At 40.1% G+C, this 130,571-nt stretch overlaps 4 protein-coding genes and 1 pseudogene across 4 annotated transcripts in view; all 5 read right to left on the bottom strand.

Moving 5' to 3' along the window:
* Positions 1 to 29,661: 29,661 nt before the first annotated feature.
* On the bottom strand, positions 29,662 to 55,239 carry LOC137278354 (beta-porphyranase A-like). Its single transcript, XM_067810645.1, has 3 exons — positions 54,888 to 55,239; positions 52,752 to 52,896; positions 29,662 to 31,146 (listed from the first exon to the last, which is right to left on the bottom strand). The coding sequence occupies exons 1-3, from the start codon at positions 55,113 to 55,115 to the stop codon at positions 29,681 to 29,683; spliced, it is 1,839 nt and encodes a 612-aa protein (XP_067666746.1). The 5' UTR covers positions 55,116 to 55,239; the 3' UTR covers positions 29,662 to 29,680.
* Positions 55,240 to 71,398: 16,159 nt separating this feature from the next.
* On the bottom strand, positions 71,399 to 72,634 carry LOC137271708 (uncharacterized). Its single transcript, XM_067804129.1, has one exon. It carries the CDS (start codon positions 72,632 to 72,634, stop codon positions 71,399 to 71,401), a length of 1,236 nt encoding a protein of 411 aa, XP_067660230.1.
* A 28,867-nt stretch (positions 72,635 to 101,501) lies between these two features.
* LOC137271697 (beta-porphyranase A-like) lies at positions 101,502 to 104,645 on the bottom strand (annotated as a pseudogene).
* Positions 104,646 to 107,516: 2,871 nt separating this feature from the next.
* On the bottom strand, positions 107,517 to 114,310 carry LOC137278346 (beta-porphyranase A-like). Its single transcript, XM_067810632.1, has 3 exons — positions 114,005 to 114,310; positions 110,457 to 110,601; positions 107,517 to 109,001 (listed from the first exon to the last, which is right to left on the bottom strand). Exons 1-3 carry the CDS (start codon positions 114,230 to 114,232, stop codon positions 107,536 to 107,538), a joined length of 1,839 nt encoding a protein of 612 aa, XP_067666733.1. The 5' UTR covers positions 114,233 to 114,310; the 3' UTR covers positions 107,517 to 107,535.
* Positions 114,311 to 126,463: 12,153 nt separating this feature from the next.
* The window catches only part of LOC137278338 (beta-porphyranase A-like), a 6,608-nt gene continuing 2,500 nt past the window's right edge, over positions 126,464 to 130,571 (bottom strand). Inside the window, exon 3 of the mRNA XM_067810620.1 lies at positions 126,464 to 127,817. Coding sequence (XP_067666721.1) covers positions 126,484 to 127,817 — 1,334 coding nt within the window. The 3' untranslated portion in view covers positions 126,464 to 126,483. The remainder of the gene's footprint in view (positions 127,818 to 130,571) is intronic.

The following is a 130,571-nucleotide window of genomic DNA, read 5'->3' as shown; positions in this document are numbered from 1 at the left end:
TCCCCAATTCTTTGCGGTGTTTTAAATGCCAGAAATATGGACATGGTGTCAACACTTGCACATTGTCTGTTGTGTGTGCTCACTGTGGTGAGAAAACACACACAACAGAAGATTGTGACAGTGATTTTAAAAAATGCACCAACTGCTCAGGCGATCATTCGTCATTTTCTAAACAGTCCTATTTGGAAAGAGCAAATGGAGATAAACAGAATAAAGTTTACTCAAAATATCTCCGTTTCTGAGGCAAAAAAAAACTGGTAAAGAGATCTGATCTTCAAGAAAGTTATGCTACTGTAGCAAAAACACCATCTGAGTCTAGCTCTAAAAGAACAAAATCATCCACAGGCTGCCAAACTACCTTGACTTGGGTCAATTGCGACTCTCCACAGATGCTATACCCTGCTATATCATCACAGACTGAGGAATCACTTCCTAGTACATCAACGTCTTCTTCTGATCACAAATCAATCATCATCTCAGTCACACTCAAAGTCTCAACCGAAAGCTGATAGTCAACACACTGTTAAAGGTAAACCTAAGCCTAAGCCTGATGCTTCAAAACAACAAAGTGGCAGAGCTCCTAAAGGGTCACAGAACAAAATTCAATTGTTCAATAAATACAGGTCTCTTGAAGACATGGACGTTTCTGAAAACGTCCATTCTAAGGCACATAGCTTGTCGCCCTCCAAAAGAGTGCGGGGTAGATCCCCAATAAATCCCCCCAAAAGATAGTTTATTCCAACAATATTCTACAGTGGAACTGCAGAGGACTGAGGACTAACTTACATGAATTACAGCTATTTGTCCAAGATTTTACACTTTCAGCGATCTGTCTGCAGGAGACTTATTTAAAACAGACAGACACTTTGGATCTTCGTCATTACAAAGCACATCATTGCTTTTCACCTCCGGGTGATAAGGCAACGGGAGGATCTTCCATTCTAATCCAAGAAAACATTATCCATAGCCCCGTTTCACTTAATACTAATATGCAGGCTGTTGCAGTGAGAATTACTTTACATGTAGCGTTTACGCTATGCTCTCTATATATTTCACCGTCTTTGACGTTTGCTAAAACTGATCTTCAAGCTCTATGTGACCAACCCCCGAAGCCCTGTATTATAATGGGAGATTTAAATGGGCACAACCCACACTGGGGTAGTGTAAATACAAACACTAAAGGTAAGTTGTTGGAGGACTTTTGTTCTGACAATGATTTATGTATTTGTAATGATGGTTCCAACACATATTTACACCCTGGTACAGGTACCTATTCTGCTCTTGACTTGTCACTCATTCAGAACTACTAAATGAACTTGAATGGTCAGTCCACGATGACCTCTGTGGAAGTGACCATTTTCCTACTATTTTTAAATCTGTAACTCCATCTGATGTTCCTCCATCATCAAGACGAAATTTTGAAAAGGCTAAGTGGGCTTTATATGAAACACTGTGTGCTGAAAAACTTAAACCTGAACGTTTTATTGACGTTCCCGATGCTATTAAATGCTTTTCTGATGAACTGAATTCCATAGCTAATGAGTGTATACCAAAGTCCTCTGTAGTTCCACATAAGAAAACCATGGTTCAACGATGAGTGGAAACAAGCTAGGAAGCCGAGGAAAAAAGCAGAACATTATTTCCGTCGCCATCCTATGGTGCATAATTTAAATAAATATAAAATTTTAAATGCTGAAGCGCGGCGTACTTTTAAACAAAACGAACGCCAATCTTGGCAAAATTGTGTATCCAAAATAAATTCTCGGACACCTGTGTCCAAAGTATGGAACATGGTCCAGAAAATTAAAGGTAAAGGTACTAAATCTACTGTCCATCATCTTAAACATGGAGATGAGTTGCTTACTGATAAATCAGATATTGCTAATAAACTGGGTGAAACCCGTGCTAAACACTCTTCCTCTTCAAACTATGTACCAAAATTCCAGCAATATCAAACACAACAAGAAAAGAAAACTATTAATTTTAATTCTGATAATGGGGAAGAATATAATGAAACGTTTTCTATTCATGAACTCCATACTGCTCTTGATCAAGCTCATGACACTGCTACTGGAGCTGATAACATACATTATCAACTCCTGGAGCATTTACCAGAATCCTGCCTAGAAACTCTTCTAAATATTTTTGATGATATTTGGACATCGGGTAAGTTTCCTACCTCATGGCGTGACGCCATAGTAGTACCAATACCTAAACCTGGACGTGATCACACTGATCCGTCCAATTATCGACCAATTTCACTAACTAGCTGTGTTTGCAAAACCATGGAACGCATGATAAATAATCGATTTGTTTGGTACTTGGAAACAAATAACCTAATCACAGATATACAATGTGGTTTCCGTAAAAACAGAAGTACTGTTGATCACTTAGTGCGTTTAGAATCATTTGTGAAAAACGCACTAATAAAAAAACAACACGCTGTCTCTATCTTTTTTCACCTTGAGAAGGCATATGACACCACCTGGAAATATGGCATTTTACGAGTTTTACATGACTTCGGCTTGCGAGGTCGTTTGCCTCAATTTATTGCCAAGTTTTTGAATGACAGACAATTCCAGGTCCGAGTGGGTTCTACCCTGTCTGATCATTCCAATCAGGATCAGGGTGTTCCACAAGGCAGTATTTTGTCTGTCACTCTTTTTAGTATAAAGATAAATAGTTTATCAAAAGTTTTAAAAGATTCAATTGATGGATCGTTATTTGTGGATGATTTTAATAATCTTGTCGTGGGTAAACTATGCATACTATTGAACGGCAACTGCAGCTGTGCTTAAACAAACTAAAAAAATGATGTCTTGAAAACGGCTTTAAGTTTTCTAAATCCAAAACTAATTGTATACATTTTTGTAGAAAATATAAGCCACATAAGGACCCAGAACTATCTCTAGATGGCACTCCCATCAGAGTTGTTAAGGAGGCCAAGTTCTTGGGCCTAATCTTTGACTCCCAGTTAACATTTCTGCCTCATATTAAGTTCCTTAAAACTAAATGCCTGAAGGCTCTTGACTTGTTGAAAGTTGTTTCCAACTCAAAGTGGGGAGGGGATCAAGCGACCCTCTTACACCTATATCGATCACTGGTCCGTTCAAAACTTGATTATGGCTCCATCGTATATGGCGGAGCCTGCAAGAGCAACCTTAAACTTCTTGATTCTGTCCACCACCAAGGCCTAAGACTTTGTCTTGGGTCCTGCAGAACTTGACCTATTGACAGTCTCTACGTTGAGGCTGATGAACCATCTCTTGAGTACCGCCGTATAAAGTTATCTTTACAGTACATTACTATGTTATACTCTAATGAATCTAACCATGCCTATAACTGCGTTTTCAATCCCCTTCATGAGGATTTATACACCAAGAAATCCTCGCTTGTCCCGCCTCTAGGACACAGAATTAAACCCTTTCTTTCTTCGGCCAGCATTGCGCTGGAAAACATAGCTCCCTCCCGTCTCCTTTCTTCTCCTCCTTGGCAGTTGGTCAGGCCCCAAGTGGACCTAACATTAACATCATTTTAAAAAATCAGAAACTAATGAACTACAATACAAACAAGAATATCATCAATTAAAACATAAATATAGCAATTATAAATCCTTATTTACAGATGGGTCCAAGGATGGTGGCGCAGTAGCTTGTGCCACTGTCATTGGATCCAGAACAATATCTTCTAGATTACCAGACAACAGTTCTATTTTTACAGCTGAAGCTAGCGCAATACTAACTGCTCTTAAATATATTCAAAGACACCCTCAATATAAACAGTTTATAATCTGTTCCGACTCTCTTTCTTGCCTTCAGGCTATTAAACATATTTCTTGTAAACATCCACTTTTAATTGAAATTATTGAACTGTATAATAATCTTGCCATGTAGGCATTTCAGGGAACACAATGGCCGATCTAGCTGCTAAAGCAGCACTCAACAAATCTGTGACACCACTTCTTATTCCTTACAGTGATTACAAAGCCACCATTAGATCTTATATCCGTGATCTGATGCAAAAGAAGTGGGACACCCATGTTGGTATCAATAAATTACATGAGATAAAACCCTACATTGGTTATACCCACTTGGGTTGTCAGTCCAGATTTGAAGAGGTCATATTACGTGAGTGAGTGAGTTAATATTTAACGTCACATCGGCAATATCTCAGCCATATCTTGACGAGATCGTTAAATACTGAAATGAAATATATGGATACTAAAAAAACCTGTCAACGAGGGACAGTAAAACAACTAGAATATCACAATTTGGATTAAAACTAGTGTGGAAAGATAAAACTAATATCACTATTCGGACAATACAACATAAAAACAGGCTATAGATCGTCAACAACTGAAGGTAGATCACCATACTAGGGGCCATGGGGACTTACAGTACGTTTGCTGCCTGCATGGTCCCTAGCTGGGTTTACACCATCCCCTCAGCTGCTGGCGACTGTATCCAAGATTAGCCACAATTTAAAATGACATATATTCTACGATTAAAAAGTGGAAGATTAAATCTGACTTATACTGTTTTTGGACTTACGTACCCTCTCAGGAGGACAATAATTTTACGGTACTTCAACCCCCTTCGAGGATACAGCCACTAACAATCTTAAGTTGATAATTCAACTTCCAATTATAAAATAGTAATCTATTTACAAGTCATGTAACAGTTCTAATTCTTTTAAAAATGCAATGATTAAATGAGCACTAACATTACTAAAAAGATCCTTCATAGTTCTTGATTTTAAAAAGTTATCCCTTGTGATGGAATATTCCACACAGTCAAGCAAGACATGCTTGACTGTGATTCTTTCATCACAAGGGATACAAAACGGAGGATCTTCACCTTTAAGCAAATATTCATGTGTGTATCGTGTGTGGCCAATACGACATCGTCGCATGATGACCTCTTCAAATCTGGACTGACAACCCAAGTAGGTGTAACCAATATAGGGTTTTATTGCATGTAATTTATTTATGCCCACTTGGGTGTCCCACTTCTTCTGCATCAGATCACGGATGTAAGTTCTAATGCTGGCTTTATAATCTGAGTATGGAATAAGAAGTGGTGTCACAGATTTGTTGAGTGCTGCCTTGGCAGCAAGATCGGCCATCACATTCCCAGAAATACCTACGTGACTGGGTAACCAACAAAAGACGATGTCGTATTGGCCAGTAGCAAGAGTATTCAATTCAAGAAGAGTATTCAATAATTTCAATTAAAAGCGGATGTTTACAAGAAATGTTTTTAATAGCCTGAAGACAAGAAAGAGAGTCGGAATATATTATATACTGTTTACGTTTAGGGTGTCTTTGAATATATTTAAGAGCTGTTAATATGGCGTTAGCTTCTGCTGTAAAAATAGAACTATTATCTGGTAATCTAGAAGATATTGTTCTGGATCCAATGACAGTAGCACAAGCTACTGCTCCACCGTCCTTGGACCCATCTGTAAATAAGGATTTGTAATTGTTATATGTATGTTTCAGTTGATTATATTCTTGTTTATAATACGGTACTTCAACCCCCTTCGAGGATACAGCCACTAACAATCTTAAGTTGATAATTCAACTTCCAATTATAAAATAGTAATCTATTTACAAGTCATGTAACAGTTCTAATTCTTTTAAAAATGCAATGATTAAATGAGCACTAACATTACTAAAAAGATCCTTCATAGTTCTTGATTTTAAAAAGTTATCCCTTGTGATGGAATATTCCACACAGTCAAGCAAGACATGCTTGACTGTGATTCTTTCATCACAAGGGATACAAAACGGAGGATCTTCACCTTTAAGCAAATATTCATGTGTGTATCGTGTGTGGCCAATACGACATCGTCGCATGATGACCTCTTCAAATCTGGACTGACAACCCAAGTAGGTGTAACCAATATAGGGTTTTATTGCATGTAATTTATTTATGCCCACTTGGGTGTCCCACTTCTTCTGCATCAGATCACGGATGTAAGTTCTAATGCTGGCTTTATAATCTGAGTATGGAATAAGAAGTGGTGTCACAGATTTGTTGAGTGCTGCCTTGGCAGCAAGATCGGCCATCACATTCCCAGAAATACCTACGTGACTGGGTAACCAACAAAAGACGATGTCGTATTGGCCAGTAGCAAGAGTATTCAATTCAAGAAGAGTATTCAATAATTTCAATTAAAAGCGGATGTTTACAAGAAATGTTTTTAATAGCCTGAAGACAAGAAAGAGAGTCGGAATATATTATATACTGTTTACGTTTAGGGTGTCTTTGAATATATTTAAGAGCTGTTAATATGGCGTTAGCTTCTGCTGTAAAAATAGAACTATTATCTGGTAATCTAGAAGATATTGTTCTGGATCCAATGACAGTAGCACAAGCTACTGCTCCACCGTCCTTGGACCCATCTGTAAATAAGGATTTGTAATTGTTATATGTATGTTTCAGTTGATTATATTCTTGTTTATACTGTAATTCATTAGTTTCTGATTTTTTAAATGTACTTAATGTTAGGTCAACCTGTGGCCTAACCAACTGCCACGGGGGAGAGGAAAGAAGACGGGAAGGAGCTATATTGTTCAGCTCAATACCAGCAGCAGCAATAAACGGCTTTATTCTGAGCCCAAGAGGTGGAACAAGAGAAGACTTTTTGCTATACAAATCCTCATAAAGGGGATTGAAGACACAGTTATATGCAGGGTTAGATTCGTTAGAGTATAGTTTTATGATATATTGTAAAGATAATTTGATACGGCGTTGTGCAAGAGATGGCTCATCGGCCTCAACGTAAAGACTGTCAATAGGTGAAGTTCTGAAGGACCCAAGACAAAGTCTTAGACCTTGGTGATGGACAGGATCAAGAAGTTTAAGATTGCTTTTGCAGGCTCCACCATAGACGATGGAGCCATAATCAAGTTTAGAACGAACGAGTGATCGATATAAATGGAGAAGGGTAGCTTGATCCCCTCCCCATTTTGAATTTGAAACCACTTTCAACAAGTCAAGAGCTTTCAGGCATTTAGTTTTAAGTGATTTAATATGTGGTAAAAACGTTAAGTGTGAATCAAAGATTAGACCCAAGAACTTGGCTTCCTTCACAACCTTAATGGGCGTCCCATCTAGAGACAGTTCAGGGTCTTTATGTGGTTTGTATTTTCGACAAAAATGTATGCAGTTAGTTTTTGATTTAGAAAATTTAAAGCCGTTTTCTAGACACCATTTATTAATCCTGTTTAAACACAACTGCAATTGCCGTTCAATGGTATGCATATTTTTACCACGACAAGAAATATTAAAATCATCCACAAATAACGACCCATCAATTGAATCGTTTAAAACTTTAGATAAACTGTTAATCTTGATGCTAAAAAGAGTGACTGACAAAATACTGCCTTGTGGAACACCCTGATCCTGATTGTAATGATCAGACAGGGTAGAACCCACGCGGACCTGGAATTGTCTGTTATTTAAAAACTTGGCAATAAATTCAGGCAAACGACCTCGCAAGCCGAAGTCATGTAAATCTCGTAAAATGCCATATTTCCAAGTAGTGTCATATGCTTTTTCAAGATCAAAAAAGATAGACACAGCGTGTTGTTTGTTAATCAGTGCATTTTTAACAAATGATTCTAAACGCACTAAGTGATCAACAGTACTTCTGTTTTTGCGGAAACCACATTGTATATCTGTGATAAGGTTATTAGTTTCCAAGTACCAAACAAGTCGATTATTTATCATGCGTTCCATGGTCTTGCAAACACAGCTTGTTAATGAAATCGGACGATAATTGGATGGATCGGTATGATCACGTCCAGGTTTAGGTATTGGTACTACTATGGCATCACGCCATGACGGAGGAAAGTTACCCAATGTCCAATTATCATCAAAAATATTTAGGAGAGTTTCTAGGCAGGATTCTGGTAAGTGCTTCAGGAGTTGATAATGTATGTTATCAGCTCCAGTAGCAGTGTCATGAGCCTGATCAAGAGCAGTATGGAGTTCATGAATAGAAAACGTTTCATTATAATCTTCCCCATTATCAGAATTGAAATTAATAGTTTTCTTTTCTTGTTGTTTTTGATACTGCTGGAATTTAGGTAAATAATTAGAAGAGGAAGAGTGTTTAGCGAGTGTTTCACCCAATTTATTTGCGATATCTGATTTATCAGTAAGTAATTGATCTCCATCTTTAAGATGATGGACAGTAGATTTAGTACCTTTACCTTTGATTTTCTGGACCATGTTCCATACCTTGGACATGGGTGTCCGAGAATTTATTTTAGATACATAATTTTGCCAAGATTGGCGTTTGTTCTGTTTAAAAGTACGCCGTGCTTTAGCATTTAAAATCTTAAATTTATTTAAATTATGCACCATAGGATGGCGACGGAAATAATGTTCTGCTTTTTTCCTTGCCTTCCTAGCTTGTTTGCAGTCATCGTTGAACCATGGTTTTCTTATGTGTTGAACTACAGAGGACTTTGGTATACACTCATCAGCTATGGAATTCAGTTCATCCGAAAAGCATTTAATAGCATCGGGAACGTCAATAAAACGTCCAGGTTTAAGTTTTTCAGCACACAGTGTTTCATATAAAGCCCAGTTAGCCTTTTTAAAATTTCGTCTTGATGACGGAGGAACATCGGATGGAGTTACAGCTTTTAACATAGTAGGAAAATGGTCACTTCCACAGAGGTCATCGTGGACTGACCATTCGAATTGGTTTAGTAGTTCGGAAGTTGTCAGAGACAAGTCAAGAGCAGAATAGGTCCCTGTACCAGGATGTAAATATGTGCTGGAACCATCATTATAAATACACAAATCATTGTCAGAACAAAAGTCCTCCAACAATTTCCCTTTAGTGTTAGTAGTTATACTACCCCAGAGTGGGTTTAAATCTCCCATTATAATACAGGGCTTCGGGAGCTGATCATATAGAGCTTGAAGATCAGTTTTAGCAAACGTCGAAGACGGAGGAATATAAAGAGAGCATAGCGTAAACGCTACATGTAACGTAATTCTCACTGCAACAGCCTGCATATTAGTATTAAGTGAAACAGGGCTTTGAATAACGTTTTGTTTGACTAGAATGGATGATCCGCCAGTGGCCCGATCACCCGGAGGTGCAAAACAATGATATGTGTTAAACTGACGAAAATTAAATGTATCTGTTTGTTTTAAATATGTCTCTTGGAGACATATCGCTGAAGGTGTAAAATCTTGGACTAATAGCTGTAATTCATGTAAATTAGTCCTCAATCCTCTGCAGTTCCACTGTACAATATTATTGGAATAAACTATCTTTTAGGGGGATTTATTGGGGATCTACCCCGCACTCTTTTGGAGGGCGACAAGCTATGTGCCCTAGAATGGACATTTTCAGAAACGTCCATTTCTTCAAGAGACCCATATTTATTGTACAATTGAATTTTATTTTGTGATCCTTTAGGAGCTCTGCCACTTTGTTGTTTTGAAGCATCAGGCTTTGGCTTCGGTTTACTTTTCACCGTTTGTTGACTCTCAGCTGTAGATTGAGACTTTGAGTGTGACTGAGATGCTGATTTATGATCAGACGAAGTCTTTGAGGTACTAGGAAGTGATTCCTCAGTCTGTGATGATATAGCAGTGCACAAATGTTGTGGAGAGTCGCAATTGACCCAAGTCAAGGTAGTTTGACAGCCTGTGGTTGACGTTGTTTTAGAACTAGACCCCAATGATGTTTTTGCTACTGTAGCATAACTTTCTGAAAGTTCAGATCTCTTTACCAGTTTTTTGGCCTCAGAAAAGGAGATATTTTGTGTAAATTTTATTTTATTGATCTCCACTTGCTCTTTCCAAATAGGACACTGTTTAGAAAAGGACGAATGGTCGCCTGAGCAATTGGTGCATTTTTTATAATCACTGTCACAATCTTCTGTTGTGTGTGTCTTCTCACCACAGTGAGCACACACAACAGACAATGTGCAAGTATTCACACCGTGTCCATATTTCTGGCATTTAAAACACCTGAGCGGGTTGGGGATGTACGTATCAACTGGAATGTTACAGTAGCCTGCCTTCACTGATTTGGGTGCATTTGGAGATGAAAAAGTAAACAGGTACGTATTCGTTTTGATGGTTTCGTTGTTTCTCCGCGTTGAAAAGCGCTTGACATAGAGAACACCTTGATCCTTCATTTCAGATCCTATATCAAGTTCCGACATATCATCCAACAATCGATCACGATCTCTCACAATACCTTTACTTGTATTCAAGGTCTTGTGAGCAGAGACCGTGACCGGAATGCCCACGAAAGATTTTATGTTCATGAGGTTCGTTGCTTGTTGTTTTTTCCCGCATTCAACTAGCAGGGCACCCGAACGCAAGCGTCTAATGTTTTTCACCTCCCCTGCAATACCCTGAATACCCTTGGACACAGCAAAGGGGTTCAGTTTTAACGGTGTCTTGTCAGGTGTCTCAATCACAATGAATCGTGGCCAATATTCAATCGATGCAGATGGTCTCAGGTCAGTATCAACAGGGTCAATATCAAGTGGACGTTTTGTTTTTTTAAGTGGTATTTCGTAGGCCATGGTTAAGGTAATATGGTTCATCATCCGAGCTCCCCACCCACCACGGAGTATCACAAGGACAATGCTAAAGCAAGCGGGCCTCCAGCTTGCAGCACCAAGGATACCCGGATGATATACTCCAGCAGAAGAATTAAAAGATTAATAATTCTACCAGATTGGCCCATGAGCCATCGCCTTCTGGCATAGGACTCTAGGCAAAATACAGAGCAACATATTTTAAATTCAAAAATGTTTTAGATTATAAAGCCAAGTCCAATTTTTCAACAATTCCAAATGGTGTATGTGCATTGATAAATATAATCATATCCCATGCACAGGGCTTGGCATGACCAGCCGATTGGTCGAACCGGGCCCATTCGACCACCCGTCTAGGCGAAGTCAGGGCCAAAGTGGTGTATTGAGCAACAGGAACACGGTTGCAAGCTCCTATTGCCCTCAACCACCAGGATCCCTTCCTCCGCCAACACAGGGCCGCAACCCACGGCAAACGGGTTGGTGGACCAAATATCCCCCCGGGTCCACTACGGGGGTGTCGGCGAGCTCTTGGCGTTACCCAGCACCCACCACGAGGAGGTGGCTCGCCACGGGTGCCAGGTCATATTACGACGATGTCGTATTGGTTATACAAGGTATACACATGCATACCTGTTGAAAGGTGAAGATCCTCCGTTTTGCATCCCTTGTGATGAGAGAACAACAGTCAAGCATATCCTGCTTGACTGTGTTGAATTCTCCATCTTAAGGGATAAATATTTTAATGTAAAAACACTTACGGATCTATTTAACACAGTAAATGCTCATTTAATTATTGGATTTTTAAAGGAAATTGATTTCCTTGTTGAATTATAATTGATATGTTCTGTAGATAGTTGTATTTTAAGGATGGTAGTATAGATTAGGAACATTGATCATTGGTGGCTGTACCCTCAAAGGGGGTTGAAGTATTCTAAAATTATTGTCCTCCTGAGAGGGTACGTAAGTCCAAAAATTTTCAAAGTAAATTTATACTTTCCAGGATTTTTAAGCATAGTATTTGTGTTCTTTTAATTTTGGCTAAAATTTCACTCGGCAGCAGCTGAAGGGATGGTGGAAATCCAGCTAGGGTCCATGCAGGTAGCAAAGGTACTGTAAGTCCCCATGGTCCCTAGTATGGTGATCTACCTTCAGTTGCTGGCGATCTACAGCCCGTATTTTACATTGTATTGTCCAAATAGTGGTATTTGTTTTAACTCTCCACACTAGTTGTAATTATAACTGTGATATTCTAGTTGTTTTACTGTCCTTTGACGACAGGTGTTTATAATGTATGCATGTTTCATTTTAGTATCAAAACGTTCTCGTCACGATATGGCTGAAATATTGCCGATGTGACGTTAAATATTAACTCACTCTCTCGTATGATGTCTTCATATGATCCAGTGATCAACATCGTGAGCATCGGTCAACGCAGCTGGGATACGATGACATGTGAAAAACTTGCAGGTGCACATTTATTGCACGTACATATCTTTGATGTTCAGGTATGATATGAAATTTCGTTGCGAGGAATCCATGTTAAATCATCCGTTGCATTGTTTCTGTCGGCAGTAATATACAGAGAGCTCGGGTTGCCTCGCTTTGCCATACGATAATAAATTATCTCTCAGAATTAGGTACCTTGTGGATTGTAAACAATGCACAATTGATTAAACTCACGTGTAGTGTAAGCGAGTGAGTTAAAATTTTACATCGCCCCCTCCATGTCTCGAGATGTTTCATCCTTTGACCCTTGTTGGAAGCCCCATGTCAAGTGACACGCCAAGTAACATTTCACTTTCTTCATTTAGCCTAACGTATTTTACCCAATGGCCCAGTTCAATGTTTTGTTTGTTAACTGCTCATGTAAAACCCACAAAATGAGGTTTTGTTGATAATATCCATTGCCAATATATGCTTTCTTTAAACTCTCTTTGAAATCAAACTCTTACGTTTACGACTGTAGTGTGTTATTTCATAGGGGTAAAGGCTGTCTATGCCCAACCAGAAGCTGCCCATCGTCAACTATCATTTCCCCGATAGACAGTCGATCCAAGGAGAGAGTGAGTCCAAAACTGTATAAAATTTTTACATTCAAAGTAGCAGATGTTTATAAAATGGACTCGTCTGATAAGCTGTATAGTCGTGGATTATGACCCCAATGTCATTTGGTCATGACACATTATATTTTATTGACATTTAAAGCATTTCTTAACTTGTCTGACGGATCGAATCGAGACTACTTTCATCGTATTTACTTCATCACATCGAGAAAGGTTTGTGTTTGTACAAATGAATGCATCATGTTTAACTTCCCTTATATTTAAGTTCATAATGATCAGGCATCCGTGGCGAGCCACCTCCTCGTGGTGGGTGCTGGGTAACGCCAAGAGCTCGCCGACACCCCCGTAGTGGACCCGGGGGGATATTTGGTCCACCAACCCGTTTGCCGTGGGTTGCGGCCCTGTGTCGGCGGAGGAGGGGATCCTGGTGGTTGAGGGCAATAGGGACCTGTAACCGTGTTCCTGTTGCTCAATACACCACTTTGGCCCTGACTTCGCCTAGACGGGTGGTCGAATGGGCCCGGTTCGACCAATCGGCTGGTCATGCCAAGCCCTGTGCGTGGATTATTTATGTAATTGCACAGATTTGATTTTGTACTGTTTCAATTTTGGCCTTGGCTTTTTCATTCATATAAAACTTTTAGATTTGAAAACTGATGTTATGAACTTTGCCTAGAGTCTTATGCCCAGAAGGCGGTGGCTCATGGGCCAATCTGGTGGATTGATTAATTTTGAATTAATCTTCTGCTGGAGTATACCATTCCAGTATCCTTGGTGCTGGCAGTCGGAGAGCCACTGGTATATAGCATTGTCCATGTGATACTCGGCGGAGGGTGGGGAGCTGGGATGGTGAACTTTCTATTATTAACCATGGTTCAACCCAAAAAACATAAACGAGCACTAGATGAGTGTTTGTCCTCGGACGAGGATAGTGCTACAAACAGATTACCGGATACATGGAGTAGATTTTTGGTTGTATCTTCTACTGACGGTGAACCTCTAAAACTCAGCCCATTTGCCACATAAAAAGCAATTTATGGACTTGTTGGGGATGTCCAAGCTGTCACAAAAATTAGATCTGGGTTTCTCCTCATAGAGTGTAAAACAGCGAAACAATCAGCTACCCTCATAGGTACAAAACAGCTTGCAAATACTGCAGTATCTGTTTCTCCCCATAAGTCTTTGAACAGCAGCAAAGGCATCTTGAGAGACAGAGACCGGTGGCTTGCCCACATGAGTGAAACAGAAATCGCCACTGAACTACAAAATCAAGGAGTCACTCATGTCAAACGATTCACTTTTAAGAAAAATGGAGAAACTTTCAATACAAATACTTATTTGATTTCTTTTTCACAACCGAAACATCCAAAGTATATCAAAGCTGGATATTGTAATATCGAAGTGGAGCAATATATTCCAAATCCACTTCGTTGTTACAAGTGTCAAAAGTTTGGTCACGGTGCCCAATCTTGCAGGAATCGTGCAACATGCTACAGATGTGGTGAAGAAGATCATGAAGTTTCTGACTGTTTGTCTTCTCCAAAATGTGTTAATTGTCTGGGAGACCATATGTCTTCATCAAAGTCATGTGAAATCTGGAAACGTGAATATGAAATTATCAAAATCAAAACTCAAAAGAATGTCACCTATCATGAGGCAAAACGTTTAGTAAATGCAGCCTCGCCTCAGTCATCAAGCGTAACATACTCTGCTGTCGTTGCTCGCCCTCATGCTAAATCTGTGCTGTCTGTTTCATGTCAGACAGATATCACCTGGGTTAAAGCTGACAAACATACTTTAAGTACATCAGATTCTGCTGGTGATAAGAATCATGCCACATCAGCTTGCCAGACTGAATCACAAACAATATCTCCTACAGTGAAAAGTCCTTGTCATAAAGTAGATTATAGACAAAAATCTGATCGAGTACAAAAGGGATCACGTGATCCTGTACAAATCTATAACAAGTTTCAACTTTTAGAAGACATGGATGTTTCTCCTCACCCCCGTGCGCGAAATAGAAGCAGTTCGCCTCGGAAGGGGAAAAGTCGGTCCCCAGTACTACCACCTGCTATTAAATGAACAATAATTCTTTAATCCAATGGAATTGCAGAGGACTTAGGACCAATTTTAATGAAGTACAATTACTAGCACAGGATTATAAACCATCAGCATTTAGCTTTCAAGAAACGTACTTGAAACAAACTGATAAGTTCGAATTGCGTAAATACCATTTTTATCATTCTTTTTCACCCCCTGGTGACAAAGCCACTGGTGGATCTTCCATATTGGTGAGACATGGTACTATTCATAGCCCTGTTCCTCTTAAAACCAATCTTCAGGCTGTTGCTGTTCGTCTTACTTTACATATAACTCTTACTCTTTGTTCCTTGTATATCTCCCCTTCTTCCATTCTCCATCAGAATGATCTTCAAGATTTGTATTACCAATTACCAAAACCCTGTATCATAATGGGTGATCTCAATGGACATAACCCATTATGGGGAAGTCCTGATACCAACAGTAAAGGGAAAGTTCTTGAAGAGTTTATATCTGATAATAATTTATGTATGTATATTCAATGATGGCTCTGACACGTATTTGCATCCTGCAACGGGAACATATTCGTCTTTAGACCTGTCACTCACTGATTCAAACGTTTATAATGAGTTTGAATGGTCAGTCCATAATGATCTTTGTGGTAGTGACCATTTTCCTACAGTACTTACAGCAATTAACCCTTCCGATGATCCGCCTGTAACAAGATGGAATTTTTCAAAGGCTAATTGGCCATTATTTCAGGCCACCTGCCTTATGGAACTTAAACCAGACCTTTTCATGGATGTCCCTGATCCAATTAAAATGTTCTCTGACAAACTAAAACATATAGCTGATGAAACTATTCCTAAGTCCTCTGTAAATCCGCACCTCCGTAAACCATGGTTTAATGATGAGTGAGTGAGTGAGTGAGTTAATATTTATCGTCACATCGGCAATATCTCAGCCATATCGTGACGAGAACATTTAATATTGAAATGAAATATATATATATATCTATTATAAAACCTGTCAACAAGAGACAGTAAAACAACTAGAATATCACAGATGAGAATATAAAACTAGTAACTATACCTAAAACAATGTATCTATACAGGACAATACAAGATAAAAATGGGCTATAGATTGCTAACAACTGAAGGTAGATCACCATACTAGGGACCATGGGGACTTACAGTACCTTTGCTACCTGCATGGACCCTAGTTGGATTTACATCATCCCCTCAGCTGGCAGCAATTTGGGAAACCTCGCCATGCAAATAAAAACACACTTATGCTACGATTAAAAACATGAAAGTTTGAATTTACTTTGAATGTTTGTGGACTTACGTACTCTCTCAGGGGGACAATAGTTTTACAGTACTTCAACCCCCTTTGAGGATACAGCCACTAACAAGCACAGTTCTGAATTTAAACTTCCAATAATAAAATATCTATCTATTTACAATTCAGACAATAAATCTAATTCTTTTAAAAATGCAATGATTAAATGAGAGCTTGTGTTATTAAAAAGATCCTTCAGAGTTCGTGAATTAAAATACTGATCCCTTGTGATGGAATACTCGACACAGTCAAGCAGGATATGCTTAGGTAAATAATTAGAAGAGGAAGAGTGTTTAGCAAGTGTTTCGCCCAATTTATTTGCGATATCTGATTTATCAGTAAGTAATTGATCTCCATCTTTAAGATGATGGACAGTAGATTTAGTACCTTTACCTTTGATTTTCTGGACCATGTTCCATACCTTGGACATGGGTGTCCGAGAATTTATTTTAGATACATAATTTTGCCAAGATTAGCGTTTATTTTGTTTAAAAGTACGCCGTGCTTTAGCATTTAAAATTTTAAATTTATTTAAATTATGCACCATAGGATGGCGACGGAAATAATGTTCTGCTTTTTTGCCTTGCCTTCCTAGCTTGTTTGCACTCATCGTTGAACCATGGTTTTCTTATGTGTGGAACTACAGAGGACTTTGGTATACACTCATCAGCTATGGAATTCAGTTCATCCGAAAAGCATTTAATAGCATCGGGAACGTCAATAAAACGTTCAGGTTTAAGTTTTTCAGCACACAGTGTTTCATATAAAGCCCAGTTAGTCTTTTTAAAATTTCGTCTTGATGATGGAGGAACATCGGATGGAGTTACAGCTTTTAACATAGTAGGAAAATGGTCACTTCCACAGAGGTCATCGTGGACTGACCATTCGAATTCATTTAGTAGTTCGGAAGTTGTCAGAGACAAGTCAAGAGCAGAATAGGTCCCTGTACCAGGATGTAAATACGTGCTGGAACCATCATTATAAATACACAAATCATTGTCAGAACAAAAGTCCTCCAACAATTTCCCTTTAGTGTTTGTAGTTACACTACCCCAGAGTGGGTTGTGCCCATTTAAATCTCCCATTATTATACAGGGTTTCGGGAGCTGATCATATAGAGCTTGAAGATCAGTTTTAGCAAACGTCGAAGACGGAGGAATATAAAGAGAGCATAGCGTAAACGCTACATGTAACGTAATTCTCACTGCAACAGCCTGCATATTAGTATTAAGTGAAACAGGGCTTTGAATAACGTTTTGTTTGACTAGAATGGATGATCCGCCAGTGGCCCGATCACCCGGAGGTGCATAACAATGATATGTATTAAACTGACGAAAATTAAATGTATCTGTTTGTTTTAAATAAGTCTCTTGGAGACATATCGCTGAAGGTGTAAAATCTTGGACTAATAGCTGTAATTCATGTAAATTAGTCCTCAATCCTCTGCAGTTCCACTGTACAATATTATTGGAATAAACTATCTTTTAGGGGGATTTATTGGGGATCTACCCCGCACTCTTTTGGAGGGCGACAAGCTATGTGCTTCTTCAAGAGACCCATATTTATTGTACAATCGAATTTTATTTTGTGATCCTTTAGGAGCTCTGCCACTTTGTTGTTTTGAAGCATCAGGCTTTGGCTTCGGTTTACTTTTCACCGTTTGTTGACTCAGCTGTAGATTGAGACTTTGAGTGTGACTGAGATGCTGATTTGTGATCAGAAGAAGTCTTTGAGGTATTAGGAAGTGATTCCTCAGTCTGTGATGATATAGCAGTGCACAAATGCTGTGGAGAGTCGCAATTGACCCAAGTCAAGGTAGTTTGACAGCCTGTGGTTGATGTTGTTTTAGAACTAGACCCCGATGATGTTTTTGCTACTGCAGCATAACTTTCTGTAAGTTCAGATCTCTTTACCAGTTTTTTGGCCTCAGAAAAGGGGATATTTTGTGTAAATTTGATTTTATTGATCTCCATTTGCTCTTTCCAAATTGGACACTGTTTAGAAAATGAAGAATGGTCGCCTGAGCAATTGGTGCATTTTTTATAATCACTGTCACAATCTTCCGTTGTGTGTGTCTTCTCACCACAGTGAGCACACACAACAGACAATGTGCACGTATTTACACCGTGTCCATATTTCTAGCATTTAAAACACCTGAGCGGGTTGGGGATGTAGGTGTCAACTTGTATGTTACAATAGCCTGCCTTCACTGATTTGGGAGCATTTAGGCATGAGAAAGTGAACAGATATGTATTTGTTTGGAACGTTTCATTGTTTCTTCGAGTAGAAAAGCGCTTGACATACAGCACACCTTGATCTTTCATTTCCGATCCTATGTCAATTTCGGACATATCAGCAAACAATCGATCTCGATCTCTGATGATACCTTTACTAGTGTTTAAGGTCTTGTGAGCAGAGACCGTGACCGGCATACCCACGAAAGATGTCATGTTCATCAAGTTGGTTGCTTGCTGCTTTTTCCCGCACTCAACTAGCAAAGCGCCCGAACGTAAACGTCTTATATTTTTCACATCCCCAGCAATACCTTGAATACCCTTCGATACTGCAAAGGGGTTCAACTTTAAAGGTGTCTTGTCAGGAGTCTCAATGACAACGAAACGCGGCCAATACTCAATCGATACAGCCGGTCTATGGTCAACATCAACAGGGTCTATATCAAGTGGACGTTTGGGTTTTTTGTTGGGGTTTCATACGCCATAGTTAGTATAATATGGTTCATCATCCGAGCTCCCCACCCACCACGGAGTATCACAAGGACAATGCTAGAGCAAGCGGGCCTCCAGCTTACAGCACCAAGGATACCCGGATGATATACTCCAGTAGAAGAATTATAAATAATTAATCCACCGGATTGGGCCATGAGCCACCGCCTTCAGGGCATAAGACTCTAGGCAAAATTCAGAACATAAAGATACATTTCAAAACCAGGAAAGTCGATGATTAATTTGGCCAAGACCAAAATTAAATATCCAAATCAAAATTGTGCAATGACATATGTATATATATAGTTCATGCACAGGGCTTGGCATGACCAGCCGATTGGTTGAATCGGGCCAATTCAACCACCCGTCTAGGTGAAGTAAGGGCCGAAGTGGTGTGTTGGGCAAATGGAACGCAGTTAAAAGCCCAGCTGCCCTCAACCACCAGGATCCCGTCCTCCACCGACACGGGACGCAACCCACGGCAAACAGGTTGCCCAATTTAGTCGCCTCTTACGACAAGCAATGGGGTGCTGTGGACACATTCTGTCCCGGGTCCACACGGGAGAAGAGCACTTAGCGTTACCCAGCACCCACCACGAGGAGGTGGCTCTTCATAGGTGCCGTTTAATGATGAATGCAAACAGACTAGGAGTGAGTGAGTGAGTTAAATTTTATCGTCACATCGGCAATATTGCAGCCATATCGTGACGGGAACAAGTAAGAATGACATTGTGGAATGAAAGAATATAAGAAACTAAAACCCTGTTAACGAAGAACAGTAAAACCACTAGTATATATCACAGATATCCATCTAAGACTAGTAAGGAGTTATAAAACAGTTTAATTATAGAGGACAATACAACATAAAAATGGACTATAGATTGCCAACAACCGAAGGTAGATCACCACTCTAGGGGCCATGGGGACTTACATTACTTTAGCTACCTGCATGGTTCCTAGCTGGATTTACACCATCCCCTCAGTTGTTAGCAATTTAGGCACGTCTAGCCATGTATTTAAAAGGACACATATATTACGATTAAAATAGCAGAGAGTTTGAATTTACTTGGAATGTTTGTGGGCTTACGTACCCTCTCAGGAGGACAATAATTTTACACTACTTTAACCCCCCTCGAGGATACAGCCACTAACAATCTTTGTTATCGATTTACACCTCCGATCATAAAATATTTATCTATTTACAAATCCGTTAGCAAATCCAATTCTTTTAAAAATGCAAAAATTAAACGAGAACTTATGTTACTAAAAAGATCTTTCATAGTTGGTGATTTGAAATATTTATCCCTTGTGATGGAATATTCGACAGTCAAGCATGTCTTGCAAGATATGTTTGACTGTGATTATTTCATCACAAGGGATACAAAATGGAGGATCCTCACCTTTCAATAAATATTCATGTGTATATCTCGTATGGCCAATACGACATCGCCGCATGATGACCTCTTCAAATCTTGACTGGCAACCCAAATAGGTATAACCAATAGAAGGTTTTATTGCATGTAATTTATTAATGCCCACTTGGGTGTCCCACTTCTTCTGCATCAGATCATGGATATAACATCTAATGGAAGCTTTATAAACAGTGTATGGAATAAGAAGTGGTGTCACAGATTTGTTGAGAGCTGCCTTGGCAGCAAGATCAGCCATTGTGTTCCCGAAAATGCCTACATGGCTGGGTAACCAACAAAAGACGATGTCGTATTGGCCAGTAGCAAGATCATTATGCAATTCAATAATTTCAATTAAAAGTGGATGTTTGCAACAAATATTTTGAAGAGCCTGAAAGCAAGAAAGAGAATCTGAATAGATTATATACTGTTTATGTTTATAGTGTCTTTTAATATACTTAAGAGCCATTAAGATGGCGTTAGCTTCAGCAGTAAAAATAGAGCTGTTATCTGGCAATCTAGAAGATATTGTTCTGGATCCAGTGACAGTGGCACAAGCCACTGCGCCACCGTCCTTGGACCCATCTGTAAACAAGGATTTATATGCCTTATATTTAGTTTGTAATTGATTAAATTCTTGTTTATATTGTAGTTCATTAGTGTCTGATTTTTTAAATGTGGTCAATGTTAGGTCCACTTGTGGCCTAACCAACTGCCAAGGAGGAGAAGAAAGAAGGTGGGAAGGAGCTATAGTAGCCAGATCAATGCCGGCAGCAGAAATAAACGGTTTTATTCTTAAACCAAGAAGTGGAACAAGAGATTTCTTATTGTATAAATCCTCATACAGAGGATTGAAAACACAGTTATATGCAGGGTTTGACTCATTGGAATGTAGTTTTGTTATATACTGTAAGGCTAATTTTATACGGCGCTGCTCAAGAGATGGTTCATGAGCCTCGACATACAGGCTGTCAACGGGTGAAGTACGAAAGGAGCCAAGACAAAGTCTTAGACCTTGATGATGGACGGAATCTAATAATTTTAAGTTGCTCTTGCAGGCTCCACCATATACAATTGAGCCATAATCAAGCTTCGAACGGATAAGTGATCTATATAGATGTAGAAGGGTAGCTTGATCACCTCCCCACTTTGAACTGGACACGACCTTCAATAAATCGAGTGCCTTCAGGCATTTAGTTTTGAGGGATTTGATATGCGGCAGAAAAGTTAAATGTGAGTCGAAAATCAGACTTAAGAACTTGGCCTCCTTGACAACTTTGATGGGAGTGCCATTTAAGAAGAGTTCTGGGTCCTTGTGTGGTTTATATTTGCGGCAGAAATGTATACAATTGGTTTTTGATTGAGAAAATTTAAAGCCGTTTTCAAGACACCATTTGTTTATTTTGTTTAAGCACAGTTGCAATTGCCGTTCAATAGTATGCATATTTTTCCCACGACAAGAAATATTAAAATCATCCACAAAAAGTGAACCATCAACTGAATCATTTAAAACTTTAGCTAAACTATTGATCTTGATACTAAATAAAGTGACAGACAAAATACTACCTTGTGGGACACCCTGATCCTGATGGTAATGATCAGACAGGGTAGAATCCACTCGGACTTGAAACTGCCTGTCAGTTAAAAACTGTGATATAAACTGAGGCATACGGCCCCGTAAACCAAAGTCATGTAAGTCTTTTAAGATGCCGTGCTTCCAGGTGGTATCATAAGCCTTTTCTAAATCGAAAAAGATCGACACTGCATGCTGCTTGCAGATAAAGGCATTCTTGACAAATGACTCCAGTCGAACTAAATGGTCAACGGTACTGCGATTTTTACGAAAACCACATTGTATATTTGTGATTAAATTATTAGATTCCAGGTACCAAGTTAATCTGTTATTGACCATGCGTTCCATGGTTTTGCAAACACAGCTAGTCAAAGAAATGGGCCTATAATTTGATGGATCGGTATGGTCACGTCCAGGTTTGGGAATAGGTATAACTATGGCATCACGCCAGGATGGAGGAAATTTACCTGATGTCCAAATGTCATCGAAAATATTCAATAGTGTCTCTAAACAGGATTCTGGTAAGTGTTTTAGGAGCTGATAATGTATACCATCAGTTCCTGTAGCAGTATTATGGGATTGGTCAAGAGCAGTATGAAGCTCATGAATAGAAAAGATTTCGTTATAATCTTCCCCATTATCTGAATGAAAACTGAGAATACTCTTTTCCTGCTGTTTCTGGTATGTTTGAAATTGAGGAATATAGTTAGCTGAGGAAGAATGTTTCGCAAGTGTTTCACCCAGTTTATTTGTGATATCAGATTTATCCGTCAGCAGTTCATCTCCGCATTTGAGATGGTGTATGCTTGATTTGCTACCCTTACCTTTAATTTTCTGGATCATGTTCCATACCTTTGACATTGGCGTTCGTGAATTTATCTTCGAGACATAATTTCGCCATGATTGGCGCTTGTTTTGCTTAAAAGTACGCCGGGCTTTTGCATTGAGTATTTTAAATCTATTCAAATTATGGACCATTGGATGACGACGGAAATATTGCTCAGCCTTCTTCCGTGCCTTCCTAGCTTGTTTGCAGTCTGCAGTAAACCAAGGTTTACGTATGTGGGGAATGATAGATGATTTCGGAATACATTCATCAGCTATTTTGTGAAGCCTATCGGAAAAGTGCTGTATAGAGTCGGGAACATCAATGAAAACATCTGGTGTTAGCTTTTCTGAACAAAGAGTTTCATAGCGAGCCCAGTCTGCTTTAGCAAAATTCCATCTCGAAGACGGAGGAACATCAGATGGTGTAATTGACTTTAATACAGTAGGAAAATGATCGCTACCACAGAGGTCATCATGAACTGACCATTCGAATTCATTTAGTAAATTGGAATCAACAGCTGATAGGTCCAAGCAGGAATACGAACCAGTTCCAGGGTGTAGATAGGTTTTAGTACCATCATTAAAAAGGCATAAATTGTTATTTGAGAAAATAATCTTCAAGTAATTTTCCTTTTGCATTAGTGTCATTACCGCCCCAAAGTGGGTTATGACCGTTCAAATCACCCATTATTACACAGGGTTTGGGAAGTTGGTCGTAAAGTGCCTGAAGATCAGACTGGTGAAGAGAATAGGACGGTGGGATATACAAAGAACACAAGGTGAAAACAATATTCAGTGTCAAACGTACTGCAACAGCTTGGAGAGGGGTGTTCAGAGAAACTGGACTGTGAATTACCCCCTGTCGTACCAGAACAGAAGCACCTCCGGTTGCTTTGTCACCTGCAGGTGAAAAGTAATGGTACGAGTCGTACTGTCTTAAATTTAATGTATCAGTTGTCTTGAGGAAGGTTTCTTGTAAACAAAAAGCTGATGGTTTGTAATCCTGGATTAATAGCTGGAGGTCATTATAATTGTTCCGAAGTCCTCTAACATTCCATTGTAATAAACAGGTGGAGGAAGTCATGGTGGTTTAACAGGAGATCGTGAATGAGGGGAAGGTCCTCTGCACTGTAATGGAGAGGTTTCCATATCCAGAGGTTCAAAGCTGTTACGAACCTCGACAGAATCGTTCAAAGATACGTCAAGGTGCTTAAGAGCTTTTGCTTCTTTTCTTTTATGTTGTTTTCTTTCTGCTTTGGAAAAGACAGTTTTGTTTGGTTCAGTTTTTTTCCCAGTATGGGGTTCTGGCACAGATTCTGGTCTACGATCAACTGTTTGAGACTGGGGGGTAGATGGTACATCAGTCTGCGTGTCAGTTGTTGAAGTTACTGCACTGACCGAGTAGAGGAGTGTTTGCTGATCGGTGACCCAGCTAATGGCTGTCTGGCACATACTATCCACTTTTTGGATAGAAGAAGAAACTGCGGCAGAATATGGTTTTGTTAAATTGTTGTTTTGTGTCTGATCGGCAACTAATTTTTTGGCCTCAGAGAAAGAAATGTTGTTTGAATATTTGATTTTAATAATCCTAGATTCTTTCTCAAACACTGGACATTGCTTAGAGTAAGACATATGCTCACCACTACAGTTTGCACATTTCATGGCATTTGTACAATCAGTGTTCTCGTGATTTCCACTGCAGCGGGAACAAATTGGGGAGTTGTTACAAGAACTTGCCCCATGACCAAAATGCTGACATTTAAAACAACGGAGTGGATTTGGGATATATGCATCCACACCGATGTTAAGATATCCAGCTTTGATGGATTTGGGTAGTTTGGATAGCGCAAAAGTAAACAGATAGGTGGTAGTAGGGACAACCCTGTCATTAACCTTTCTAGTGAAACGTTTCACGGATGTCACCCCTTGAGTCTTGAGTTCTACCACAATCTCCTCTTCTGATATGTCAGATAAACATTTTGAACGATCTCGAACAATGCCTCGACACGAATTTAATGTCTTGTGGACAGATACAACAATCTCAGTATCAGCAAAATGGGTTGCTTTGAGCAAATTTAGAGACTGCTGCCTTTTAGCACATTCAATCAACAAAGAGCCAGAACGGAGACGAGTAATATTTTGCACAGTGCCACATATTCCTTCCACAGCCTTAGAGACAACAAAAGGGTTTATCTTAAGCGGGAGACCCTTAGCACCTTCCACAACCAGAAATCGTGGCCATGACTCCACCTTTAAACAGAACTTTCATCATCAGAAGACGAAATAGTGTCTATATCAATATGACGTCTTTTAGTTGAGTGCCGAGAACCAGTGATTTGTGGGGAAGCCATGTTGAAGGTAAACATTCGACATCCCTGCTCCCCACCCGTCATCGAGTGTCAACGAGGACAGTGCTGTAGTGGAAACCAACGACAAACACTAGGGCTACAAGGATGTTATACTCAAGCAATATCAACACAGGTAGCAAATATTGCCAAACAGAATAAAAGTCAGGTTGGTTCAGACCCTACATTTATTTGATGACAATTTGAACCTGGAGGTCAATAGTGCCAGATTGGCCCATGAGCCACCGCCTTCTGGCATAGGACTCTAGGCAGTTCAATCAATAAATAGTGTATATATTTGACATAGAAACGGCCAATACCCAATAATAGTTAAACTGTGCAAAATACAGTCACCATGCACAGGGCTTGGCGTGACCAGCCGATTGATAGAATCGGGCCGATTCTACCACCCGTCTAGGTGAAGTAAGGGCCGAAGTGGTGTGTTGAGCAATAGGAGCGCGGTTCCAGACTCCTGCTGCCCACAACCACCAGACTACCGTCCTCCACCGACACGGGACGCAACCCACGGCAAACGGGTTGGTGGACCAAATATCCCCCCGGGTCCACAACGGGGGTGTCGGCGAGCTCTTTGCGTTACCCAGCACCCACCACGAGGAGGTGGCTCGCCACGGGTGCCAAAACAGGCTAGGAAAAAGAGGAAGAAAGCAGAGAAATATTTTCGTCTTCATCCCACTGTTCATAACTTAAATAATGTAAAAATCAGTTACGCTAAAGCTCGACGAACGTTTAAACACATTAAACGTCATACTTGGAAAAATTACGTTTCCAAAATAAATTCCCGTACTCCTATGTCAAGGGTATGGAATATGATCCAAAAAATTAAAGGCAAGGGTTCAAAATCCAGTAGTATTCAGCATCTCAAAAATGAATATAACATACTAACTGAAAAATCTGATATTGCAAACAAGTTGGGTGAAACTTTGGCTAAACATTCATCCTCCTCAAATTATCATCCAAAATTCCAGACTTATCAAATACACCAAGAGAAGAAACCAGTAAATTTTAAATCTGATAATGGTGAAGATAATAATGAGGTATTTTCATTACATGAACTTCATACTGCGCTATCACAGGCTCACGATACTGCAACAGGACCTGATGATATCCATTACCAACTCTTAAAACACTTGCCTGAATCATGTCTTGAAACGTTACTTGGCATTTTTTACCATATTTGGATAACACAACATTTTCCCCCTTCATGGCGAAAAGCCATAGTTGTTCCTATTCCAAAGCCTGGGAGGGATCATACAGATCCATCAAATTACCGACCTATTTCCTTAACTAGCTGTGTTTGCAAAACCATGGAGCGAATGGTAAATAATCGCTTAGTTTGGTTTTTGTAAACCAACAGTCTGATTACTGATATACAATGTGGTTTTCGTAAAAACCGAAGCACAACTGACCACTTGCAATTGGTTCGTTTGGAATCATTTGTAAAAAATTCTTTCATTAAAAAACAACATGCAGTATCAATCTTTTTTGATCTCGAAAAAGCATATGATACTACTTGGAAGCATGGTATTTTGAAAGATTTATATTCTTTTGGGTTGAGAGGTCGCTTGCATCAGTTTATATCCAATTTTTTAAATGACAGACAGTTTCAAGTACGTGTGGGAACAACCCTCTCAGACTACTTTCATCAAGATCAGGGTGTTCCACAAGGCAGTATTTTGTCTGTGACTTTATTTAGCATTAAAATCAATAGTCTTTCTAAGGTTTTAAGTGATTCAGTAGATGGATCACTATTTGTGGATGATTTTAATGTTTCTTGTAGAGGTAGAAATATGCATACAATAGAGAGGCAATTACAAATTTGTCTCAATAAAATTGAAAAATGGTCACTTGAAAACGGGTTTAAATTTTCGATAACAAAAACAAATTGTTTGCATTTCTGCAGAAAGTATAAACCGCATAAAGATCCAGAACTATTTTTAAATGGCACCCCCATCAAAGTAGTAAAGGAGGCCAGGTTCTTGGGTCTTATTTTCGACTCACATCTAACTTTTCTACCCCACATTAAATCCCTTAAAACTAAATGCCTGAAGGCACTTGATCTGTTAAAAGTTGTTTCCAATTCTAAGTGGGGAGGAGACCAAACTACCCTACTCCATTTATACAGATCTCTCATCCGTTCGAAACTTGATTACGGCTCCATCGTTTATGGTGGAGCCTGTAAAAGCAATCTCAAAATACTTGATTCTATCCACCATCAAGGTCTAAGACTATGTCTTGGGTCATTTAGAACTTCTCCTATTGACAGTCTTTACGTCGAGGCCGATGAGCCATCTCTTTCTCAACGACGTATAAAACTCTCCTTTCAGTATATAACAAAACTGTATTCTAATGAGGCCAACCCTGCATTTAACTGTGTTTTTAATCCTCTTTATGTGGATTTATACAATAAAAAGTCTTCTCTTGTTCCGCCTCTTGGACTTGAAGTGAGTGAGTGAGTGAGTGAGTTTAGTTTTACGTCGCACTTAGCAATATTCCAGCTATATGGCGACGGTCTGTAAATAATCGAGTCTGGACCAGACAATCCAGTGATCAACAACATGAGCATCAATCTGCGCAATGGGGAACCGATGACATGTGGTAACCAAGTCAGCTAGTCTGACCACCCGATCCCGTTAGTCGCCTCTTACGACAAGCATAGTCACCTTTTATGGCAAGTATGGGTTGCTGAAGGCCTATTCTACCCCGGGACCTTCACGGGTCGGACTTGAAGTGAAGAGTGAAACCTTTCTTGTCTGCTTGCAGCATTGAACTAGAAAATATATCTCCTTCCCGTCTACTTTCGTCTCCACCTTGGCAGTTAGTTAGACCCGAAGTTGACCTAACACTGACGAGGTTTAAAAAATCAGAAACAAATTAATTACAATATAAACAAGAATATAATCAATTAAAAAGTAACTATAATACATACAAATCTTTATTTACAGATGGGTCCAAGGATGGTGGCGCAGTGGCTTGTGCCACTGTCATTGGATCCAGAACAATATCTTTCAGATTACCAGATAATAGTTCTATTTTCACAGCAGAAGCAAACGCTATATTAACGGCTCTTAAATATATTGAAAGACATCCTAGACATAAACAGTATATTATATATTCCGAATCTCTTTCTTGCCTCCAGGCAATTAAAAACCTCTCATGTAAACATCCACTTGTAATTGAAATTATTGAATTGCATAATGATCTTGCCACTGGCCAATACGACATCGTCTTTTGTTGGTTACCCAGCCACGTAGGCATTTCCGGGAACACAATGGCTGATCTTGCTGCCAAGGCAGCTCTCAACAAATCTGTGACACCACTTCTTATTCCATACACTGATTATAAAGCTACAATTAGATCGTATATCCGAGATCTGATGCAAAAGAGGTGGGACACCCAAATGGGTGTAAATAAATTACATGCAATAAAACCTTCTATTGGTTATACCCACTTGGGTTGTCAGTCCAGATTTGAGGAGGTCATTATGAGGCGATGTCGTATTGGCCATACGAGATATACTCATGAATACCTTTTGAAAGGTGTGCATCCTCCATTCTGCATCCCTTGTGATGAAAGAATCACAGTCAAGCATATCTTGCTTGACTGTGTTGAGTATTCCATCACAAGGGATCAGTATTTTAATTCACAAACTATGAAGGATCTTTTTAGCAATATTAGCCCTCATTTAATTATTGCATTTTTAAAGGAATTAGATTTGTTAATTGAACTGTAAATAGATAAATATTTTAAAATTGGAAGATTAAATTAGAAACTCAAATCGTTCGTGGCTGTACCCTCAAAGGGGGTTGAAGTACCGTAAAACAATTGTCCTCCTGAGAGGGTACATAAGTCCAAAAACATTTGAAGTAAATTTAAGTTTTCCATCTTTTTAATCGTAGAATGTGTGTTTTTAGTTTATGGCTAGATTTGTCTACAATTGCTAACAGCTGAAGGGATGATCTAAATCCAACTAGGGTCCATGCAGGAAGCAAATGTACTGTAAGTCCCCATGGTCCTTAGTATGGTGATCTACCTCTAGTTGTTGGCAACCTATAGCTCATTTATATATTGTACTGTCCTCTATAGATGCATTGTTTTAGGTCTATTCACTAGTTTTACATTCTACAAGGATTCTGTGATATTCTAGTTAGTTTTACTGTCCTTCGTCGACAGGGTTTTACAATGTAAGTGCTATTAATTCATTTGTATTATCATAATTACTCATTAAATGCTCTCGTCACGATATGGCTGCAATATTGCCGATGTGACGTTAAATATTAACTCACTCACTCACTGAGTGAATTATCTGTATATTCTCTATGTCCCTACATGTGATGTATGAGAATAAAGTTCTTCTTCGTTAATACAGGGTCTGATGATCAGTGTAAACCGGATCTTCACGGATATATCGCTGTGCAACCTCAGCTGGAAGTCTGCTAGAATTACCAAGGCTTTTACCAAATGTCTTATCTTGTCTAACATTCATTTTAGCAATGGTTGCTCAAGACCGGTTGTATGTCAGCATCCTGATACGACTGTATTGAATTTTGGAATATTCTAAAATCAGCTAAGTTCTTCATTACTGCAACTCCCTTATGTATGATTCTTTTCTATTTACTTCGATCTTTCTTTATGTAACAGATCTATGGTTTGCAGGTCTAAGCAAACAGTATCGCTCCGTGCGGCAAGAACTTGTATATCTACATGTCTGAGAATATTTAAATCAACAGCTTGTGTTCTGGAAGAGGATTTTATCTAATGAAATTTTCCAACAACCAGTGCCACGGATGTCACGTGACCACCGTTTCCGTCAAACGTCATGCTGACTGTATTTGACCTGTGGACCTGTCCTTGAGGCACTTTGAACACCCACACGTTCCATTTTGTTTTTCCGTCAACCTTCATGGCATCAAACAGCATATAACTTGAAGATAACGTGTGGCCATTGAAGACAACGGTCTTTGGTTTTGCATTGGCATTCTTGTCGCGGCTAATTCCTAGTCTAAGATATGATGAATGGTATCCGGAGCTGGGTAGATCGATGGTTGTCTGTGCATGTCCGTTGCTGATAGGGATGATCATTTTCTTGCCATAGTATGTGTTCTCGTTATCCGTGCGTATTCCATTAAAGTTGTAGTTAGTTTTAAACTTGTAGAAGCATGTTGACGATCCAGGCAGACCGACGGTGCCATGAAGCTTAGACCTGTCGAAATGGTAATTGGCATGAATAGATGGATTATCATTTTCGAACAGAACACATGTTTTTTCGCCCGTGGTAGGGTTAAGCCAGTTGTTGGGAAAGTCCAGTTTTATATTCTGCGATTTACTTCCATAGTTGTGGAGTAGAACCACCATCTCTTTGGTGCGAGGATTAGCAAGGGCAAGAGGTGAAACAATTCTCTCCTGTCCATCGTACTGACTTGAGACTCGTAGAAACTTTTGATCACTGATGAAGTTTTTCCAAAACGTGAAGAATTTCGTATTTTGAAGAGGATGACCATCCCTGGTAAACAATGATTTTCGAAGGGCAGTATGGCCTGGAAATTGTTCATTTGAAAGGAGAAATACGGTAACTCTGTCGATAAATTCTCTCAGGTTAAGGAAAGTAAACATGAAGCCATTTTCTTGGTATATTGTTTCAAAGTCTAGCATTCCATTTTCAAAATTTGGGCCAAATGATTGCAGGTTACCCAGACCTAATCCAAATTCAGTGTTAACCAACTGAACGTTCTTTCCTTTTTTCATATATGAATAATTCTCCACCATGTCAAGAGAAGCGACCAGACGAGCTTCGTTCATTCCAAAGTAGGTGTGATTTCCACCTGAGATATGCAGATAGTTGTAGGAATGGAAAGAGAAAAAGTCCAAGTGATCAAGAGACATGTCCAGAAACTTCGCAGTTCTCTTCCATGAGCTAAAGTTATTTTCGTCTGATTTTCGTAATGCCATACTGGTGTACGACGGTCCGGCAACTTTCATTCCAAATCTTTTTTTCAACTTGTCGGCCACGGCTCTGTGAAAGTCTATATTCGTTTGTGGGTCAATAATATCTTCGTACCAGTCAGGTTCATTGATGACCTCGAATATGTGGGGAAGGCGACCTCCTGTGTAGTCCTTGGCACTCTGAACCATCAGCGACACAAACTCTGATGCAGCGTCAATGTTGTTTGGGAATCCGCCATGATGATGAGACTTACCTATCCAGGCGGGCCAGCTCCTACCTTTATGGGAAGACCATATGCAGTGATAGAAAATGTACGTCAAACATCAAACATTATCACCGTATGTTGGACATCTTCAAAGTTAAATAAGCGTATGTGAATAGTTACATTGTAGACATTTAGAACTCTTTCGCCATCGGTACTCTGCTGCCAACTGATTAATACGCGTACCTCATACGAAGGAAAGAAAATGAACATTGAAACACGCAGTTTATCCTTTGGCACGTTACACCCGTTCCATGACGGCCTTGTCATGAGTTTACAATAAGTATATCAGGGTGTTTATATACCTCTTGAAAACATTTAGCGGCATTACATACCTTGTATGTTCCAGACCATGTCGGAGATGTTATTCCCATAGTTAGGTAGCTGTTGCATGTACATTTAGCGGCATTACACACCTTGTATGTTCCAGACCATGCCGTGCATGTACATTTAGAGGCATTACATACCTCGTATGTTCCAGACCATGTCGGAGATGTTATTCCCATAGTTAGCTAGTTGTTGCATGTACATTTAGAGGCATTACATACCTTGTATGTTCCAGACCATGTCGGAGATGTTATTCCCATAGTTAGCTAGTTGTTGCATGTACATTTAGCGGCATTACATACCTTGTATGTTCCAGACCATGTCGGAGATGTTATTCCCATAGTTAGCTAGTTGTTGCATGTACATTTAGCGGCATTACATACCTTGTATGTTCCAGACCATGTCGGAGATGTTATTCCCATAGTTAGCTAGTTGTTGCATGTACATTTAGCGGCATTACATACCTTGTATGTTCCAGACCATGTCGGAGATGTTATTCCCATAGGTAGCTAGTTGTTGCATGTACATTTAGCGGCATTACATACCTTGTATGTTCCAGACCATGTCGGAGATGTTATTCCCACAAGTACCTAGTTGTTCCACGTACATTTAGCGGCATTACATACCTTGTATGTTCCAGACCATGTCGGAGATGTTATTCCCATAGTTAGCTAGTTGTTGCATGTACATTTAGCGGCATTACATACCTTGTATGTTCGAGGCCATGTCGGAGATGTTATTCCCATAGTTAGCTAGTTGTTGCATGTACATTTAGAGGCATTACATACCTTGTATGTTCCAGACCATGTCGGAGATGTTATTCCCATAGCTAGCTAGTTGTTGCATGTACATTTAGCGGCATTACATACCTTGTATGTTCCAGACCATGTCGGAGATGTTATTCCCATAGTTAGCTAGTTGTTGCATGTACATTTAGAGGCATTACATACCTTGTATGTTCCAGACCATGTCGGAGATGGTATTCCCATAGTTAGCTAGTTATTGCATGTACATTTAGCGGCATTACATACCTTGTATGTTCCAGACCATGTTGGAGATGTTATTCCCATAGTTAGCTAGTTGTTGCATGTACATTTAGCGGCATTACATACCTTGTATGTTCCAGGCCATGTCGGAGATGTTATTCCCATAGTTAGCTAGTTGTTGCATGTACATTTAGCGGCATTACATACCTTGTATGTTCCAGACCATGTCGGAGATGTTATTCCCATAGTTAGCTAGTTGTTGCATGTACATTTAGCGGCATTACATACCTTGTATGTTCCAGACCATGTCGGAGATGTTATTCCCGTAGTTAGCTAGTTGTTGCATGTACATTTAGAGGCATTACATACCTTGTATGTTCCAGACCATGTCGGAGATGTTGTTCCCATAGTTAGCTAGTTGTTGCATGTACATTTAGAGGCATTACATACCTTGTATGTTCCAGACCATGTTGGAGATGGTATTCCCGTAGATAGGTAGTTGTTGCATGTACATTTAGAGGCATTACATACCTTGTATGTTCCAGACCATGTCGGAGATGTTATTCCCATAGGTAGCTAGTTGTTGCATGTACATTTAGCGGCATTACATACCTTGTATGTTCCAGACCATGTCGGAGATGTTATTCCCATAGTTAGCTAGTTGTTGCATGTACATTTAGCGGCATTACATACCTTGTATGTTCCAGACCATGTCGGAGATGTTATTCCCGTAGTTAGCTAGTTGTTGCATGTACATTTAGAGGCATTACATACCTTGTTTGTTCCAGACCATGTCGGAGATGTTATTCCCATAGTTAGCTAGTTGTTGCATGTACATTTAGAGGCATTACATACCTTGTATGTTCCAGACCATGTCGGAGATGTTATTCCCATAGTTAGCTAGTTGTTGCATGTACATTTAGCGGCATTACATACCTTGTATGTTCCAGACCATGTCGGAGATGTTATTCCCATAGTTAGCTAGTTGTTGCATGTACATTTAGAGGCATTACATACCTTGTATGTTCCAGACCATGTCGGAGATGTTATTCCCATAGTTAGCTAGTTATTGCATATACATTTAGAGGCATTACATACCTTGTATGTTCCAGACCATGTCGGAGATGTTATTCCCATAGTTAGCTAGTTGTTGCATGTACATTTAGCGGCATTACATACCTTGTATGTTCCAGACCATGTTGGAGATGTTATTCCCATAGTTAGCTAGTTGTTGCATGTACATTTAGCGGCATTACATACCTTGTATGTTCCAGGCCATGTCGGAGATGTTATTCCCATAGTTAGCTAGTTGTTGCATGTACATTTAGCGGCATTACATACCTTGTATGTTCCAGACCATGTCGGAGATGTTATTCCCATAGTTAGCTAGTTGTTGCATGTACATTTAGCGGCATTACATACCTTGTATGTTCCAGACCATGTCGGAGATGTTATTCCCGTAGTTAGCTAGTTGTTGCATGTACATTTAGAGGCATTACATACCTTGTATGTTCCAGACCATGTCGGAGATGTTGTTCCCATAGTTAGCTAGTTGTTGCATGTACATTTAGAGGCATTACATTCCTTGTATGTTCCAGACCATGTCGGAGATGGTATTCCCGTAGATAGGTAGTTGTTGCATGTACATTTAGAGGCAGTACATACCTTGTATGTTCCAGACCATGTCGGAGATGTTATTCCCATAGTTAGCTAGTTGTTGCATGTACATTTAGCGGCATTACATACCTTGTATGTTCCAGACCATGTCGGAGATGTTATTCCCATAGTTAGCTAGTTGTTGCATGTACATTTAGCGGCATTACATACCTTGTATGTTCCAGACCATGTCGGAGATGTTATTCCCGTAGATAGCTAGTTGTTGCATGTAGATTTAGAGGCATTACATACCTTGTTTGTTCCAGACCATGTCGGAGATGTTATTCCCATAGTTAGCTAGTTGTTGCATGTACATTTAGAGGCATTACATACCTTGTATGTTCCAGACCATGTCGGAGATGTTATTCCCATAGTTAGCTAGTTGTTGCATGTACATTTAGCGGCATTACATACCTTGTATGTTCCAGACCATGTCGGAGATGTTATTCCCATAGTTAGCTAGTTGTTGCATGTACATTTAGAGGCATTACATACCTTGTATGTTCCAGAAAATGTCGGAGATGTTATTCCCATAGTTAGCTAGTTATTGCATGTACATTTAGCGGCATTACATACCTTGTATGTTACAGACCATGTCGGAGATGTTATTCCCATAGTTAGCTAGTTGTTGCATGTACATTTAGCGGCATTACATACCTTGTATGTTCCAGACCATGTTGGAGATGTTATTCCCATAGTTAGCTAGTTGTTGCATGTACATTTAGCGGCATTACATACCTTGTATGTTCCAGACCATGTCGGAGATGTTATTCCCATAGGTAGCTAGTTGTTGCATGTACATTTAGAGGCATTACATACCTTGTATGTTCCAGACCATGTCGGAGATGTTATTCCCATAGTTAGCTAGTTGTTGCATGTACATTTAGCGGCATTACATACCTTGTATGTTCCAGACCATGTTGGAGATGTTATTCCCATAGTTAGCTAGTTGTTGCATGTACATTTAGAGGCATTACATACCTTGTATGTTCCAGACCATGTCGGAGATGTTATTCCCATAGTTAGCTAGTTGTTGCATGTACATTTAGCGGCATTACATACCTTGTATGTTCCAGACCATGTCGGAGATGTTATTCCCATAGTTAGCTAGTTGTTGCATGTACATTTAGCGGCATTACATACCTTGTATGTTCCAGACCATGTCGGAGATGTTATTCCCGTAGTTAGCTAGTTGTTGCATGTAGATTTAGAGGCATTACATACCTTGTTTGTTCCAGACCATGTCGGAGATGTTATTCCCATAGTTAGCTAGTTGTTGCATGTACATTTAGAGGCATTACATACCTTGTATGTTCCAGACCATGTCGGAGATGTTATTCCCATAGTTAGCTAGTTGTTGCATGTACATTTAGCGGCATTACATACCTTGTATGTTCCAGACCATGTCGGAGATGTTATTCCCATAGTTAGCTAGTTGTTGCATGTACATTTAGAGGCATTACATACCTTGTATGTTCCAGACCATGTCTGAGATGTTATTCCCATAGTTAGCTAGTTATTGCATGTACATTTAGCGGCATTACATACCTTGTATATTCCAGACCATGTCGGAGATGTTATTCCCATAGTTAGCTAGTTGGTGCATGTACATTTAGCGGCATTACATACCTTGTATGTTCCAGACCATGTTGGAGATGTTATTCCCATAGTTAGCTAGTTGTTGCATGTACATTTAGAGGCATTACATACCTTGTATGTTCCAGACCATGTCGGAGATGTTATTCCCGTAGTTAGCTAGTTGTTGCATGTACATTTAGAGGCATTACATACGTTGTATGTTCCAGACCATGTCGGAGATGTTATTCCCGTAGTTAGGTAGTTGTTGCATGTACATTTAGAGGCATTACATACCTTGTATGTTCCAGACCATGTCGGAGATGTTGTTCCTATAGGTAGCTAGTTGTTGCATGTACATTTAGCGGCATTACATACCTTGTATGTTCCAGACCATGTCGGAGATGTTGTTCCCATAGTTAGCTAGTTGTTGCATGTACATTTAGCGGCATTACATACCTTGTATGTTCCAGACCATGTCGGAGATGTTGTTCCCATAGTTAGCTAGTTGTTGCATGTACATTTAGAGGCATTACATACCTTGTATGTTCCAGACCATGTCGGAGATGGTATTCCCGTAGATAGGTAGTTGTTGCATGTACATTTAGAGGCAGTACATACCTTGTATGTTCCAGACCATGTCGGAGATGTTATTCCCATAGTTAGCTAGTTGTTGCATGTACATTTAGCGGCATTACATACCTTGTATGTTCCAGACCATGTCGGAGATGTTATTCCCATAGTTAGCTAGTTGTTGCATGTACATTTAGCGGCATTACATACCTTGTATGTTCCAGACCATGTCGGAGATGTTATTCCCGTAGTTAGCTAGTTGTTGCATGTAGATTTAGAGGCATTACATACCTTGTTTGTTCCAGACCATGTCGGAGATGTTATTCCCATAGTTAGCTAGTTGTTGCATGTACATTTAGAGGCATTACATACCTTGTATGTTCCAGACCATGTCGGAGATGTTATTCCCGTAGTTAGGTAGTTGTTGCATGTACATTTAGAGGCAGTACATACCTTGTATGTTCCAGACCATGTCGGAGATGTTGTTCCCATAGGTAGCTAGTTGTTGCATGTACATTTAGGGGCATTACATACCTTGTATGTTCCAGACCATGTCGGAGATGTTGTTCCCATAGTTAGCTAGTTGTTGCATGTACATTTAGCGGCATTACATACCTTGTATGTTCCAGACCATGTCGGAGATGTTGTTCCCATAGTTAGCTAGTTGTTGCATGTACATTTAGAGGCATTACATACCTTGTATGTTCCAGACCATGTCGGAGATGGTATTCCCGTAGATAGGTAGTTGTTGCATGTACATTTAGAGGCAGTACATACCTTGTATGTTCCAGACCATGTCGGAGATGTTATTCCCATAGTTAGCTAGTTGTTGCATGTACATTTAGCGGCATTACATACCTTGTATGTTCCAGACCATGTCGGAGATGTTATTCCCATAGTTAGCTAGTTGTTGCATGTACATTTAGCGGCATTACATACCTTGTATGTTCCAGACCATGTCGGAGATGTTATTCCCGTAGTTAGCTAGTTGTTGCATGTAGATTTAGAGGCATTACATACCTTGTTTGTTCCAGACCATGTCGGAGATGTTATTCCCATAGTTAGCTAGTTGTTGCATGTACATTTAGAGGCATTACATACCTTGTATGTTCCAGACCATGTCGGAGATGTTAATCCCGTAGTTAGGTAGTTGTTGCATGTACATTTAGAGGCATTACATACCTTGTATGTTCCAGACCATGTCGGAGATGTTATTCCCATAGTTAGCTAGTTGTTGCATGTACATTTAGCGGCGTTACATACCTTGTATGTTCCAGACCATGTCGGAGATGTTATTCCCGTAGTTAGCTAGTTGTTGCATGTAGATTTAGAGGCATTACATACCTTGTTTGTTCCAGACCATGTCGGAGATGTTATTCCCATAGTTAGCTAGTTGTTGCATGTACATTTAGAGGCATTACATACCTTGTATGTTCCAGACCATGTCGGAGATGTTATTCCCATAGTTAGCTAGTTGTTGCATGTACATTTAGCGGCATTACATACCTTGTATGTTCCAGACCATGTCGGAGATGTTATTCCCATAGTTAGCTAGTTGTTGCATGTACATTTAGCGGCATTACATACCTTGTATGTTCCAGACCATGTCGGAGATGTTATTCCCGTAGTTAGCTAGTTGTTGCATGTAGATTTAGAGGCATTACATACCTTGTTTGTTCCAGACCATGTCGGAGATGTTATTCCCATAGTTAGCTAGTTGTTGCATGTACATTTAGAGGCATTACATACCTTGTATGTTCCAGACCATGTCGGAGATGTTATTCCCATAGTTAGCTAGTTGTTGCATGTACATTTAGCGGCATTACATACCTTGTATGTTCCAGACCATGTCGGAGATGTTGTTCCCATAGTTAGCTAGTTGTTGCATGTACATTTAGCGGCATTACATACCTTGTATGTTCCAGACTATGTCGGAGATGTTGTTCCCATAGTTAGCTAGTTGTTGCATGTACATTTAGAGGCATTACATACCTTGTATGTTCCAGACCATGTCGGAGATGGTATTCCCGTAGATAGGTAGTTGTTGCATGTACATTTAGAGGCAGTGCATACCTTGTATGTTCCAGACCATGTCGGAGATGTTATTCCCATAGTTAGCTAGTTGTTGCATGTACATTTAGCGGCATTACATACCTTGTATGTTCCAGACCATGTCGGAGATGTTATTCCCATAGTTAGCTAGTTGTTGCATGTACATTTAGCGGCATTACATACCTTGTATGTTCCAGACCATGTCGGAGATGTTATTCCCGTAGTTAGCTAGTTGTTGCATGTAGATTTAGAGGCATTACATACCTTGTTTGTTCCAGACCATGTCGGAGATGTTATTCCCATAGTTAGCTAGTTGTTGCATGTACATTTAGAGGCATTACATACCTTGTATGTTCCAGACCATGTCGGAGATGTTGTTCCCATAGGTAGCTAGTTGTTGCATGTACATTTAGCGGCATTACATACCTTGTATGTTCCAGACCATGTCGGAGATGTTGTTCCCATAGTTAGCTAGTTGTTGCATGTACATTTAGCGGCATTACATACCTTGTATGTTCCAGACCATGTCGGAGATGTTGTTCCCATAGTTAGCTAGTTGTTGCATGTACATTTAGAGGCATTACATACCTTGTATGTTCCAGACCATGTCGGAGATGGTATTCCCGTAGATAGGTAGTTGTTGCATGTACATTTAGAGGCAGTACATACCTTGTATGTTCCAGACCATGTCGGAGATGTTATTCCCATAGTTAGCTAGTTGTTGCATGTACATTTAGCGGCATTACATACCTTGTATGTTTCAGACCATGTCGGAGATGTTATTCCCATAGTTAGCTAGTTGTTGCATGTACATTTAGCGGCATTACATACCTTGTATGTTCCAGACCATGTCGGAGATGTTATTCCCGTAGTTAGCTAGTTGTTGCATGTACATTTAGAGGCATTACATACCTTGTTTGTTCCAGACCATGTCGGAGATGTTATTCCCATAGTTAGCTAGTTGTTGCATGTACATTTAGAGGCATTACATACCTTGTATGTTCCAGACCATGTCGGAGATGTTATTCCCGTAGTTAGGTAGTTGTTGCATGTACATTTAGAGGCATTACATACCTTGTATGTTCCAGACCATGTCGGAGATGTTGTTCCCATAGTTAGCTAGTTGTTGCATGTACATTTAGCGGCGTTACATACCTTGTATGTTCCAGACCATGTCGGAGATGTTATTCCCGTAGTTAGCTAGTTGTTGCATGTAGATTTAGAGGCATTACATACCTTGTTTGTTCCAGACCATGTCGGAGATGTTATTCCCATAGCTAGCTAGTTGTTGCATGTACATTTAGAGGCATTACATACCTTGTATGTTCCAGACCATGTCGGAGATGTTATTCCCATAGTTAGCTAGTTGTTGCATGTACATTTAGCGGCATTACATACCTTGTATGTTCCAGACCATGTCGGAGATGTTATTCCCATAGTTAGCTAGTTGTTGCATGTACATTTAGCGGCATTACATACCTTGTATGTTCCAGACCATGTCGGAGATGTTATTCCCGTAGTTAGCTAGTTGTTGCATGTAGATTTAGAGGCATTACATACCTTGTTTGTTCCAGACCATGTCGGAGATGTTATTCCCATAGCTAGCTAGTTGTTGCATGTACATTTAGAGGCATTACATACCTTGTATGTTCCAGACCATGTCGGAGATGTTATTCCCATAGTTAGCTAGTTGTTGCATGTACATTTAGCGGCATTACATACCTTGTATGTTCCAGACCATGTCGGAGATGTTGTTCCCATAGTTAGCTAGTTGTTGCATGTACATTTAGAGGCATTACATACCTTGTATGTTCCAGACCATGTCGGAGATGTTATTCCCATAGTTAGCTAGTTATTGCATGTACATTTAGCGGCATTACATACCTTGTATGTTCCAGACCATGTCGGAGATGTTATTCCCATAGTTAGCTAGTTGTTGCATGTACATTTAGCGGCATTACATACCTTGTATGTTCCAGACCATGTTGGAGATGTTATTCCCATAGTTAGCTAGTTGTTGCATGTACATTTAGCGGCATTACATACCTTGTATGTTCCAGACCATGTCGGAGATGTTATTCCCATAGTTAGCTAGTTGTTGCATGTACATTTAGAGGCATTACATACCTTGTATGTTCCAGACCATGTCGGAGATGTTATTCCCATAGTTAGCTAGTTGTTGCATGTACATTTAGCGGCATTACATACCTTGTATGTTCCAGACCATGTTGGAGATGTTGTTCCCATAGTTAGCTAGTTGTTGCATGTACATTTAGAGGCATTACATACCTTGTATGTTCCAGACCATGTCGGAGATGTTATTCCCATAGTTAGCTAGTTGTTGCATGTACATTTAGCGGCATTACATACCTTGTATGTTCCAGACCATGTCGGAGATGTTATTCCCGTAGTTAGCTAGTTGTTGCATGTAGATTTAGAGGCATTACATACCTTGTTTGTTCCAGACCATGTCGGAGATGTTATTCCCATAGTTAGCTAGTTGTTGCATGTACATTTAGAGGCATTACATACCTTGTATGTTCCAGACCATGTCGGAGATGTTATTCCCATAGTTAGCTAGTTGTTGCATGTACATTTAGCGGCATTACATACCTTGTATGTTCCAGACCATGTCGGAGATGTTATTCCCATAGTTAGCTAGTTGTTGCATGTACATTTAGAGGCATTACATACCTTGTATGTTCCAGACCATGTCGGAGATGTTATTCCCATAGTTAGCTAGTTATTGCATGTACATTTAGCGGCATTACATACCTTGTATGTTCCAGACCATGTCTTAGATGTTATTCCCATAGTTAGCTAGTTGGTGCATGTACATTTAGCGGCATTACATACCTTGTATGTTCCAGACCATGTTGGAGATGTTATTCCCATAGTTAGCTAGTTGTTGCATGTACATTTAGAGGCATTACATACCTTGTATGTTCCAGACCATGTCGGAGATGTTATTCCCGTAGTTAGCTAGTTGTTGCATGTACATTTAGAGGCATTACATACGTTGTATGTTCCAGACCATGTCGGAGATGTTATTCCCGTAGTTAGGTAGTTGTTGCATGTACATTTAGAGGCATTACGTACCTTGTATGTTCCAGACCATGTCTTAGATGTTATTCCCATAGTTAGCTAGTTATTGCATGTACATTTAGCGGCATTACATACCTTGTATGTTCCAGACCATGTCTTAGATGTTATTCCCATAGTTAGCTAGTTGTTGCATGTACATTTAGCGGCATTACATACCTTGTATGTTCCAGACCATGTTGGAGATGTTATTCCCATAGTTAGCTAGTTGTTGCATGTACATTTAGCGGCATTACATACCTTGTATGTTCCAGACCATGTCGGAGATGTTGTTCCCATAGTTAGCTAGTTGTTGCATGTACATTTAGAGGCATTACATACCTTGTATGTTCCAGACCATGTCGGAGATGTTATTCCCATAGTTAGCTAGTTATTGCATGTACATTTAGCGGCATTACATACCTTGTATGTTCCAGACCATGTCGGAGATGTTATTCCCATAGTTAGCTAGTTGTTGCATGTACATTTAGAGGCATTACATACGTTGTATGTTCCAGACCATGTCGGAGATGTTATTCCCATAGTTAGCTAGTTGTTGCATGTACATTTAGAGGCATTACATACCTTGTATGTTCCAGACCATGTCGGAGATGTTATTCCCATAGTTAGCTAGTTGTTGCATGTACATTTAGCGGCATTACATACCTTGTATGTTCCAGACCATGTTGGAGATGTTATTCCCATAGTTAGCTAGTTGTTGCATGTACATTTAGAGGCATTACATACCTTGTATGTTCCAGACCATGTCGGAGATGTTATTCCCATAGTTAGCTAGTTGTTGCATGTACATTTAGCGGCATTACATACCTTGTATGTTCCAGACCATGTCGGAGATGTTATTCCCGTAGTTAGCTAGTTGTTGCATGTAGATTTAGAGGCATTACATACCTTGTTTGTTCCAGACCATGTCGGAGATGTTATTCCCATAGTTAGCTAGTTGTTGCATGTACATTTAGAGGCATTACATACCTTGTATGTTCCAGACCATGTCGGAGATGTTATTCCCATAGTTAGCTAGTTGTTGCATGTACATTTAGCGGCATTACATACCTTGTATGTTCCAGACCATGTCGGAGATGTTATTCCCATAGTTAGCTAGTTGTTGCATGTACATTTAGAGGCATTACATACCTTGTATGTTCCAGACCATGTCGGAGATGTTATTCCCATAGTTAGCTAGTTATTGCATGTACATTTAGCGGCATTACATACCTTGTATGTTCCAGACCATGTCTTAGATGTTATTCCCATAGTTAGCTAGTTGGTGCATGTACATTTAGCGGCATTACATACCTTGTATGTTCCAGACCATGTTGGAGATGTTATTCCCATAGTTAGCTAGTTGTTGCATGTACATTTAGAGGCATTACATACCTTGTATGTTCCAGACCATGTCGGAGATGTTATTCCCGTAGTTAGCTAGTTGTTGCATGTACATTTAGAGGCATTACATACGTTGTATGTTCCAGACCATGTCGGAGATGTTATTCCCGTAGTTAGGTAGTTGTTGCATGTACATTTAGAGGCATTACGTACCTTGTATGTTCCAGACCATGTCGGAGATGTTGTTCCCATAGGTAGCTAGTTGTTGCATGTACATTTAGCGACATTACATACCTTGTATGTTCCAGACCATGTCGGAGATGTTGTTCCCATAGTTAGCTAGTTGTTGCATGTACATTTAGCAGCATTACATACCTTGTATGTTCCAGACCATGTCGGAGATGTTGTTCCCATAGTTAGCTAGTTGTTGCATGTACATTTAGAGGCATTACATACCTTGTATGTTCCAGACCATGTCGGAGATGGTATTCCCGTAGATAGGTAGTTGTTGCATGTACATTTAGAGGCAGTACATACCTTGTATGTTCCAGACCATGTCGGAGATGTTATTCCCATAGTTAGCTAGTTGTTGCATGTACATTTAGCGGCATTACATACCTTGTATGTTCCAGACCATGTCGGAGATGTTATTCCCATAGTTAGCTAGTTGTTGCATGTACATTTAGCGGCATTACATACCTTGTATGTTCCAGACCATGTCGGAGATGTTATTCCCGTAGTTAGCTAGTTGTTGCATGTAGATTTAGAGGCATTACATACCTTGTTTGTTCCAGACCATGTCGGAGATGTTATTCCCATAGTTAGCTAGTTGTTGCATGTACATTTAGCGGCATTACATACCTTGTATGTTCCAGACCATGTCGGAGATGTTATTCCCGTAGTTAGGTAGTTGTTGCATGTACATTTAGAGGCATTACATACCTTGTATGTTCCAGACCATGTCGGAGATGTTGTTCCCATAGGTAGCTAGTTGTTGCATGTACATTTAGCGGCATTACATACCTTGTATGTTCCAGACCATGTCGGAGATGTTGTTCCCATAGTTAGCTAGTTGTTGCATGTACATTTAGCGGCATTACATACCTTGTATGTTCCAGACCATGTCGGAGATGTTGTTCCCATAGTTAGCTAGTTGTTGCATGTACATTTAGAGGCATTACATACCTTGTCTGTTCCAGACCATGTCGGAGATGGTATTCCCGTAGATAGGTAGTTGTTGCATGTACATTTAGAGGCAGTACATACCTTGTATGTTCCAGACCATGTCGGAGATGTTATTCCCATAGTTAGCTAGTTGTTGCATGTACATTTAGCGGCATTACATACCTTGTATGTTCCAGACCATGTCGGAGATGTTATTCCCATAGTTAGCTAGTTGTTGCATGTACATTTAGCGGCATTACATACCTTGTATGTTCCAGACCATGTCGGAGATGTTATTCCCGTAGTTAGCTAGTTGTTGCATGTAGATTTAGAGGCATTACATACCTTGTTTGTTCCAGACCATGTCGGAGATGTTATTCCCATAGTTAGCTAGTTGTTGCATGTACATTTAGAGGCATTACATACCTTGTATGTTCCAGACCATGTCGGAGATGTTAATCCCGTAGTTAGGTAGTTGTTGCATGTACATTTAGAGGCATTACATACCTTGTATGTTCCAGACCATGTCGGAGATGTTATTCCCATAGTTAGCTAGTTGTTGCATGTACATTTAGCGGCGTTACATACCTTGTATGTTCCAGACCATGTCGGAGATGTTATTCCCGTAGTTAGCTAGTTGTTGCATATAGATTTAGAGGCATTACATACCTTGTATGTTCCAGACCATGTCGGAGATGTTATTCCCATAGTTAGCTAGTTGTTGCATGTACATTTAGCGGCGTTACATACCTTGTATGTTCCAGACCATGTCGGAGATGTTATTCCCGTAGTTAGCTAGTTGTTGCATGTAGATTTAGAGGCATTACATACCTTGTTTGTTCCAGACCATGTCGGAGATGTTATTCCCATAGTTAGCTAGTTGTTGCATGTACATTTAGAGGCATTACATACCTTGTATGTTCCAGACCATGTCGGAGATGTTAATCCCGTAGTTAGGTAGTTGTTGCATGTACATTTAGAGGCATTACATACCTTGTATGTTCCAGACCATGTCGGAGATGTTATTCCCATAGTTAGCTAGTTGTTGCATGTACATTTAGCGGCGTTACATACCTTGTATGTTCCAGACCATGTCGGAGATGTTATTCCCGTAGTTAGCTAGTTGTTGCATATAGATTTAGAGGCATTACATACCTTGTTTGTTCCAGACCATGTCGGAGATGTTATTCCCATAGTTAGCTAGTTGTTGCATGTACATTTAGAGGCATTACATACCTTGTATGTTCCAGACCATGTCGGAGATGTTATTCCCATAGATAGCTAGTTGTTGCATGTACATTTAGCGGCATTACATACCTTGTATGTTCCAGACCATGTCGGAGATGTTATTCCCATAGTTAGCTAGTTGTTGCATGTACATTTAGCGGCATTACATACCTTGTATGTTCCAGACCATGTCTTAGATGTTGTTCCCATAGTTAGCTAGTTGGTGCATGTACATTTAGCGGCATTACATACCTTGTATGTTCCAGACCATGTTGGAGATGTTATTCCCATAGTTAGCTAGTTGTTGCATGTACATTTAGCGGCATTACATACCTTGTATGTTCCAGACTATGTCGGAGATGTTGTTCCCATAGTTAGCTAGTTGTTGCATGTACATTTAGAGGCATTACATACCTTGTATGTTCCAGACCATGTCGGAGATGGTATTCCCGTAGATAGGTAGTTGTTGCATGTACATTTAGAGGCAGTACATACCTTGTATGTTCCAGACCATGTCGGAGATGTTATTCCCATAGTTAGCTAGTTGTTGCATGTACATTTAGCGGCATTACATACCTTGTATGTCCCAGACCATGTCGGAGATGTTATTCCCATAGTTATCTAGTTGTTGCATGTACATTTAGCGGCATTACATACCTTGTATGTTCCAGACCATGTCGGAGATGTTATTCCCGTAGTTAGCTAGTTGTTGCATGTAGATTTAGAGGCATTACATACCTTGTTTGTTCCAGACCATGTCGGAGATGTTATTCCCATAGTTAGCTAGTTGTTGCATGTACATTTAGAGGCATTACATACCTTGTATGTTCCAGACCATGTCGGAGATGTTATTCCCGTAGTTAGGTAGTTGTTGCATGTACATTTAGAGGCATTACATACCTTGTATGTTCCAGACCATGTCGGAGATGTTGTTCCCATAGGTAGCTAGTTGTTGCATGTACATTTAGCGGCATTACATACCTTGTATGTTCCAGACCATGTCGGAGATGTTGTTCCCATAGTTAGCTAGTTGTTGCATGTACATTTAGCGGCATTACATACCTTGTATGTTCCAGACCATGTCGGAGATGTTGTTCCCATAGTTAGCTAGTTGTTGCATGTACATTTAGAGGCATTACATACCTTGTATGTTCCAGACCATGTCGGAGATGGTATTCCCGTAGATAGGTAGTTGTTGCATGTACATTTAGAGGCAGTACATACCTTGTATGTTCCAGACCATGTCGGAGATGTTATTCCCATAGTTAGCTAGTTGTTGCATGTACATTTAGCGGCATTACATACCTTGTATGTTCCAGACCATGTCGGAGATGTTATTCCCATAGTTAGCTAGTTGTTGCATGTACATTTAGCGGCATTACATACCTTGTATGTTCCAGACCATGTCGGAGATGTTTTTCCCGTAGTTAGCTAGTTGTTGCATGTACATTTAGAGGCATTACATACCTTGTTTGTTCCAGACCATGTCGGAGATGTTATTCCCATAGTTAGCTAGTTGTTGCATGTACATTTAGCGGCATTACATACCTTGTATGTTCCAGACCATGTCGGAGATGTTATTCCCATAGTTAGCTAGTTGTTGCATGTACATTTAGCGGCATTACATACCTTGTATGTTCCAGACCATGTCGGAGATGTTATTCCCGTAGTTAGCTAGTTGTTGCATGTAGATTTAGAGGCATTACATACCTTGTTTGTTCCAGACCATGTCGGAGATGTTATTCCCATAGTTAGCTAGTTGTTGCATGTACATTTAGAGGCATTACATACCTTGTATGTTCCAGACCATGTCGGAGATGTTATTCCCATAGTTAGCTAGTTGTTGCATGTACATTTAGCGGCATTACATACCTTGTATGTTCCAGACCATGTCGGAGATGTTATTCCCATAGTTAGCTAGTTGTTGCATGTACATTTAGAGGCATTACATACCTTGTATGTTCCAGACCATGTCGGAGATGTTATTCCCATAGTTAGCTAGTTCTTGCTAGTTGTTGCATGTAGATTTAGAGGCATTACATACCTTGTTTGTTCCAGACCATGTCGGAGATGTTATTCCCATAGGTAGCTAGTTGTTGCATGTACATTTAGAGGCATTACATACCTTGTATGTTCCAGACCATGTCGGAGATGTTATTCCCATAGTTAGCTAGTTGTTGCATGTACATTTAGCGGCATTACATACGTTGTATGTTCCAGACCATGTCGGAGATGTTATTCCCATAGTTAGCTAGTTGTTGCATGTACATTTAGAGGCATTACATACCTTGTATGTTCCAGACCATGTCGGAGATGTTATTCCCATAGTTAGCTAATTATTGCATGTACATTTAGCGGCATTACATACCTTGTATGTTCCAGACCATGTCTTAGATGTTATTCCCATAGTTAGCTAGTTGGTGCATGTACATTTAGCGGCATTACATACCTTGTATGTTCCAGACCATGTTGGAGATGTTATTCCCATAGTTAGCTAGTTGTTGCATGTACATTTAGAGGCATTACATACCTTGTATGTTCCAGACCATGTCGGAGATGTTATTCCCGTAGTTAGCTAGTTGTTGCATGTACATTTAGAGGCATTACATACGTTGTATGTTCCAGACCATGTCGGAGATGTTATTCCCGTAGTTAGGTAGTTGTTGCATGTACATTTAGAGGCATTACATACCTTGTATGTTCCAGACCATGTCGGAGATGTTGTTCCCATAGGTAGCTAGTTGTTGCATGTACATTTAGCGGCATTACATACCTTGTATGTTCCAGACCATGTCGGAGATGTTGTTCCCATAGTTAGCTAGTTGTTGCATGTACATTTAGCGGCATTACATACCTTGTATGTTCCAGACCATGTCGGAGATGTTGTTCCCATAGTTAGCTAGTTGTTGCATGTACATTTAGAGGCATTACATACCTTGTATGTTCCAGACCATGTCGGAGATGGTATTCCCGTAGATAGGTAGTTGTTGCATGTACATTTAGAGGCAGTACATACCTTGTATGTTCCAGACCATGTCGGAGATGTTATTCCCATAGTTAGCTAGTTGTTGCATGTACATTTAGCGGCATTACATACCTTGTATGTTCCAGACCATGTCGGAGATGTTATTCCCATAGTTAGCTAGTTGTTGCATGTACATTTAGCGGCATTACATACCTTGTATGTTCCAGACCATGTCGGAGATGTTATTCCCGTAGTTAGCTAGTTGTTGCATGTAGATTTAGAGGCATTACATACCTTGTTTGTTCCAGACCATGTCGGAGATGTTATTCCCATAGTTAGCTAGTTGTTGCATGTACATTTAGAGGCATTACATACCTTGTATGTTCCAGACCATGTCGGAGATGTTATTCCCGTAGTTAGGTAGTTGTTGCATGTACATTTAGAGGCATTACATACCTTGTATGTTCCAGACCATGTCGGAGATGTTGTTCCCATAGGTAGCTAGTTGTTGCATGTACATTTAGCGGCATTACATACCTTGTATGTTCCAGACCATGTCGGAGATGTTGTTCCCATAGTTAGCTAGTTGTTGCATGTACATTTAGCGGCATTACATACCTTGTATGTTCCAGACCATGTCGGAGATGTTGTTCCCATAGTTAGCTAGTTGTTGCATGTACATTTAGAGGCATTACATACCTTGTCTGTTCCAGACCATGTCGGAGATGTTATTCCCGTAGATAGGTAGTTGTTGCATGTACATTTAGAGGCAGTACATACCTTGTATGTTCCAGACCATGTCGGAGATGTTATTCCCATAGTTAGCTAGTTGTTGCATGTACATTTAGCGGCATTACATACCTTGTATGTTCCAGACCATGTCGGAGATGTTATTCCCATAGTTAGCTAGTTGTTGCATGTACATTTAGCGGCATTACATACCTTGTATGTTCCAGACCATGTCGGAGATGTTATTCCCGTAGTTAGCTAGTTGTTGCATGTAGATTTAGAGGCATTACATACCTTGTTTGTTCCAGACCATGTCGGAGATGTTATTCCCATAGTTAGCTAGTTGTTGCATGTACATTTAGCGGCATTACATACCTTGTATGTTCCAGACCATGTCGGAGATGTTATTCCCATAGTTAGCTAGTTGTTGCATGTACATTTAGCGGCATTACATACCTTGTATGTTCCAGACCATGTTGGAGATGTTATTCCCATAGTTAGCTAGTTGTTGCATGTACATTTAGAGGCATTACATACCTTGTATGTTCCAGACCATGTCGGAGATGTTATTCCCATAGGTAGCTAGTTGTTGCATGTACATTTAGAGGCATTACATACGTTGTATGTTCCAGACCATGTCGGAGATGTTATTCCCATAGTTAGCTAGTTGTTGCATGTACATTTAGAGGCAGTACATACCTTGTATGTTCCAGACCATGTCGGAGATGTTATTCCCATAGTTAGCTAGTTGTTGCATGTACATTTAGCGGCATTACATACCTTGTATGTTCCAGACCATGTCGGAGATGTTATTCCCATAGTTAGCTAGTTGTTGCATGTACATTTAGCGGCATTACATACCTTGTATGTTCCAAACCATGTCGGAGATGTTATTCCCATAGTTAGCTAGTTGTTGCATGTACATTTAGCGGGATTACATACCTTGTATGTTCCAGACCATGTCGGAGATGTTATTCCCATAGTTAGCTAGTTGTTGCATGTACATTTTAGAGGCATTACATACCTTGTATGTTCCAGACCATGTCGGAGATGTTATTCCCATAGTTAGCTAGTTGTTGCATGTACATTTAGAGGCATTACATACCTTGTATGTTCCAGACCATGTCGGAGATGTTATTCCCATAGTTAGCTAGTTGTTGCATGTACATTTAGAGGCATTACATACCTTGTATGTTCCAGACCATGTCGGAGATGTTATTCCCATAGTTAGCTAGTTGTTGCATGTACATTTAGAGGCAGTACATACCTTGTATGTTCCAGACCATGTCGGAGATGTTATTCCCATAGTTAGCTAGTTGTTGCATGTACATTTAGCGGCATTACATACCTTGTATGTTCGAAACCATGTCGGAGATGTTATTCCCATAGTTAGCTAGTTGTTGCATGTACATTTAGCGGGATTACATACCTTGTATGTTCCAGACCATGTCGGAGATGTTATTCCCGTAGTTAGCTAGTTGTTGCATGTAGATTTAGAGGCATTACATACCTTGTATGTTCCAGACCATGTTGGAGATGTTATTCCCATAGTTAGCTAGTTGTTGCATGTACATTTAGAGGCATTACATACCTTGTATGTTCCAGACCATGTCGGAGATGTTATTCCCATAGTTAGCTAGTTGTTGCATGTACATTTAGAGGCAGTACATACCTTGTATGTTCCAGACCATGTCGGAGATGTTATTCCCATAGTTAGCTAGTTGTTGCATGTACATTTAGCGGCATTACATACCTTGTATGTTCCAGACCATGTTGGAGATGTTATTCCCATAGTTAGCTAGTTGTTGCATGTACATTTAGCGGCATTACATACCTTGTATGTTCCAGACCATGTCGGAGATGTTATTCCCGTTGTTAGCTAGTTGTTGCATGTACATTTAGCGGCATTACATACCTTGTATGTTCCAGACCATGTCGGAGATGGTATTCCCGTAGTTAGGTAGTTGTTGCATGTAAATTTAGCGGCATTACATACCTTGTATGTTCCAGACCATGTCGGAGATGTTATTCCCATAGTTAGCTAGTTGTTGCATGTACATTTAGAGGCAGTACATACCTTGTATGTTCCAGACCATGTCGGAGATGTTATTCCCATAGTTAGCTAGTTGTTGCATGTACATTTAGCGGCATTACATACCTTGTATGTTCCAGACCATGTCGGAGATGGTATTCCCGTAGTTAGGTAGTTGTTGCATGTAAATTTAGCGGCATTACATACCTTGTATGTTCCAGACCATGTCGGAGATGTTATTCCCATAGTTAGCTAGTTGTTGCATGTACATTTAGAGGCAGTACATACCTTGTATGTTCCAGACTATGTCGGAGATGTTATGCCCATAGTTAAGTAGCTGTTGCATGTACATTTAGAGGCATTACATACCTTGTATGTTCCAGACCATGTCGGAGATGTTATTCCCATAGTTAGCTAGTTGTTGCATGTACATTTAGAGGCAGTACATACCTTGTATGTTCCAGACCATGTCGGAGATGTTATTCCCATAGTTAGCTAGTTGTTGCATGTACATTTAGCGGCATTACATACCTTGTATGTTCCAGACCATGTTGGAGATGTTATTCCCATAGTTAGCTAGTTGTTGCATGTACATTTAGCGGCATTACATACCTTGTATGTTCCAGACCATGTCGGAGATGTTATTCCCGTTGTTAGCTAGTTGTTGCATGTACATTTAGCGGCATTACATACCTTGTATGTTCCAGACCATGTCGGAGATGGTATTCCCGTAGTTAGGTAGTTGTTGCATGTAAATTTAGCGGCATTACATACCTTGTATGTTCCAGACCATGTCGGAGATGTTATTCCCATAGTTAGCTAGTTGTTGCATGTACATTTAGAGGCAGTACATACCTTGTATGTTCCAGACCATGTCGGAGATGTTATTCCCATAGTTAGCTAGTTGTTGCATGTACATTTAGCGGCATTACATACCTTGTATGTTCCAGACCATGTCGGAGATGGTATTCCCGTAGTTAGGTAGTTGTTGCATGTAAATTTAGCGGCATTACATACCTTGTATGTTCCAGACCATGTCGGAGATGTTATTCCCATAGTTAGCTAGTTGTTGCATGTACATTTAGAGGCAGTACATACCTTGTATGTTCCAGACTATGTCGGAGATGTTATGCCCATAGTTAAGTAGCTGTTGCATGTACATTTAGAGGCATTACATACCTTGTATGTTCCAGACCATGTCGGAGATGGTATTCCCGTAGTTAGCTAGTTGTTGCATGTACATTTAGCGGCATTACATACCTTGTATGTTCCAGACCATGTCGGAGATGTTATTCCCATAGTTAGCTAGTTGTTGCATGTACATTTAGCGGCATTACATACCTTGTATGTTCCAGACCATGTCGGAAATGGTATTCCCATAGTTAGCTAGTTGTTGCATGTACATTTAGAGGCATTACATACCTTGTATGTTCCAGACCATGTCGGAGATGTTATTCCCATAGTTAGCTAGTTGTTGCATGTACATTTAGCGGCATTACATACCTTGTATGTTCCAGACCATGTCGGAGATGGTATTCCCGTAGTTAGCTAGTTGTTGCATGTACATTTTAGAGGCATTACATACCTTGTATGTTCCAGACCATGTCGGAGATGTTATTCCCATAGTTAGGTAGTTGTTGCATGTACATTTAGAGGCATTACATACCTTGTATGTTCCAGACCATGTCGGAGATGTTGTTCCCATAGTTAGCTAGTTGTTGCATGTATATTTAGCGGCATTACATACCTTGTATGTTCCAGACCTTGTCGGAGATGTTATTACCGTAGTTAGGTAGTTGTTGCATGTAAATTTAGAGGCAGTACATACCTTGTATGTTCCAGACCATGTCGGAGATGTTATTCCCATAGTTAGCTAGTTGTTGCATGTACATTTAGCGGCAGTACATACCTTGTATGTTCCAGACCATGTCGGAGATGTTATTCCCATAGTTAGCTAGTTGTTGCATGTAATACGTGAATGACTTTGACTGAAGTGCGTGGTCCTGAAGATGGGTGGGGTCTGGATAACCATGGTGACTTGAACTTTGGGGCCACTGAATAAAAAATAACAATGAAATAATAACCATTATCTGGTCCAGACTCGATAATGTCAGACCACCGACATGAAAGTTGATTTTTTCTGAGAGTGGCGTGGAAGTAAAAAATCTTTCACTCCACTGCGGTTAAGTTATTTGCTGGCGTGGTTTTCTGCTTAAAAGACCACAGTGAAATATTTCATGCTTCACCCACCCATGGTGTCATGTGAGACATATATTGTTGAAATATGGAGACTTGAAGTTATTTAAGATACAGAAATTTGTGCCAGATACATCAACAGTTTACTTACGATCACTTATCTTGGCGAGAGCTAATATCATATGATAAGCAAGAACCTGATTCAAAACAGTCAAACCTAAAGATCTACTCTACAGATATAGTGAGTGGGTTAAAATTTAGATTGACATCAGTAGTATTTAAGTCATAGAGACTACAAATGTTTTTGGTATGCAACATATATATTTTGTTATTTTAAAAAGACCCCCCCCCCCCCCCCCCAAAAAAAAAGCAAAAAACAGGACCCCCCAAAAATCAATTTAAAAAAACAACAAAAAACAAAAACGAAAGAAAAAACGAAACCCAAAACAAATAAAACCAAAAACCAAAAAAATATGAATAAAAAATATAAAACACCGAAAAGAACCCACAAATCTCCCAAAACGAAAAACAAAAACACCCCCCCGAAAAAAACAAAACAAAAACAAACCCCCAAAAAAACAAACAAAAAAACCCCAAAAAACAAACAAAACAAAAAACAAAACAAAACACAAATACCCAGACATCAATGAACGGTAAAATATACTAAGTGACATTCTTTCTTTAGGCCACTATAAGAACAAGAGATGGTAAGATGGTTATATTGTGATTATTGGATTGCTGAGATCTGTGTGATGTACTCCATACACTGACAGTGCCACAACTAGTTCCATTAGGCTTCACCGCCGTTCCAAAACATAGGTATACAAATGTCAAGTCACAAGGACAAAAATTTAAATGGGGATTGGCAGCCCGGAACCGATGGTCTGTGAGGACAGTTGATCTCTAAACATCTCAGCCCTGGTGCATGTAGCCGGCAGAAATCTGTCACGTAGGTGACATAGGACGATTTGATGGTCTTCTGCTCGTGACGTCACAAGTGGACGACCCGACCTGGGGCGATCAGAAGTGGTGCCAGTTTGTTGTAGACGACCTCGCAAGTCATACACAGTACGACGGCTGCATCACATTGCTCTTGTGACGTTAATAACTGATCATCCCGCTTGCAACATGCCAACGGCACGTTCACGTTGCACATTTGACAGCCGTGGCATTTAAAGTACCGTTGGAACAGTGGTTTGAAAATTTTTTTTCAATTCTTGAGGTCAATGCTCACACGTACAAATGAAGAAAACTTCGATGCGAAGATCACGTGATCGACTGCACGTGCAAAACCTGATTTGAAATTAACGCCATTTGCACGACGAATGGATAGGTTTGAGTGTGATTTGCTAACGTTTTCTCTAAAGTCGAAAGATAGGGATCCCATTTCGGATACAAAGATGTATCATCAGAGAAAAAGGACTTTTTACTTTTAAAATTACATTTTGTGAAATTTTTTTTTGAATCAGTATAAGTATACTATCAAAGATGTTTTCTTGATGTCTTTTAGAAGGATTTAGAAGTTGTCATAGATGACCAAGATATTTTAATCGATTTAAGCGTCATCGTTCTTTCCAACACAATGTTTCCACATGTTTCGGAATCTTTACCTTGTGAAGGCATCTGCAGTAATCCCGAAAGCTTAAGTCCCTAAAATATCTTCGTTATCAAAGATGTTGCTTTAAAACTAGTATGGAACCATAAAATATATCATCATATGTAACAATACAATAGAAACCAGGCTGTTGATGATCAGCAACTAAAAGGATATTAGTATACTAGGGACCATGCGCAGTCACAGTAGTTTGGCTACCTTCACAGAATATGATGAGGTTTACTTTATACGTACATTTGTAAATAGCTGTATGTCTCTGTTCACCCAACGCCCGGCAGCCGTTCCAATAGCCTTACACTTTGGAATTAGGTTCAGGTGGGTGAGACCATTGATTTTGTTCCATCGTTCAACTTCATAATGGACACGTCCACCCTGGGAAAGCCACTCGTTGTAGATTGTGACAGTTGTGTCAGAGAACGCTGATCTCCACACCAGTAGGGTGGAAAGGAGCTGTAGCAACATTTTCCTGCGGTATTTTGACTGTCCTGTTGACTAACATGGGCTTATAAATATACCATTCAAGGTTGTAATCAACATGTGAAAGGAGCATGTGGCATTCGTCAGGTAAAGTGTAGAGCGTGTAATCAAGATAAGAGCAAACGATGTTAGTCGGTAACTCTCTTGGCATTCTTTAAACTGACTAGGAAGTCTTCAAACATTTAGTTTGTTTCAACCTCAAGATGTAAAAGGACAGTACGGTAGTCCAGTGGTGAAAGCAGTCGCTCGTTAAGCCGAAAACACGGGTTCGATTCCCCATATAAATACATTGTAGTGAAATTTATTTCTGGCATTCCCCGCCGTGGAATTGCTTGAATATTTATAAAGGCGGTTCAAAACCAAACTCGCTCGCTAAAGAAGTGAATGATAAATATATCGTCACAAATACTTGAAATATCATAAACGTTCATATTGTTAAGTGCTATCTTATCCCGTTTTGTCCGCTCTACACTAGTTCTGCCTGCATTCAAATTGATTACAGTCCAGCGGCTTGCTGGTAGAACAGCCAGGTGATAACAAAGCGTGTGAAGATGGGGTCATCTCAAAAGCCGTTATCTGGTTACCACTTGAGATGTTCAATGGGAGTCCGTGTTGCACTTTCAGAAGACGCTGTTGTCTGAATCGGTGTCGCTGTCGTCAGAGCCTACCCTGATGACGCCTGGCTTGATAGTGGCATGTTCCAGTCCACTTTGTTCCCAATAATGTCTTTCTATTTCATTCTCAACTTTCTCAACGCATTTTTGCCATGGTTCCTGCGTGATGGTGTCTATTGACTGTTGAACAATCCTCTGTACATCCGAAGTTTGAATGTTACATTTTGCTTGCCAACATCTGATTTCATGATACACCAAATGAGTTCTGTTGGGTTTAAATCGCAATGATAGGGTGGCAATCGCAAAACTGAATGAACCTGTTCTGTAAGGTACTCATCAACCTTAAAGACAGATGTAGTTTTATCTGACTTTATGGTGTCAAACAGAACAGGTTTGGTTGTTTATTCTGGATATGATATGGCTTTGTTTTGCAACCAGTCTATCCTGTCCCCCTTCTTAATGTTAGATGTTTGGGCCTTCGTATTAGGTACTTGAAAGCCATGACATGGAGCGTTATCCATGACAATCAGACTTTTGGGAAGGGGGTGTGGTGTGTGTGTGTTTTCCTTGAAGACTAGGGAGCAGCCAGGTAGGAATCCCAGACTCTTGCAACCAGCATGGAGGACAATCAGTCGCTCTCCCTTACCAAGTGGTAATTTTCTGGCACAGGAATCTGAAGAGGAGCTAGCGAACCATAGTGTCCCTGTAGTATGGGAAGCATTTACCCATGTTTCCAAATATACAGGCTCGTAACCTTCTGTACGTTTCTTTCGAATTGTGCGTAAGTACTGGTTTCTTAGTCAAGCAATATCAGACCTCTCGCACAGTGCTCGTCTATTTTCTGAGCCTACTTTTTTGTAGTGAGTGAGTGAGTGAGTTAACATTTAACGTCACATCGGCAATATTGCAGCCATATCGTGACCAGAACAATATAAGTTATAGTAATGTTAGGATGAGAAAAGAGAAAAGGTAAACCTGTCAGCGAAGGACAGTAAAAACACTAGAGTATCACAGAACATAAAACTAGCATTGAAAGTTAAAACATTGGAATTAAAGAAGACAATACAACATAAAACCGGGGCTATAGATCGCCAACAACTGAAGGTAGATCACCATACTGAGGTTCATGGGGACTTACATTACTTCTGCTACCTGCATGAACCCTAGCTGGATTTACACCATCCCCTCAGCTATTGGCGACTATCCTGAAATTTGGCCATTACTTAAAACAACAAATATTCAACGATTAAAAACTAGTAGTAGACTTAAATTGACTATGCGAGTATTGGACTTACGTACTCTCTCAGGAGGACAATAATTTTACAATACTTCAACCCCCTTTGAGGGTACAGCCACCAACAATCTAAGTTACTAATTTAAACTACCAATCAGTAAAATACAACTATCTACAGAACATATCAATTACAATTCAATAAGAAAATCAATTTCTTTTAAAAATTCAAGAATTAAATGAGTACTAACTGTGCTAAAAAGATCCTTCATTGTTTTGACATTGAAATAGTTATCCCTTATGATGGAGAATTCAACACAGTCAAGCAGGATATGCTTGACCGTGGTTCTCTCATCACAAGGGATACAAAACGGAGGATCATCGCCTTTTAGTAAATAACTGTGGGTGTAACGCGTATGGCCAATGCGACATCGTCGCATAATGACCTCTTCAAATCTGGACTGACAGCCCAAGTGAGTGTAACCAATATAAGGTTTTATTTCATGTAATTTATTTATTCCCACTTGGGTGTCCCACTTCTTTTGCATCAGATCACGAATGTAAGTTCTAATGCTAGCTTTATAGTCACTGTATGGAATAAGAAGTGGTGTCACAGATTTGTTGAGTGCAGCCTTAGCAGCAAGATCGGCCATTGCATTCCCAGAAATACTTACATGGCTGGGTAACCAACAAAAGACGATGTCGCACTGGCCAGTGGCAAGATCATTATACAATTCAATTATGTCAATTAAAAGTGGATGTTTACAAGACAATTCTTTAATAGCCTGAAGGCAAGAAAGAGAGTCAGAAAAAAGTATATACTGTACATGATTAGGATGTCTTTGGATATATTGAAGAGCCGTTAATATTGCGTTTGCTTCTGCTGTAAAAATGGAGCTGTTATCAGGTAATCGATAAGATATTGTTCTGGATCCAATGACAGTGGCACAAGCAACTGTGCCACCATCTTTTGACTCATCTGTAAATAAGGATTTGTATGTACTATTATTATTTTTTAATTGCATAAACTCTTGTTTATATTGTAATTCGTTTGTGTCTGATTTTTTGAACTTTGTTAATGTGAGGTCAACTTGTGGCCTCACTAATTGCCAAGGAGGAGAAGAAAGAAGACGAGAAGGCGCTATACTTTTCAGCTCAATGCCGGCAGCAGAAATGAATGGTTTAATTCTGTGCCCAAGAGGCGGAACAAGAGAAGGCTTTTTGTTGTATAAATGCTCATAAAGAGGATCGAAAACACAGTTAAAAGCAGGGTTGGATTCGTTATAGTATAGTTTCGTAATATATTGTAAAGCTAATTTGATACGGCGCTGTGTAAGAGATAGTTCATCGGCTTCGACATAGAGACTGTCAATAGGAGAAGTTCGGAACGACCCAAGACAAAGTCTCAGACCTTGGTGGTGGTTAGAATCAAGGAGTTTTAGATTGCTTTTACAGGCTCCACCATAAATGATGGAACCATAATCAAGCTTCGAACGGACAAGTGAACGGTATAGGTGCAGGTTTGACACAACTTTCAATAGATCAAGTGCCTTCAGGCATTTTGTTTTCAAGGATTTGATATGCGGAAGAAAAGTTAAATGAGAGTCGAAAATCAAACCTAAGAACTTGGCCTCCTTAACGACTTTGATAGGAGTGCCATTTAAAAATAATTCTGGGTCCTTATGTGGTTTATACTTACGGCAGAAATGGATGCAATTAGTTTTTGTCTTAGAAAATTTAAAACCATTCTCAAGACACCATTTATTTATTTTGTTTAAACATAATTGCATTTGCCGTTCAATAGTATGCATATTCTTACCGCGACAGGAAATATTAAAATCATCCACGAAAAGTGATCCATCTATTGAATCGTTTAAAACCTTGGATAAACTGTTGATCTTGATACTAAATAAGGTCACAGACAAAATGCTGCCTTGTGGAACACCCTGATCCTGATTGTAATGATCAGACAGGGTAGAACCTACCCGGACTTGAAATTGCCTGTATTGTAAAAACTGTGATATAAAAAGAGGTAAACGACCCCTTAAACCGAAACCATGTAAATCCTTTAAAATGCCATGCTTTCAGGTGGTATCGTATGCTTTCTCGAGATCAAAAAAGATCGATACAGTATGTTGCTTATTGATAAATGCATTTTTTACAAAGGATTCTAAACGTACCAGATGATCAATGGTACTACGATTCTTCCTGAAACCACATTGAATATTTGGGATAAGGTTGTTAGTTTCAAGATACCATGTTAATCGATTGTTTACCATACGCTCCATGGTTTTACAGACACAACTCGTTAAAGAAATTGGTCTGTAATTCGACGGATCAGTATGATCCCGGTCAGGCTTTGGAATAGGAACTACAATAGCATTACGCCAAGAAGACGGGAAATTTCCCGAAGTCCATATTGAATCAAAAATATTTAGCATTGTTTCCAAACAGGATTTGGGCAAATGTTTCAGGAGCTGATAGTGAATACCATCAGCTCCTGACGCTGTATCATGAGCTTGCTCAAGGGCAGTGTGTAGCTCATGTAATGAAAATAATTCATTATAGTCTTCGCCATTGTCTGAGGTAAAATTTATTCTCTTCTTCTCCTGCTGTTTCTGGTAGTGTTGAAATTCAGGTACGTAATTGGACGAAGAAGAATGTTTGGCGAGAGTTTCACCAAGCTTGTTGGCAATATCAGATTTATCAGTTAATAACCGGTCACCATCCTTCAGATGATGAACAGTAGATCTGGAACCTTTGCCCTTAATTCTTTGTATCATATTCCACACCTTAGACATAGGTGTACGGGAATTAATTTTGGAAACATAGTTCCTCCAAGACAGACGCTTACTCTATTTAAAAGTGCGTCGAGCCTTGGCATTTAAAATTTTTACTCTATCTAAATTATGTACTGTAGGGTGGCGGCGAAAATACTTTTCCGCTTTCCTCCTACTCTTTCTGGCCTGTTTACAGTCATTAGTAAACCATGGTTTGCGAATATGTGGAATTGCAGAGGACTTGGGGATAGTTTGGTCAGCAATGTTATTGAATTATATCTGAAAACAGCTGTATAGGATCTTCGCTGTTTACAAAAACATCAGGTTTGAAATGATCAATACAAAGTGTTTCATATAAGGACCAGTCAGCCTTCTTGAAGTTCCGTCTGGATAAGGGTGGATCATCCCCAGGGATAATGCCTTTAAGAATAGTTGGGAAGTGATCACTCCCACATAGGTCATCATGCACCTGCCATTCGAATTCATTACATAAATTCGAGTCGGCAAATGATATATCCAGGGAAGAATACGTTCCCGTAGCTGGATGTAGGTAAGTAGCTGAATCGTCATTGAAAATGCATAAATTATTATCGGAAATGAATTCCTCAAGGATTTTACCTTTAGTATTTGTGGTGACACTACCCCAAAGTGGGTTGTGCCCGTTAAGATCGCCCATGATAAGACATGGTTTCGGAAGCTGATCATATAAATTTTGCAGATCTGAATGTTGAATATTTGACAAGGGAGGTATATACAAGCTGCACAATGTCAGTGCCATGTGCAGAGTAAGACGAACAGCAACAGTTTGTAAATGTGTATTCAGAGCGACAGGGCTATGGATGACGCTCTGATGAACCAAAATAGAAGTGCCTCTATAAGCTTTATCTCCTGCAGGAGAAAAAGAGTGATAATCACTGTGCTGTCTCAGATTAAAGTTATCTGTATTTTTAAGATATGTCTCTTGAAGACATAATGCTGACGGTTTAAGATCTTGTATGAGTAACTGGATTTCATTTAAGTTATTCTTCAATCCTCTGCAATTCCACTGAATCAAAGGCTGAGAAGTATTCATCTCTTGGGCGGGTTAACAGGAGATCTTGTTCGCCCATTACGTTTCGGCGATAAACTTGTTGTTCTCTGACGGATGCTCTCTGAGACATCCATTACTTCAAGTGATCCAAACTTATTATAAAGTTTGATGGGATCATCAGAACCTTTTGATACTCTACCCGTTTCGTTGTTACGAGAAGAGTCAGTTTTATATCTAGATAACGAATTTTTCCCCTTCCTAGACTGTGAACTGGCTGAATCATTCTGTGCTCCTGTCGGCTGAACTGAAGTTACAGTAACAGCTGATAATGTAACAGGAACTTGTTTAGCTGAAGAAGGCTCAACAGGCGTTTGTGTACTGGACTCTGACGTGCAGGTGGGCTCGGGATTGATAGAATGTGTCCATGTCAGATCTGTTTGACAGCCAATTGAAGATTTTACTGCAGCTACTTTTCTAGTTACAGAAGCATATGAACCATTTGGATCACTGGATGGTACGAGTTTCCTAGCCTCATTATAACTAATGTTCTGAGCAACTTTGATTTTACTAATCTGCATCTCTATTTTCCATATAGGACAATCTTTAGATGAAGATGAATGTTGACCAGAACAGTTTTCTCTGCACAGTGAGCACAAGTAATAACATTTTTGCATGAATTTACCCCATGACCAAACTTTTGGCATTTAAAACACCTCAGTGGGTTGGGGATATATTGCTCAACTGCAAGGCTGCAATAACCTGCTTTGATACTTCTTGGTGGAGAAGGAGACACGAAAGAAAACAAGTAAGTATTGGTTGGAATTACTTCTGAGTTTTTACGCCGAGTAAAGCGTTTCACATTTGTCACGCCTTGATCCTTTAATTCACAAACAATATCAAGCTCAGACATGTCATCTAGGAGGTGATCTCGGTCCTTTACAATGCCTTTGCTTGAATTAAGTGACCTGTGAACTGACACTGAAACAGGGAGTCCAGCCAATGTATCAAGAGAGAGAGTAAGTTGGTAGCTTGCTGTCGCTTAGCACATTCAACTAGAAGTGATCCAGATCTCATACGCCTGATGTTCTTTACATCTCTTGCTATACCATATACAGTTTTTGAAATCGCAAATGGATTTAACTTTATAGGTTGTTTGTCCGGAGATTCTGTGACAAGAAATCTCGGCCAGTACTCAATTTGTTTAGGAGTTTGACAACCATTATTGTCATCATGATCATTATCAAGTTGACGCTTCTTTTTCAAGGGGGTTTCAAGAGCCATGTTGAAGTTGTAAAAATTCATCACCCCAGCTCCCCACCCACCACGGAGTATCATAAAGACAATGCTATATACAAGTGGGTCTCCGACTTGCAGCGCCAAGGATACTGAGGTGATATACTCCAGCAGAAGGATTAAACAAGTAATCAGTCTACCAGATTGGCCCATGAGCCATCGCCTTCTGGGCACAAGACTCTAGGCAAATGAAAGAAGACATATTTCAAAATTGAATGACATTGTACAACCAAAAAAACGAGCCAAGACCTAAGTCAAAATATAATTCATAAGATAAATTGTACAGATACAAGTAATACCACAGGACTTGGCATGACCAGCCGATTGGTAGAATCGGGCCCATTCTACCACCCGTCTAGATGAAGTAAGGGGCGAAGTGGTGTGTTGGACAAAGGAACGCTATCCCTGGAACCAATGTCCTCAACCACCAGCCTACCGTCCTCCACCGACACGGGACGCAACCCACGGCAAACAGGTTGCCCAATTCGATCGCTCCTTGCGACCAGCAATGGGATGCTATGGACCAAATTGACCCGGGCCCACACGGGGGTTGGCAATCTCTTAGCGTTATCCAGCACCCACCACAAGGAGGTGGCTTGCCACGGGTGCCCTACTTTTTTGTAACGGAAACCAAATTTGTGAAGCAGCTTCCATAACTGATATTTTGATATGACCAAAGAATTATATGTCTCCATCTGCTTTTTCAGAATACGCAGAGAGACAAAGGTATTTTGTTTATATAGAGACGTTTCTAACCAGCTGTTGTTTAAATGAATCGACTTTCTCACATCGTGTGGGTTTTGAGACGGTCCCCTCAGTTGTGTCCGTGCAGGTGGAATCGGTACAGTTTTTCAAGATAGTTTTTAACTTCCCTTCCGTCATCCCAACAGCACGTGCAGTTCGCAAACGATACTTTGCCAAAGCATATTGGGGCTTACCCCTTTCACCTTCGTTAAAAAGTTAAATACTTTGCAAATAATCGACTTAGCGTCGTGTGATAATCTCATTGTTGCAATCACGAATGTCTGGTTTGCCGATCAAAATCACACGTGTCAATTTCACATGTGCACCTTGCCCACCTGGCTGTTCTACCAGCAAGAGGCCCCCCTCGTACACAATAGCGAAAGGTGACAAGAAAATGATTATCGTTTGTTAAACAACGTTTTTATTCGGGTGTCCCAAATTATGAGACACATCATCAGAGTTGGTCTGTCGATTTCATGCGGCTGTGCAAAATGTGGTTTTGTTGCAATTATTAGACTTTGTGTAGTGAGCAATTCATCGGCCTAAAATGGAATCAAACAGACTGTAAAGGGCGTTGCAAAGTTGTAATGTAAACAGTTTTTGTAGAGGCATTTTCTCTTCTGAAATTTGTTGGTGCAACTGAAGTACTTGCATGACACTAAAAATATGGCTCATTTAAATTTGCATCGGAAATTCAAAATTAACATTATTCACAAATGTCCGAGATTTGAATGCATGTTTTCGGGGTCTACGTTTTCACTGTTCTTTGCATCTGTAACAAAATATAAGGTGAATGACTTTGGACTTTAACATTATTTCAATTCAACACTAGAAATCGGCTTCGGACTTTGCAAGGGGAATTATACAAGACCCGCGAACAAATGATCTACATGCCTGGATATGCCACTTGACCACAAAAACTGAATATATACCTTTAAGTATAGCATTCAAGGCTTTGTGCAATTTAAGAAACAAATACCTGTAAACTTTAGTCCAAATCAGTTAACACTGAACTGTTAAGTCAGTGTTGAAAATAACAAACCTGACATGGAGTCCCGCGAGTGAGAACTACTTTGGTCAGTAAAATGTAATCCAACATATCTGAAATTATTCAGTGCAATTTCAGTGGAACATGCTTATGCATTCACCAAAGTAACGCACACAACTTGGAATATTTGACAAGGTTGATAAGACAAATAAGGATCTTTTTTTAACAAACGTAATGTCTATACGCATGTGGTAAGCCTGTGTGGCAAATTTAAGAATATCGACAAACATACGATACGATGCCTTTCTGGAACATCTCTGACAGAATATCGACATCCTATAATGCGTCGCTGGCACACCACTGACGGAATGTTGACAACAATATGTTACAGAGTCTTTTAGGAACATCTCCTCTGACAAAATGACAATGAATAAATACATTGCCAAAATCACTCTGATGATCACTTATGATCTCGATTATTCGCGCTGATACATCCCGAATATTCCAAGTGAAACATGTGGACAATGTATGTACTCTTGATAGACGGGATAGGTTCTTAAAGGCTACGCTACATACATTGTTGCCATTCCTGCAACAGATATAAGACGATAACCTGGATTCTAAAAGTACACAGTTGACATATCTCTTTGTGGTGTCTTGAGACAAGTATTCAAGTGATGATTTTCAAAATGGTTTTACAAGAAAGCGTTACGCTGAAAAATACCATAGTGAGTGCTGACGCGATGGGCGAGCTGGCTAAAGCGCAAGGCTTGTGATCCAGTGAGGTTGAGGTGTCGGGATCGAGTCCACCTGTGACCGGGTGTGAAAACCTTAGTGTCAACTTTGTGTGCAGACTCTTTCCGTGGTTTCTCAACCCCTAGTGTACAGTACACAACCCTGTGCACCTAAATGACACCACGAATGTGTTGGTATGACCAGATGGTGGCCACATAGATATATGCATACACCTATTTGCGGGTACCGCAACGTATAGTAGACTTGGACAAAATACTGTGACTATCTGTTCCAGTCCACCCAGTTATGAATTGGGTACCTCGTTAGGATGAGACAGCCACAATAAACTCATTGCGCCTAGTGGCAACTGGAGTTGTATACTCCCCCAAAGAGCTGAGATTGATAACATGTTGTGAAGCTGAAATTGACATCCGATCGAGGTGAACAAATACCAGCGCCTTGAGCAAGCGATAGTTACATGAATATGTGCACTATTTGTGCCATACGCATACTTTGTGTGTACATATAAAACAATTTGTCTTGCTCGCATCCCAAGTACACTGTCGTCAGGGTCACCATTGTTCTCTGTTAGGTGCCCTTGGTTTGGTACCTCCTGATCTCTTGCCGCAGATCAGGAGGGCGCCTGGGTTTCTCCACCGGAGTCACAGACCTCCTGACACTCTGGGTAATGCAGAAGGCTGCAGTGTTGGGGAGCCCTCATCTTCTCCGAAAAGTTCTTGGTGGGTTAGACTAAGCAGTGTTTTCCGTAGTTCCATTCGCTCTCTGGCCTGCGTGTAGAGGGGGGCAAGGGCCCTCAGCTGAGGATTAGCCTTACCGGCCTGACTGCCAGGACCACCCGAACCCTCTCTGCTGCATGTTATCTTCAATCTGTAAAACATAATATAAACGTGCGACGCTTCAAATAAGAATTACCGACTTGTTTGTTGCACAGCAATATATTCAGGATTCAGGTGCAGCATGTTTTTAAGTGTGTTTCAATCCATCATGGTGGTGTAATGCAAACTATATTCCTTATGAGGAGTCACTCAGATAGCAACACCACCACCAACAACAACAGCAACATCAACATCCTCCTGTAACATGACAGAATAATCTAAAGAAGTAGATTGTGCCATAGGGAAGTGGTTAAAGTGCCCACATTTTACAACGGAAGCACAGGTTTGTTGGAGAGTGATTTTCCGACATTTCAAGTGTCACCGTTATTGCATCATAACACCATGCTCACGTACTCACCTACTCGACGTACATGACCAAAGATAGTCGTAAGTGGCACATTAACTTACGACTATCTTAGCGCTAAGAGGGTTCCGGAAATCTAGCCCCATGTTTGCAGTTGAACATATGTTAATTGTCTGGGGCGTTATTTACTTTATGTATAAAATTAATGAATTCATAGATACTATGTATGTTCATCTCCCCGAATATCAGTACTGTAAAGAGCCGTGTAAAGGGTGACGTTTGCTTTGGCACAAAAAGTCCCCCTAGATCAAGTAGCATCGCAACCACTAATGGATCGTCATTGGTGAAACCTTGCTTGACATGTTTTACATTAAAAACGAAGATAGAATCGGTCGTAAAATCTCCATCAGAAACAACCAGTACTCGTTAGCCAGACGAAGCAGGAAAAAAGATCTATATGTTATCGTGGCCACTGCAGGCAGTGAGAACATGTTTGGAGGTTACAAGAACACAAATTCTGTTTTCGAGATCATACGTGACATCGTGTTGATAGTGGGATATCTTAGTTCTGTGCTAAATACCAAAAATGAGTTGTCCTGGCTTTAATAAATATAGATAATTCAGCTATAAAAATATCATATGTCACCATAACGAAAATCGATTCTATCCTCCATACCTGTGAGTTTACCCAAGAAAACAGTTTACAGGTACAATGAAAAGATACTAGGAAAATGTGATTGTTGCATGTTGCATGTGTGAATGAGACGGCTTACAGCCTGAGAGAGTTACATGATGTCACCTGCCACCTGTTCCTGGGTCCATGGATTCTCACATGCATTCACAAATGTCATCGGAGTGAGTGAGTAAAAAAAGTCACGTCGGCATTACTTCAGCTTTGACTTTGACAAATTAGAAATTCATAAATTAATATACTCAAATCATAAAAAGACGAAGAACAGAATTAAGACTAGCATTTAACTGTAAACTTAACAAAAGCCACGAACGATACAATATGTGAAAACGGTCCAGAGATCACTAGCAACTGGAGGTAGGACAAATACACTATACCAAGGAGAGTATGGGGTGTTTTCATATGATACTTGACCTACTTTATTGAGGTATAATTGCTACCAGTGAACAGAACATATGTACATGTATAAAAGAATAATGATATGATAAAACGGGGCCCGTATTAGAGACACTATTTTATTTATTTTATGATATTTATATAGCGCACATATCCACCCATTTAGTACACACTCAAAGCGCTGGTATTTTCCCCTCGATCACTAAATGTCAATCTCAACGGCACATCGTATTATCAATCTCAACTCCGCGGGGATCACACAACTATTGCAGCCACTAGCCGCACCGAGTAATTGTGGTTTTCTCATCCTTATGAGGTACCAATTGAGTGAGTTAAGTGAGTGAGTTAATATTTATCGTCACATCGGCAATCTTGCAGCCATATCGTGACGAGAACAAGTAATACTGACATTGTAGAATGAATGAATATAAGAAAATAAAACCCTGTTGACAACGAACAGTAAAAACACTAGTATATATCACAGATATACATTTAAGACTAGTGACTAGATCTAAAACAGTTTAACTATAGTGAACAAGACAATATAAAAATGGGCTATGGATTGCTAACAACTGAAGGTAGATCACCATACAAGGGACCATGGGGACTTACATTACTTTTGCTACCTGCATGGACACCAGCTGGATTTACACCATCCCCTCAGTCGCTAGCAATTTAGGCACATATAGCCATAGATTTAAAAGAACACATATACTACGATTAAAAGAGCGGAGTGTTTGAATTTACTTTGAACGTTTGTGGACTTACGTACCCTCTCAGGAGGACAATAATTTTACAGTACTTTAACCCCCCTCGAGGATACAGCCACGAACAATCTTAGTTACTAATTCAAAATTCCAATCATAAAATATTTATATATTTACAATTCTTTTAACAAATCTAATTCTTTTAAAAATGCAATAATTAAATGACCACTGTTATTGTTAAAAAGATCCTTCATAGTTCGGGATTTAAAATAGTTATCCCTTGTGATGGAATATTCAACACAGTCAAGCAAAACATGCTTGACCGTGATTATTTCATCACAAGGGATGCAGAACGGAGGATCCTCACCTTTCAATAAGTATTCATGAGTATATCTCGTATGGCCAATACGACATCGTCGCAAGATGACCTCTTCAAACCTGGACTGACAACCCAAGTAGGTATAACCAATATAGGGTTTTATTGCATGTAATTTATTGATACCCACTTGGGTGTCCCACTTCCTCTGCATCAGATCACGGATATACGCTCTAATTGCAGCTTTATAATCAGAGTATGGAATATGGAGTGGTATCACAGATTTGTTGAGTGCTGCCTTGGCAGCAAGATCGGCCATTGTGTTGCCAGAAATGCCCACGTGGCTGGGTAACCAACAAAAGACGATGTCGTATTGGCCAGTAGCAAGATCATTATACAATTCAATAATTTCAATTAAAAGTGGATGTTTACAAGAAATAGTTTTAATCGCCTGAAGACAAGAAAGGGAGTCTGAGTAGATTATATATTGTTTATGTTTAGCGTGTCTTCGAATATATTTAAGAGCTGTTAATATGGCGTTAGCTTCAGCTGTAAAAATAGAACTATTATCTGGTAATCTAGAAGATATTGTTCTGGATCCAATGACAGTGGCACAAGCTACTGCGCCACCGTCCTTGGACCCATCTGTAAATAAGGATGTATAATTGCTATATTTATGCTTCATTTGATTATATTCCTGTTTATATTGTAAGTCATTAGTTTCTGATTTTTTAAATGTAGTTAATGTTAGGTCAACTTGTGGCCTAACCAACTGCCAAGGAGGAGAAGAAAGAAGACGGGAGGGGGCTATGTTTTCCAGCTGAATGCCAGCTGAAGAAAGAAAGGGTTTCACTCTATGCCCTAGAGGTGGAACCAGAGAAGATTTCTTGTTGTATAAATCTTCATAAAGGGGATTGAAGACAGAATTAAATGCAGGGTTAGATTCATTAGAGTATAATTTGGTAATGTACTGTAAAGTTAATTTTATACGGCGCTGCTCAAGAGATGGTTCATCAGCCTCAGCGTAGAGACTGTCGATAGGCGATGTTCTAAAAGACCCAAGACAAAGTCTTAGACCCTGGTGATGGACAGAATTAAGAAGTTTAAGGTTGCTTTTGCAAGCTCCACCATATACGATGGAGCCATAATCGAGTTTTGAACGGACAAGTGATCTGTATAAATGTAGGAGAGTTGCTTGATCCCCTCCCCACTTTGAGTTGGATACCACTTTTAATACATCGAGTGCCTTCAAGCATTTTGTTTTTAGTGATTTGATATGCGGCAAAAAGGTTAAGTGGGAATCGAAAATTAGACCCAAGAACTTGGCCTCCTTTACAACTTTGATGGGAGAACCATTTAAAAATAGTTCTGGGTCCTTATGAGGCTTATATTCTCTACAAAAGTGTATACAATTAGTTTTTGATTTAGAAAATTTAAAGCCATTTTCTAGACACCATTTATTTATTTTGTTTAAACACAATTGCAATTGCCGTTCGATAGTATGCATATTTTTACCACGACAAGAAATATTAAAATCATCCACAAATAATGATCCATCAATTGAATCATTTAAAACCTTGGATAAACTGTTTATCTTGATGCTAAAAAGTGTTACAGACAAAATGCTGCCTTGTGGAACACCCTGATCCTGATTATAATGGTCAGACAGGGTTGATCCCACTCGGACTTGAAACTGCCTGTCTTTTAAAAATTGTGAGATAAAAAGAGGCAAACGACCCCTTAAACCGAAGTCATGTAAATCCTTTAAAATGCCATGCTTCCAAGTGGTATCGTATGCTTTCTCCAAATCAAAGAATATCGATACTGCATGTTGTTTATTGACTAAAGCGTTTTTGACAAAGGATTCAAGACGTACCAAATGGTCAATGGTACTACGATTTTTCCTGAAACCACATTGAATATTTGTTATAAAATTATTGGTTTCAAGATACCAAGTCAATCTATTGTTTACCATTCGTTCCATGGTTTTACAGACACAACTCGTTAAAGAGATTGGCCTGTAATTCGAAGGATCAGTATGATCCCTGCCAGGTTTTGGTATGGGAACTACAATGGCATTACGCCATGAATCTGGGAAGGTCCCTGTTGTCCATATCGTGTCAAATATATTTAGCAGTGTTTCCAGGCATGATTCAGGTAAATGTTTCAGAAGTTGATAATGAATACCATCAGAACCTGTTGCTGTATCATGAGCTTGCTCAAGGGCTGTATATAGTTCATGTAATGAAAATAGTTCATTATAGTCTTCACCATTGTCTGAGTTAAAATTGATCTTTTTCTTCTCCTGCTGTTTCTGGTATTTCTGAAACTCAGGGACGTAATTTGATGAAGACGAATGTTTGGCGAGAGTTACACCAATCTTATTGGCAATATCACCCCTGTCTGTCAATACATCGTCACCATCCTTCAGATGGTGGACAGTTGATTTGCAACCTTTACCCTTTATTCGTTGAATCATATTCCACACTTTTGAAATTGGTGTGCGGGAATTTATCTTGGAAACATAATTTCGCCAAGATTGACGCTTATTCTGCTTGAAAGCGCGTCGAGCCTTAGCATTTAGAATTTTAACTTTGTCTAAATTATGGACTGTAGGATGTCGCCGAAAATACTTCTCGGCCTTCTTCCTGTTCTTTCTGGCCTGTTTACATTCATCATTAAACCATGGTTTACGAACGTGTGGGGTTGCAGAGGACTTAGGTATAGTTTCATTAGCTATATTCTTCAGTTTATCAGAGAATACCTGAATCGGATCAAGACTATTGACAAAAACATCATTATTCAAGTTTTCAGTGCAGCGTGTCCGAAATAATGGCCAGTTGGCCTTACTAAAATTCCACCTAGTTGCAGGTGGGTTATCAGTAGGATTTATAGCTGTGAGAATTGTTGGAAAATGGTCACTTCCACAAAGGTCATCATTGACTGACCATTCAAACTCATTGTATATATCGGGATCTGAGAGTGACAAATCAAGTGCAGAATACGTTCCTGTACCAGGATGTAAATAAGTAGCTGATCCATCATTAAATATGCATACGTTGTTATTAGATATGAAGTCTTCAAGTATTTTCCCTTTATTGTTAGTATTAGTACTTCCCCATAAAGGGTTATGTCCATTAACATCACCCATGATAATACAGGGTTTGGGAAGTTGGTCGTATAGCTCCTGAAGATCAGACGGCTGAACAGTTGAAGATGGTGAAATGTACAGGGAACAAAGCGTGAACGTTATTTGTAAAGAAAGCCGTATAGCAACAGCCTGAAGATTGCTTTTAAGTGGAACAGGGCTATGAAGAACATCTTGCCTCACCAAAATAGAAGCACCACCAGTGGCTTTATCACCTGGAGGTGAAAATGAATGAAATGAGTTATACTGGCGCAAGTCAAATCTATCTGTACTTCTCAGGTACGTCTCTTGTAAACTAAAAGCTGATGGTTTCAAATCTTGTGATAATAGTTGAAGATCATTAAAATTGTTTCTAAGGCCTCTGCAATTCCACTGGATAACATTATGAGAGCAACTCATGGGGGCTCAATAGGAGAGCGTGAACGAGACGAAGTCCCTTTATGCTGGGATGACTCTGAAGGGCTTGTCTCCATATCTAGTGGTTCATAGGTGTTATGAACCTCTACAGGCACTTGTAATGGTAAAGGCACCTCAATATGTTTAAGGGCCCTGGCTTCCTTTCGTCTTAGTTGTTTCTGTTCTTTTCTGGACATTGTTGTTTTCCTTTCAGGTTCATGGTGATTTTTTGGTTCAGGCATCATGTCTGTCTGGGTGGATGTTCCTGTATCCTCATCAGAAATTGCATACAGAATGTTCTGTTTTTCTGAGACCCAGGAAATGGAGGTCTGGCACTCGTGATCAACTTTTGGACGGGAGGTAGATACAACAGCAGAGTAAGTTTTTTGTGTGGAGATTCTATCAGTGACTGGTAACAGTTTCTTTGCCTCAGCAAAAGATATATTATTGGTATGTTTAAGTTTGAGAATTTGAGCTTGTTGTTCAAAGACTGGACAGGATCGTGATGAGGACATGTGATCTCCATGACAGTTTGCACATTTGATGGCATTTGTGCAGTCGGCATTCTCATGTTTCTCACCACAACGAGAACATTTTGGGGAGTTTTTGCACGTGTTAGCACCGTGTCCGAACAACTGACATTTAAAGCACCGGAGTGGATTAGGGATGTAGACTTCTACCTCAATATTAAAGTACCCAGCTTTAATTGATTTTGGTACTGTAGCAAGACAAAACGTCAACAGATACGTGTTTGTTTTGACAGTGTTATCGCCATCTTTTCTTGTAAATCTTTTCACAGAGGTGACACCTTGAGACTTAAGTTCTGCTGCGATATCAACTTCCGACATGTCAGAGAGACATTTTGCCCGATCACGAACAATGCCTCTACACGAATTCAACGTTCTGTGTGGTGACACAGCAATCCTTGTATTTGCAAACTGACGAGCTTTAAGCAAATTAACAGCCTGTTGTTTTCTGGCACATTCCACCAGCAAGGAACCTGTTCTAAGCCGAGTAACGTTTTTCACTTCGCCGCATATTCCTGCAATTGCTTTTGATATTGCAAAAGGGTTCAGTTTTAATGGTTGTCCTTCAATTCCCTCGACAACCAGGAAACGGGGCCAAGAATCTAAATTTGTTGTTTCTGATTCATCATCAGAAGACGAGACAGTTTCTAGGTCTACATGTTTTCTCTTGGATTTAGATCGAGAACCAGAGAGTTGTTGGGAAGCCATAATGAATGGACGTAGATTCGACATCCCTGCTCCCCACCCACCATGGAGTGTCAACAAGGACGGCGTTAAAGTGGAAACCAACGATGAAACACCAGGGTTACAGGGATGTTATACTCAAGCAATACAGACACAGGTAGCCAATACTGTCAAAAAGAATAAATGTCAGGTTGGTTCCATCCATGACAATTTCTAAAGACAATTAGAACCTGGAGGTCAGTAATGCCAGATTGGCCCATGAGCCACCGCCTTCTGGCATAGTGCTCTAGGCAAAACAATATCATGAATAATTTGAATTTAGAATAGCCAAGACCAGAAAAATAGATGTGTGCAATAATACTAACTATGCACAGGGCCTGGCGTGACCAGCCGATTGATTGAACCGGGCCCATTCAACCACCCGTCTAGGTGAAGTCAGGGCCAAAGTGGTGTGTTGAGCAACAGGAACATGGTTGCAGGCCCCTATTGCCCTCAACCACCAGGATCCCCTCCTCCACCGACACAGGGCCGCAACCCACGGCCAACAGGTTGGTGGACCAAATATGCCCCCGGGTCCACAACGGGGGGTTGGCGAGCACTTAGCGTTACCCAGCACCCACCACGAGGAGGTGGCTCGCCACGGGTGCCAGGTACCAATTGACAGTTCGATCACCATGCCTTCGCATCAACATATGTTGTGTGCTCTGTAGACAGTTTCTGTATCTCATATCTGACTTACACGTCTCGACGTATCAAAACTATTATCCCTCAAAGATAGGAAAATTGGGGCACTAAGCTTATGTCTTATGACGACCGTTTTGAAATCCTAACCTTCAGCCTTTTGCGATGTCTGGAAAGTTGTTGTAATCAATTCGACATGCATTTGTTCAAATGTAAAAGCCCAGAAAATATCTGGACCTCACAATGTCTGGATTGAGAGGACAACGTGATTATTGCCGGGACACATATCTTGCACTTCGCAAGATCAGGCGTGTTTTATCTATGAATTGATTGATTTAGTGAGTGAGTGAGTTAAAATTTACCGTCACATCGGTAATATTGCAGCCATATCGTGACGAGAACAATTCACTTAATAAAATGAAAACGTCTGCAAGAGTAAAACCTGTCGACAATGGACAGTAAAACTACTAGACTATCCCAGGTATGAACATAAAACTAGCATGTAAAACTAAAACACTGTATTGAGAGAAGACAATACAGTGTAAACACGGGCTATAAATCAGCAACAACTCAGGGTAGATTACCATAGTAGGGACCATGGGGACTTTTATTGCCTACTTTTGTTACCTGCATGGATCCCAGCTGGTTTTACACCATACCCTCAGCCAGTGGCGATTGTAAGACAAGTTAGCCAAAATTTAAAATAACAAAAATACTACGATTAAAAACTTGGTATGTGAAAATTTTACTTTGAAAGTTTTGGGACTTACGTACCCTCTCAGGGGGACAATAATTTTACAATACTTTAACCCCCTATGAACGCACAGCCACTAACAATCGCAGTTGCTAATTTAGACTACCATTAATAAAATAACTTTATTCTATATGCAAAACATATTATTCAAAATTTAGCCAACAATTCTATTTCATTTAAAAATCCAATTATTAAATGATAATTTACTTTATTAAAAAATCCTTAATTGATTTGATATTGAAATATTTATCCCTTGTGATGGCAAAATCAATACAGTCAAGCAAGACATGCTTGACAGTGATTCCTTCATCACAAGGGATGCAAAACGGGGGATCTTCGCCTTTTAACAAATATTCATGAGTGTATCTTGTATGACCAATACGACATCGTCGCATTATGACCTCTTCAAATCTGGACTGACAACCCAAGTAAGTATAACCGATTGTTGGCTTGATTTGGTGTAATTTATTGATACATACTTGGGTGTCCCACTTCTTTTGCATCAGATCACGGATATAAGATCTAATAACAGCTTTATAATCAGAGTATGGAATCAGAAGTGGTGTTACAGATTTGTTGAGTGCTGCCTTTGCAGCAAGGTCAGCCATTGTGTTACCAGAGATTCTAACATGGCTTGGTAACCAGCAAATGACGATGTCGTATTGGCCAGTAGCAAGATTATTATGCAATTCAACAATATCAGTTAAAAGTGGATGTTGTGAAGATACATTTTAATAGCCTGAAGGCAAGAAAGAGAGTCTGAATAAATGATATATTGTATATATTGTGGGTGTTTTTAAATATATTTTAGGGCTGTTAATATGGCATGTGCTTCAGCTGTAAAAATGGAACTGCTGTCTGGTAATCTGGAAGATATTCTTCTGGATCCAATGACAGTGGCACAAGCAACTGCGCCAACATCCGTGGACCCATCTGAACATAAGGATTTATAAGTACTATAGTAACTTTTTATTTGATTATATGCTTGTTTATATTTTAATTGATTAGTTTCTGATTTTTTATATTTACTTAATGTACTTAATGTAACGTCAACTTGTGGTCTAACCAGTTGCCAAGGAGGTGAAGAAAACAAGCGAGAATCGGCTATATTTTCTAGCTCAATGCCTGCAGATGAGAGAAAAGGTTTCACTCTTAGTCCAACAGGTGGAACGAGTGAAGGCTTTTTATTGTACCAATCCCCATACGGGGCATTGAAGACACAAGTATATACAGGGTTGGACGTATTTGAATACAGTTTAGTAAGATACTGTAACGATAATTTAATACGGCGTTGATCAAGGGAAGGTTCATCTGCTTCAACGTATAGACTGTCAACAGGGGAAGGGGAAGTTCGGAATGATCCGACACAAAGTCTTAGCCCTTGATGATGGATAGAATCAAGTATTTTGAGGTTGCTTTTACAGTCTCCACCATAAACAACGGGGCCGTAATCCAGTTTAGAACGGATGAGTGACCTGTATAAATGTAGGAGGGTTGATTGGTCTCCTCCCCACTTTGTATTTGAAACGACTTTCAACACATCAAGCGCCTTCAAGCATTTGGTCTTTAGGTATTTAATATGTGGCAGAAAGGTTAAGTGTGAGTCAAAGATGAGACCAAGGAACTTAGCTTCCTTAACAACTTTGATGGGTGCACCATTTAAGGACAAGTCAGGGCCTTTATGAGGTTTGTATTTTCGGCAAAAGTGAATGCAGTTTGTCTTAGATTGAGAAAATGTAAACCCATTCTCAAGGCACCATTTATGAATTTTGTTGAGACAGATTTTTTCCGTGCCTTTCGAGCTTGTTTGCAGTCATTATTAAACCGCGGTTTACGTATGTGTGGATTGGTAGAGGACTTAGGAATACATTCATCGGCAATTTTGTTTAGTTCATCAGAGAATAATTGCACAGAATCAGGAGCACCAATAAAACGAGCAGGATTCAGTTTGTTAGTACATAGTAATTCAAATAAAGGCCAGTTAGCTTTGCTGAAGTTCCATCGTGACGATGGAGGAATATCAGCCGGGATTGATGGTTTCAGAATGGTTCGAAAATGATCGCTGCCACACAGGTCACTATGGACAGACCATTCAAATTCATTTAACAGATCTGCATCAGTGAGGGACAAATCAAGAGATGAATATGTACCTGTACCAGGATGGAAATATGTATTCGAAGTATCATTAAGTATACACAGATGTTGTTTGAAAGAAAATCCTCCTGTATCTTTCCAGTTTGGTTTGTGTCAGAACTACCCCAAAGTGGATTATGACCGTTTAAGTCACCCATAATGATACATGGTTTCGGCAGTTGGTCATAGAGCGCCTGAAGATCAGTTTGGTGAAGATGAGTAGATGGTGGTGTATATATAGGGAGCATAATGTAAAAACAATGTTCAAAGCTAATCTGACCGCAACGGCCTGAAGTGTTGTATTGAGGGGAACAGGGCTGTGAATGACACCCCGTCGCACCAAAATGGAAGATCCCCCAGTAGCTCTAAATCCTGGAGGAGAAAAGAAGTTAGATCTGTTGCTTTAAAATAAGTTTCCTGTAAGCAAAATGCCGATGGTTTGAAATCAGTCATTAGTAGTTGCAAAGCAATAAAATTATTCTTTAGTCCTCTACATATCCACTGAACAATGGTGTCTAAACTACTCATGGAGGCTCAATCGGAGTTCGTGAGTTGGTGTGGGGTCTACTCCCACAGACTGGGGGAGATGGATGACCTCCATCTCCAAAGGATCAAATTGATTTTGAACCTGTATGGGGGACGACTGAGAGGAAGGCACCTCCAAGTGTTGGATGGTTCTGGTTCATCTCGATTGCTTCTTTTCCTTTTGCACATTTGTAGATGATTTATGTTGTATTTTCGATGCATCTGTGGTACATTCTGTTACAGACAAAGGATCAGCTGAAGGAGTCGATGTGACAGTATCTGTCTGAGAGGCCGATGTTGAAGTATTGGATTCGACCATTTGAGAGGTCTTATCTGTGTCACCTATTGTAAGTTGTTTGTGGACCCATGATATTGACGTTTGGCATGACGTAGATCTCATGGGATGTTTAGAAGTAGTGGCACGTGATGAAACTGCGTCAGAATATGACACTGATGAAGTGGTTGAAATAGCTACCAATTTTCTAGCTTCAGCATGTGAAATATTGCTGGTGTATTAGATATTTTGGATTTTATTTTCAAGTTCATAAGAAGGGCAAGATTTAGATGAAGCCAAGTGATCACCATTGCAGTTGGCACACTTGATGACATTTGTGCACTCAGAGAGTTCATGTGCATCACCACAACGAGAACATATCGTCTTGTTACGACAGAACTTGGCCCCATGACCACACTTTTGGCATTTAAAGCATCGGAGTGGAGATGGTACATACACCTCAACTCCGATATTAAAATATCCAGCTTTAACGTATTTTGGAAGTGAATAAAGTGAAAACGTAAAGAGCTAAGTGTTCAGCTTCATGATTGTGCCATCATCTTTCTTTAAAACGCTTTTCTCCGGTTACTCGCTGGCTTTTCAGTTCATTGACAATGTCATCCTCATTCATGTCATAAAGGCAACGTGCTCTGTCTCTGACTATACCTCTACAGGAATTCAGAGTTCTGTGCACTGAGACAACAACAGGTGTATTCACAAACTGTTTTAGTTTCAACAGATTTTCCGATTGTTGTCTCCGTGCACATTCCACTAAAAGCGAACCATTTCGGAGACGTGTAACGTCCTTGACTTCTCCACAGACACCTTGAATGCCTTTGCAAAGGGGTTAAGTTTCAACGGAATATCGTTTGGAGATGAGATAACTATGAACCTCGGCCACGAGTCAATAATATCTGAATATCCTTCATCAGACGATGTAGACTCCACATATCTGCGTTTATGTTTGGATGAACCAGATGGAATAGAAAGTGCCATGGTGTAGGAAAAGCGTTCGACATCCCTGCTCCCCACCCATCATGGAGTGTCAACGAGGACGGTGAAACAGCGGAAACCAGTCTATATCACCAGGGCTACAGGGATGTTATACTCCAGCTAATAAAAACTTGAAAAGCTATGGAATCAAACAGAAGAATGCCAGGCTGGTTCGCCCTTGACACCTTTCCGGATAAACACAGAATTCAGAGGTCTTTATTGCCAGATTGGCCCATGAGCCACCGCCTTCTGGCAGAGCACTCTAGGCAAATTGAAGAGAACAGGTTATGGATGATATTCATTCAAATCATTCACAATAATTTTAACATTTGTCAATTTCAGGATGAATGTGTCCATGCTCATTGCACGACGTGACCGGCCGATTCTACCACCCGTCTAGGTGAAGTAAGGGCCAAAGTGGTGTGTTGAGCAAAAGGAACACGTCCCAGGCTCCATCCTCCACCGACACGGGACGCAACCCACGGCAAACAGGTTGCCCAATTTAGTCGCCTCTTACGACCAGCAATGGGGTGCTGTAGACACATTCTGCCCCGGGTCCACACGGGAGAGGAGAGCTTAGCATGACCCAGCACCCACCACGAGGAGGTGGCTCTTCACGGGTGCCACTTGATTGATTTAAGACAGTCCAGTTCGACATAGCAAGATGCCATATTTCTGCTTGGTGTTAACTGCCACTGCAAGCGATCTCGTACCAATTTGTCATCTCGTTTAATCAATTGTTCATGTATTATTTTAATTTCCCTTCATCTAGTTTTAACAAATATGTTATAGTTGAGTTGTTTTACTGTTCTTTGCTGACAAGGGGCAATAATGTTATATGACTTGGCCACGATATTGCTGAACAGTTGAGGAGTGCAATCTATCAAAATAAAAATGCCATTTCAGACTGGTTGGATTAGCAACTACTGCGCAGTCTCTAAATACATTCCTTAACCTATGATAGTCACATGCACCATGTTTTAAGCATCGCAATGTATCTACATTTGACCTGTGTTCAGCAGGGATGACTACTGAGGGGGACTATTGCGACAGTGACATTATGTTACAACATACAGCTGCAACAGCATTGCAATAATATAGAAAAAGGTATTGTTTCTTCTTGAGTTGTCTCATTTGGAGTTATTTCCAAAATATTTGTATAGTGTATATGAAATAAAAACAAGCGGAAGTAGTTTCAGTCTCTTTTAATAACTGACAAGAAGCTTGAAACTTGGACCGAGAAGTTAAAACGTAAACTCAATGAAGCTGCAAGTCAGCATCCAAATTCACTGTATTTTGCTCTGAGCATTTAATCAATGGAAGTTAGTAACTAAACCGTCGATAATCACACACTTTATCTATGCATCAATAGTTTTTCGCTTCTGGCATCGCTTAATTGCTATCGATGACGCAATTGCAACCCATTGATGGTTCGATGCATCGTTACAACCCCAGTTTTTGGTGTTAAGTAATTGAGAAAAAAACATCATTACTATACTAGACACTTGATATCGATGTTCAACTTCTTTATTATTTACACGAGACGTTGCTTGGCTTATACTTTAGCCTTCATCAGGTGAATGACAGTGAATACATTATTATTGCTAATACAAGACATTATTATGGATGACAACTTCTTTAATTGTTTTTAACACAACGTTTCAAAGGTTAATTCTTGCCCCTTCGTCAGGTGGATAATGAGCATAGGTAACATTGTAGAATATATATAGGTATACATGAAGCCAGAGAGGTAAGATGTATATACAAGCACATAAATGTAATTAGGTGTGTACAATCACAGAGGAGAGATGAAAAGGAGGAATGTTTTAACAGTACATGGTTGTTTACACAGCTGATAGATTGAGAGTCTATGAGTCCTTGTTGACACAACAGGCAGAGGGTAGGTACACGCCTTGATCTCTATTGATCTGAGGTTCTAATCTTCTGATGGTGGTTGCTTCCCAAAGCTTCCTTCTCCGCCAATCACTGATGTTGGAAGCCAGGATCTCGGTGTTTTTCCAGTTGATGGAGTGGTTTGGATAGTTGACGATGTGTTCAGAGAGGGTCGATTTCAGATCTAATTTTCTTACTGAAGTTTTGTGCTCTTTGAGTCTGATGTTGAATGGTCTGCAGGTTTCACCTATGTAGCTGCTGCCGCAATCACAGTTTATCTTGTAGATGCAGCCTCTGGGGTTGGGGTTGGTTTGATCAATGCCACCATTTGCTCTAAGGATGTTTTTCAATGTCTTATCAGAATAAAAGGTCACATCAACGCTGGCAGTTTTTCTGAGGAGTCGACTGATTTGATGACTTATCTTGCCTTGGTATGGAATGTTGACTCGGATGGGTGCAGGCTCAGGTTTAGGGAGGCGGTCGTTCTGATGCTGGAGAGTTGTGGCTATAGTCTGGTCAACGAGTTGTTTTGGGTATCCATTGAGGGTGATGAAAGTTCTCTTGAGGTGGTCAATTTCATCTTGGAGGTGGGCTGGTTCACAGATGGCTTTGGCACGTCTGGTTAGGGTGGAGACTATGGCTTGCTTTTGTTTTCAATGTTTTCAGTTGTTTTTGGCTTCACCTATATATATTCTGCAATGTTACCTATGCTCATTATCCACCTGATGAAGGGGCAAGAATTAGCCTTGAAACGTCGTGTTAAAAGAATTAAAGAAGTTGTCATCCATAATAGTGTCTTGTATTACCTCACCAACTTCTAAATGCCTTTGAAGAATTTTCAAATTTTTATTGCTGTTTTTATTATTTTTACTGTGTGTTGTGGCTTGCACGCATTAAGTGAGTGCTCTTTTCATTTGATTTGACTCATGGTTCATATGACAGACATATTGAATTCCTCATATTAAAGTCAATTGAGAATTTGATCAATACTACTGACCCTCCCTTCAAAACGTTGCTGTGTGTTAATATAAGGGTAACGCTACTTTTCAGGGCATTATCATTTGCAGAAGCCCGAGGTCTTTCATTAACTGCCCGACGTTGGAGGTGAATAGGTACAACAAGGACTGGTCGGCTCTTAGTCAGTATAATGTGTCTGAGTGTGGTACTTATGATTACATGTGGCATTCTTTGTAGTATCTCTGTGCGCCAGCACTATACAACAGCTTAAGACATCACGCCTTCATATGAGCGACATAATGTAAAGAGCGACGTTAAACCTCACCAATGTTACGAGCGTTTTTTTTCTAATTTGTATAATCATTGATTAGGTGATAGTTATCAATGGTTCGCAATGTTTGGCGTTTTGAGTGTGGGTTGTGGGTCACATTTCGCATTATATGTGTAATATGATGTCAACAGTATTTTTAGCGGCAGGCCTCTTTAGATAGCACACCAGAGTTAACTATCCTTGTTCGAGAAATTTCAAAGTGAATGGCGACAGCCGCACATTGCTCCAATGTGCCCGACATTGTGTCAGTGTATATCAAGGCTTGTACACTCGGAATTTCTGGAGTTGTGTGCCTCTGCCTATCAACGCCTATTTGTCAACAACATCTTCTGACTTTGTGAACAAGCTTCATTTGGTATTTCTGCTCTCTCTGTGCAATACCAAGATTCTGGTGAGTTACTTTTCTTGTCCTATTTACTTAGACTTCTAACTCAGTTGCAGTGTACTAAAAATCTGCATTGTCATTCATTGTAGCTTGCTCATCGTTTGCTCAGTATATTTCAGACTTGTCTGCTTTTTGTAAATGGCACCCTTTTTATATATACACAACGAACAAAGAACTCAACAATGATTTTATCTAATGAAGCTTGCCAGCAACGAGAGCGACGGATGTCACGTGACCACCGTTTCCATCAAATGTCATGGTCACTGTATTTGACGTGTGGACCTGTGATGCCGGAACCATGAAGACCCACACGTTCCACTTTGTTTTTCTGTTAACCTTTGTGGCATCAAACAACATGTAACTCGAAGATAACGTGTGGCCATTGAAGACAACGGTCTTGGGTTTTGCATTGGCATTCTTGTCGCGGCTAATTCCTAGTCTAAGGTAAGTTGAATGGTATCCGGAGCTGGGTAGATCGACGGTTGTCTGTGCACGTCCGTTGCTGATAGGGATAATCATTTTCTGGCCATAGTATGTGTTCTCGTAGTTCGTGCTTATTCCATTAAAGTTGTAGTTAGTTTTAAACTTGTAGAAGCATGTTGACGATCCAGGAAGACCGACGGTGCCATGAAGCTTAGACCTGTCGAAATGTTAATTGGCATGAATAGATGGATTACCATTGTCGAGCAGAACGCATGTTTCTTCACCAGTGGAAGGGTTAAGCCAGTTGTTGGGAAAGTCCAGTGTAACATTCTCGAATTTACTTCCATAGTTGTGAAGTAGAACCATCATCTCTTTTGTGTGTGGAGTTTCAAGGGCGAGTGATGCAACTGTTCTCTCCTGTCCATTGTATTGACTGGAGATACGGAGGAATCTGTGGTCATAAATAAGATTGTTCCAAAACGTGAAGAATTTTGTTATTTCACGGGGTTGTCCTTGCATTGTAAATAAGGAATTCCGAAGGGAAGGATGACCTGGATATTGCTCATTCGAAAAGAGAAATACGGTAACTCTGTCGATAAACTCTCTCAGGTTAAGGAAAGTAAACATGAAACCGTTTGATTGATAAATGGTCTGAAAGTCTATTAGTCCATTTTCAAAACCGGCTGGAACTCCTGACACGCCTAATCCAAATTCAGTGTTAATTAGCTGAACGTTCTTTCCTTTCTTGATATGGGAATAATTCTCCACCATGTCAAGAGAAGCAACCAGACGAGCTTCGTTCATGCCAGAGTTGGTATGGTTTCCACCTGAGATATGCAGATAGTTGTAGGAATGGAAAGAGAAAAAGTCCAAGTGATCAAGAGACATGTCCAGAAACTTCGCAGTTCTTTTCCAGGAGCTGAAGTTATTTTCATCTGCATGTCGTAATGCCATACTGGTGTACGACGGTCCGGCAACTTTCATTCCAAATCTTGATTTCAGCTTGTCGGCCACGGCCCTGTGAAAGTCTATATTCGTTTGTGGGTCAATAATATCTTCGTACCAGTCAGGTTCATTGATGACCTCAAATATGTGGGGAAGGCGACCTCCTGTGTAGTCCTTGGCACTCTGAACCATCAGCGACACAAACTCTGATGCAGCGTCAACATTGTTTGGGAATCCGCCATGATGATGAGACTTATCTATCCAGGCGGGCCAATGTCTACCTGAAACATGAGCGAGTTAGTTCACTTTTATTCTACTTTTAGGACGTTTCCATCAATATCATTGCAAAAATTGGCCTTCATGCATTATTCCCATATATGGAAGTGAACAGCGGTCTTCATCATGACAAGTGAGACTTTACCACTACGTGACAGAAACATGTATGAGAAGAGATAATGTAAGGGGTGAGTGACTGAGTTAAAAATTTAACGTCATCCTAGCAACATTTTAGTCGTATATTGATGAGAAATATTTTGCATGCACAATAAATACAATGCATTAGAACATAAAAACAGGCCATTGTAATGCCAAAAACTGAAGGTAGATCACCATACTTGGATCTATTAGGACTTAAGTACTGTCGGACTTTTGCTGGATTTACACCATCCCTTCAGGCACTGGCGATTGTATTGATCTTTTGTTATTATCCAAAACAACAAATACACTACGATTAAAAGTTTGGTAGAACAACATTTACCTCGAATGTTTTAGGATTTACGTATGGCAGACACCTGAAGCACGTGATAATAAAATGATTGAGTAAATAAGAAAGTGAATTGCTGGGCCTTAATAATTTCCAGTTGCAGGTTTTGTGTCCCCAATGCCCATTTACGTGCTGAATAGAACTCGCACAAGAGTGAGAGAGTAAGGTCATGTTTATACCGCACTCGTCTGGATCAGACAATCCAGTGACCATTACCATGAAAACTGATATGCGCAGTGGGGAACCGATGACGTATCAACCAAGTCAGGACGACTGACCAACTGATCACATTAGTCGCCTCTTACAACAAGGCAAGCACGAGTTTCTACCCCGGATCTTCAAGGATCAGGACCTGCACTATAGACTGATAGGACTGTGAAAGGTAAAGCATTCAGATTAGCATTAGACACTGGGACACCTGTTCGAGGTTGGCTTTGTCCAAGGTATCTCTCTAACGCTATATCACTCTTTTTATACTCTCCCATGTGGACCCGGGACAGAATGTGTCCACAGCACCCCATTGCTTGTCGTAAGAGGCGACTAAATTGGGCAACCTGTTTGCCGTGGGTTGCGTCCCGTGTCGGTGGAGGACGGGATCCTGGTGGTTGAGGGCAGATGGGCTTTTAACGGCGTTCCATTTGCCCAACACACCACTTTGGTCCTTACTTCACCTAGACGGATGGTAGAATCGGCCCGATTCTATCAATCGGCTGGTCACGCCAAGCCGTGTGCATAGACTTAAATTTTTGTCATTACACTAATCTGTTTGGAAAATATGTTACTTGTGGTCTTGGCAGAATTGTTCTCTAAACATGTTTATGATTTTGATGTATGCTGTTTGGCACTTTGCCTAGAGTCTTATGCCAGGAGGCGGTGGCTCATGGGCCAATCTGGTAGATGTGTTACTAATAACTCTTCTGCTGGAGTATATCATCCGAGTATCCTTGGTGCAGCAAGTTGGAGACCCACTTTAGCATTGTCCTTGTGATACTCCGTGGTGGGTGGGGAGCTCGGATGACGAACTTTTGAAAATTAACCATGGCTTGTGAAAACCCTCCTAAAAAAACCAAACTGATCCAATTGATACTGATCAAAGACTGCCCACGTCAATTGAATACTGGCCACGATTTCTTGTAATTGAAACTGTTGACAAGACTCCATTAAAGTTAAACCCTTTTGCCATATCCAAGGCTATACAGGGCGTTGCAGGTGATGTCAGGAATATTAGACGTTTGCGTTCTGGTGCTTTGTTGGTTGAATGTGGGAAAAGGCAACATGCCACAAACCTTATGAGCACAGAATTGTTTGTCGGCGTTCCAGTCACGGTTACGGCTCATAAAACACTCAATATGAGCAAGGGAATCATCAGAGATCGTGACCGATTGTTTGCGGATATGACAGAGCTTGACATCATCTCTGAGATGAAAGATTAGGGAGTACTCAATGTAAAACGTTTCACAATCCGGAAGAATGATGTTGTTACAAACACCAATACTTACCTGTTCTCCTTTTCCTCACCAACTGCTCCAAAATCTCTTAAAGCAGGTTCTTGTAACATCAATGTGGACATGTACATTCCAAACCCTTTGCGGTGTTTTAAATGTCAAAAGTTCGGTCATGGCGTCAATACTTGCACATTGTCTGTTGTATGTGCTCACTGTGGCGAAAAGACACATACAACAGAAGATTGTGACAGTAATGTTAAAAAATGTACTAACTGTGCGGGTGACCACTCCTCCTACTCTAAAAGTTGTCCTGTTTGGAAACATCAAATGGAGATAAATAGGATACAATTCACTCAAAACGTTAGTTTTGCGGAAGCTCAAAAGCTAGTGCAAAGCTCAGAACATAAGAAGAGCTATGCTTCTATCACCAGAACATCGTCAGAAGCAGTAACCGCTAAAACAACAAGGTAATCTGTATGCTGTCAGACAAACCTGACCTGGGTTAAAACGGAATCTCCTCTGATATTCTCACCTGCAATATCTACCCAAACAACAAAATCAGTTCCTAGTACATCTCAAAGCCAATGTGAAACATCCTCTGATATTAACGCATCACCTCAGCCTACAAAGTCTAAACAACTCTCTAAAGGCAAAGGTACAAAGCCAGATTCTTTGAAAAAACTTAGTGGTAGAGCCCCAAAAGGGTCAGACAATAAAATCAATTTATACAACAAATATGGATCCCTTGAGGACATGGACGTGACTGAAAACGTCTGCTCCAGGGCACACAGCTTGTCGCCCGCCAGAAAGGTACGGGGAAGATCCCCAATAAATCCTCCCAAACGATAGATTATCATAATCCTATTATGCAATGGAATTGTAGGGGACTAAGGAATAATTTCCATGAATTACAAGTTTTAATCCAAGATGTATCACCCTCAGCGTTTTGCCTGCAGGAAACATATTTGAAAGAGACAGATGTTCTTAACGTACGTTCGTTCAGTGCATAGCATTGTTTTTCGCCTAAGGGTGACAGGGCCACTGGAGGGTCTTCCATTCTAGTTAAACAGAACGTTATCCATAGCCCAGTTACACTTACTACTAATCTTCAGGCTGTTGCAGTGCGACTAACTTTGGACGTTGCGTTTACATTGTGTTCTCTGTATGTTTCTCCGTCTTCAGGCACCCTTGGCGAGCCACCTCCTCGTGGTGGGTGCTGGGTAACGCCAAGAGCTCGCCGACACCCCCGTAGTGGACCCGGGGGGATATTTGGTCCACCAACCCGTTTGCCGTGGGTTGCGTCCCGTGTCGGTGGAGGACGGGATCCTGGTGGTTGAGGGCACTGGGGCTTTTAACAGCGTTCCATTGCCCAACACACCACTTTGGCCCTGACTTCACCTAGACGGGTGGTAGAATCGGCCCGATTCTATCAATCGGCTGGTCACGCCAAGCCCTGTGCTACAACTCTGTAGTGTTGCACAAAAAATTGAGAATTGTATGTTTATATTTTCTAGCCTTGGCGAATTTCGAAACAGAATTTGAAAACGTTACTGTTTATTATTGCCTAGAGTCGTATGCCAGAAGGCGGTGGCTCATGGGACAATCTGGTGGAATCACTAATCCTTTAATTTTTCTGCAGGAGTATATCATCCGAGTATCCTTGGTGCAGCAAGCCGGAGACCCGCATGCTTTTAGCATTGTCCTTGTGATACTCCGTGGTGGGTGGGGAGCTCGGATGATGAACTATTCAACCATAACCATGGCTTCTCAAATCCCCATTACAAAGAAAAAACGTCCACTTGACAATGATCCAGATGATAACGACCAAAGACTGTCCACTTCCATTGATTACTGGCCACGTCTTGTCGTGATTGAGACTCAAGATAACAGTAGACTAAAGTTGAACCCTTTTGCAATACAGAAAGGCATACAAGGAATTGCTGGTGACGTCAAAAATATCAGACGTTTGCGTTCAGGTGCGTTGCTCGTTGAGTGCAACAGAAGACAACAGACTACTAACCTGATGTCTACCACCACATTCGTCGGCATTCCAGTATCAGTATCTCCGCATAGGACACTTAACACAAGCAAAGGAATCATCAGGGATAGAGATGGATTATTCGCCGACATGTCTGAATTTGATATTGTTTCAGAAATGAAAGATCAAGGGGTCACATATGTTAAGCGTTTTACAACACGTAAAAACCAGGAGACCATTCAGACTAACACCTACCTCTTTTCATTTTCCTCTCCAACAGCTCCCAGATCAGTAAAGGCAGGCCATTGTTACATCAATGTAGACACCTATATACCCAATCCATTAAGGTGTTTTAAATGCCAGAAGTTTGGTCATGGTGTTAGTACTTGCACATTGTCTGTTGTGTGTGCTCACTGTGGTGAGAAGACACACACAACAGAAGATTGTGACAGTGATTTTAAAAAATGCACCAACTGCTCAGGCGACCATTCTTCATTTTCTAAGCAGTGTCCAATTTGGAAAAAACAAATGGAGATAAACAAAATCAAATTTACACAAAATATTTCTTTCTCTGAGGCAAAAAAAACGGGTAAAAAGATCTGATCTTCCAGAAAGTTATGCTACAGTAGCAAAAACATCATCAGGGTGTAGCTCTAAAACAACATCAACCACAGGCTGCCAAACTACCTTGACTTGGGTAAAATTGTGATTCTCCACAGCTTTTGTACCCTGCTATATCATCACAGACTGAGGAATCACTTCCTAGTACCTAAAAGTCGTCTTCTGATCACAAATCATCATCATCTCAGTCAGATTCAAAGCCTCAATCAACAGCTGATAATCGACAAACGGTGAAAGGTAAGCCAAAGCCTGATGCTTCAAAACAACAAAGTAGCAGAGCTCCCAAGGGGTCACAAAATAAAGTTCAATTGTTTAATAAACACGGGTCTCTTGAAGACATGGACGTTTCTGAAAACGTCCATTCTAGGGCACATAGCTTGTCGCCCTCCAAAAGATTGCGGGGTAGATCCCCAATAAATCCCCCAAAAGATAGTTTATTCCAATAATAATGTACAGTGGAACTGCAGAGGACTGAGGACTAATTTACATGAATTACAGCTATTGGTCCAAGACTTTACACCTTCAGTTATATGTCTCAAAGAGACATAATTTGAAACAAACAGATATATTTGACCTTCGTCATTTTAATGCATATCATTGTTTTTCGTCTCCGGGTGATAGAGCCACTGGCGGATCATCCATTCTTGTCAGACAAAATGTTATTCAAAGTCCTGTTTCGCTTGTTACTAATATGCAGGCTGTTGCAGTAAGAATTACTTTACATGTAGCGTTTACACTGTGCTCTCTTTATATTTCGCCGTCTTTGGCGTTTGCCAAAACCGATCTTCAAGCTTTATATGATCAGCTCCCGAAGCCCTGTATTACAATGGGAGATTTAAATGGGCACAACCCACTCTGGGGTAGTGTAAATACTAAAGGTAAATCGTTGGATGACTTTTGTTCCGAGGCACCCGTGGCGAGCCACCTCCTCGTGGTGGGTGCTGGGTCACGCTAAGAGCTCGCCGACACCCCCCGTAGTGGACCCGGGGCGATATTTGGTCCACCAACCCGTTTGCCGTGGGTTGCGGCCTGTGTCGGCGGAGGAGGGGATCCTGGTGGTTGAGGGCAATAGGGGCCTGCAATCGTGTTCCTGTTGCTCAATACACCACTTTGGCCCTGACTTCGCCTTGACGGGTGGTCGAATAGGCCCGGTTCGACCAATCGGCTGGTCACGCCAAGCCCTGTGCTACATTTGTTTACTGTTGTGAGAAAATTACGAAATTATAACGTGTCTAAAGACTTGGCGAATGTTTTGATCTTAATGTTGTTTGTTTTTGCCTAGAGTCGTATGCCAGAAGGCGGTGGCTCATGGGCCAATCTGGTGGAATTATTAATCTTTTAATTTTTCTGCTGCAAGCTGGAGATCCGCTTGTTTTTAGCATTGTCCTTGTGATACTCCGTGGTGGGTGGGGAGCTCGGATGATGAAATCTCAACCCTAAATATGGCTTATGAAATCCCCACAAAAAAACCCCAAACGTCCTCTTGAAAATGATGTCGATGATAATGACCTTCGACCGTCCAGATCAATTGAGTTTTGGTCACGCTTTCTTGTGATCGAATCTGCTGATAAAACGCCTCTAAAATTGAACCCGTTCGCAGTTGCCAAAGGTATTCAAGGTATTGCCGGGGAAGTTAAGAACATTAAACGGCTACGTTCAGGTGCACTGCAGGTTGAGTGTGGGAAACGGGAGCAGTCAGTCAATTTGATGAGCATAGAATCGTTTGTTGGAATTCCGGTTACTGTATCTGCCCATAAGACGTTAAACACGAGCAAAGGAATCATCAGAGATCGTGATCGGTTGTTTTCTGACATGACAGAACTTGACATCATGACTGAAATGAAAGATCAAGGTGTGCTCGACGTCAAACGCTTTTCAGTCCGCAAAAACAATGAAAGTGTTCCAACCAATACTTATCTGTTCTCCTTTTCATCTCCGACAGCTCCAAAATCATTGAAGGCTGGTTACTGCAACATCAAGGTTGACGTGTACATTCCGAACCCGCTCAGGTGTTTTAAATGTCAGAAGTACGGCCATGGTGTAAATACTTGTACATTGTCCGTTGTGTGTGCCCACTGTGGTGAGAAGACACACCTAACAGAAGATTGTACCAGTGATTTTAAAAAATGCACCAACTGCTCAGGCGACCATTCCTCATTTTCTAAACAATGTCCTGTTTGGAAAGAACAAATGGAAATAAATAGAATCAAATTCACTCAAAATATCTCTTTTTCTGAGGCCAAAAATATAGTAAAAAGATCTGATCTTCCAGAAAGCTATGCTGCAGTAGCAAAAACAACATTGGAGTCACGCTCTAAAATAACAAAATCATCCACAGGCTGCCAAACTACCTTGACTTGGGTAAATTGCGATTCTCCACAGCTTTTGTACCCAGCTATATCATCACAGACTGAGGAACCACTCCCTAGTAGCTCAAAGTCGTCTTCTGATCACAAATCATCATCATCTCAGTCACATTCAAGGTCTCAATCAACATCTGATAGTCAGCAAACGGTGAAAAGTAAACCAAAGCCAAAGCCTGATGCTTTAAAACAACACAGTAGCAGAGCTCCTAAGGGGTCACAAAATAAAATTCAATTGTACAATAAATATGGGTCTCTTGAAGATATGGACGTTTCTGAAAACGTCCATTCTAGGGCACATAGCTTGTCGCCCTCCAAAAGAGTGCGGGGTAGATCCTCAATAAATCCCCCCAAAAGATAGTTTATTCCAATAATATTGTACAGTGGAACTGCAGAGGATTGAGGACTAATTTACATGAATTACAGCTATTAGTCCAAGATTTTATACCTTCAGCGATATGTCTCCAAGAGACATATTTAAAACAAACAGATACATTTAATTTTCGTCATTTTAATGCATATCATTGTTTTGCACCTCCGGGTGATCGGGCCACTGGCGGATCATCCATTCTAGTCAAACAAAACGTTATTCAAAGCTCTGTTTCATTTAATACTAATATGCAGGCTGTTGCAGTGAGAATTACGTTACATGTAGCGTTTACACTGTGCTCTCTTTATATTTCGCCGTCTTTGGCGTTTGCCAAAAGCTGTAACTCCATCCGATGTTCCTCCATCATCAAGACGAAATTTTAAAAAGGCTAACTGGGCTTTATATGAAACACTGTGTGCTGAAAAACTTAAACCTGAACGTTTTATTGACGTTCCCGATGCTATTAAATCTTTTTCTGATGAATTGAATTCCATAGCTGATGAGTGTATACCAAATTCCTCTGTAGTTCCACACATAAGAAAACCATGCTTCAACGATGAGTGCAAACAAGCTAGGAAGGCAAGGAAGAAAGCTGAACATTATTTCCGTCGGCATCCTATGGTGCATAATTTAAGTAAATTTAAAATTTTAAATGCTAAAGCACGGCGTACTTTTAAACAAAACAAACGCCAATCTTGGCAAAATTATGTATCTAAAATAAATTCTCGGACACCTATGTCCAAGGTATGGAACATGGTCCAGAAAATCAAAGGTAAAGGTACTAAATCTACTGTCCATCATCTTAAACATGGAGATCAATTGCTTACTGATAAATCAGATATTGCTGATAAACTAGGTGAAACCCTTGCTAAACACTCTTCCTCTTCAAATTATGTACCAAAATTCCAGCAATATCAAAAACAAGAAGAAAAGAAAACTATTAATTTCAATTCTGATAATGGGGAAGATTACAATGAAACGTTTTCTATTCATGAACTCCATACTGCTCTTGATCAAGCTCATGACACTGCTACTGGAGCTGATATCATACATTATCAACTCCTGAAGCACTTACCGGAATCCTGCCTAGAAACTCTTCTCAATATTTTTGATGATATTTGGACATCAGGTAACTTTCCTCCGTCATGGCGTGACGCCATAGTAGTACCAATACCTAAACCTGGACGTGATCATACGGATCCCCCCTAATTATCGTCCGATTTCATTAACTAGCTGTGTTTGTAAGACCATGGAACGCATGATAAATAATCGACTTGTTTGGTACTTGGAAACAAATAACCTTATGACAGATATACAATGTGGTTTCCGTAAAAACAGAAGTACTGTCGATCACTTAGTTCGTTTAGAATCGTTTGTGAAAAATTGACTAATTAATAAAGAACATGCTGTGTGTATCTTTCTTGATCTTGAAAAAGCATATGACACAACCTGGAAGTATGGAATTCTGAGAGATTTACATGACTTCGGCTTGCGAGGTCGTTTGCCTGAATTTATTGCCAACTTTTTAAATGACAGACAATTCCAGGTCCGTGTGGGTTCTACCCTGTCTGATCATTACAATCAGGATCAGGGTGTTCCACAAGGCAGTATCTTATCTGTGGCTCTTTTTAGCATCAAGATCAACAGTTTATCAAAAGTTTTAAACGATTCAATTGATGGATCGTTATTTGTGGATGATTTTAATATTTCTTGTCGTGGTAAAAATATGCATACTATTGAACGGCAATTGCAGTTGTGTTTGAACAAGATTAATAAATGGTGTTTTGAAAATGGCTTTAAATTTTCTGAATCCAAAACTAATTGTATACATTTTTGCAGAAAATATAAGCCACATAGGGACCCTGAACTATCTCTAAATGGCACGCTGATCAAAGTTGTAAAGGAGGGCAAGTTCTTGGGCCTAATCGTTGACTCCCACTTAACATTTCTGCCCCATGTTAAGTCCCTTAAAACTAAATGCCTGAAGGCTCTTGACTTGTTGAAAGTGGTTTCAAATTCAAAATGGGGAGGGGATCAAGCTACCGTTCTCCACCTATATCGATCACTCGTTCGTTCTAAACTTGATTGTGGCTCCATCGTCTATGATGGAGCCTGCAAAAGCAACTTAAAACTATTAGATTCTGTCCATCATCAAGGTGTAAGACTTTGTCTTGGTTCCTTTAGAACTTCACCTGTATGTCGAGGCTGATGAACCATCTCTTGAGCAACGACGTATAAAATTAGCTTTACAATATGTAACAAAACTACATTCAAATGAGTCAAACCCTGCATATAACTCTGTATGAGGATTTATACAATAAGAAATCTTCTCTTGTTCCGCCTCTTGGTTTAAGAATAAAACCACTTATTTCTGCTGCAAGCATTGAGCTGGAAAACATAGCTCGTTCCCATCTTCTTTCTTCTCCTCCTTTGCAGTTGGTTAGGCCACAAGTTGACCTAACATTGACGACTTTTAAAAAATCAGAAACGAATGAATTACAGTATAAACAAGAATATAATCAACTGAAACATAAATACAGCAATTATAAATCCTTATTTACAGATGGGTCCAAGGACGGTGGCGCTGTGGCTTGTTCCACTGTCGTTGGATCCAGAACAACATCGTCTAGATTACCTGATAACAGTTCTATTTTTACAGCAGAAGCTAACGCCATACTAACAGCTCTCAAATATATTCAAAGACACCCTAAACGTAAACAATATATAATCTATTCAGACTCTCTTTCTTGCCTTCAGGCTATTAAAAATATTTCTTGTAAACATCCACATTTAATAGAAATTTTTGAATTGTATAATAATCTTGCCACTGGCCAATACGACATCGTCTCTTGTTGGTTACCCAGCCACGTAGGTATATCCGGTAACGCAATGGCCGATCTTGCTGCCAAGGCAGCACTCAACAAATCTGTGACACCACTTCTTATTCCATACACTGATTACAAAGTTAGCATTAGAAGTTACATCCGATATCTGATGCAGAAGAAGTGGGACACCCAAGTAGGTATAAATAAATTACACGAAATAAAACTGTATATTGGTTACACCTACTTGGGTTGTCAGTCCAGATTTGAAGAGGTTATTTTAAGACGATGTCGTATTGGCCATGCTAGATATGCTCATTCATATCTTTTAAAAGGTGAGGATCCTCCATTTTGTATCCCTTGTGATGAGAGAGTCACGGTCAAGCATATTCTGCATGACTGTGTCGAATTCTCCATCACAAGGGATAAATATTTCAATGTGAAAACTGTACAGGATCTTTATACAAACATTAGTTCTCATTTAATTATAGGTTTTTTAAAAGAAATTGATTTTTTGGTTGAATGTTCAATAACATGTTCTGTAAATAGATGTATTTTAATTATTGGTTGTTTAGATTTGTAACTAGAATTGTTAGTGGCTGTACCCTCAAATGGGGTTGAAGTATTGTAAAATTATTGTCCTCCTGAGATGGTACGTAAGTCCACAAACAGTGGAAGTAAATTCTAAATTTCCAGGTTTGTAATCGTCTTTTTATTGCATGGCTAGATTTCACAAATTGCTGACGGCTGAGGAAATGATGTAAATCCAGCTAGGGTCCATGCAGGTAGCATAAGTACTGTAAGTCCCCATGGTCCCTAGTATAGTGATCTACCTTCAGTTGTTAGCAATCTATAGCCCATTTTTACATTGTATTGTCCTGTATAGATAAATTGTTTTAGGTATAGTTCCTAGTTTTATATTCTACCCTGTGATATCCTAGTTGTTTTACTGTCCTTCGCTGACAGATTTTATAATAGACATATATTTCATTTTAGTATTAAATGTTCTCGTCACGATATGGCTGAGATATTGCCGATGTGACGTTAAATATTAACTCCATCACTTTTTATACTCACCACCAAAAGAAACGCGAAATTCCTCAATATGTACTGTGACGTAAATCAACAGTGGCTTTCTGATATGTAATTGATTCCGTTAATGCTGTATTTCGAGGCAAAACCTGTTTACCACAAACAGAGCGTATGTGACGTCACACATGGCTGATGTGAACGTAGTGCCGAGACAGGTCGTGAAATAGAATGACATTATTTCCATGATGCTCTTGTTCTTATGATGCCGATGATAGATGTTACTGCTTAACGTCTGTATTCGCATGTTCACAACAGTGACCGTTTAATAGTCCCGTTTAAGAGCTACCGAACGTCAGAGAGCTGTAGGGACTATTGAGGCAGCAGGTTGGAGCTTCCAACGCGTCGCCAGGCATTATGGAACTCATCAGTTCATCTGACCACTATCAGCAGACAAACACCGTTGCTGACCACCTTCGTGGCGGACGTCCACGTGTAAACGTCACACTGGCAAGACCACTCCATTGTGACCTCTCATTTGACAAATTGCTTCATATCAGCTACCACAGCAGCACGTAAGAGCGTAGGAAGACACAGCAGACCCATTAGTGACATTGTCGCACGTCGCCATCATACTCTGGTTTACTTTGAGCACACGTTAGTTCACGTTTGACGTGCTGGACTGAACTGGGCGGCAGTCCATCGCAACTGGTGCAATGGATAGTGGCAGAACATCGTCGTCTCAGATGAAAGTCGCTTTTGTATCGTCATCTCAGAAGGCAGAGTGAAAATATGACGTCGTCAAGGTGAAAGATTCTCAGAACCAAGCGTTTTGGAGAGAGATCATTGAGGAAGGCATCCCCTCATGTTTTGGGGTGAAATAAGTTTGGGCGACATGTACAACATGTAATCTTTCAGACCAATTCGCACGGTCTTGGCAGGGGTGTTAATGCGCAGCCCTGCATCGACGAAGTGTTGAGACTAGTAATTCGTCCAGTTTTCTTTGGAAGACGTCATCTTGTTTTTCAACACGATGAAACGAGAGTGCACACTGCAAGACTGACACAGACATTTTTCCAGATCAACAACATTCATACAATGATTAGCCAGCTTTGATTTGAATCCCATCGAACGCCTCTGGGATGAGATGGAAAGACAAGTTCACCAACAGTAAGCACGCACAGATAACTTGCAACGACAACAACGGAATGTTGTTGACGCCTATAACAACATTCCCAACATGTCCATTCAACGTCAGTTCAACAGCATTGGGAGGTGATATGTTACTGATGCCAGTGGAGGTCACATCCGTTATTGACGTTAACGTGTGTTTCCCTTTAAGGTTTCCAAATTGATTTATTGGATTTTCCTGTCATGTGAAAAATAAACATACCAAGTGCTTTTTTCGAGGTATCGCTGTCTCTTTTGAAAGTAAAGTTAGTCCAAAAAATGCCATGTTTTATTCATTGTCAATACCTTCATTTCACACTATTCACGTGACTTTTGGTGGTGATTGTATATATCTCTGAGAGAGGGAGTGAGTTCAAAGTCACAGCGTCAATATTTCAGCCATATCGTGACAAACTTGGTGTCACACTTGAGACCATGTGGACTTACAGTACATTTGCTTCCTAGCTAGATATACACTTCAGCTGTTATCGATTTAGACACATCTATCCAAAAATTAAAAACACACAAATGTTACGATTATAGACAGTGGAAAGTTTAATGTACTTGTAATGTTTTTTGCGACTTACGTACCCTGTCAGGAGGACAATAATTTTACAGTACCTTAGCCTCCTCGATGATTCAGCCACTAACCATCTGAGTTACTAATTCAAAGTTCCAATCCTAAAATATTTATCTAATTACAAATCAGTTTAATAATAATGATAATAATAATTCTCATTGTTTACAAATGCAATGATTAAATGTGAACTGACATTATTATAAAGATCGTTCATAGTTCTTGATTTGAAATAGGTATCCCTTGTGATGGAATACTAAACACAGTCTATCGGGATGTTCTAGACAGTGATTCACAAGGGATGGAAAAGGAGGATCTTCGCCGTTCATAAAATAATCGTGAGTATATCATATATGGCCAACGCGACATGGTTGCATGACGACGTCTTCAAATCTGGACTGACAACCCAAGTGAGTGTAACCGATATGGTTTCATTGCATGTTAGTTATTGATACCTGCTAGGGTGTCATACTTCTTCTGCATCGGCGAGCTTTGTAATCCATGTATCGAATAAGAAGTGGCGTCACAGATTTAATTTGGCATTGGAGCAAAATCGTCCATCGTATTACCAGAGATTCCAAAACGATTTGGTAAGCAATAGATCACGATGTCGCATTGGCCAATAAGATCATTATACAATTCAATAGTTTCTATTAAGAGTGGATGTAATATTCATCGTCACATCGGCAATATTTCATATCATGAGAACAATTAATAATTATATTCTAAATCACAAAAATTAGAAACTAAAACTCAGCTGACGACAAACAGTAACACCACTAGTGTATCACAGATAGCCATATAAAACTAGCAACTAAATCTTTAACCAAAACATTTAACCAGAAATAACTACACAAAGTAAAATGAGGCTATAGACTGCTAGCAACTGAAGGTAGGTCACCATGCCAGAGACAATGGGAACGTATGGTAGATTTGCTTCCTGCATGGACCCTAGATGGATTTACACCACCAGCTTCAGCTGTTAGCAATTTAGATACAGTAAGCCATAGATTATAAAAAGGCATATACGCTACGACTAAGAACATGGAAAGTTTGAATTTACGAGGGATGTTTTGGGACTTACGTACCATCTTAGGAGGGCAATAATTTTACGGTAATTTAACCCCCTTTGAGGATACAGCTAATGACAATCTATATATGTTACTAATTTAAACGATATTCTAATCTTACGATATTTGTCTACTTATAAATCAGTTAACAAATGTACTTTTTAAGAAAATGCAATAATTAAATAAAATCAGCCATTGCATTACCGATCAAAGAGTTTTGGGCAGAAGAAACAATTTTGAGCTAGTTTCGGTCGACACATTCGCGTTGACACAGGGATGACGTTTAAGCTAACGTAAAGAAATTATTATTTTCTACTGCGTTGGGAACAACATATACAAGGGATAGATACAGTAGGTATTTAGCCAATGTGAAGTTCTGCTTTCCAAAAGGTGACTTACATGAAACCACTCAGCTATCTCTTTGGAGTGACATGGCCTTCGGTCTACAAAAAATGGGGATGTTCCAAATGTAACGTGCTTTTTGATTGGTTGGATATGTCGTCTACCTTCCACAACTCCTGTTGGAATTCTATTAGAGAGCATTCTCTAGAATTAGGTAGAATTCCTTAAACTGTTACCTGACAATGAATGTATGGAATACCCGAAGGGTCAAAATAGTCGTACAAAAGAACAGCTTTATTACATACCTATACGGTATCATCGAGAGGAGTTAAGGTAATGTAAAATTATTCCCTCCTGAGAGGGCACAGAAGTCCTGAAACATTCACTGCAAATTTAAACTTTCCACTGATTATAAGCGTAGTATATATGTATTTTTATTTTCTGTCTAGATGTGTCTAAATTCCTAACAGCTGAAGTGATGGTGTAAATCCAGCTATCGCAACAGAATGGTGTAATACACAATCGCTATCGAAATAGCATGCTGCAACAGGCAGTCGGTATCGCAATAGTATGCTGCAATAGGCAATCGCTATCGCAATAGCATGCTGCAACAGGCAATCGGTATCGCAACAGCATGCTGCAATAGACAATCGCTATCGCAATAGCATGCTGCAACAGGCAATCGCTATCGCAATAGTATGCTGCAATAGGCAATCGCTATCGCAATAGCATGCTGCAACAGGCAATCGCTATAATAAATATATTTGAGTCGTATATGCTTTTAATGCAGATATTATTTAACCTCATCCCCTTGGTAGTCCGTTAAGTGTCATAAAGGGAAGTAAGATTGTGTAATAGATATAAACAGACATGCTCCCCAATGTGAATTGATACAGATATTTCGAATATACAAATATAGCGTGAATAGTTAAGAAACAACGACTTGATATTCAGCTGTGGGTGTGAATGAGCGAGTTTAGATTTACAATAACCCAGCAATATCACGGCGGGGGATACCAGAAACAGGCTTCACACATTGTACCCAAGTAGGGAATCAAACTCGGGTCCCCGACGTGATGAGCGTTGGCTGCCACGAAGAAGTTTGGCAGTCTGCAGTATTCCAACTATATGGAGACGATCTGTAAATATTCGAATCTGGACCAGACAAACCAATGATCAAAAGCATAAGCATGGATATACGCATTTGGGATACAGTGACATGTGTCATTTAGCGAGACTGACCAACCGGTCCCGTTAGTCGCCTCTTACGACAAGCATAGTCGCCTTTGGTGGGAAACATGGGCTGCTGAAGACCTATTCTACCCCGGTTCTTTACGAGTCTCGTAAGAGGCGACTAACGGGATCAGGTGGTTAGATTCGCTGGCTTGGTTGAATCATGTCATCGCCTCACAGATGCGTATATTGTCTGATTCAGACTCTATTATTTATATACAGCTGAAATATTATTGAGCGTTAAACAACAAACGTAAAGTTAGACCATATGTAAAATATGGTTAAGATTGGTGTAGTGAGGGGATTCCACTCCTAGCAGACCTCCAAATAGTCGGAATATTGTTGAGTGCTGCGTTAAACAACATCCTTCAAATCGTTTAAATCCCCCTACCCCAGCTTCTTGCTCAATTCGTTGTTCCCTTATATTGTGTCGTTCAGGACCGGTACATCCCTCACTGTTAGACATTACTATGTGCGTCTATGTGCAAAATGTGCTTTAGGGTCTTTTACGAATTAGAAATCCATGCATCGTAATAATTCTCCATGCAAGTGTAATAATAATGCATGCACGAGCACCATATTAATCATGTGTACTTTGCGTACGGGTAACAACCTCTTGATCTCTCAGTGGGCGGGTATCTTGGTGACTCATGGCTCAAGTGATTCACACACTGAGATATGGATATGAACAGAAATAATACTTTGATGTGCATACTTTTCCCATTTTAACTGGCGCATTCAGCATGCACACTGCACAGTGTTTGTAAACAGTGAGTGACTGAGTATGGCTTTACGCCGTTTTTAGCAATATTTCAGCAATATCACGGCGGGGGACACCAGAAATGAGCTTCTCACGTTGTGCCAGTGTGCGGAAATTCCTGGGTCTTTGACGTGACGAGCGAGCTCTTTAACCACTAAATTACTGTCGGAAATAGAAAAAAAACAACCCTATTTCACCCCGTTTATCTCTACAGTTTATCTAGCTGATATGTGAAAGTATAACACATCTGTTGAACTAAGTTCGACCTAACTACAGTTCGAGTGGTAGGGAGATAGGAAACGCGAAAAAAGACTTTACTGAGAAGAGATTAGTGCGACTTATTTGGAAAAGGACATGACTTTATGCAAATTTTTATGTGATAACATTCAATTCAATTTTAAATTTTGAAATTAGACTTATCTTCATTATAACGTATAGCTGACGTAACAATATTAACTTTAATGCTGAAACTATGAAGGATGTAGCTACCACTGAGCTCACTACTGCTGTGAAGAGAAACAGGACGATGGTCGGACTGAGGGATAGCGATATCAGCTAAGATATGATAATCCTATAGGGGAATTCAAGTAAGGAAGTACACGGCATGCGCTAACACATATAACAATATCCAGTCCTGTCGATCTTCGGGTGGTCATGCCACCTATATATTTTGAGACATTTAAAACGATGCTTTTCTGTGGGTATCAGGTATCATACTCCTTTACATAGCTTAACATACATTCATGAAAGAAAGGCACGGAAGATCTTAATCGATAGATGAGACAAAAACATCTTTGAGATGACCCTTTGAGGGCTGCACGAATAACAGCCTAGCAACTGTCTTTTTATTTTTTCTATTTCCGACAGTACTTACCACAACGCCCCTGTAAGAGACTGGCTGGAGAGACAGGCTGAAAACATCAGAGTTGTCACTTCCTGATGTTTCACTTTCATGTAGGTAACGTGCAAAGCTTTGGACCTGATTTACGGATACACGTTATACACACGTTCAATTATGGACTGCGTAATTATTGAGAAATTATTCAGTGCGGCTGCTATTTCATCCGAATTCGCTGGTGACGGACGCACTATGACCAGTATGATCCGAGAACGGCTTCAGTACGGGTCCAACCTTTTACGACACTTCGTCCAGTAGACAGATAACGAAGAAATAGTGGTATGTTTGTCATCAAATATATGATATTTGTTCACACAAAGTTTCAATCATCCAGTCAAATGTGTTTCTCCACTATCTTGACTTTTGCACTTAATGGGATTTGTTTCAACTGCAGATCTAAAGCTGGCTGTCCTCTTCCAGTGACATTTGATATTATTCTACTAAATGAATTTCAAATCCAAATACGATGAAAAGATGAAATTCAGCACTTGGATCTATCTATCTGATCAGTGATTTAGAGAGTAACGTTGCTTAAAGCGGAGATTATATACAACTGGTCACAATCTGTAGCATGTCTCAGGATTCGCACCATTTCTAAATATTCCATAAATTACATCTCCGATTTTGTGTATAATTTTAAGCTGGGTACTAGCAGGAGAATGAGGGAGGGAATTCTGAAGCAATATTCCAAGAACATCACACAGGGGATACCTGAAATGGGTTTCATACATTGTACCCACGTGGGGAATCGAACGTGGCGAGCGGACTGTTTAACCACTAGGCTACCCGACCCCTCCACCATACTAGCCACCGTGTGAACTTCACCACCAATGTGTGGATGAGTTTAGTTTTAACACTGTTCCAGATATATGGCGGCGCTGTGTAGTTAGTCGAATCTGGACCAGATATCCTAAAGGCATGAACATCGGTCTTCGGATGCGAAAATGTGGCCAACCTTGTAAGTGAGCCTGTTCACACGATCAGTCAGCTCTTACAACAAGGTAAAGACCATTTCCAGCCTGGTTCTTCACACGTCTCTACTAGCATGGACACAAACTGGATCGCTCATATATATATATACTTCAACGGCTTCAGTACGGGTCCAATCTTTTACGATATATATATAAACAAAAGCTACACGGATATGATAAATGTTTTATTGAAGTTTCCCTGCGACCAGTGCCACAGACGTCACGTGTCCTCCGTTCCCAGCAAATGTCATGGAGACAGTGTTTATTGACTGTACCCGACCTTCAGGAACCCAGAACTCCCAAACCTGCCACTGCGTTTTAGCGTCAGGGCTATCAGTATCGAACAGCATGTATGTGGATGGTAGTTTGAACCCATTGAACGTGACACTGAGTGGTTTGCCATTTGTGTTCTTATTGCGAGTCACCCCAACTCTCAACAGCGCAGAATGGTAGCCAGAGCTTGGTACACTGATTGTGGTCTGTGCCTGGCCGTTGCTGATGGGGATTATCATGTTCTTGCCATAGTATGTGTTTTCATTGTTGGTCCTCACGCCTCCGAAGTTGTAGCTAGTTTTGAACTTATATAAGCAGGTAGATTCCCCAGGGAGGCTAACCGTCCCGCTGGTGGAAAAATGGACATTCGAATGCATTGCTGGCTTACCTTTTTCATACTGAATACAAGTTGATTCACCAGATGTTGGATTAATCCACCCGTTCTTAAAATCCAGGCTGACCTTCTGTGATGATGTGCCATAGTTGTGGAGAAGGATCGTCTTCTCATTGTTGTTTGGATCAGCCAGAGCCAGGGAAGCAACCTGTCTCTGCCATCCCGAGTACTGGCTGGTGACCCTAAGGAACTTGTGATTATTATACATGTATTTCCAGAACTTGAAGAATTTGGTCATTTCAGTCTCTTGACCATTCTGAGTAAACAAGGACCAGTTGAGGCTGGTGTGTCCAGGACGTTGTTCATTGGACAGTATAAACACAATGGCCCTATCTATAAACTCTCTAAGGTTAAGGAAGGTGAACATGTACCCATTTGGTTGGTATATGGTTGCAAAATCTATCAAGCCACTGGGGGACCATTTGTCTATGCCCATAACTCGATCCCTTCCATACTCACTGATAATGATGGGAACAATTTTACCCTTCTTGATATGCGAATAATTTTCTATCATGTCAACCGCAGCAACAAATCGAGCCTCATTGAAGCCAGTGAAGATGTGATTTCCCCCTGAAACTCGAAGTTTATTGTAAGCATGGAATGAGAAGAGTCCAGATGATCCAAAGACATGTCCAAAAACTCGGCCGTTTTCTTCCACAAACGGAAATTGTCCATATCGCCTATCTGAAGGCGGTATCCAGAATATGTGGGACCTCCGACCTTCATCCCAAAGCGTGACTTCAGCTTTTGGGCAACGATGCGGTGGAAGTCAACAGCAGTCTGGTCAGACAGGAATTGCCAGTCAGTATTTGGTTCGTTGATGACTTCAAATATGTGTGGGATGTGTCCATTTGTGTAGTCCTTGGCACTCTGAACCATCAGCGACACAAACTCTGATGCAGCGTCCAGGTTGTTTGGAAACTGGCCCTGATGTTGAGATCTGTCCATCCACTTGGGCCAGCGTGTACCTGATTGAAACAATATTCCTTCAACATCAACCAGGTGTAGAATTGGCAAAACAGAACGAAGTTTATTACTGCGCTTGAGATGGGCTGTGTTTGAAAAGGCAAAGAGGTATTTGATACAGTGCAGTTTGCAGTTATACTTGCTGTACCCGAAAAAAACATTCATGTAGTTATATTTCTTAGTTTGTCCAACATTCCGGAATAAACCTACCAATACTTATGCACGTTCACCTGTGATGGGCCTTTTCACTTTATGAAGATAATTCAGAATTCAGATAAGGTTTATATTTAAGAGGAAATTTTCGTTACGTTGATCGTGTTGGAATATCTTGAGGCTACATGTGGGATTGCACATTTGAACGATAAAGCTAACAGTCTGTTAAACAATCTTATCTGTGCAGGTATGTTTCTAGTATGGCGATCTACTTTCAATACCCAGGGTTTATATTGTACTGTCCATATAGTGCTATTAGTTTTAGCTTTCCACGCTAGTTTTAATTTAAACTTTGATATTCTGGTGGTTTTATTGTCCTTCGTCGACAGTTTGTTTTCAATAATAGACATATATTCCTTTTGTATGTCAAGAATGTTCCCGTCACGATATGGCTGCAATATTGCCGATGTGACGTTAAATATAAACAGAATTACTCACTCTATGAAGGTATCTATACCTGTGTCTACTTATTTTGTGAATCGAAAACAGTATAAACACCATGATATATAAGAACTGCCTTTATATGAACTGTAAAGTGTTTTAGAATTCAAAATACAAAATGACAAGTGATATGGAGATGTTTCCACCTCTCAGAGTCAGATCAAGGTTGAGAATACTGATGAGTTGATAGGGCGGAAGTCGCCATTCCACTTGCGTGTAAAGGCATAATTAATACCTTTCCCCATAATAATACCACCAGCATTTGGGTAAACTACCATAGAATCCCCGGAAAATAAGATATCCTACGAATATCCTACGAATATCCTACGTACAACTTGTAATTGATACCAGTTCGACAAAGACTGACAACACCGACAGTTCTCGGTATAAATGTTTGACATTCTCATGCATGTGTGACACTGTGTCTTTAATATGGTCTCACATTAACTTTGTGTGAACTTTAGAGTTTCCGATTTCCAAATAAAAGATGGCAAGACACGTGTAGACGTATTCAGATTTCAGAGTAAACATGAAGAGTGGTCGGTTCAGAATGGTACTTTAAGTAAACAGCTCTGTTCCGTTGATAAGTACTGGTTCAGGGTCTCCTTTGTCCCTTTGTTTGGCAACATAGAAAACAAATGGTGATTTCAGCGCTGTGATCGCAATCGGTAGCAGCCGTATATTCTTGTAAAGATTCAGGTCGTTTTGTCCGGTCTCAAGGACACACTTCTTACTATCTGACGAGGACCAGTTCACTAACATAGTCTAACAGATAGAGGCTTGTCCAAAGTGATGTACTTACATTTTCAAAGAAATGGTCATTTATGTCTCTGTTCAGCCAACGTCCAGGCGGAGTTCCTAGAGATTTACAATGAGGGATGAGACTGAGTCGGTCCAGCCCATTGTGTTTGTTCCATCTGTCGGCCTCATAATGGACTCTACCTCCTTAGGAACGCCATTCGTTGTAGATGGTGACGGTCGTATCCGACAGCACCGTGTGCCCCAGCAGCAGAATGTGCACCACCTGTCCGAGGAATATCATTTTCAGAAAATAAACTTGTGTTATATATAAGCTTATATATAGAGCGATGACATGCCTGTATGTGGGAAAACGATCATCTGTTAACATGTCTGCAGACACTGCACACAGCTATCAAGGTTGGATTGTCCGACGTCTTTTTAAACAGTGAGAATTTATGCCTCGTAGAGTGTTCAGTTTGAATTTGGGGAGGCATGGGAGGTTAAACACAAAAGTACACTAGCCTTCTAAGGTTGTTGTATAACTTTAGCAGTTGTGGTAAGTGTCAGCTGGTCGGCTTGGCGTACAGGCATGTAATGCGGTTGGTTTGTTGTTTAATGCCGCACTGTGCAGTATTTGAGCTATATAGCAGCGGTCTGTAATTAATCAAGTCTGGACTTACACATTTCAGTAATCAATATCAGAAACGTCAGTCCACGCAATTGGGATACGATGATATGTGTCAACTCTGTCAGCCAGCCTGACCACCCGATCCCGTTAGTCGCCTTTTATGACAAGCATGGGTTATTGAAGATGAATTCTTTCCAGGATCTTCACGGGTACATGTAATGTCAGTAAGTATCTAACCAATGGGTGTTTTGGCGCATACAACCTATTACAGGTTTTTATTACAGGCACAGTGTGCGATTTCATGAGGAAGAGCTGACACAATGCATTTCTTTAGCGTATAAGTGAGTGTGTATTGGCCATTGATCCTGAATCATTGAACCATTGAACAGTGCGCGTCCATCTTTCTCTATGTTCTGTACTGATGCTATGGCTTTTGGCGTGTAGACTTAACATACATCACTCGGGGCTCGATCGAGGCAATTGTCTCAAGTTGGATTTGGCAAGAAGGTAGTCTCCTCGTTCAAGATACACACAGCTTATCAGGATGGGCTGTCGTGACTGCAGATAAACAGTATGTGTCATAATGTGTAACTCTGCATGCAACACTAATGCTACTAGATATGTCAAAATGAGAAAAAAGGTCTTTAATTTTCTGCGGACGTGAAGGCACATAAGCAGAAAATGTATGAATAACAGAAAATTTGTGCGGTATTTTCAAGCTACGAATAGAGATGGTGTAGCGTACGGAATGGAAGTAACAAGTAAAGAAGTATGAAACATTCAGGGTACTTTTTAAGGAGGTGCTCCTATCAAGTCGGTGCATGGTTATATTTCAGAGGCTAGGTGAATATTGCTTTCCTCGGGTTAGGAGACAGTGATGTTTACTGTGAAACAATGTTCCAGTTGCAATTGTATGGACGCGTGAAGATCGGTGTTCGAATTGATCTTCAGTAACCCATGCTTGTCGTAAGCTGCGACACTCACAGTATACCATAGCATGTCTCTCATCTCACATATTGAATCATGTTGCAAGACGTCAAGCTTCTCGTGATGTCTCCAGATGATTCAGTGATCAACATCATGAGCATCGGTCAATGCACTGGGATACGATATGTGCAAACTTGCAGGCGCACATTTTTTGCGCGTACATATCTTGATGTTCAGGCATGATATGAAATGTCGCTGCGAGGAATCCATGTTAAATCATCCGTTGCATTGTTTCTGTCGGCAGTAATATACAGAGAGTCCGGGTTGCATCGCTTTGACGATACGACAACAAATTATCTCTCAGAATTAGGTTCCTTGTGGATTGTAAACAATGCACAGATGATTAAAATCATGTGTAGTGTAAGCGAGTGAGTTAAATTTTAAATTGCCCCCTCCATGTCTCAAATAGAAAACTCAAATAACCTACTTTTTACCTGAATGCTAAGTAAGTAGCTATTGCAAATTTAATATATGTCTTAAGCGATTACAAGATTACATATTGTGTTAATGATGTAGTATTTTATTCCCTGCATTTAAGAGGTATTTTCATCCTTTGACCCTTTTAGTAACCCCTATGTCAAGTGACACGCCGATGCCCGAGTAACATTTCACTTTCTTCAATTAGCCTAACGTATTTTACTCAATGGCCCAGTTCAATGTTTTGTTTGTTAACTGCTCATGTAAAACCCACAAAATGAGGTTTTGTTGATAATATTCATTTTCAATATATAATTTAAACTCTCTTTGAAATCAAACTCTTACGTTTACGTCTGTAGTATGTTATTTCATAGGGGTAAAGGCTCTCTATACTCAACCAGAAGCTAGCCATCGTCAAGTACCATTTCCCACGATAGACAGTCGTTCCAAGAAGAGAGTGAGTCCAAAACTGTATATAATTTTGACATTTAAAGTAGCAGATATTTATAAAATCGACTCGTCTGATAAGCTGTATGGTCGTGGATTATGACCCCTATGTCATTTGGTCATGAGACATTATATTTTACTGACATTTGAATCATTTCTTAACTTGTCGAATCGAGACCACTTTCATCGTATTTACATCATCACATCGAGAAAGATTTGTGTTTGTACAAATGAATGTATCATGTTTAACTTCCCTTATATTTAAGTTCATAATTACCATAATGTGAATTATCTGTACATTCTCTATGTCCCTACATGTGATATATGAGAATAAAGTTCTTCTTCGTTAATACAGGGTCTGGTCAGTGTTAAACCGGATCTTCACGGGTATATCGCTGTGCAACCTCAGCTGGAAATCTGCTAGAATTACCAAGGCTTTTACCAAATGTCTTATCTTGTCTAACATTCACTTTAGCAATGATTGCTCAAGACCGGTTGTATATCAGCATCCTGATACGACTGTATTGAATTTTGGAATATTCTAAAATCAGCTAAGTTCTTCATTACTGCCACTTCATTATGTATGAATCTTTTCTGTTTACTTCGACCTTTCTTTATGTAAGAGATCTATGGTTTGCAGGTCTGAGCAAAAAGTATCTACATGTCTCAGAATATTCAAATCAACAGCTTGTGTTCTGGACGAGGATTTTATCTAATGAAATTTTCCAACAACCAGTGCCACGGATGTCACGTGACCACCGTTTCCGTCAAACGTCATGCTGACTGTATTTGACGTGTGGACCTGTCCTTGAGGCACTTTGAACACCCACACATTCCATTTTGTTTTTCCGTCAACCTTCATGGCATCAAACAGCATGTAACTTGAAGATAACGTGTGGCCATTGAAGACAACGGCCTTGGGCTTTGCATCGGCATTCTTGTCGCGGCTAATTCCTACTCTAAGATATGATGAATGGTATCCGGAGCTGGGTAGATCGATGGTTGTCTGTGCACGTCCGTTGCTGATAGGGATGATAATTTTCTTGCCATAGTATGTGTTCTCGTTGTCCGTGCGTATTCCATTAAAGTTGTAGCTAGTTTTAAACTTGTAGAAGCATGTTGACGATCCAGGCAGACCGACGGTGCCATGCAGCTTAGACCTGTCGAAATGGTAGTTGGCATGAATAGATGGATTATCATTTTCGAACAGAACACATGTTTCTTCGCCCGTGGTAGGGTTAAGCCAGTTGTTGGGAAAGTCCAGTTTTACATTCTGCCATTTACTCCCATAGTTGTGGAGTAGAACCACCATCTCTTTGGTGCGAGGATTGGCTAGGGCAAGAGGTGAAACAATTCTCTCCTGTCCATCGTACTGACTTGAGACTCGTAGAAATTTTTGATCACTGATGAAGTTTTTCCAAAACGTGAAGAATTTCGTATTTTGAAGAGGATGACCATCCCTGGTAAACAATGAGTATCGAAGGGCAGTATGGCCTCGAAATTGTTCATTTGAAAGGAGAAATACGGTAACTCTGTCGATAAACTCTCTCAGGTTAAGGAAAGTAAACATGAAGCCATTTTCTTGGTATATTGTTTCAAAGTCCGTCATTCCATTTTCAAAATTTGGGCCAAATGATTTCAGGTTACCCAGACCTAATCCAAATTCAGTGTTAACTAACTGAACGTTCTTTCCTTTTTTGATATATGAATAATTCTCCACCATGTCAAGAGAAGCAACCAGACGAGCTTCGTTAATTCCAAAGTAGGTGTGATTTCCACCTGATATATGCAGATAGTTGTAGGAATGGAAAGAGAAAAAGTCCAAGTGATCAAGAGACATGTCCAGAAACTTCGCAGTTCTCTTCCATGAGCTGAAGTTATTTTCGTCTGATTTTCGTAATGCCATACTAGTGTACGATGGTCCGGCAACTTTCATTCCAAATCTTGATTTCAGCTTGTCGGCCACGGCTCTGTGAAAGTCTACATTAGTTTGTGGGTCAATAATATCTTCGTACCAGTCAGGTTCATTGATGACCTCAAATATGTGGGGAAGGCGACCTCCTGTGTAGTCCTTGGCACTCTGAACCATCAGCGATACAAACTCTGATGCAGCGTCAATGTTGTTTGGGAATCCGCCATGATGATGAGACGTATCTATCCAGGCGGGCCAGCTCCTACCTTTATGGGAAGACCATATGCAGTGATAGAAAATGTACGTCAAACATCAAACATTGTCACCGTATGTTGGACATCTTCAAAGTTAAATAAGCGTATGTGAATAGTTACATTGTAGACATTTAGAACTCTTTCGCCATCGGTACTCTGCTGCCAACTGATTAGGACGCGTACTTCAGACGAAGGAAAGAAAATGAACATTAAAACACGCAGTTTATCCTTTGGCACGTTACATCCGTTCCATGACGGCCTTGTCAAGTTTACAATAAGTTTATCAGGGTATTTATATACCTCTTGAAAACATTTAGCGGCATTACATACCTTGTATGTTCCAGACCATGTCGGGGATGTTATTCCCATAGTTAGCTAGTTGTTGCATGTACATTTAGAGGCATTACATACCTTGTATGTTCCAGACCATGTCGGAGATGTTATTCCCATAGTTAGCTAGTTGTTGCATGTAGATTTAGAGGCATTACATACCTTGTATGTTCCAGACCATGTCGGAGATGTTATTCCCATAGTTAGCTAGTTGTTGCATGTAGATTTAGAGGCATTGTAACATACCTTGTATGTTCCAGACCATGTCGTGGATGTTATTCCCATAGTTAGCTAGTTGTTGCATGTACATTTAGAGGCATTACATACCTTGTATGTTCCAGACCATGTCGGAGATGTTATTCCCATAGTTAGCTAGTTGTTGCATGTAGATTTAGAGGCATTACATACCTTGTATGTTCCAGACCATGTCGGAGATGCTATTCCCGTAGTTAGCTAGCTGTTGCACGTACATTTAGAGGCATTACATACCTTGTATGTTCCAGACCATGTCGGAGATGTTATTCCCGTAGTTAGCTAGTTGTTGCATGTACATTTAGCGGCATTACATACCTTGTACGTTCCAGACCATGTCGGAGATGCTATTCCCATAGTTAGCTACTTGTTGCATGTACATTTAGCGGCATTACATACCTTGTACGTTCCAGACCATGTCGGGGATGTTATTCCCGTAGTTAGCTAGTTGTTGCATGTACATTTAGCGGCATTACATACCTTGTATGTTCCAGACCATGTCGGGGATGTTATTCCCATAGTTGGCTAGTTGTTGCATGTACATTTAGCGGCATTACATACCTTATATGTTCCAGACCATGTCGGGGATGCCATTCCCGTAGTTAGCTAGCTGTTGCACGTACATTTAGCGGCATTACATACCTTGTATGTTCCAGACCATGTCGGGGGTGTTATTCCCGTAGTTAGCTAGTTGTTGCATGTACATTTAGCGGCATTACATACCTTGTATGTTCCAGACCATGTCGGGGATGTTATTCCCGTAGTTAGTTAGCTGTTGCATGTACATTTAGCGGCAGTACATACCTTGTATGTTCCAGACCATGTCGGAGATGTTATTCCCATAGTTAGCTAGTTGTTGCATGTACATTTAGCGGTATTACATACCTTGTATGTTCCAGACCATGTCGGAGATGTTATTCCCATAGTCAGCTAGTTGTTGCATGTAATACGTGAATGACTTTGACTGAAGTGCGTGGTCCTGAAGATAGGTGGGGTCTGGATAACCATGGTGACTTGTACTTTGGGGCCACTGAATAAAAAGTGACAATGAAATAATAACCATTATCTGGTCCAGACTCGATAATGTCAGACCGCCGACATGAAAGTTGATTTTTTCTGAGAGTGGCGTGTAAGTAAAAAATCTTTCACTCTACTGCGGTTACCTTATTTGCTGGCGTGGTTTTCTGCTTAAAAGACCATTGAAATATTTCATGTTTCACCCACCCATGATGTCATATGAGACATACAGTGTTCCCAGAAATTATTGAGAAAATCTTTGTTTTTTTTCTAATGATGCTAATATTGGAAAAAGGGCTTTCACTATGCACTAAGCATACCAAACAAGGGAGACAACTCTTGAAGGCTTAGAAGGCAGCTCATTACGCCAAGAGTTATCTCCCTTGTCTGAGCAGACGGCTTCCTGTGTTGACATGGGAGAATTTACAGCAAGAGAGAAAAGAAAGCTCATTCTAGATGATTTTGAAAGGGGTGAGGCTGATGCTAAAGTGTTAGCTTGTAGACATGGTATTCCTCTGTCTACAGTATACAGAACTTTGAAGAATATTCAAACAGGAACCGGGATAGAGCACAAAGCAGGGGCAGGTCGGCCTAGGAAATTCAGTGTTGTGGATCGCCGAAGACTTGGGCAGATTGTGAGTAGGGGCAAATTGAAAAGTGTTGAGAACATCAGAAATGAAATGATTAGCAGAGGATGTCCTCAGGTATGCAATGAAACAGTTAGTCAGGAATTACAGAGACTGAATTGGGTGAAAAAACGTGGAATTCCCTCGCCGTTGATGAAAGATGCACAAAAGGAAAAACGTTTAAACTGGTGTCGGGCTCATGAAAATCAAGATTGGGATAATGTTTTCTTTTCGGATGAAAGTTCTGTTTGGCTTTTCCCTAATTGTGTGAAAATTTGGACCAAAGATACTGTCAAACCTATCTACCAGCGACCAAAACATAGCCCGAAGTTTCACATGTGGGGTGGCATATCGGCTCGCGGAGTGACGCCATTGTGTGTTTTCACGGGAAACTTGACAAAAGAAAGATACGTTGACATTCTAAATTGTCACCTTCTTCCGACAGCACAAACATTGTATGAAGATGATTGGATTTTCCAGCATGATAATGAGCCAAAACACACTGCGCGCTACACAAAACAGTGGTTGTCGGGCGAAAATGTTCAAGTTTTAGACTGGCCCAGTTACATCCCAGACCTAAACCCAATTGAGAATGTGTGGGGAGTCATGAAGGACAGAATAAACCAAAAGGGACTGAGAAATATTGAAGATATGAAGGCCGAGGTGGTCCAATATTGGGATACCCTGTCACACGATTACCTACAAACTTTGGTGGGTAGTGTGCCTTGGCGTATTCAGGCATGCATTGCTGAGCGAGGAGGTCTAACAAAGTACTAAAACAAGACTGAGACTGTAAAAGGATGATGTTTTAACATGTTTATGTAAGTAAAACGCCAGAGGTTAATAAACGTAATGAGTTACATGACGCAACATGATTCTCAATAATTTCTGTGAATACTATATATTGTTGAAATATGAAGACTTCAAATTATCTAAGATACAGAAATGTGTGCCAGATACATCAACAGTTTACTTACGATCGCCTATCTTGGCGAGGGCTAATAGCATATGATAAGCAAGAACCTGAATTCCAAACAATAAAACCTAAAGATCTACTCTACAGATATAGTGAGTGGGTTAAAATTTAGATTGACATCAGTAGTATTTAAGTCACAGAGACTACAAATGTTTTTGGTATGCAACATATATATTTTGTTATTTTAAAAAGAACCACCACCCACCCCCCACCCACCCAAAAAAGGACCCCCAAAAAATCAATTAAAAAAACAAAAACAAAAACGAAAGAGAAAAAAGCAAACAAACCAAATACAAATAAAACCAAAAACCAAAAAAATATAAATAAAAAATACAAAACACCGAAAACACCCATAAAAACCACCAAAACGAAAAACAAAAGCAACCCCCAGAAAAAAAAACACACAAAAAAACCACAAAAAAAAAAAAAAAAACAAAAAAAAAAAAACAAAAAAAAAAAAAAAAAAAACAAAAAAAAAAAAAAACAAAAAAAAAAACAAAAAAAACCCACAAAAAACAAAAAAAAAACAAACAAAAAAAACAACAAAAAAAAAACAAAAAAAAAACAACAACAACAAAAAAACAACAAAAAACAAAAAAAACAAAAAAAAACAAAACAAAAACAAAAACAAAAAACAAAAACACAAATACCCAGACATCAATGAACGGTAAAATATACTGAGTCAAAAGAAAATTCACATTCTTTAGGCCACTATAAAAGAACAAGAGATGGTAAGATGGTTATATTGTTATAATTGCATTGCTGAGATCTGTGTGATATACTCCATACACTGACAGTGCCACAACTAGTTCCATTAGGCTTCACTGCCGTTCCAAAAAATGGGTATACAAAATGTCAGATCACAAGGATAAAAATTCAAATGGGGATTGGCAGCCCGCAACCGATTTCGAATGGTCTGTTAGGACAGTCGACCTCTAAACATCGCAACCCTTGTTCGTGTAGCCGGCAGAAATCTGTCACGTAGGTGACGTAGGACGACTTGACAGTCTTCAGCTCGTGACGTCACACGTGGACGACCCGACCTTGGCCAATCAGAAGTGGTGCCAGTTTGTTGTAGACGACCTCGCAAGTCATACACAGTACGACGGGTTCATCACATTGCTCTTGTGACGTTAATAACTGATCATCCCGCTTGCAACATGCCAACGGCACGTTCACGTTGCACATTTGACAATGGTGGCATTTAAAGTACCGTACACATACAAATGAAGAAAACTTCGATGCGAAGATCACGTGATCGACTGCACGTGGAAAACCTGAAATTAACGCCATTTGCACGACGATTGGATAGGTTTGAGTGTGCTTTGCTAACGTTTTTTTCTAAAGTCGAAATATAGGGATCCCATTTCGGATAGAAAGATGTATCATCAGAGAAAAAATACTATTTTCTTTTAAAATTACATTTTATGAAGTTTTATTTTTGAATCAGTATAAGTAGACTGTGAAAGATGTTTTCTTTATGTCTTTTAGAAGCATTTAGAAGTTGTCATAGATGACCAAGATATTTTAATCGATTTAAACGTCATCGTTTTTTCAATGTTTCGGAATCTTTACCTGATGAAGGCATCTACCGCAATCCCGAAAGCTTAAGTCCCTAAAATATCTTCGTTATCAAAGATGTTGCTTTAAAACTAGTATGGAACCATAAAATATATCATGATATGTAACAATACAATAGAAACCAGGCTGTTGATGATCAGCAACTAAAGGGATATTACTATGCTAGGGACCATGCGGAGTCACAGTAGTTTGGCTACCTTCACAGAATATGATGAGGTTTACTTTGTACGTACATTTGTAAATAGCTGCATGTCTCTGTTCACCCAACGCCCGGCAGCCGTTCCAATAGCCTTACACTTTGGTATTAGGTTCACGTGGGTGAGACCATTGATTTTGTTCCATCGTTCCACTTCATAATGGACACGTCCACCCTGGGAAAGCCACTCGTTGTAGATTGTGACAGTTGTGTCAGAGAACGTCGATCCCCACACCAGTAGGGTGGAAAGGAGCTGTAGCAACATTTTCCTGCGGTATTTTGACAGTTCTGTTGACTAACATGAGCTTATAAATATACCATTCAAGGTTGTAATCAACACGTGAAAGGAGCATGTGGCATTCGTCAGGTGAAGTTTAGAGCGTGTAATCAAGATAAGAGCAAACGATATTAGTCGGTAACTCTCTTGGCAGTCTTTAAAACCAAACTCGCGCGCTAAAGAAGTGAATGATAAATATATCGTCACAAATACTTGAAATATCATAAACGTTCATATTGTTAAGTGCTATCTTATCCCGTTTTGTCCACTCTACACTAGTTCTGCCTGGATTCAAACTGATTACATTCCAGCGAGTTGCTGGTAGAACAGCCAGGTAATCAACAAGCGTGTGTTGTGAAGATGGGGTCATCTCAAAAGCCCCGTTATCTTGTTATCACTTGAGATGTTCAATGGGAGTCAGTGTTGCCACTTTCAGAAGACGCTGTTGTCTGAATCGGTGTCGCTGTCGTCAGTCACCCTGATGACGACTGGCTTGATGGTGGCATGTTCCAGTCCACTTTGTTCCCAATAATGTCTTTCTATTTCATTCTCAACTTTCTCAACGCATTTTTGCCATGGTTCCTGCGTGATGGTGTCTATTGACTGTTGAACAATCCTCTGTACATCCGAAGTTTGAATGTTACATTTTGCATGCCAACATCTGATTTCATGATACACCAAATGAGTTCTATTGAGTTTAAATCGCAATGATTGGGTGGCAATCGCAAAACTGAATGAACTTGTTCTGTAAGGTACTCATCAACCTTAAAGACAGATGTGGTTTTGTCTGACTTTATGGTGTCATACAGAACAGGTTTGGTTGTTTATTCTGGATATGATATTGCTTTGTTTTGCAACCATTCTATCCTGTCCCCCTTCTTACTGTTAGATGTTTGGGCCTTTGTATTAGGTACTTGAACGCCATGACGTGGAGCGTTATCCATGACAATCAGACTTTTGGGAAGGGGGTGTGCGGTGTGTGTGTTTTCCTTGAAGACTAGGGAGCAGCCAGGTAGGAATCCCTGACTCTTGCAACCAGCATGGAGGACAATCAGTCGCTCTCCCTTACCAAGTGGTAATTTTCTGGCACAGGAATCTGAAGAGGAGCTAGCGAACCATAGTGTCCCTGTAGTATGGGAAGCATTTACCCATGTTTCCAAATATACAGGCTCGTAACCTTCTGTACGTTTCTTTCGAATTGTGCGTAAGTACTGGTTTCTTAGTCGAGCAATATCAGACCTCTCGCACAGTGCACGTCTATTTTCTGAGCCTACTTTTTTGTAACGGAAACCAAATTTGTGAAGCAACTTCTATAATATTTTGATATAACCAAAGAATTATTTGTCTCCATATGCTTTTTCAGAATACACAGAGAGACAAAGGTATTTTGTTTATATAGAGACTTAATGGCGTTTCTAACCAGCTGTTGTTGAAATACATCGACTTTCTCACGTCGTGTGGGTTTTGAGACGGTCCCCTCAGTTGTGTCGTGCAGGTGGAATCGGTACAGTTTTTCAAGATAGTTTTTAACTTCCCTTCCGTCATCCCAACAGCACGTGCAGTTCGTAAACGATACTTTGCCAAAGCATATTGGGGCTTACCCCTTTCACCTTCGTTTTTTAAAAAGTTAAATACTTCGCAAATAATCGACTTAGCATCATGTGGTAATCTCATTGTTGCAATCACGAATGTCTGGTTTGCCGATCAAAATCACAAGTGTCAATTTCACATGTGCACCTTGCCCACCCGGTTGTTCTACCAGCAAGAGGCCCCCTCAATAGCGAAAGGTGACAAGAAAATGATTATCGTTTGTTAAACAACGTTTATATTCGGGTGTCCCAAATTATGAGACACATCATCAGAGTTCGTCTGTTGATTTCATGTGGCTGTGCAAAATTTGGTTTTGATGCAATTATTAGACTTTGTGTTAGTGAGCAATTCATCGGTCTCAAATGGAATCAAACAGACTGTAAATGGCGTTGCAAAGTTGTAATGTAAACAGTTTTTGTACGAGGCATTTTCTCTTCTGAAATTTGTTGGTGCAACTGAAGTACTTGCATGACACCAAAAATATGGCTCATTTAAATTTGCATCGGAAATTCAAAATTAACATTATTCACAATTGTCTGAGATTTGAATGCATGTTTTCGGGGTCTACGTTTTCACTGTTCCTTGTATCTGTAACAAAATATAAGGTGAATGACTTTGGATTTTATTATTATTTCAATTCAACACTAGAAATCGGCTTCGCACGTTGCAAGGGGAATTAAACAAGACCTGAGAGCAAATGATCTACATGCTTGGATATGCCACTTGACCACAAAAAACTGAATATATACCTTTAATTATAGAATTCAAGGCTTTGTGTCATAAATGCAATTTAAGAAACAAATACCTATAAACTTTAGTCCAAATCAGTTAACACTGAACAGTTAAGTCAGTGTGGAAATAAGAAACCTGACATGGAGTCCCGCGAGTGAGAACTTCTTTGGTCAATAAAATGTAATCCAACTTATCTGAATTTTTTCAGGTGCACTTTTCAGTGGAACATGCTTATGCATTCACCAAAGTAACGCACACAACTTGGAATATTTGACAAGGTTGATAAGACAAATAAGGATCTTTTTTTAACAAACCTTTCAGGAACATCTAATCTTACAAAATGTGGGCAAATAATAATAAATAAATACATTGCCAAAATCACTCTGATGATCACTTATGATCTCGATTATTCGCGCTGATACATCCCGAATATTCCAAGTGAAACATGTGGACAATGTATGTACTCTGGATAGACGGGATAGGTTCTTAAAGGCTACGCTACATACATTGTTGCAATTCCTGTAACAGATATAAGACGATAAGCTGGGATCTAAAGTACACATTTGACATATCTCTTTGTGGTGTCTTGAGACAAGTATTCAAATGATGATTTTCAAAATGGTTTTACAAGAAAGCGTTACGCTGAAAGATACCATCGTGAGTGTTGACTCGATGGGTGAGCTGGCTAAAGCACCAGGCTTGTGATCCAGTGAGGTTGAGGTGTCGGGATCGAGCCCACCTGTGATCGGGTGTGAAAACCTTGGAGTCAGCTCTGTGTGCAGACTCTTTCCGTGGTTTCTCAACCCCTAGTGTATAGTACACAACCCTGTGCACCTAAATGACCCCCCGAATCTGTTGGTATGACCAGAAAATATGTCTCGCTTGCATCCCAACTACACTGTCGTCAGGGTCACCATTGTTCTCTGTCAATTGCCCTTGGTTTGGTACCTCCTGATCTCTTGGTGCAGATCAGGAGGGCGCCCTGGTTTCTCCACCGGAGGCACAACCCTTCTGACACTCTGGGTAATGCAAACTATATTACTTATGAGGAGTCACTTAGATAGCACACCACCACCACCAACAACAACAACATCAACATCATCCTGTAACATGACAGAATAATCTAAAGAAGTAGGTTGTGCCATAAGGACGTTTTTAAAGTGCCCACAATTTACAATGAAAGCACAGGTTTGTTGGAGAGTGATTTTGCGACATTTCAAGTGTCAACACTATTGCATCATAACACCAAGCTCACGTACTCACCTACTCGACGTACATGACCACAGATAGTCGTAAGTGTCACACATTAACATTAACTTACGACTATCTTAGCGCTAAGAGGGCTCCGGAAATCTAGCCCCATGTTTGCAGTTGAACATATGTTAATTGTCTGGGGCGTTATTTACTTTGTGTATACAATTAATGAATTCATAGATATTATGTAGGTTCATCCACCCGAGTATCAGTACTGTAAAGAACCATGCAAAGGGTGACATTTGCTTTGGCACCAACAGTGCCCCTAGATCAAGTGGCATCGCAACCAGTAATGGATCGTCATTGAGGAAGCCTGGTTGGATCTGTTTTACATTAAAAACAAAGATAGAATCAGTCGTAAAATCTGCACAAGAAACAACCACTACTCGTTAGCCAGACGAAGCAGGGAAAAAGGACTATATGTTATCGTGGCCACTGCAGGCAGTGAGGACATATTTGGAGGTTACAAGAACAAGAAACAAAGAACACAAATTCTGTTTTCGAGCTCATACGTGACATCGTGTTGATAGTGGGATATCTTAGATCTGTGCTAAATGCCAAACGTGGGTTGTCCTGACTTTAATAAATATAGATAATTCAGTTAAAAAAATATTATATGTCACCATAACGAAAATCGATTCTATCCTCCATAACTGTGAGTTTACCCAAGGAAACAGTTTACAGGTACAATGAAAAGATACTAGGAAAATGTGATTGTTGCATATTGCATGTGTGAATGAGATGACTTACAGCCTGAGAGAGTTACATGATGTCGTCTGACACCCGTTCCTGGCTCCATGGATTCTCACATGCATTCGTAAATGTCATCAGAGTGAGTGAGTTTAAAAAGTCAGATTGGCATTACTTCAGCTTTGACTTTGACAAATTAGAAATTCATAAATTAATGTACTCAAATCATAAATAGACGAAGAACAGAATTAAGACTAGCATTTAACTGTAAACTTAACAAAAGCCACGAACGATACAATATGTAAAAACGGTCCACAGATCACTAGCAGCTGGAGATAGGACAAATACACAATACCAAGGAGAGTATGGAGTGTTTTCATATGATAACTGACCTACTATATTGAGGTATAACTGCTACCAGTGTCAGATCATATGTACATGTATAAAAGAATAATGATAAAACAGGGCCCGTATTAGAGACATTATTGTCTATTGTATTTATTTTAGGATATTTATATAGCGCACATATCCACCCATTTAGTACACGCTCAAGGCGCTGGTATTTTCCCCTCGATCACTAGATGCTAATCTCAACGGCACATCGTATTATCAATCTCAACTCAGCGGGGATCACACAACTATTGCCACCACTAGGCTTACCGAGTGAATGCGATTTTCTCATCCTTATGAGGTACCAATTGACAGTTCGATCACCATGCCTTCGCATCAACATATGTTGTGTGCATTGTAGACAGTTTCTGTATCTCATATCTGACTTACACGTGTCGACGTATCAAAAATATAATCCCTCAAAGATATGAAAATTGGGGCACTAAGCTTATGTCTTATGACGCCAGTTTTGAAACCTTCAGCCTTTTGCGATGCCTTTAAAGTTGTTGTAACCAAATCGGGATGCATTTTTTCAAATGTAATGTTAGCACTATTACAAAGTCTTCATAGTAAGCCCTGAAAATCTCTGGAACTCACAATGTCTGGGTGAGTGAGTGAGTTAATATTTTACGTCACATCGGCAATATCTCAGCCATATCGTGACGAGAACAACTAATATCAAAATCAATTATATGTCTAGTATAAAACCTGTCAACGACGGACAGTAAAACAACTAGAATATCACAAATGGAATTAAAACTAGCATGGAAAGTTAAAAACAACATCACCATTTGGACAATACACTATAAAATCAGGCTATAGATCGCCAACAACCGAAGGTAGATCACCACACTAGGGACCATGGGGACTTACAGTACCTTTGCTACCCACATGGACCCTAGTTGGATTTACACCATCCCTTCAGCTGCTGGCGAGTGTACAATATGCTAGCCAAAATTAAAACAACAGGAATACTACGATTAAAAACCCTGGTAGAATTAAATTTACTATCAATGTTTTTGGACTTACGTACCCTCTCAGGAGGACAATAATTTTACAATACTTCAACCCCCTTTGAGGGTACAGCCACTGACAATTCTAGTTACGAATCCAAACTAGCAGTTATTAAAATACATCTTTTTACAGAAACATATTACTCAAAATTCAATCAAAAAATCAATTTCTTTTAAAAAACCAAGAATTAAATGAAAACTAACGCTGCTAAAAAGATCCTTCATTGTTTTAACTGTAAAATACATATCACTTGTGATGGAGAATTCAACACAGTCAAGCAGGATATGCTTTACCGTGACTCTCTCATCACAAGGGATACAAAATGGAGGATCCTCACTTTTTAAGAGGTACGCATGAGTATATCTAGTGTGGCCAATACGACATCGTCGTATAACCTCTTCAAATCTCGACTGACAACCCAAGTGGGTATAACCAATGTAAGGTTTTATCTCATGTAATTTATTTATACCTATTTGGGTTTCCCACTTCTTCTGCATCAGGTCACGGAAATAACACCTAATGGTGGCTTTGTAATCACTGTAAGGAATAGGCAGTGGGGTCACAGATTTGTTGAGTGCTGCTTTAGCCGCAAGGTCAGCCAATGTGTTACCAGAGATCCCTACATGGCTGGGTAACCAACAAAAGACGATGCCGTATTGGCCAGTAGCAAGATCATTATACAATTCAATAATGTCAATTAAAAGTGGATGTTTACAAGAAATATTTTTAATAGCCTGAAGGCAAGAAAGAGAGTCGGAATATATTATATACTGTTTACGTTTCGGGTGTCTCTGAATATATTTAAGGGCTGTTAATATGGCGTTAGCTTCAGCTGTAAAAATAGAACTATTGTCTGGTAATCTAGAAGATATTGTTCTGGATCCAATGACAGTAGCACAAGCAACTGCGCCACCGTCCTTGGATCCATCTGTATATATGAGGATTTATAAGTGTTATATTTATGTTTCAATTGATTATATTCTTGTTTATACTGTAATTCATTGGTGTCTGATTTTTTAAATGTAGTTAATGTTAGGTCAACTGGTGGCTTAACCAACTGCCAAGGAGGAGAAGTAAGAAGACGGGAGGGAGCTATATTTTCCTGCTGAATGCTAGAAGCAGCAAGAAATGGCTTAATTCTGAGCACAAGAGGCGGAAGAAGGGAAGACGTTTTGTTATACAAATCCTCATACAGAGGATTCACAATGTCTGGATTGAGAGGAGAACGTGATTATTGCCAGGACACATATCTTGCACTTTACAAGATCAGGCATGTTTTATCTATGAGTTGATTGATTTAAGATAGTCCAGTTCGACGTCGCAAGATGCCATATTTCTGCTTGGTGTTAACTTCCGTTGCAAGCCAATTTATGATCTCGTTTAATCAATTGTTCATGTATTATTTTAATTTCCCTTATTATTAATTATTATTGCTGTTGTTATTATTTTTACTGTGTGTTGTGGCTTGCGCGCATTAAGTAAGTGCTCTTTTCACTTGATTTGACTCATGCTTCATATGACAGACATATTGAATTCCTCATATTAAAGTCAACTGAGAGTTCAATCAATACTACTGACCGTCCTTCAAAACGTTGCTGTGTGTTAATGATGTTTTTCATATCCCAGATATTGTACTGTGTAAAGAAAGATATGTGCATGATTATTAACAGTTCAACCATAGTATTTATTACATTCCGCTGTATATTTTCTATTATTCATTTCATTGTCTGTCTCGCATACCGTGTAAATGAACATTCTATCGATGTAAACAGCTTACTAATAGGGGCTCCTGCTTGATAACCTTTTCGTGCATATTTTTAGGATCACAATTCTAAATCTATTGGGTTGATTTATAACATTCGCAAAGAATGTATCTAACAGAGACCACCTCCACAGTGTACCAGTTAAGAGCGTCCGTCCTAAGAGGGGTAGGTCTTGGGTTCAGCACCCGACTGTGTCATGCTAAAAGACGTTAAAATATCATACTTGTTGTTCCCTGCTTGGTAGTAATAGGCACAACAAGGACTGGACGGCTCTGAGTCTGTATAACGTGTTTTGTTTGGGGTCTGTCTGGTTGGGGTATTCATGATTAAATGCGGCATTTTTCTGTAGTATCTCTGTCCGCTGACACTATATCACAGCTTAAGACTTCACGTCGACATCTCAGCGAAATATTCTTAAGAGTGACGTTAAACCTCGTTTCCTCACCTTGTCAATCCAACTGATCCATTTGGTTTGTGTAAACGATGCCGTTATCTATAGACAACGAACAAAGAACTCGACGATGGTTCAAATAAACGAAGCTTGCCAGCAACGAGTGCGACGGATGTGACATGGCCACCGTTTCCATCAAATGTCATGGTCACTGTATTTGACGTGTGGACCTGTGATGCCGGAACCATGAACACCCACACGTTCCACTTTGTTTTCCCGTTAACCTTCATGGTATCAAACAAAATATAGCTTGAAGACAGCGCGTGGCCATTGAGGACAACTGCCTTGGGTTTTGCTTCGGCTAATTCCTACCGTAAGATAAGATAAATGGTAACTGGAGCTGGGTAGATTGATGGTTGTCTGTGCACGTCCGTTGCTGATAGGGATGATCATGGTCTTGCCATAGTATGTGTTCCGTTGTCCGTGAAAGTCTATTAGTCCATTTTCAAAATCGTCGGCAAATCCTGGCAACCCAAATCCAAATTCAGTGTTCACTAGGGCAAAAAATGTAAAGGCTAAAACATTCAGGTTACCATCAGACACTGGTACACCTGTCCGAGGTTAGCTTTGCCCCGAGTGTATTTTAAAAAAATACATGTATATCACTCTTATTATACATTTCTAAAAGAGTCAAATAAAATCTTATACCTTCTATGTTCCAGACAATGTTGTTCCCATAGTTACTGAGCTGCTGCATATATCACACCCATGTCTTTGACTGGAGTGCGTTATCTTGGAGATATTTAGCATCTGGGTAACCATGGTGACAGTGGCTTTGGGGCCACTGGAAAAATATATATTTACAATAACTTAAATGCCGTTTCACTTTGTTGAGTAGGCGTTCATTTGCATTACTTCAGTGTCGGTTTTCATTCAACTACATTGTATGAACATGTTCAAGAATATGTGTCAAGACCTTTAGTAATGTGATTCCATATATGTATGTTCAAGAGAAATGCTTGAACGTCATTACCTCTGATATGAGTGAGTGAATTAAGGTTTACAGTCACATCATCAATGTTTCATCCATTACCTGACAAAACGGGACATACGTAAATATTTTACAATGTGATGTTACAAAATCTGTAATTAAAGTACAGAGATTTAAACCTAGCACGGAACGTAAAATTATACATTAATTAGAGGCATTACAACATAAAAGTGAACAAGTGGGCTATTAGTTAACGTCACATCGGCAGTATCTCAGCCATGCGTTTCACAACGTGGCTGGAATATGACGTGTGTGACATTAATTTGTACCACACGGGATGTTCAAGTTGAATTCCCCTAGTTTTTAGATCCTAGGGATCATGGGGACTTACAGATGGAGAGACTGAACAATATAGTCTGTTCCAGACCTTTCCCGTGATCGTTAAAGGATACATTAGTTATCACATGTCAAAGAATAGGTTCTGCTGGAGTGAGTGAGTGAGTAAATGAGCGAGTTACGATTTTAAATCACATCAGCTGTACTTCAGTCATGTGACTCAAACACGTTATAGATTCATACTAAACTAACTACAAGTCTCTTTCACCGATGGGGTAAACAACTAAACGATCCCAGACGTACATTGAAAACATTACATTACATTACATTAAAACGTTTCAACTGTAGAAAATGATACAATGTGATAACGGATGCCAACAACAACCTCGTGTACAATGTTTTACCTAATACGTACATTTGGAAAAAGACTCATGTCACTGTTCACCCAGCGCCCGGCAGCTGCTCGGACAGATTTCATATATGGAACAAGGTTCAACTGGGTGAGCCCATTAACTTTGTTCCACCGTTCAACTTCATAGTGCATACGTCCACCCTGAGAGAGCCACTCGTTGTGGATCGTGACAGTTGTGTCAGAGGACGCTGCTCCCCACAGCAATAAGGTGTACAGAACTGGTAACATTTCACATGAGAAATATAATGCAGTTATTCACAGAATTCTGCCTTTAAATGTTTGTTTCAAAGTTGCAGCCTGCAACTGGGAAAGTATCACATGACAGTCCTCAGGTAATATTCAAATCATGTTTGAGATAAGAGAAGACAAAGTAAGTTGTGTTGAAACATGTCTCTGTCTAAACAGAGCCATCCTCTCAAGCATGATATCCGTGCAGGTCTAGGTTAGAATTGGTCTTCAGCAACCCATGCTTGTCGTAAGAGACGACTAACGGGATCGGGTTATCAGGCTCGCTGACTCTGCTGGTACATGTCATCATATCCTAATTTCGTAAATCAATGCGTGTGCAAGGGGCATGTAGCATGACAGTGAGTGAGTTAAAATTTAGTCATATCGGCAATATTTCAGCCAGATATATATATTTAAAACACCTGTCAACAGGACAGGAAAACCAATCAGAATATCACAGTAAGTAAAACTAGCATCTTTCTCTAAAATATGATTTCAAATGCGGACAAGACAGTATACAAATGGGCTATAGATCGCCAACAACTCTTCAGCTGTTAGCAATTGAGACACATCTAGCCATACATTAAGAATACACATATTCTCCGACTAAAAGCAGTTGAAAGTTGGTCTAGCAAGAAAAAATTATGTTACGTTTGTGTCAATTTTATGAAGAGAATGTTAATTACAATATCACGAAGCATGGCTTGCAAAATTAAAGTAGATGCACAATAGTAAAGCTACGGTTCTTTGGATTCCCAATAACTAAGGAAGATATGCACGTTAACAGATTATATGTCCATGCAAAGACCCTACAAACAACAAATCCAAACTTGATCAAAAGATGTTCAACTTCAAGACAGGGTGTGTGAATTCCCAACTGCATATGGTAACGTTGCAAATATCGTTAGATGACAATATTATCGGCGATACTACATATCGAACATTGCTACATGACAAGCACTTTTTGAAACAGTCATGCATTTTTTATGAGTGAATGACTAAGTAAGTTTAAAATCTCTTCGGCAATATTTCAGCCATATCGTTACTGGAATAAATCTTTTTCTTGTTATGAATTAAAACCCACCATTGAGGGACACTATAATAACTTGCAAAATGTCAAATATACCTGATTATAAATTTACGATACACAGTACGTAGGAACGAGGCTACAGATCACCAGCAAGTAAGGTCGCTAAGCCTCTGTACATTAAACATGTCAGAACGTATGTTCATAGATTGCTGTAAGACAACGTATATATATTATCCTCCAAAACAAATCTGTCGAAGTGGTTGCATGCAATACACATATCAGTACAGCTGAACGGTGTCCGGTCCAGACATGATTCTTAACAGTCCCTTTCATTTCATTGTCTGTCTCACATACCGTGTAAATGAACAATATATGGATATACACAGCTTACTAATAGGAGCTCCAGCTTGATACCCCTTTGTGCATATTTTTAGGATCGCAATTCTAAGTCTATTGGATTGATTTATAACATCCGTAAAACCTAATGTATCTAACAGAGCCCGTCTCCAAAGTGTAGCAGGTAAGAGCGTCCGCCCTAAGAGGGGTAGGTCGCGGGTTCGATCCCCGGCTGCATCATGCTAAAAGACGTTAAAACATGATACTTGTTGTTCCGTGTTTGGTATTAATGAGTACAACAAGGACTGGTCGGCTCGGAGTCAGTATAATGTGTCTGAGTGTGGTACACATGCATATGATGTGGCATTCTTTGTAGTATCTCTGTCCGCCAGCACTATACGACAGCTTGAGACATCACGCCGTCATATGAGCGTAATGTAAAGAGCGACGTTAAACCTCATCAATGTTCGAGCGTGTTTTTCTAATTTGCATAATCATTGATTAGGTGATGGTTATTAATGGTTCGCAATGTTTGGCGTTTTGAGTTTGAGTTGTGGGTCACATTTGGCAATAGTATGTTTAGCGGCAGGCCTCTTTAGATAACACACCAGAGTTAACTATCCTTGTTCGAGAAATTTCAAAGTGAATGGCGATAGCCGCATATTGCTCCAATGTTCCAGACATTGTGTCAGTGTATATCAAGGCTTGTTGTCGTGTTGAGGGACACACACAGGAATTTACACTCGGAATTACTGGAGTTGTGTGCCTCTGCCTTTTGTAACGCCTATTTGTCAACAACATCATCTACATCACCATCGTTTGACAAAGTCTGACTGCTGACTTTGTGAACAAGCTTCATTTGGTATTTCTGCTCTCTCTGTGCAATACCAAGATTCTGGTGAGTTAATTTTCTTGTCCTGTTACCTGACTTTTGACTCAGTTGCACTGTACTAGATATCTGCATTGTGATTCATTGTAGCTTGCTCATCGTTTGCTCAGTATATTTCAGACTTGTCTGCTTTTTGTAAATGGCACCCTTTTTATATATAAACAACGAACAAAGAACTGAACAATGATTTTATCTAATGAAGCTTGCCAGCAACCAGTGCGACGGATGTCACGTGACCACCGTTTCCATCAAATGTCATGGTCACTGTATTTGACGTGTGGACCTGTGATGCCGGAACCATGAAGACCCACACGTTCCACTTTGTTTTCCTGTTAACCTTTGTGGCATCAAACAACATGTAACTCGAAGATAACGTGTGGCCATTGAAGACAACGGTCTTGGGTTTTGCACTGGCATTCTTGTCGCGGCTAATTCCTACTCTAAGATACGATGAATGGTATCCGGAGCTGGGTAGATCGACGGTTGTCTGTGCACGTCCGTTGCTGATAGGGATAATCATTTTCTTGCCATAGTATGTGTTCTCGTTATCCGTGCGTATTCCATTAAAGTTGTAGTTAGTTTTAAACTTGTAGAAGCATGTTGACGATCCAGGCAGACCGACGGTGCCATGAAGCTTAGACCTGTCGAAATGGTAATTGGCATGAATAGATGGATTACCATTGTCGAGCAGAACGCATGTTTCTTCACCATTGGAAGGGTTAAGCCAGTTGTTAGGAAAGTCCAGTTTAACATTCTCGAATTTACTTCCATAGTTGTGGAGTAGAACCATCATCTCTTTCGTGTGAGGATTTGCAAGGGCGAGTGATGCAACTACTCTCTCCTGTCCATTGTATTGACTGGAGATACGGAGGAATCTGTGGTCATAAATAAAATTTTTCCAAAACGTGAAGAATTTTGTCATCTCACGAGGTTGTCCTTGCATTGTTAATAAGGAATTCCGAAGGGAAGGATGACCTGGATATTGCTCATTCGAAAAGAGAAATACGGTAACTCTGTCGATAAACTCTCTCAGGTTAAGGAAAGTAAACATGAAACCGTTTGATTGATAAATGGTCTGAAAGTCTATTAGTCCATTTTCAAAACCGGCTGGAACTCCTGACACGCCTAATCCAAATTCAGTGTTAATTAGCTGAACGTTCTTTCCTTTCTTGATATGGGAATAATTCTCCACCATGTCAAGAGAAGCAACCAGACGAGCTTCGTTGATGCCAGAGTTGGTATGGCTTCCACCTGAGATATGCAGATAGTTGTAGGAATGGAACGAGAAAAAGTCCAAGTGATCAAGAGACATGTCCAGAAACTTTGCAGTTCTTTTCCAGGAGCTGAAGTTATTTTCATCTGCTTGTCGTAATGCCATACTAGTGTACGACGGTCCGGCAACTTTCATTCCAAATCGTGATTTCAGCTTGTCGGCCACGGCTCTGTGAAAGTCTATATTCGTTTGTGGGTCAATAACATCTTCGTACCAGTCAGGTTCATTGATGACCTCAAATATGTGGGGAAGGCCTAATATTTTGCATGCACAATAAATACAATACATTAGAACATAAAAACAGGCTATAGTAACGCCAAAAACTGAAGGTAGATCACCATACTTGGATCCATTAGGACTTAAGTACTGCTGGATTTACACCATCCCTTCAGGCACTGGCGATTGTATTGATCTTTTGTTATAATCATAAACAACAAATATACTACGATTAAAAGTTTGGTAGAACAACATTTGCCTCGAATGTTTTGGGATTTATGAATGGCAGACACCAGAAGTCCGTGATAATAAAATGACTGAGTAAATAAGAAAGTGAATTGCTGGGCCTTAATAATTTCCAGTTGCAGGTTTTGTGTCCTGGAGTTTCTGGACACCTATTCTACCTCGGATCTTCAAGAACCAGTACCTGCACCATAGACTGATAGGACAAAAACTGTAAAAGGTAAAGCATTCAGATTATCATTAGACACTGGGACACCTGTTCGAGGTTGGCTTTGTCCAAGGTATCTCTCTCTAACGCTATATCACTCTTTTTATACTCACCGCCAAAAGAAACGCGACATTCCTCAATATCTACTGTGACGTAAATCAACAGTGGCTTTCTGATATGTAATTGATTCCGTTAATGCTGTTTTTCGAGGCAAAACCTGTTTACTACAGACACAGCGTATGTGACGTCACACATCGCTGATGTTCACGTACTGCCGAGACAGGTCGTGAAATAGAATGACATTATTTCCATGATGCTCTTGCTCTTATGATGCCGATGATAGATGTTACTGCTTAACGTCTGTGTTCGCATGTTCACAACAGTGACCATTTAATAGTCCCGTTTAAGAGCTACCGAACGTCAGAGAGCTGTAGGGACTATTGAGGCAGAAGGTTGGAGCTTTATGGAACTCATAGGTTCATCTGACCACTATCAGCAGACAAACACCGTTGCTGACCACCCTCGTGGCGGATGTCCACGTGTAAACGTCACACTGGCAAGACCACTCCATTGTGACCTTTCATTTGACAAATTGCTTCATACCAGCTACCACAACAGCACGTGAGACCGTAGGAAGACACAGCAGACCCACACGTCGCCATCATACTCTGGTTTACTTTGCCTTCGAGCACACGTTAGTTCACTTTTGACGTGCTGGACTGAACTGGGCGGCAGTCCATCGCAACTGGTGCAATGGATAGTGGCAGAACGTCGTCGTCTCAGATGAAAGTCGCTTTTGTATCGTCATCTCAGAAGGCAGAGTGAAAATATGACGTCGCCAAGGTGAAAGATTCTCAGAACCATGTGTTTTGGAGAGAGATCACTGAGCAAGGCCTTCCCTCATGTTTTGGGGTGAAATAAGTTTGGGCGACATGTACAACATGTAATCTTTCAGACCAATTCGCACGGTCTTGGTAGGGGTGTTAATGCGCAGCCCTGAATCGACGAAGTGTTGAGACTAGTAATTCGTCCAGTTTTCTTTGGAAGACGTCATCTTGTTTTTCAGCACGATAAAGCGAGAGTGCACACTGCAAGACTGACACAGACATTCTTCCAGATCAACGACATTCATACAATGATTAGCCAGCTTTGATTTGAATCCCATCGAACGCCTCTGGGATGAGATGGAAAGACAAGTTCACCAACAGTAAGCACGCACAGATAACTTGCAACGACAACAACGGAATGTTGTTGACGCTTATAACAACATTCCCAACAGGTCCATTCGACGTCAGTTCAACAGCATTGGGAGGTGATATGTTACTGATGCCATTGGGGGTCACATCCGTTATTGACGTTAACTCCATCACAAGGGACAATTATTTCAAATCAAGAACTATGATGGACCTTTTTAGTAACGTAAGTTCTCATTTAATTTTTGCATTTTTAAAAGAATTAGATTTGTTATCTGACTTGTAAATATATAAACATTTTATGATTGGAAGTTGAATTAGTAACTGAGATCGTTAGCGGCTGTATCCTCGAAGGGGGTTGAAGTACCGTAAAGTAATTGTCCTCCTGAGAGGGTACGTAAGTCCCAAAACATTTGAGGTCAAATTTAATCTTCCATTTTTTCGTAGCTGTAGTATTTCTGTCATTTTAATTTGTGGCTAATCTTGCATACAATCTCCAGCAGCTGAGGGGATGGTGTAAATCAAGCTAGGGTCTATGCAGGTAGCAAAAGTCCCCATGGCCTCTAGTATGGTGATCTACCTTCAGTTGTTGGCGATCTATAGAGCCTGTTTTTATGGTATTGTCTGAATAATGATGTTAGTTTTAACTTTCCAAGCTAGTTTTATTTATTATTGTGATTCTCTAGTTGTTTTACTGTCCTTCGTTGACAGGTTGTTTACTATATATATAGATTCCTCTTTTCAAGACTGTTCTCGTCACGATATGGCTGCAAGATTGCCGATGTGACGTTAAATATTAACTCACTCACTCACTATTGACGTTAACGTGTGTTTCCCGTTAAGGTTTCCAAATTGATTTATTGGATTTTCCTGTCATGTGAAAAATAAACATACCAAGTGCTTTTTTTCGAGTTATCGTTGTCTCTTTTGGAAGTAAAGTTAGTCCAAAAAATGCCATGCTTTACTCATTGTCAATATCTTCATTGCACACTATTCACGTTACTTTTGGTGGTGATTGTATACATCGCTGAGAGAGTGAGTGAGTGAGTTCAAAGTCACAGCGTCAATATTTCAGCCATATCGTGACAAACTTGGTGCCACACTGGAGACCATGTGGACTTACAGTACATTTACCCTATATAGGGTCT

The sequence above is a fragment of the Haliotis asinina genome, chromosome 1 (assembly GCF_037392515.1).
Source record: "Haliotis asinina isolate JCU_RB_2024 chromosome 1, JCU_Hal_asi_v2, whole genome shotgun sequence".
Taxonomy (NCBI): domain Eukaryota; kingdom Metazoa; phylum Mollusca; class Gastropoda; order Lepetellida; family Haliotidae; genus Haliotis; species Haliotis asinina.
This window is presented reverse-complemented; position numbering and strand designations above follow the sequence as displayed.

Excerpts from the sequence above, each read along its gene's own strand:
- LOC137278354 (XM_067810645.1), bottom strand. The coding sequence starts at position 55,115 with ATGTTGCTACAGCTCCTTTCCACCCTACTGGTGTGGAGATCAGCGTTC. Across the intron at positions 52,897-54,887 it reads ACATACAGCTATTTACAAAT|TGGCCCCAAAGTTCAAGTCA; the intron begins GTACGTATAAAG and ends TTTTTTATTCAG. Across the intron at positions 31,147-52,751 it reads CATGGTCTGGAACATACAAG|GTAGGAGCTGGCCCGCCTGG; the intron begins GTATGTACTGCC and ends CTTCCCATAAAG.
- LOC137271708 (XM_067804129.1), bottom strand. The coding sequence starts at position 72,634 with ATGGCTTCCCAACAACTCTCTGGTTCTCGATCTAAATCCAAGAGAAAA.
- LOC137278346 (XM_067810632.1), bottom strand. The coding sequence starts at position 114,232 with ATGTTGCTACAGCTCCTTTCCACCCTACTGGTGTGGGGATCGACGTTC. Across the intron at positions 110,602-114,004 it reads ACATGCAGCTATTTACAAAT|TGGCCCCAAAGTACAAGTCA; the intron begins GTACGTACAAAG and ends CTTTTTATTCAG. Across the intron at positions 109,002-110,456 it reads CATGGTCTGGAACATACAAG|GTAGGAGCTGGCCCGCCTGG; the intron begins GTATGTAATACC and ends CTTCCCATAAAG.